At 43.8% G+C, this 143,657-nt stretch overlaps 5 protein-coding genes and 1 long non-coding RNA gene across 8 annotated transcripts; 4 read left to right on the forward strand and 2 right to left on the reverse strand.

Annotated features, from left to right (window-relative positions):
- Positions 1 to 3,596: 3,596 nt before the first annotated feature.
- Positions 3,597 to 5,688, forward strand: COMTD1 (catechol-O-methyltransferase domain containing 1). Its single transcript, XM_045568930.1, has 7 exons — positions 3,597 to 3,822; positions 3,990 to 4,117; positions 4,348 to 4,453; positions 4,536 to 4,654; positions 4,730 to 4,784; positions 5,066 to 5,199; positions 5,434 to 5,688. The coding sequence occupies exons 1-7, from the start codon at positions 3,729 to 3,731 to the stop codon at positions 5,584 to 5,586; spliced, it is 789 nt and encodes a 262-aa protein (XP_045424886.1). The 5' UTR covers positions 3,597 to 3,728; the 3' UTR covers positions 5,587 to 5,688.
- Positions 5,689 to 7,901: 2,213 nt separating this feature from the next.
- On the reverse strand, positions 7,902 to 24,819 carry VDAC2 (voltage dependent anion channel 2). 2 transcript variants are annotated; one of them, XM_045568929.1, is made up of 10 exons: positions 24,646 to 24,819; positions 24,166 to 24,220; positions 23,082 to 23,150; positions 22,212 to 22,261; positions 18,613 to 18,765; positions 18,465 to 18,517; positions 17,793 to 18,020; positions 16,504 to 16,654; positions 9,889 to 9,946; positions 7,902 to 8,283 (listed from the first exon to the last, which is right to left on the reverse strand). In XM_045568929.1, exons 2-10 carry the CDS (start codon positions 24,194 to 24,196, stop codon positions 8,192 to 8,194), a joined length of 885 nt encoding a protein of 294 aa, XP_045424885.1. In that variant the 5' UTR covers positions 24,197 to 24,220; positions 24,646 to 24,819; the 3' UTR covers positions 7,902 to 8,191. The 2 variants fall into 2 exon arrangements, with proteins under 2 accessions (XP_045424885.1, XP_045424884.1); XM_045568928.1 differs by having other exon boundaries at positions 24,425 to 24,819.
- Positions 8,180 to 12,125, forward strand: LOC123650273. Its single transcript, XR_006739315.1, has 2 exons — positions 8,180 to 8,447; positions 9,626 to 12,125. It is a non-coding gene; the product is annotated as an uncharacterized LOC123650273 (long non-coding RNA).
- A 28,317-nt stretch (positions 24,820 to 53,136) lies between the features above and the next one.
- On the reverse strand, positions 53,137 to 103,215 carry SAMD8 (sterile alpha motif domain containing 8). Of its 2 annotated transcripts, none has more exons than XM_045568933.1 (6): positions 103,106 to 103,215; positions 73,533 to 74,125; positions 60,995 to 61,090; positions 58,833 to 58,950; positions 53,662 to 53,812; positions 53,137 to 53,489 (listed from the first exon to the last, which is right to left on the reverse strand). In XM_045568933.1, exons 2-6 carry the CDS (start codon positions 74,108 to 74,110, stop codon positions 53,185 to 53,187), a joined length of 1,248 nt encoding a protein of 415 aa, XP_045424889.1. In that variant the 5' UTR covers positions 74,111 to 74,125; positions 103,106 to 103,215; the 3' UTR covers positions 53,137 to 53,184. The 2 variants fall into 2 exon arrangements, with proteins under 2 accessions (XP_045424889.1, XP_045424888.1); XM_045568932.1 differs by having other exon boundaries at positions 103,073 to 103,215.
- Positions 103,216 to 105,204: 1,989 nt separating this feature from the next.
- DUSP13 (dual specificity phosphatase 13) lies at positions 105,205 to 107,794 on the forward strand. Its single transcript, XM_045568935.1, has 3 exons — positions 105,205 to 105,353; positions 106,129 to 106,346; positions 107,595 to 107,794. The coding sequence occupies exons 1-3, from the start codon at positions 105,205 to 105,207 to the stop codon at positions 107,792 to 107,794; spliced, it is 567 nt and encodes a 188-aa protein (XP_045424891.1).
- A 381-nt stretch (positions 107,795 to 108,175) lies between these two features.
- Positions 108,176 to 116,073, forward strand: LOC123650275 (dual specificity protein phosphatase 13). Its single transcript, XM_045568934.1, has 5 exons — positions 108,176 to 108,373; positions 109,380 to 109,474; positions 113,016 to 113,189; positions 114,733 to 114,953; positions 115,616 to 116,073. Exons 1-5 carry the CDS (start codon positions 108,191 to 108,193, stop codon positions 115,816 to 115,818), a joined length of 876 nt encoding a protein of 291 aa, XP_045424890.1. The 5' UTR covers positions 108,176 to 108,190; the 3' UTR covers positions 115,819 to 116,073.
- Positions 116,074 to 143,657: the final 27,584 nt, after the last annotated feature.

A 143,657-nucleotide genomic window follows, 5' to 3' on the forward strand; every position in this document is an offset into this window, starting at 1 on the left:
GCTCTAGTCCTGAGGGACTCCACTTTATGCCCTAATTTCTCTGATCCAGGCTCAGATTCAGAGGACACTTGTGTCCCATGAGCCAGAGCAGACACAGAGTTCAAAGATGTGGTCGGTTTGGCTGACACAGTGTTTAAAAAAATCTTACCCTAAATGTTTAAGATTGTGAGGTCTCACGCTAAAAGCCAGACTGCTAACTTCTCTTGGAGAGTCAGAAGCTCTGGCCACACAGAGCCCATCTTCCCACGTGGCAGCCGAGGCTGGAGCCGAGGCGGAGGCCACAGTCTGTGGAGTGAGCTCTGGAGTGCCACAGTCCCCACCGCCCCCTACTGCCTCCCCTCACTTACCTCGCCTGCTTGGCCCCTAAAGACATCTGGGTTCCAATCCCTTACCCCAAATTCATTCCATGACCTTACCCTTCTGCCCCTGCCCTGCCCAGTCCTGGGGGCCCTGGGGGCCGGGGCCATCTGTATCAGTTCACTAGGCCTGAACTGGCCCCCTCACTTCCTGGCATGGGTCTAAGGGCAGGTACCAATACCCACTTTCCCTGCCCTGGTGAGCCTGCAGGTTGCTTGGTGCCTAATGGGCAGCAGCATTTGGCCAAAAGGGCAACTGAGAAAGGTGGAAATGATCCCCGACCCCACCCTTCCCATGCCTAGCCCCTTCACTCCCCAGGGGCCCCTGCCCACATCCACATGGCCCTCTGGAGAGGCCTAGCTCCCCCCCATCCACTGCCGAAGAGAAGAATCAAAACCCACTTTGTCTTCGGCCTCTGGGCTTCTAGGAAAAGGCCTTGTAACAGATTCCGAGGCGACACTTTGCTCCCTTCATCGTACGCTGAAATGCTGGTGCGGCAATGGAAGAGACAAGAAATGAGTTGCAAAAGGGGGAGGGAGGTGGAAAAATTAAATTTTGCATGATCAGCAAGGTTTCAAACAATTGCTCGCCAACTGAAGTGGGTGCCACGTCTATAAGTCATTCTGTTTTATAGACCATTAGGATCTCCAGAGAGAACCTGCATGGAGACCACTGCTTTTTGTTGAAATTAAAATGTCAGAGAAAAAGAAATAGAACAAAACAGGGAATCTGCAATTAATTACCAGGCCATAAAAATTCAATAATCAGGAGGCAGAGCGGCCGCGGGCCCAGAGGTATCAGAGCCAGCGTAACAAGAATGGAATACATTAATCTTTTCAAATTAGTTTTTTAATCTGACGGGGATATATGGTGACATGCCTCCCCTCCCTGCCTGCTCCCCCACCTCCACAGCTCCAGCCTAAAGCCAGGCTGGGGGAGGGCGGCTCTGGTGGGAGCTGGGGGCCTGCTGCAACCCACACCCCCAGATCGGAGAGAGGGCAGTCTGCAGCCCCAGCTGAGCCCAGGGCCCCCATGCCAGCTCGCCTGGCAGAGACACCCCAGCAGAAGTGCCAGGAAGGCCTGTTCCCACTGGGTCCCAGGGTGCAAGAGGAGCTGTAGGTGCGTCTCCTCTTTTGGCTGGTGCGGTCAGAGGGTTTCAGAAAGCAAGAGCAGGGTCTGGGAGTAAGCTTGGAGACGTGGGGAGTCTCTTGGAGCTTTCCTTCCGCCTTTGGAAAATGGGAAGAAAATCACAGCCTCACGGCGACTGGATGCATTGTGCCGGGTACCCAGCAGGAGGGCAACAAAGGGCCCCCTGCTGTTACTATTTTTACTGCTAGCGCTGGGCACCACCTGGACACTGTTCAAAGAGCATTTAGTTAGTGCCTGCTGTGTGCACACAGCAGTCTCAGTCCTTACCCTGGGGAATGGAACTCACAGCCAGGTCCCAGAAACACTTACATGGCCAAGCAGGATGCACAGGGTCAGAGAGTAAAGGGCAAGGAGCTTGCCCTCGCAGCAGGACCGCTGGCCTGGGCACAGGAGGAGCAGGGAGGGGCGTCCCGCGACAGCCGAGAGCCCACCCGGCGCCCAGGCCCGGCGGGGACAGCAGGCTCCGCCCCCGCACTGCCCCCCTCTGATTGGAGGCGGTGCCCCCGGCTCCCAGCCTCGCCCCAGACCGCCCTCCTCGAGGCCAGGGCTCCCGCAGCTCCCACCAGCCCCAAGTCCAAGTTTCCGGCCTTCAGCCTCAGCCGGGCCGCTGCCTCGCTGGCCCCAACGAGCCTGCGCCTTGCGGAGCCCCTACTGGGACGCCCTCGGGTGGAGCTCGGTGCCTGGCCGGTGCTGTTACTAGATGGCCGCTCAGGTGCCACCTGAGCCACCCCAGGGACGCCCGCAGAGCCCCAGCCTGGTGACCTTCTGCCCTTGGGCTCCTTTTAAATGTAACATTTCCAGCCCTCTAAGTGTCTGGCCCCGGGCAAGTCCTTCATCTGGATTTTCTCGTCTACGCCCCTAGGAGGTTGGGACTATCCCTAACCCCATTTCACAGGCGGGGAAATCCTGGGGCGGGGGTCGCCGGCCAGGTCTGCGCGTCCTGCATCACCGCCACTAGCTTCACGAAGAATACAAACCAGAGGCCGCGTGCGGTGGCTCACGCCTGTAATCCTAGCACTCTGGGAGGCCGAGGTAGGAGGATCACTCAAGGTCAGGAGTTCGAGACCAGCCTGAGCAAGAGCGAGACCCCGTCTCTACTAAAAATAGAAACAAATAATATGGACAGCTAAAAATATACATAGAAAACTTAGCCGGGCATGGTGGCACATGCCTGTAGTCCCAGCTACTCGGGAGGCTGAGGCAGGAGGATCACTTGAGCCCAGGAGTTTGAGGTTGCTGTGAACTAGGCTGACGCCACGGCACTCTAGCCCAGGCAACAGAGTGAGACTCTGTCTCAAAAAAAAAAAAAAAAAGAATACAAACCAGAACAGCGTCTTTCTCCCCCGAGTTTGGCACAGGTGTCCGGTCAGTGCTCTCGCAGGACATCGCTGCCAGGGGGCCTCACTTGCCCTCCCTGCTCTTTCCCTCCGCGGTGTCTTCACTCCAACCCATGGTCATAACGCAACTGCCCCTGATTGTGCTAGTCTGCCAGGCTGTGGGCACTGCTGCCTTTTATGGTAGGATTGTGGTCTCTATTTGACAGAAGGGACACTGAGGCTGAGAGACTGACAGGCCCAAGATCAGACCCCCATGTCTGCCTGGCACCCAAGGACAGGATTCTAACCGCCAAGAGTATGGTCTCCGCTCCCCATTACATTAACCATGTCTGCCCCAGGGTCCCTGCACCCCATCTCCGGGTTGTGGGCCCCAAACCAGGTCCTTCATTCCTTCAACCTGGTACCTTCGGGCACCTCCCCCAGGAGGCCTCCCTGACTCTCTCAGTCCCTCTCAGGGTCCTTTTATTTATGTCACTTGTACTTGTTACTATCTGGTAACTTACCCGGACGCCCTCCACACACACTTACATCCACATATGCCCCAGGGGGGCTCAGCAGAACTGGTGGTGAGGAGAAAGAAGCATAGCCAGGAGGGGCATTAGACTTGTGCCTGGGACCGCAGGCGCAGGCGGAGAACCCACATCTGGGTGCGGGGCCTGCTCCCGGCCGGGCCGTAGTTCTGCGCGCAGCCACCGGATGGCTCCCCGCGCGCTCCGGCAGGGCTTGCAGTAAGGGGCTGTGGCCGCCAGATGGTGCCCGAGGCCGCGGCTCCGCGGGCAGTGCCCCGACACCGTGGAGCGGGGCGGGCCTGCGGGCCAGAAGCCGGCCCGCGTAGCTCCAGCGCACGTGACCTGCCACCCACTCCTGCCGTCTCCTGCCCGCGCCATGGCCCAGCCCGTGCCCCGGCTCTCTGTGCCCGCCGCGCTGGCCCTGGGCTCAGCCGCGCTGGGCGCTGCCTTCGCCACTGGCCTCTTCCTGGGTGAGCTGGGCCGGGCTGCGGCACCCCGCGGAGCCCCCAAGGCCGGGCGAGTGGGCGCGGACGGAGGGTGCGGGGGAGAGCCCGCGAATCCGCGTGGCCGGCCGCGGCTCTGGGTGGCACTGGCGCCCCGGAGCCGCGGGCCCTGACCCAGCACCCTCTCCCTGCAGGGAGACGGTGGCCCCCATGGCGATTCCGGCGAGAGCAGCGCCTGCTGCCCCCCGAGGACAGCCCCCTGTGGCAGTATCTGCTGAGCCGCTCCATGCGGGAGCACCCGGCGCTGCGGAGCCTACGGCTGGTCAGCGGGGCTGGGGGCGGGAACGCGCGTCCCCCTCGGGCCCGGTGGGTCCCACGTGGCTGTGCCCTTCGGCTGGGCGGTGGCCCTCTCTGGGCTTCCTGCTTCCTGGGGCGGGGCGCGGTGGGTGTTCAATTTAATTTGTGTTCCCTGAGGGCCTGTCCCCTGGGGGCTTCAGAGCCTTGGACGGGGGGAGACTGGCTGGGCTGGTGCCACCCTCTCCCTACACACAGCTGACCCTGGAGCAGCCGCAGGGCGAGTCCATGATGACCTGTGAGCAGGCCCAGCTTCTGGCCAACCTGGCGCGGCTCGTCAAGGCCAAGAAGGCGCTAGACCTGGGTAGGGCGCGCCGGCACCCCTGGGGCGGAGTCTCGGGGCTGTCGCCTCCCTCGGCTGAGCCTGCCCGTATCACCGTCCCCAGGCACCTTCACGGGCTACTCCGCCCTGGCGTTGGCCCTCGCGCTGCACCCAGACGGGCGCGTGGTGACCTGCGAGGTGGATGCGAGGCTCCCGGAGCTGGGGCGGCCCCTGTGGAGGCAGGTGAGCGTCCCACGCCACCTGGGCCCCGTCCGCTCCCGTCTAGGGGCGCGCCGGCTGACCCCGCTCCTTCCGCAGGCCGAGGTGGAGCACAAGATCGACCTTCGGCTGAAACCTGCCCTGGAGACCCTGGGTGAGCACCGCAGCAGGAAGGGCCTTGGCGCCACTTCCCAAACGGGGCCACTGGGCGCGAGCTAGTGACCAGTCTGCTGGGCGGGCATAGGGCACTGACAGCGCCCCCCTGCTGCCGCCCGGCCTCACGGTCTGCGGCCACGTGCAGGGTGGCAGGCCCGGTGCCCCTGCGTGGCCTGCCCCAGCCGGCTGCCATCGTCACAGCGCCCGTGCCGGCCTAGGCAGGGGCTTCCGGCCGCCGACTGCGGACTCAGCCGCATCTGCCCCTCCCTCCCCCGCAAGATGAGCTCCTGGCGGCCGGCGAGGCCGGCACCTTCGACGTGGCCGTGGTGGACGCGGACAAGGAGAACTGCACCGCCTATTATGAGCGGTGCCTGCAGCTGCTGCGATCGGGAGGTGTCCTCGCCGTTGTCAGCGTAAGGGGGAGAAACTAGCCCCCTCTCGGGGCGGGGTCCCAGTCTTACCCCTTGGCTCCGCCCTATGCCTCAAAGCCCCACCCAGCCATCCATAGGCTCCTCCCCTGGCAGGACTCGAGCCTGGAGTCCCAGGCTTTCCTGCGCTTGGGTCCTCGGTCTCCAGCTCTCGCCCCGCCCCCTGCCCAGGCACCTCCCTCCGAGGCCCCGCCCCGCCTGATGGCCGCCCCTCCGCAGGTTCTGTGGCACGGAGAGGTGCTGCAGCCTCCGAAGGGGGACGCGGTGGCCGAGTGCGTGCGAAACCTAAACGAACGCATCCGGCGGGACGTCAGGGTCCACATCAGCCTCCTGCCCCTGGGTGATGGTCTCACCTTGGCCTTCAAAATCTAGGGCTGGCCCCTAGGGAGTGGGCTTGAGGGAGGGAACCTGGGAACCCCAGGCGTAGATCCTGCGTTTGAAATCCGACAATAAAGTGAGGCTGGGACACTCGAACTCCTGAGCCTCGGTACATGGCGCTGAATGGGGGATGGAGAGGGAAGACCAGCGCGGCCTTCTCAGTGAAAGAGGGCCTTGAGGTCACGGCTGTTCATCCCTCCCTGGAGCAGTCCTGAGAACGACCAGGCGCCAGTGTTGTGGCCCAACCACAGGAACCACCAGCTGGCAGGAAGCAGGTTATAAAGTTTTAATTGACTGGGCCACGTGCAGCAGGCAGAGACCCCAGCTCCACTCCACAGATGAGGCCGGGTGCAGGATAAAGAATCCTTTGGTCTCCCTCAGGGCAGGTGAAGTTCTGTTCACTGCAGCCGGTGGAGAGACCAGGCCTTGCAGGGGACCAAGTTGTCAGTACTCCTGCAGGTTACACCAGTTCTACTGGCAGTTTGCCCAGGCTTTCCCAGCTCCACCTCTGTACTGCAGCCCTAGTCAATGGACATGACTAAGAATGGTCTAAGAACCAGGCCCTAGACCTGAGGACCTAGACGTTGACTTCAATATATATCCTGCCCTCCCCCCTGAAGTCTAGAGGGAAGGTGAGGGGCATCACTGGTCAGGAAGGTGTGAGGCAGACAGGCCTATGGGTGGCAGACCACCTGTATGGCAACGTTTAGCATGTTCCCTAGAAGAGGACAAAGAGAACTTTACACTTTCCAGCACCACCTATGAGGGGAGGTGGAGAGGAAGTCAGGTTTTACGGAACACCTTCCAACCAGGTGTTTGGCTTCTCATTTAAATCTCCCCTATGTCACAGGAAGATCTCTTCTGACTCTGGGGTGAAGGTCAGGTTCTTGCCACTAACACTGCCTCAGGCAGAAATGGTATTAGCACTGGAATAGAAGTAGCCCTGGGTGGTGGATGTGCACCAGAATTCCTGGAACAAGGCCACAGGAACCACATGAACCCCCACAGCTGGTGACTTTCATAATCCCGTAACTGGGATACACCTTGCATTCTGGACCATCCCCAGGGCCCTAGCTGTAAACCTACCTTGTCTCTTGACTCATAAAAAGCATATTAGGATACACATGCGCAGATAAGTCCAATTTACTCTAAGCAGATCCTTAACCAAGAGGCAAGCTGGCCCCCCGAGAACAGGTTTCCTCCCTGCAGGGCACCACCAGCAGTGGTTTGAAGTTTGAGTTATCTGCTGGCCTACGCATTTCTTATACACCCTGAGTACAAGACTTCTAGCTTACATGGACACCTTTTCATCTGTTTTTCTTCTTACCTAGCAATAGCTCCCCACTCAGAGAAGTTGGTTCAAATTCCAATGTCTGTCTAAGTCACCTGTCTGGGGAGGGCCTTTCAAGCTTCAAACTGTTCTGGCCTAGTATTGTAGATTTGTTGAAAAAAACCTCTCCTTTCTTTAACCTTTGATCATATCCTTCAAACCATCTCCTCCCAAAAGAAAACTTGGTCTTTCCTGCTCTTCCAATCAGAATCACCTATTAGTGCCTACCACTTATGCCCAAATAAAGGCCTCGAACACGTGGCCTGAAGGGGTTGCCTCTGCTCTCACCCTAGGCTCAGGTTTTCAGTGTCTGCCTGGAAGGAAATGACCAATGACGTCTTGCTAGGACCCATACAGTCCCCCGCAGTCCTGCAGGCTGCTGACACCATCTACTCCTTACTCCCACTTCTCTACACCTCATCTCACTCCACTGAGCAAGTGAGGGCCTAGCTCATTTCCAGTAGCAACAGCTCACTAGGGTATGATGCTGATGTGTATAATCTTTCAGCACCATGCCTGCATTTTCCTTTGTCACTTACTCTCCAACCCTTCCTGGGGTTAGCAATGATACAACGTAATTCTGTACAAATTTACAAACTGAAGAGTATAAAAGCATGTATCCTCTTATTTTATTATAGTCTTAATTTAAAAGCTCATGGAGTTCTAAGAACATAGAGGACTCTGTGGCACAGATTTAGGTAAAGAGCAAAATGCTCACTGGAAAAATGAAGTGCTAGCTAGATACAGGGGAGATTTGACCCTGGCAAAAATTTTTAACTTTGGAAATACTTGGAGCCATTAATTATGTATACTTGTTTTATTCATAATTTGTAATGTCCTGTGATACCAAAAGTAATTCTAATGATGGCTGAATTTAACAATAATGTTTTAACCTCATCTTAAAACATCCACTGATCCATCTCATTCAATGGCAGTACTCGATGTTTAAAGGAACATAAAAAAAACATGCACACAACTGCACAGTTTTCATAAAGGTCTATTTCATTATTGGTGGGTAGCGCATTTAACAGTTAAATACATTTAAATAATGTATAGGTGACTGCTCAACCGCAGCATTGGTAACTAGATAACCAATTCAACTAGAAACCAGCTAACAAGTAACTGCCTAAATATTTAAAATACAGCTCTTGTTTAGATCATCCTGTTTTGATCACCTTCTTTGGGGGAAAAAAAGCCTGCTGGTCACAACAGAAATATATTAAGGCCAAATCTTCTGATTCCATTCCCAAAGGTTTCTCTTCAACTGGATTAAGCCTCCAACTCCAGGGCAAGCCCAAGTTTGTGGCCTCCAGCATTAATGCTCTTCCCATCTACCAGAGCAGACAGTGTAAGCTTCACACCTGTAAACAAAAGCAAACCACCATGACGTGCCTGAAACACCAGAGTCTTCTTTAATAACCACCCAGAGACTGCCTGTCAGTTGACCTGTTAGTGCCAACCACCAGACAGTGCTCGGAAGGATCTGAGGTATCAGAAAAACTGGACTGGAAAAGCACCATCCTAGGTAAGGCACCAAGTCACAGAGCATGGAAACGCTAATAAATGATAAGTTCAAAGTGTTCCAGAAAATACAATAATGTTCAATAGACTATCCAGACTAAAAGGAAAAAAACTACAATAAAGAGACATTTGGGAACAAGTGGCAAAATCTGAATATAGACTACATATTAGGTATTATTACATTAATGTTAGTTTTCTTAGATGTAACAATGGTATTGTGGTTATAAAGAAAAATGTCTTACTCTTAGGACCTGTATGCTAGACCTGATGTGTCTATATGGCCGCAAAACATACATTTTTTAAAAGCATATGTGAAAAAAAGGTTCACAGAGAGATAAATGTAGTAAATATGATAATTGGTGAATATGGGGAAAAGACATATCGGGGCTCACTGACCATGCTTTCAACTTTTCTTTAGGTTTCAAAATAGTCAAAAGTTTGGAGGAAAATCCCTATTTGGAGGGGGAAAAAGTTCCCTCTACTTTTTAGAACCTTGCTGGTCAAATGGTCCAAGAACCATCGACGTAGGCACCACCTGGGAACTCCTTATAAACACAGAACCCCTCTCGTGCCAGACCTATTAGATCAGAATCTGCCTTTTGGGCCGGGCATGGTGGCTCACACCTGTAATCCTAGCACTCTGAGAGGCCGAGGCGGGCAGATTGTTTGAGCTCAGGAGTTTGAAACCAGCCTGAGCAAGAGCGAGACCTCCGTCTCTACTAAAAAATAGAAACAAATTAGCTGGACAACTAAAAATATATAGAAAAAATTAACGGGGCATGGTGGCTCACACCTGTAATCCTAGCACTCTGGGAGGCTGAGGCAGAAGGATTGCTTGAGCCTAGGAGTTTGAGGTTGCTGTGAGCTAAGCTAGGCTGACGCCATGGCACTCTAGCCAGGGCGACAGAGTGGGACCCTGCCTCAAAAAAAAGAATCTGCCTTTTAACAAGACTCCCAAAGTGAGTGGTGCACACACTGAAGTTCAAGAGGAACTGCTCAAAAAAACACAGCAAGGTTCCAAATATTATATAATGTAAACAAGGCTACACACAGAACCAGAGCAACGAGTGAACTCTGATTAATGAAATAAAAATTACTACAAGATATTTCAGATAGAAGTGGGTAAACTGAATAGGGAATGGGTATTAAATACTAATAAGGAATCACTGCTAACTTTCTTAGGTGTGATGACAGTATTGTGGTTACGGAGAACACAGGTTCTTATTCTGAGCAGAAGCATCTGGGGGATGTGCCATGACAGCTGCAAGTTCCAAATGGCCCAATAAAAAACAAAAACAAAAAAGGAATAAAAAATTGTGGCAAAGGTAAGTATGTATTTATTGTACTCTTCTGTATGTTGAAAGGTTTGCAAAATAAGAAGCCGAGAAATGAAAACTAATTTTAAAATACTATCAAAACAATCCTGCTTGATCAAGAATACTTACCAGGCCTCAGAGTTTGAGTGTAGCCCACTCCAACTAAACTAGAGTTGTTGACTTTTGCCTAAAATAAAATTCAAAAACAATTGTTAAAAAAATATATCAGAGAGACAAAGCCCCTTCATGTTTCCCCATGATGTAATTATGACACAGTCAGCTTTTTTATTCACATGAGCTAATACAATTTAATATCATATATTAAGCCAAACAAAAGCCAGGTGCACTTAATTCTTTTCCATTCAACTCAAAATCAGACTGTCAGGACACGATACTCCTGATATCCATTAGAATGTGTCCAAAGACCTCAAACTTCCCATATAGCACAAGAGCCTAAGCACTCTCATAAAAATTGTCTTTGTTGAGTCTAGTCTAGCACAACAAGGCCAAAACGTGGCTGTCCACCAGGCTCACCAGAGGTGACACACACTAGTCTCCAAACATAAGGCGTTTAAATCTGTGACTTAGGTTATACACATTACTACTTTCAGGGCTCTTCCTAAAGAATCAAAACCATAATGTTAGAAAAATCTCCAAATGACAAGTACTTCCTCTGAATGAATCAGACCAAGTAACAATCCTTTACCTCACATTCTCATACTTCTCATTAATGCTGTTGGTTTCTCGTGTGTACCCACACTGTGCTTGAGAGGAGGTTCCAATGGGGCATCATTTACCAATATGGGCCCTCCCTTCATTGCATAATCCTAACATCTTAGGATTTAGTTATAGACCTTCAAGGGCTGGAAGGAACGCTGGAGAGCAAGACATGTTAAGGCGAAGCTCCTTCTAGCTCCTTTCTCTACCACCAGTAACGTCATTAAGCCACAGCAGAGGCCTATGACTATAAATGGGGACACCGGCTCCATCTCCAGGACCTAAGTTGCCTAGATGGGCAACTTTAATCCTCAACGTTAAAGTAACAAACAGCCTCTGTGAGCAAAACAGACTTGAAGTGATTAGATGTTTATACTCTTGTAATATTTAACATTAAGACAGTTGGATACAAGTTCCTATTATTTAACAATAGGAGTTGACCATGGAACCACTGTGATAGGAGTAGGAAAAGCAAACTCAGTTTCTCCCATTATATTCTCACAACAAGATGGCTTCCCTACACATCAAGCAAGCAATCGATTCTGCAACAGACACCAGCCTGGGTGTCCTCTAACTGAATTCAATCCCAACACTATCTACCCTGGAGATAGCATCAGATCCCACAGGTTGAGGGCTCAGTCCCACAAGACTGCCCCCTATTTATGATGCCAATTGCAAGCTCCAAGTTGTTTTACCTGTGCTTCTGACAGACTGGCTATAAACTGAGGTTCCCGTGAGCCCCTCCTTGGGTTCAATCAATATGCTAGAGCAGCTCACACCATTCAGGGAACACTCACTTATACTTGCTGGTTTATTATATAGGACCTTTTAATTTTTACCGATTTTTTTTTTTAAGAGGCTTGTTTTATGTAACAAAAGTCTATCTTTCACCTGTCACTCTGGAGCTGTTTCAGCAACCACGGACAAAAGGCCAAATATTTTAACACAAGATACTCTTACTGCTCTAGTCACTTAGGAAATTACAAGGATTATAGAAGTTCTGAGCCAGGAATTGTGGAGGAAACCCAAAATACATACATCGTAACATCATAGGCCACCCCCTGGGTTTCAAACAGAGATCCCTTACAGCAATGGGATCACATCTGTGAGAGCATTTACATTTGTTGTAGCATTTACAGAACAGATATATCAAGAGTACCAACACAATTATGCATATCATTTGGAGAAGCCAGTGGAGTAGGGATAGATTTTGTGCTATCAAGTGAGAAAGACAGTCTGTGGAATGTGAGGCAAGCAAAATCTATCAGGCCCACAGGTGTATTAGACTAAAGTCACACTCCCACCCCACCCATGCCCAAGGGCGTTTAAAGGCATTTCGTTCTTTCTTCCAAGTACATAGTTTCCAGACTAGCTGATAAAATACCTAAAATGTTGCTCAATATGACCCTCACCCATTATCTTCACATATCTGGAATTTGTGATAAAAAGAACAGTGTATAGCCAATCACTAATCAATGTTATTTCTGTAAACCAATGAAAATTCCTGACAAACTACTCCTTTCCTGCTTTTTGCCTTTAAAACCTGCTTGTAATAAAAAGGCAGATGGGAGCTCATATCCAAGGTTACTTGGACCCGTCTTCCCCAACAACTGTCCTCACTTTGACTCCAGTAAACTCTAAAATTACAATTTTGTGCTTTGGTTTCTTCCTTTAAGTCGACAGAAGCCATTACAAACATTTTCATATTCTTGTACTAGCTTTATTATTCTTTTCCCTCTTCATCTGTTATTTGTGTGCAGGACTAGTCAGCACCAAATCAGCTGATAGCTAGATCTAGTTCCTCCTCAGGACAGTCACTTTCCATAGGTATTACATCCTGAGAAGGCTTTAATTCAACTTCCCAATACCAGTATTATCATAGTTACATGAAGGAGTTGAATCTTACCATCACAACAGTATTACACTATATGGCAGTATTATCATGGTGCAAATCGGATGCATTATAGAACATATCAGTAAGAAAAAAGGGTTTTGTTGTTTTTTTTTTGCCTTCCCAACAGAATCTACCCTTGCCTATTTGTCAATCTTTATCTTCATTAATCAGCCTATTACCCCAGGCAATTTAAAATCAGGTTTCCTCAATGTAATCTCTGCCTTCTGAGTTTTTAAATTTCTTCAAACTGGGGTAAATACAACAAACTTATTTAGAACCCCCTCCACCCAACCCTTAATAGTGTTGTATGAAGGCCTTTGTTTTAACCCCATTAATTTTTATCTTATTCATCCCATTTTTTAATAACTATCTAAAGCCTTCCATCCTGCTAGGATGTGTCCCATGACTTTTTCTTTTCCTTTTAGTTTCACCCCTATCAATATTTTCTTTGTCTTATTTCTTTAAAAATTTCCACCTTCCGGCTGGGCGCGGTGGCTCACGCCTGTAATCCTAGCACTCTGGGAGGCTGAGGCAGGTGGATCGCTCGAGGTCAGGAGTTCGAGACCAGCCTGAGCAAGAGCGAGACCCCCGTCTCTACTAAAAATAGAAAGAAATTATCTGGCCAACTAAAAATATATAGGAAAAAAATTAGCCGGGCATGGTGGCACATGCCTGTAGTCCCAGCTACTCGGGAGACTGAGGCAGGAGGATCGCTTAAGCCCAGGAGTTTGAGGTTGCTGTGAGCTAGGCTGACGCCATGGCACTCACTTTAGCCTGGGCAACAGAGCGAGACTCTGTCTCAAAAAAAAAAAAATTTCCACGTTCCTAGGATCAGTCCTCTAATTATCCCCCCTGCCTTTTACCATCCTCTGGTTGTTTTTATTAGCAGCATCTGTAGGGACCGGGAGAAGCTGAGACAGCAAATTGGATAAGGCTTCTTGCACTTTTTTTCCTTTGGTTTTGTAGCATTAAGGTGATGTGGGGTTATCCACATTAAAGCGGCACCCTTAACCATGATCTGGGCAACAGGCATATTCAATGGGTGAATATCCTGGTCATCATAAAGCCAGTCCCACATGGCTTGCATATAAAGAGTATCAGCTGCTTCTCCTGGGGTGTTCCACTTGACATGTATTTATAGGGGTGTTGGGCAGTCTCCCCCCTTGGGATAAAGCACACTTTACAGTGGTTTTTATCCAGTCCACCACGCTGGCCCTTTCCTCGGTAATAACCTCCTATGTATCTGGATCACATATAGCCATCTGCAACTGACAGTGAGTTGTGGGTCCTGCATTAACCCAAACCCATTCTACTCCTTAGCGTTTTAAAACCAAAGATACTGTTTCCAAATTACTCTCAGAATTCCTTTTAATAAGGGCTCCTCAGGAAGCTGATGACACCATTCTACAAAATGAAACAATTCCTTCACACTATACTTTCTGGTTCAACAGTTACTTGCTTTTGCCATTCCCCCTCTATGACTCCCTTCTTGGTAACCACACATCTTAGTGGTACTTTATGTTGTCCCTGCATAATTTTTCCCTTAGTGGGGCAGCTTTGAGTCTGGTGACCAAAGCTCAGATGACTGAAATCTGAGCTTGAGCTAGCATCAAGGTCCCACCCAGCACTCTCTTGTACTTTCAGTTTAGATATTACAGATAATACCCAAGGGACTGTATATTTTGCTTCTTTCTTATTAGTCTGCATTTCCTTATGCATTCAGTGAACCAACTCCCCCAGAGCTGGATCCATTTCTAAATTCCATTGGTAACTTTTAACTTTAGTAACTGGGAGAAGTACAGTTGCTGCCCTCTACCACGGGTGACTGACCACGTGGCCACCAAAGGAATCAAAAGTTCCTCACCCCACCCCCACCCATTTATGCTTTTTCTTCCCAAACCACATGTCCATGAATCATTCTTGCAAATCTTGATTCTGACACCAATTTTGAGAGGATATAGGAAAAAAACAGTTTACCCTACTACACTCTCACAAAACAGAATGCTCTATGACCAAATGTGGGGGTGGCAGTTCCTCCACATACGAAGCAATCAATCAATTCTGCAACAGATACCAGCTGGGTGTCCTCTAATTCAATCATGACACTACCTGGAGATAGCAAGAGATGCCACAGGTTAAGGGCTCAGTCCCACAAAATTGTCCTTCTTCCCACTTCAGATGCCAACTGCAAGCCCCAAATTGTTTTACCTGTGCTTCTGACCCAGAGGCTATAAATGGGGGTTCCCACAACCCCCTTTGGGTTCAATTTATTTGCTAGAGTGGCTCACAGAACTCAGTGAAACACTTTACCTACATTTACCAGTTTTTAAAAAGGGTATTACAAAGGATACAGATGGAGACATGCATAAGGCAAGCATGTGGGAAGGGGCAAGGAGCTTCCATGGCCTCTCCTGGGCACCAACCTCCAGGAACCTCCATGTGTTTCAGCTATCCAGAGCTTGGTGAACCCTATCCTTGTGGGTTTTCATGAGGCTTCATTACTTGGGCATGACTGACTGAGCCATTGGCCACTGGTGGTCAACTTAACCTGCAGCCTCTTTCCCGTCTTCATTGGTTGGGGGGTGGAGTTGAAAGTCCCAACCCTCTAATAACCAAGATCTTTCCAGTGACCAGCCCCATCCTGAAGCTACATAGACGTGGCCAGCCATCACTCAACTCATTAGCATATAAAAGGACACTTAACACTTTGGAGATTCCAAGGACTTTAGGAGTTGTATGCCAAGAAATGGAAGGAAGACCAAATATATATTTCATGGTGTCACAAGAAGCATTAAGCAATGATTCTGGGTACTGCTGAACTGGGGTGACAGGCAATACTACTTAGGTGGGAAATGCTAGATATGTTTCCAGACTAATTCCCAGGAGTCGCTCAATGACACACAGGCACCAAACTGCCTTCCCATTTTAAACACGAACAGTAGCTGAGAGATGTTTCTTTCACTGGCATTGAATCTGTGGTGGTACCACAGACATATACAAGAGAACAGCAATACAACTACCAGAGATAGTGTGCAGTGTGAGTCCTGAGGATCTTTTGCTACAGTGAAGTTAGAAACAGGGAACAGAAAAATACATGCATCATTGCCTTGCCAATGAGAATAGCATTCTGGGTGCTTCTTGTTCTGATTACAACCATGCTAAAAAACAAGATTGGGGCTAAAACTTAAATGCCTAAATTATCAAAACATATTGTCCTCAGGAATGAAGAGCACTTTATGTAACAGAAATAACTCTCATCGATGGCTTACCTTTCTTTCATTCCCAGTACATACAGTACAGGCAGTCCCTGATCAGTAAGCAACTGGCACACAGGAACAGCTGCTGATCTGCCTGAAATTGAAGCCAGCCCCTCTGCACCCTCACACTGCACTCCCTTACTCAACCCACTATAGCTGAAGGAACAAACAGCAGAAAGAGCCTAAGGACATGAGTAGAGTGGCCAACCATCCCAGTTTGCACAGGATTGGGAAGGACAGGAAAAGTCCTCAGGGATGCGAAACTTTCAGGGGACAGTCCCGGGCAAAGTGGGATGAGCTGCTCACCCTAGATGGGACTGAAATCAAAAGACACGGGGTCTTATTTCCTAGAGAAGACAGAAAAAGAAATAAAGGAAAATAAAAAAGACATGGGGTCTAGGCCTGAGTCCACCTCCCACCTCCTGATCAGTGATAAGTCTTTTCCCTAGCCAAGCTTCAGTTTCTTTACCTGCAAAATGACCTGTGTACAATGACCCCTCAGATCAAATCTAAAGATATTTCATAAACAATAAGAAGACAAAGTAATAAAGTACTATTATTCCCCAACATGAATAAAAACTGCTCAGGCCCAAAACACTGATTATACCTGGGCTTAGACAGGCTTGGGGCTCACGGTTATTATTATCAATACTAATTCAGCAGCTTTTGAGGTTAAACAAACTCCTGTGGCCTGGCCTAGAAATCAAACCTCTAACACTGTCTTCATAGAAAAAGCAGCATTCTAAATTCTTATCCCAGTCTATCTGTAAACTGAGGATTGTGTGAATCACAGTTCTAATTTTCAACACAATTCAATATAACCAAAGATTAATTCCCACAACCAAACCCCCATTCTAAGCCATCAGAAGTACTCACAGAAATGGAAGCAGTGGGATCCAACTGATATTTAGCTGCAATGCCAAATCGAGTGCAGTTGGTACCTGATGTCCAAGCAAGGTTTACCGAAGTATCAAGATCTTCACATACTTTCTGATAAATTGATCCTCCAAATTCTGTCCCATCATTGCTATAAGATATTTCAAATTAGTAGATCTAGAATAGACAATGATTTGTAGCATTACATTTAAATAAAAGCCATTGCTCATGTGGGTCTTTAGTGTTCCACTGAAACTTGAAAGTTTTATAAAAGGTCTTTTCCCAAACTGCACCCAATACAGGGGACTGACAAACTAAACCATAGTAGTACATCCACCCAGTGAAACTACCACTCCGCCACTAACATGTTGTAAAATACATGCTATAGGAAAATTATCAAAATGTATTAAAAATAGGAGAAAAAGGGTTATCAAACAGCCTTTTGGGTATGTATTTTAGACACATACACACAAAGGTGAAACATCAAAACATTAACAAAGATTATATACCCAGCTGGTAGGACTACAGGAAATGTTTTCTTCTTTGTGCTTCTCTGTTATTTATCAATGCATTGTTTTTATAATGGAAAAAAATTTTTTTAAGTCCTTTCCATACATCTAACTTGGGTTAGGTAAAAACACTATACACTTTAGACAAGCCTATCAAATCAGCACCCCACACACCACAGGTAAGTCAAACGAATGCACTGGTAGCACTTGCCAATGTCTAATGTCTACTCTAAAAGTACAAAGCAGCCTGGCACAGTGGTTCACACCTGTAATCCTAGCACTTTAGGAGGCTGAGGCAGGAGGACCGCTTGAGGTCAGGAGTTCGAGATCAGCCTAAGCAAGAGTGAGACCCTGTCTCTACAAAAAATAGAAAAATTAGCCAGATGGGGTGGCACACGCCCGTAGTCCCAGCTACTCGGGAGGCTGAGGATCACTTGAGGCCAGGAGTTTGAGGTTGCAGCTAGCCTGGGTGACAGAGCAAGACCCTGTCTCAAAAGAAAAGAGTCTACAGCCGTACCACCCTGAACACTCCCAATCTCATCTGATCTCAGAAAATACAAAGCACATCAAGCCTCATGAAATAATCATTTATTCTCTCTGCACCAAAGGTCAGACTAACGTTTTTTACTATACGCTTTTGAGGATAATTTTTTTATGTTACAAAAAAATCCTTTAGGTGTTTTACCTAAAGGATTTACCCAGATTAATAAGAGATGACAGGAAACATCAAATACCATCCTGAGAGCCTACATCATAATAGCCTATGAAAGAAATACTTACACATTAGTGTGTAGCTGGAAATCACCAGTCCTGTAGCCCACAGCAAAGTTATTCCTTGTCAGCTTTGATTTGGCACTGTCAAAGGTCATCTGGTACCCAGCAAGCCAGCCCTCATAACCAAAGACTGCTGAACCGTGGATTGCAGGTCCAGCAAAATCAAAGTCAACATCACAACCAAGGTTTATACACTCCCTCTTGTAAGAGGACTTGATTTTACCACTTTTCTTTCTGGAAAAAGAACAAACTGACTTAAAACAGACGCCAGTGGGAAAGATTTGTACACATAACTTCTGCAGAAAGCACAAAACAGACTTCAATGAACTGCACTATGACCAGGAAGTAAAAACAGCAGCAACACAATCACACAGGTAAAAAACAGCACAATGAACTAAAGACAAGACCACATGGGATAATTGGACTACAACCATCATAGGAAGACTGCTTTGTAGCTCTAGCAATCAGTCTATTAGAAACATGTAAATTACCCAAGTTAGTGCCACAAGGAAGAGGCAAATATTTGAAGACAAGCCAATGACAGCAACCATAGTGTTCCAAAAGCAGAGATTTGCCACCACAAGACAGCTTTAAGGTATCAAATAATAAATGTGCATCTTTCCCACATATACAAAAGAATGCTTTTTGATGTAATACAGATAAAATGTCTATGCTTACCCTGTGTTGGGTGAGAAGGTAGTATCAAATGTCAGTTTCAAACCTTGACAAATCTATTTTGAAAGAAAAAGAACTTGTTTTCAGCTTTATTTCCTTTTTAAAATACAAAAATAAAAATTAATACTAAAGCACATTTTCAAAATGTTACCTGGTCTTCAATCGCAATTTCTGTTCCCAGAGTGTTATCAGTGTTCCATTTTTCTGTGAAAGTCAGACCATACTCACACCATTTATATTTGGTCTCCAAGGTCCCAGTAACTTTACCAGTGTCTGTGTTAGATGAACCAGATGTTGAGAATTCCTAACAAGACAATAAATAATGCCATGAACTTTCTTGTAAGCCTAAAAGAATCCACTGTCTAACTCACACAGACAAAAAAACCCCACTGAAACATTTGACAATTTCACTAATCCTCCTTTTTCTAGCTTTTTGGATACTCATAACCCTCTATACTGTGCCACTCTGTAAGCACATACAAGAGTGACAAATTAGCCTTTCAGCACTGACTGCTACACCTTGCTTACACAGCTGACACTTCCAACCAATCACAAGTTAACCTGTAGTTATTTCTCAAATGAACTGTATACCTTTTAGGGAAACTTCTGCTAAAATGATTTTATTTGGGATTCAAAAAAAATTGATGGGGAAAAATGGGTATTTTGGCACTGCATCCAATCTATTATACTTGATTGAATGAAATACTACATAGGTCAGTATGGTTCATAACAAATCTCATCACTAAAATCAGTTTATAACAACTGAGACTAAACTATTATGAAATGTTTCCTGAAAACTCATAAAGGGAAAGCACCCCACAGTGGCAATCCATGCCATGAACAAGACATTTTTTAAAAAATTTTTTGATAATCTCAGTATTCTGTTTTTCTGAACAAAAAGTCTTCACCAGGTTTCATGCCTTTTCAACCACTTTTCATATTCTCATTTTAAAAAAAAAAAGGGGGAGGCCGGGCGCGGTGGCTCACACCTGTAATCCTAGCACTCTGGGAGGCCGAGGAGGGTGGATCGCTCGAGGTCAGGAGTTCGAGACCAGCCTCAGCAAGAGCGAGACCCCGTCTCTATTAAAAATAGAAATAAATTACCTGGACAACTAAAAATATATATAGAAAAAATTAGCCAGGCATGGTGGCACATGCCTGTAGTCCCAGCTACTCAGGAGGCTGAGGCAGTAGGATCGCTTAAGCCCAGGAGTTTGAGGTTGCTGTGAGCTAGGCAGATGCCACGGCACTCACTGTAGCCCGGGCAACAAAGTGAGACTCTGTCTCCAAAAAAAAAAAGGGGGGGGGGGAGGATGTACAGGAGATTTATTCTATAGCTAGTTTATAACATACATAATGTAAACTACATTATATATAATAGATATCAGTAGAAAAAATAATCTAATACCAGAATCAATCAGAAGTGCATATTGTGTTTGTAGCAAATATAAATACTTTGCCAATCCCTAACTGCACACCAACTGAAAAGGAAGGAATTTGGAGAGCTTATCTGAAATTTAAAATCTGCTGCAGATAACCCAAAAATCTAATGATCTTACACAGCTCAGTATATAGGCAGGCAACTGAAATCTTCCAAGTTAAAATATTAAAATCCCCTCTGGCATTTTAATTTGTCTACCAATGATGGCTCTACCCTCTGACCACTGGAAAGCCAAGATGGCTGATCTGGAAAAATAAAGAGACTTCAACCAGAAATTGTGATACCTGCAGAGTGAGGAAATACCAAAAACTGTATCAACAGAGGGAAAGGCCAGTTATCCTTCACTTAGAAAATAGAGCATTTGTGTAACTATTGTTCTGCAATTAAACAGACACAAATCCTTAGGTCTTATATATTATACAATCTCCTAAAATTAGATGCTTTCGCTAACAAGAATTTCAAGTGAAAGCACAGCACTCAATACCCATACTAAAAAGCACTAGATTATGTTAGGAAAGAACACTGGATATAAAACTAGTAGCTCTGACTTCCAGTTTTGGGTGTCATTTACTAAATAAATAATGCCAAAGAAGACATTTAACATTTTTGGGTCCATTTCTGCCAACTGTAATTACAAAGCCTCTGGAGGATTAAACTGAACTGACGCTTTGAAAGTTTTGCACATTTTCATATACTCTACAGAAAAGGAAAGCATTATCAAATTGATATATATGGAGCATGTTCTTCTAGAAGATGGTTTGAATGGGGAAAGTATGTGAGTAGCTATTCTTAATCCCAAGTGACACTGATTAATGACTCTTGAGGCCCCACCCACTGCCATCCATCAGCACACAGATCAAGAGCCAGTCTATATACATGCCAAAAAATCCTCAAAAAACAAAGCCAACATCACCCTGTGGGACCAGAATTGGACCAGATGACTCCAATGGTGGAGCTCATACCCTTCACTCCATCACCAGACATTTTGGCTTCTACATTCTGGAGAGGCCTGAATTCTCTGCAGTTCAGGTAAGAAAATAGAGCCAGGTGTTAATAGAACTTATTTGGGGCCAGGTACATATTACAGGATCAGTACCATGATTGTTGAATTATACACATTTAATGTAAACAAAAACATACTGTATCTAATCAAGCTCCTAACATCCTTCATGATCTTAAACCTACTTCCATAAAACTTTCCCTAACTGTATACACAATAATTTCCTTTCCAACAGTCTAAAAAAAAAAAAAACCTGAAAAAAAAATCAATACTCAAATCGTTCGAAAAAATCTAGTAACTGATATAGTTCTCTGATTATTCCCAGTTTAAAGTTTATTTTGTCTCTCCAACTAAAGAGTGAGTTTTTTAAACCCATGGCTTGAGTCTTTTTTAGAAGGCCTTTTTTGTGTTTCAACAAATACAAAGCAAGTGCTTATAAATAAGGGCCCTCCACAGATTAACACTGGGAACACAAAAACAAAAAACAATCACCAAATCTTTGCTCTGTAACCTGTTAACTTGACCAAGTAAGTCATTCAGTCACAACTACTCAGGCTTCCGTTCAGACCAAAGAAACCAAATGACAGATACAATCAATATAAAACCCCAGAAACCCAACAAGTCTAGCATTAAGAAACTATAACAATTAATTTTAATAAATACCAGTTATATGCACAGCAAGAATTTACCAAAATAAGCCATAATACTGTGATATGCATACACTATGCCCACCCCCAAAACAATCTCAAAACAAAAATTTTTAAAGAAAAAATTACACAAAATTAAATTTTACTTTATCCCCTTTGTAGTTTGCTAGGATCAAGACACCCAAATGCCAGAATATTAACCTCTCTGAAAGTATTCAAATCAAGACTCCCTAAATTCACAAAATACAAGTAGAAATCTTCTCCATGGAGGACTGCTAGAATATAGACATTACATAAATGATTAGTGCAGTCCAATTAATAAGTTACTGATTATTTTTATGCCCAGAACTCTGACAGGCATTAAGAGAAAGGATTACAAAAATGTCTAACAGGTTCTCTGACTTCAAGCTTGTCATTTTACTAGTAAAGAGTCCCACTTGACCAGTGTCTTTCCTAAGTTCTCTGGGTATAGTTATACGGCAAAAGTCAACTGTGAAAATCAGAAATCATATCCAAAGCCTAAATAAATCAGGTAACATGCAAATCATTTAAAATTAACTATTCTTTAAGATCAAACAGGTATGTACATTTCAGTTATGATTATTTCATGAATCAAAAAATTATAAAGGTTCATTACAACTTATAAGATATGTAACACTCACCACACCACTGCATGACTTTGTTTTCACATCCAGTTTCACCAATCCAAAACCTTCAATAAGTAGAGAGCAAAAGATAACAAATGATTATTTTGCATAAAAGATGCAAGCAATTGTTGACTATACATAAAAAACAAGATTCCTCATATTCACAGGGGGGAATATGTGTTGATACACAATACTCCAATGAAAAATTTAAAAATTAGTTATATGTAAACTGACTTGTAAAGGACACAACATGTCTATGTTGCTTAGTGTTTTGCTATATAGCTCTCTCTCACTCTCACACACACACACACACACACACACACACACACACACACACAAATGCTTTCAAACTACTTTTAAGCCTAAACATCAGATTAGAAAATCATTCAGCTTAAATCTTGGGTTAACCAACAGTTTACCATAATACACAACATTTAAGACATTTATCCCAAAGGGTATCTCCAATAATCTAAAGGGGAGTGGGGGTGCGTAGAACAAAAACTTCAAGAAGAAAACTCAAATTAACTTGAAAAAACTCATAACTCTCTGAAGGGTATTAGGAGTCACCACCACAAAAACAAAACAGTAATACATCATAACCCTGTCACCCAAAGTCTAAGCTGTAACTGAAGGAAATGAAAGCCCCAAGCTGCTTTTTCAGAAAGGTTAAAATCCCTGAATTATAGTTTGAAAAAAGTGTGGGAAACTGGGGTGAAGGGGGCATAATTAACTGTAATGGAACTATTTAACACAAGTTTAATCTAAGTATCTAATAGAAGAATTAATGCAAAATATACTTGCAATTTGAAATCATTAATTTCTCTAAACAAGACAAAAACACATTTTCATTTTTTATCTAAAATTTTTTTTAAAAAAAGTTCTTACCAAATCCTTTGTTGAAAATATCTCTGGCAGCTTTGCCAAGGTCAGCATATGATGGAGGAATACACATTGCTAGTACAAAGAAACATTTCAGTGTTAATGTTCCTGTTCTCCCACTTGCTCTCCAAGAACTAGACTGTAATCCCCTGCTGATCTATAAATTCAAGCAGTCCAACTTGTTTTTGATGCCACCAGGAGCTATAATAAAATTATACTCTAATGATCCATGAAGGAGATAACCCCAACAAAGGCTTATTTCTAAAACAGATAAGCACAGTGATTTACAAACTTGGGAAATTCCTTCCAAAATAGAAAAACAGACTGTCTAATCCTAAATTTACAGAAGCTACAGTCTCACTTCCTAGAACCGGACAGGTACAAAGAATCAATCGGGAGTGTGTATATATGAGCTTAGTTAACTAAAACCAAAATCTGAATCTAGGCCCTCTGCGCTGATATCCCTTAGTATCCTCACTAAGGTCAAAACAAACATTTTGGAGGAGAAAGAGAAGGGAACGTTAACACTCTGGTAACTTAAATACTGAAACTTGGGAAAAACACTGCCATCTACGTTTCACTCAAGTGTCCACATGAACCAAATATCAAATCCCACTTTAAACATATTAATATGACTCTCAAGTCCTCGGCCAATGCAGTGCTGCTTAAGGGCAAGCAATCTGAGCTTGTTACACCAGCTCATTCATTCTGCAAAGCACGTCCACACCCTTAGGAGCACATGTAATGACCTTGTGTTTTCACAAGGGAGGTTACTACTTCCTCTAGAAAAGTGACTAATACAATCCTCCAAAAGCAGAATTCAACCATTAATAAGTTTTTGCTTTAGAATTCCTCAAAGACACGCACAAAAGCTGAAGGTGAGTGCAGCCACAGACCAACACCCCTGGGCCCAGTCCCCCTACCCGAACTCCAGCAGCCCAGCCCCTCCTCGGCAAAGGAGTTGGTCAGGCAGCGGAGTGATCACCGAAAGGGGCCGAACGGACAAGTCCTCGGAGAGCTGGAGGGCTAACAAATTGCAGGTTGCCCGGACACAGCCGCCCCATCCCGCAGAGATCCCCGCTCCACTTACGCCGCGGGCAGGTCTGTCCGTAGGTCGCCATGGCGAGGCCGCGCGAAGAGGTGATCTGCGGGAGGGACAAGAAGTGCAGTCAGCGGGGGTTAAAGCGGGCCAAAGGGCCGAAAGGAGGTCTCGGACAGAGAGGGGCGAGGGGCCGCGGGGCAGCGCGGCCATCTTAGGGAGCCAGGGCCGCCCCTGAGTCGGCTCAGGCCTCCTGCTTGACCGCCGCGGCCTAGGCCCCTGGGTCGGCGTGAGGCGGGCGCGGCGGTACCTGGTGGTCTCCTGAAGGGGCCGCCGCCGCCGCGCCGCTCGCCGCTGAGGCCGCTCGGCTCGCTCGTGGTCGGGCTGCAGCAGCCGCGGCTGGAGGGCGAAGTGAAGGAGACACCGTTCCGCCCGCCGCAACCCTGTCCTCCCCACGCCAGGACCCCGCCGCTGCCCCCCGGGCTGTCCGCCGCGCCTGTCCCCGCAGCGCCGCCCGCTGCCCACTCCAACCTGGTCTGGAACGGCCACGTGGACCCAGGGCCCCCCTGCCCCCGGGGTGGACTGCCTCCGTCCGTCGGCGGGCGCCGGGAAGGCAGAAGCCGCCGGGCCTGGGGTCAGGCAGCTACCAGGGCAGCCCCAGCGGCGAGGGGGCGGGGAACGGCGGCGGCGGCGCGGCGGGACCGCGCGGGAGGGGGTGGGGCGGGGACCCCGCGCGGGCGCGTCACGGGCGGGGCAGGGCGCGGCCGCGCTGAGCTGGGTCTCGTACGTGTCTCCCTAAGTCCCTATCGGCGTTGATCCTGGTCCCCACAGGAACAGCCCCACGTGTGGGGCGCCTGTCAGGGTCGGCTGGGCGTTACCCACGTCTACCCAGAGCTGGTGCAGCATGCGCTTCTGGAAGACCGTTTCTCTCTGCGAGTCCGGGGGCGCCTCCTCCAGCCCCTCGTGCCTGCCCTTCGTGCCCTCGCCCCCTTCCCACCGAAGTGTAATTCCCACGTTGGGCTGGACTCTGCACCCGAGAGGCTCTCGGAATTGCTGCTTCCTGAGCAAACTTGAGCCGATCGCAGGGTGCCCCTTCCCCCATTCGCGCCTCTTCCCCGGCCTCCTGCCCACTCAGGCATGGGAATGCTTTGCACATGCACGGAACCGTAGCTGTCTTAGCCTCCTCTGGATGGGAGGCCTGGAGAAAACGTGGGAGTCATGCTGAGCAGGCATGAGAATGCTGCACCCAAGTTCTCTGGAAGTGCCGAAAGTGGGAGGGAGCTGTTAAATGAAATGTATAGGAAACCATATTAGTTTGGACTGAGCGCCTCCTGCACTAGGCCCAACAGACCAAACTAAAATGCTATGACTCGTGCTGAAGTACCACCAAGCCAAAACTAAGATGTTTATCTGACCTGAGAAGAAATCAGGAGAAAGAGATGCTAGCCAAATCCTCAAACAAGTCAGTTTTAGCTGGCATGATAAGAAAGTCCCTTGTGGTTTAACCTTTACAAGGTTCACGGTTCACTTACAAGTGAACCGACCAGTCCACTTTTTGCTTTCCGTTTCTGCTTTCCTCAGGCCTTTTCTATCCATAAAACCAACCTCTTCCACTTTCCTCATCAGAACACTTATTCTATTTTGTAGAATGAGGTGTTGCCCAATTCTAGAATGGCAAATAAAAGCCAATTAAGATCTTTAAATTTGTGGTGATTTTGCCTTTTGACAGAACCAAGGGAAGAAGGTAAAATGAGCAGCCTAATGAAATAGAAATGGGGTGAATTAGGACCCTGGAATCAATCGCCTATCTCAGTAATTTATCCAGTTTTCTCATCTATAAAATGACAGATTTAAATGAGATGAGCTGATCTTTAATAGCCATCAGCCATCAGAAAGCCACCTGCTCAAACACTGTCAAGGTTCTACCCTCTTCCTAAACCAGGAAAAGGATGGCTAGATGGGCTTCTACAATTCAAAACCCAGAAATTAAAGCTGCAACCTGGTAATTTCTCTGCCATAAGCAAGCCCAGCCAGTAGTCTTGCCTGATGGTGATTGAGCTTACTCATGTTGTAAAAGGTCAGAAGAAGGGAAAAGTCTTTGCTTCTAAGAGATCAGGCACTAGAAACCCTGATTCACTCTTCATTCAAGCTCAGACAGGTCTGTCTGTAATCAGCCTGGCTTCCCTGGGCACTGGTCTGCTCTGGCAATGTTTGATGCTATTGTGAGGCTAATGGCATAGACTGACATCCCCATCCCAACTGCATCTCAACACACCACCTCCCAGAAAAACCCAGTCTGCTAAATTAGTCACCTCTATTACCTGCAGTGGGGCTACTCACATTGTGAATTATCTGTAGCAAGTTTTAGCCCCCAGAGAACTTTACTTTCTGTGACACTGAGGCTTCATCCTCTGCAAACCCAAGGAATGTACACAATACCTAATGACCAGGGGAAGAAGATCTGTGGCTAGACAAGGAATCATGGCAATTTTTTCCAAAGTGGAGTTCAGTAGATATATCTTAATGATTACACCCAAAGTCCTTTAGAACAAAGCCCAGCTAGTGGCAGCTGCCACTTGTTGAGAAATGATGTTGTGTCACCCACAGGGGAAGCAAAGTCCATTGAGACACCATCCCTGCTCTGGAAGCACTTACAGTCAAGTGTATGAAAAGGTGTCAAGAACTGTGATGGGTCCAAAATTTCGCCCTACTTGCAAGCTAGCAAGTTAGTCTGTCATAGCTTCAGAGGTTCATAGATCCTGGCAGAAGACATGAAACTCATGGGTCAACAACAGAGGACTCTATTACTTGTGGCACAGCAGACAGGATAAGCTTCATGTTTGTCTCAGTTCCCCCTGTCCTCTACGTCCCACAGGAGTAATGTAGAGCAGCTTAGGTGGATGCTGTGCACACTATGCGTTTGTGTCACAGCTGAGGAACCCAGAGCTCAGGAAAACTTCTGTCTTATAAGGAGCTGCTAACAAACCTGCCCAACTTTCCCCCAGAGGGAGAAATTTTTTATTTTTATTTTTTTTGAGACAGAGTCTCACTCTCTTGCCTAGGCTAGAGTGCCATGGTGTCAGCCTAGCTCACAGCAACCTCAAACTCCTGGGCTCAAGCGATCCTCCTGCCTCAGCCTCCCGGGTAGCTGGGACTACAGACACCAGCCACCGTGCCCGGCTAATTTCTTCTATTTTTAGTTGTTTGCCTAATTTCTTTCTATTTAATTTTTTAATTTAATTTTTTTTTTTAATTGTTTTTTTTTTTTTGAGACAGAGTCTCACTCTGTTGCCCGGGCTAGAGTGAGTGCCGTGGCGTCAGCCTAGCTCACAGCAACCTCAAACTCCTGGGCTTAAGTGATCCTACTGCCTCAGCCTCCCGAGTAGCTGGGACTACAGGCATGTGCCACCATGCCCGGCTAATTTTTTCTATATATATTTTTAGTTGTCCAATAATTTATTTCTATTTTTAGTAGAGACGAGGTCTCGCTCAGGCTGGCCTCGAACTCCTGACCTCGAGCGATCCACCCGCCTCGGCCTCCCAGAGTGCTAGGATTACAGGCGTGAGCCACCGCGCCCGGCCTCTTTCTATTTATAGTAGAGATGGGGTCTCGTTATTGCTCAGGCTGGTCTCAAACTCCTGAGCTCAAGCAATCCTCTTGCCTTGGCCTCCCAGAGTGCTAGGATTACAGGCGTGAGCCACCGCGCCTGGCCAGAGGGAGAAATTTTTATACTACTCAGAAAATAAAATGTGTTCTCTGCCCCAGAGATAGACTATCTGTCTTCCCAGGCTGTTTGCTATGTAAGCATCCTTGGAAAGATAGTCTGATACAAAAGCTGCCGCATCCTTGGAAAGATAGTCTGATACAAAAGCTGCCATACGATGTGTAGAAACACTGTGGAGAACTGTCCCCCAACAAAAGATGGGGAATGGGAGAGATGGGCTCAACAGTTGTAAATACAACTTTTTTTGAAGTGGGCTCTCACTGTGCTGCCCAGGCTGGTCTCGAACTCACGAACTTAAGCAATCTTCCTGCCTCAGTCTCCCAAATAGCTGGGATTACAGGCATGCACCATCACGTCCCACTCTTGCAGGTACAATTCTGAGGTGTAAGTACAGAGAACTGTGGGCACAGTCAGACTGAGGAGTCACTTGCACTAAAGTTTGAACACAGGACTTCTGAAAACTATAATAGAAAGCCAACAGATGGAGGATGGAAAGGCAAAATTCTAGAAAGATGCATGTGCAAAGCCAGAGGGGTGCTTGAAGTGGCAAGAATTGTTTGAAATCCACATGTAATTAAGTCAAGCTGGAACAACCTATAGAAAAACGTGAGAGAAATTAGACTAAAGACGTTGGCTGGAGCCAAATGCTGAAGGCCCTGAAAGCAGCAGGCGAGGAGGAGTCCAGGGTGGCTGGGAGCAGCATTTCCGACATGAGTAATGGGGAGGACAGCGGTTCCACTCACTGTGGGAAGGTTGTCGGGAAGAGGGGTGGTTGTGAGAGCAAAGAGGATGATTCCATTTCAGATGACAACGAGGAGCCAGGGCCCGCATCTGAATGGAGTTGTCCAATAGGCAGCTATGAAGCTGCAGAGAAAAGTCTGGGTAGCAGGCATTGGTGTGCAAATTTTAGTTTAATTATGACTCACCTCGGGTGTGACTGAGGTCAGTGAGAGATGGGACAGGAATAAAGACAGTGGAAGCCTGAGGACAAGGCCATGGGGAGCGTTGGTGTTTCAGGGCAAGCAGCAGGGGAGGAGCTGATGAAGAAAACTGACCAAGATGAGCCAGCTGGGAGGACGGAAGAGAACTCAGAAGGGAGTACTTTCATGGAAGCCAAAGGGGGAGAGCACTGGGTGGAGGAGGGGTGCTCAACGGCGTCACGTGCTGACGGGAGGTCAAGTGAGGTACAGACAGAGCATTGGTTATTATTACTGTGACAAACTGCCCCAAAACTTAATGGCTTAAAACAACAAGCCTTTTATTATCTGAGAGTTTCTGTGGGTCAAAAATTAGCCTAGCTGGGTGGTTCTGGCTCAGGGCCTGTCCTGAGGTTGCAGTTGAGACGTTGGCTAGGGCTACAGTCATCTGAAGGGTTAACTGTGCTACAGGAGCTGCCTTCAGGGTGGTGCCCTCAGGTGGCTCTTGGCAGGAGGCCTCAGTTCCTTGCCATGTGAGCTTCTCCATGGGGCCGCTTGAGTGTCCTTGTGACATTGCAGATGGCTTCCCTCAGAGCACAGAGCAGGTGATCCAAGAGAAAGAGACTGAAGCTGCAATGTCTTCTGTGAAATCACGCTGTCATTTCTGCCTTATTCTGATAGAAGTGAGTTAGTGAGACCAGACCCCACTCAAGGGGTGTATCCCTAGCAGTTCAATCTATCCTCAGGGTGGCAGAAGGACCCTGGGGGAAAAGTCCATGCTGGCCCCAGAAGCAGGCTCAGGAGTGTTCCAGATGGGAATTCCGAGGTCTTCTGTATGCAGAGCTTGGTCTAGATATGGAGAGGGTGGGTATGGGCTCTGGAGGGCATATTCCCTTGGCCCTGCAGACTTCTCACCTCATAGGAATGGGCACAACCTGAGACGGGTTCTTGTGGGGCCCTCTAACATATGAGACCCAGGAAGGGGAGCCCTCTTGCCTAGGTCTAAAGGCAACATGAGGCTAGGGGCTGGGAATCTGCCTGTGATTGAGACATGTGTTGAGATGAGAGGGAGAGAGAGCGAGTGAGTAAGAGAGACAGAAAGGACTGCAAGCTGAGGTATGGTTAGAATGTGGGATGCAGAGATGTGAGATTTAGCAGTGGCACATTTAGCGTGAGGAGTAACCATGGAATTGTGAAGTGGAAGCAAAGTTCTCTGCACTTGAGGTGGTTAGGACTGTGGGTGAAGCTAGGATGCTGAGCTATCCACCCCCTACACATACAACACACCATGGTGGGATGGGCACAGGTTGTTGACAGGGATACTGAAGTCACCAGGGTGTTGCTAGGTTAAGAGGTGAAGAGGACAGCTATGAGTCAGGTACCAAAGCCCTCAGGGAACATGGAGGAGTGACCAGGAAGCTGGTCATAAAGAATGACAAATAAAGGATGGGAGAGCTGATGGCGTGGATCTCAAAGGAAGTGATCTTGTGGGAGGGTGGAGGAGTGAAGAAAGTGGCCGCCCTTCCCGCCCTTCCCAGCCCCAGCCCCATCCGAGGGTGTGGGAGGGATGGGAACACGAGCAGTCTTCCTGGGATCCTGAATCCATGGGAAAAGGTAAGGAGGGTGAAAAACCATTCAGCTCTTTCACTCTTTCAAAGTACCCTAAGTCCTTAGCCCTAAACTGAGGACTTAGGGTAGTTTGTTTACAACAGAACAGGGTTTTTGAGGGCACAATGAGGTGGGGAGGGGAGGGCAGCCGTGGAGTTCAAACCAGGAAAAAGGAAGCACAGACAAGACTGGGATGAAAATTAGGGAGAGCACAGGTAAACAGAGGGACTTAGATTTGTGGGAGTTAGGGCCCATGGCTGGGGACTCTAGGATTAACTGGGCTCAAAAGTCAAGCCACTACCTGTGAAAATCCCTTAAATTGTGTGTAAAGGACAGCGTGTGTGCCTGGTTTGATACAACCTTGGGCTGCCATTCTTTGGCACACGAAAGCATGAAAACCACTGAGCTAGACCGTCTATCAAATCCCAGCAGTGACTGAGGGAAAGGAGCAGCATTCTGCAGCCTTCCAGATCACATGCAGGGTCGATTCCACTCTGATTTAGTATTTAATATAAGAGGTGATGATTAAAACAGAATTACAGCCTAACAATCAGGACATAAATTAAGTGCAAACTTCATGCAGCTCCTCCCAACTGATAGTCCAGTGTAATGATTCAGGGTTGATATACAGATTGATATAAAAGGACATTCCTATTCATTGTCCACTCAGTAACCTATGGCCTCGCTCAGAGTTCCAGTTAGATCAGTGGTAAAACATTGTTTTCTTCCTTAAAACAGTTCAGCACCTTCTACGGGAAAGCTTAGCCCAAAGTGTTGGGAAAATGCAGAGAGGCTCCTGCTCAAGAATCTTTAGTGCTGCCATTTACCCATAGGACAAGGTCCCTGTCTTCCCTCACGGTCACGTTTCCCACCTGCTGCCCGTGCCAATTCAGGTCATGGGCTATTCCCAATCATGGTGTCTGTTGGTGTCACTGCCGTTGCTTACGCTGCTCACTTCACCTAGGATGCCTCCTTGTCCCTGCGGGGAGTTAGCTACGCTCCCAGCAAAGAATCGGGTCACTCAGGCAGGGGTCATTGCAAAGGATGAAAAAATAACAGAAAATAGAAATAAAACAATACACAGAGGCAAAAATACAGTTTATGAAGAACAGATTTATGAAACTAGAAAAAAGCAGAGGTGCTTGGGGGACCTCAAAATAGTCCCGTGAATTTTAGGGCCAAGACTGAAATTTCACATCAGTATTTATAAGTACAGTGATCGGTTGCCAGGGTAACAGATTTACATAATAACAGGTAGTTCGTTTTAGGTTCAAAGTCTCCCAAAAGGCTTCTCTAGGTCCCTTAATTAACTCTAACTATGTGAACAAACTGTTAAAAAAATCTTTCTAGGACAAACTTCTAAGATAAAACTATCACTTTAGCCGAAAAGTTAAACAGAGACGTAGTGGCTCCATATTTGTTTATCTAGTTATTGTGAATTGAGACATGTAGTTGTCGGAAGTCAAGCAAGAGCTGTCCCTTGGGCTAATTGCCACAGGTATCTGTCACTCCGGCAGGCACTCTCTTTGATCAGCTCCCGTCCCGAGGCTCCATGCAAACCTGCTTTGTCGTTCAAAGCAGGCGAAAACCACAGGCTTGAGACTGCAGCGTCACCTTGGAAAGCAGCTGCTACTGGCCATTGAGCCGCCCTCTGAGGCGAGGCAGCTTTTGGTGTGCGAACTAACACGTTCACATTTTCCTTCAGGGCAAAGCCCTGCAAAACTCCTGAAATCATTTGTGTCTCTAATATGGTAATATTAATCTAGTGGCCTGACATGTCCCCACTGGTTGAGTTAAACCCTCTGAATCCTTTTAAAGCCCCGCTCAAATGTACTCCCACCACGATTTTTTTCTGCCTTACCGGCTACAAGTTCATTTCACTTCCTCTGAAATTCGGTGGCATTTGTTACCTTATGGCATTTATTACATATTTTCTTAATATTTTATTGTAAAAATGTTCAAAGATACAGAAAAGTTGCAAGAATCACATACTGAACACCCATACATATATCTACCACTTACATTGTACAATTACCATTTTGCTATATTTGCTTTATCCCGTATCTCTCCATCTATTCATTAATCAATCCATCTTAGTTTTTTTGATGCATTCCAAAGTCAGTTGCAGACAGTCAATACACCTCACCCCTAAATACTTTGGCATGCGTATCATTAATTTGAGTTCAATATTTGTCCATGTTTCTTTTTTCTTTTCTTTTCTTTTTTTTTTCTGAGACAGGGTCTTGCTCTGTCATCCAGGCTGGAGTACAGTGGCGTCATCACAGCTCATTGCAGCCTTCAACTCCTGGCTTCAAGCAATTCTCCCACCTCAGCCTCCCAAAGTGCTGGGATTACAGGCATGTTGGTAAAATTCACCAACAACGTATCACTTGTTTTTAAGCTGTTTAATAGTGAGAACTGTTTCTTACTCAACTCTGTCCCCACTCACCCACCAAATATCCAATAATGACACTAGTAATGAATGATAAATACAATCAATCATAGCTAATCCACAGCGGGCACTTCCTTTGTTCCAGACAGTTCTCCAAACACTTCACATGGTTTATTTAATTCTTATAACAACCCTGTGAGACAGGTTCTATAGGTGAGAAACACAAGCCTAGAGCCTAAGTATCTGGCCCAGGGTGAACAGCTAGTTCTTTAAGTGGTGGAGGCAGAATTGAAGCCCAGCTCTGGCTGAGTCTGGGGCACGTACTCTTCACCACCACCCAGATGGCCTCCCCATTGTCAAAGCCTCACCCACTGAGGGTGACTAATAATATTTACAGAATGCAAAGAGTCCACTGCTTGGGACCATCCCTGTCATGGCTTGCATCCACTGACGACAAGAGACTTCAAAAATTTTCCCTTTTAGATTTGTGGTGAGGGCGTGAGCCTCCACAATGAAGGTAAATGGTGAAGTGAGGAGCTGGCTTCTGCACAGACCTGTCACTGTGGCACCACTGAGAATGTCTCCAATGTCTCATGACTCATGTCCCACGACTGCCTGCATCTCCTGTGTGGCTGCCCTGTGTCTCTGGGGCTGGTGTGGGAGGCTGTGAGAGGAGGGTGAGGGAGAGTTTTGAGGCCTGGGAAAGTCACAAGGGCAATTTGGCCGGCAGCCGCCTGGACATTCAGTTCAGAGGGAAGCTGATGAGGAAGCTAGAGGGACAATGGGCCATTATTTCTGGCTGTAGGAGGCTGGTCAGTTTGATACTGAGTGAACCACCATCCCTCCCACCAATCTGAGTTCTCCTAGAGCTTTGGTTGGAAGTAAAGCAATTGGATTTCAAATGATTCACATCCTATGTCTGGAGATTGGGGGCAATGCTAGGGCTGGTAATGGCTGCAAGGACTGATCAGTGATTGACTTTGAGGGCCATCCTCCTGCTCCAATCCCCACTACATAGCACTGCCAGATGAACACAGCTCTTGAGTACATGACACCCCTCTTCAGAACCTTTCCATGAAGCAGTTGAGGCACCAGGTTAAGCACAGGCTACAGCCCTACAGTATGGCCTAAACCTAACTTTCTAAGCCAGCACAGCTTGTTGAATACTAATTACAAAGGGAATTAATAGAATTTACATGTACAGAAAGAGCTCTGTGATCAAATAGGTTGGAAAGCCATTGGATTAAACCAAGATTAACCCATTTCTTTTTTTTTCTTTTTTGAAACAGAGTCTCACTCTCTCCTCTGGTTAGAGTGCAGTGGTGTCATCACTGCAACCTCAAATTCCTGGGCTCAACCGATCCTCCTGCCTCAGCCTCCCACGTAGCTAGAACTATAGGCACACACTACCACACCTAGCTAATTTTTCTATTTTTAGTAGAGATGGGATCTCACTCCTGCTCAGGCTGGTCTGGAACCCCTGAGCTCAAGCAATCCTCCTGCCTTGGCCTCCCAGAGTGCTAGGATTACAGGTATGAGCCACCACATCTAGCCAACCTATTTCTTTAAGTAGAACTTCTCAGAGTACCACTACTGTGCATGATAAATGTCTGAGAGAATGCAATATGGCCCCAGTTTTTTCAAGAAGGATCTTGAGAGACTAGTGTTCCATAGAAAGTATGCTATCTTAAATAGCATTCCCAATGTAGCCACCTCTGAAATCTAACCAGTTCTCTGGGCCTATTGTGGCAACCACAGAAATGCACTGTTCAGATCCGCTATGAGGATCAGTGAGCTGACTGCCCCAGCTGCTGTGCTGTAGAACCACTGATGCCATGCAGGGTGCTCCCAGTTGATGACCGAGTATGGCAGGCATAATGCAGGTCCATCCCTGCAACACACGGACTCCTCTAACAGGCAGCTTTAGCTTGAGGACAATCCTTTGTCCTGGCTGAACTTTCTTAGAACTGTGTTGCCATCTGAGACCCTTCCTACCATGTATACCTTCCTTTCCCTCCTTCCTCCCTTCCTTCCTTCCTGTATCCCAACTGTTAAGTTTCTCCTGCTTTTTCTCCTTTGTCCTTTGCAGGCATATCCCTCTGTAAATCTCTTGCACATCTAATTCCATTTGGCATCTTCTACTCAGGGGACCTGCACTAGCACACCTACCTCAAATGTGTTCAGAAAATCTTTCCAGATCCAGCTCCTCTGGGAGCGCCTTGTCATTTTATGGCATCTGCTTTTTATGTTGTGCATGGAAAGGACTCCAAATGCAGTAGGGAAGCCCATGGATTCTGGAAGACAGGGACCCAGGTTCGAATCCCAACTCTCTTGCTTACTAGCAGTACAACCTTAAGGGAGTTCCTCAACAAGCTATAAAAGGAAGGATGATACCACTGTCTTGCAAGGCCTACAAGGATTAACTGAAATGTTAAAGCACTGAGCATAGAGAAGGTACTCAATGAGCAAAATGATGATGATTGCTTACGTCATTTGGGTTTTTTCTACTTCCCCCTATTAGACTGTAAACTCCTGCGGCTAGTCAGTGTGACATTCATCTTCTTTAACGCCCCTGAAGGGCCTGAAATACAGGCCTTATTCGTAGTGGGCCAAGAAATAGCTGTTAAATCGAGTGAGGAAAAAATGGCCATTTGCAGAAGGAAAAGGGCATCTCAGAAGAGGGGCAGAAGAGCCCATCAGGAGAAGCAGGCAGCCTCAGCCAACAGTACGGGAAATATAAATATACAAAATATATAACACACATACAAAATATAAAATCTATGTATATATGTACATATTGAATATATAAAAATATATAAAAGAACTGTAAGTCCAGAAATAACTGCCTCTCAGAGGGCTGGGAAGACCACAGGTGTGCTCGGGCCCCTTCGCAGAAGTGCTGCTCTTTAAGCCCCGTTAAGTACAACCTGGAAGGGCTATTTTATCACAGCAGTGAAAGCCTCATACCCAAACTCAAGGAAGCGACTGTAATTCTGAGAACTATGTACCCAGCTGTGGCCCAGCCTCTGGGGAGGCTCAGTTAAGGGTTTTTCCTGTCCCAGAAGCCCAACATTGCTCTCTGATGGGGAGGGAGGCTATTTTCACACTTACCTCAGCTCCTCCCAAAGTCTCATTAGTTCCTTGAAACCACAGCTCCAGGAAAGTTTATCAAAGAGTAGAAAAGTCACAGCTGGAAGAAATGCCTAAAGCCCAGTTTTGGCGGCACAGCCTAGCACTAATGTTCCCCTCCTCTCTTTCCTAATAGGCAAACGTGCATGTGCAGCCAGGTTTCCTCCTCCAGCTAACCCCCTTCTGTTCTAACAGGATGATCCTCCATGACCAGTCTCTGCTTTTCCTCGTTCCAGGCCCTTACACGACAAGAAAGTTCTATGTGTATGTACATGTATATAGATGTGGGCTTTTGAGGTGGTTGTTTTGGGTGGGGTTTGAAGGGGGAGAAGATGGAAAGGGTGCCTGTTGAGAGTCAGGGCTGCTGCCACAGCTCCTCTACAAGGAGAAAGCCACGAAGCTCAAGAGGTTCAAATGTAGCGGCCAAAATGTATAGGAACGCCTCCCTCACCTCCTCCAAAACAGCATTTCTCTGCGTTTCCAGCAATTTTATGAGACGAGCTACAAAGACACACAATTTGGATGAATCACTCTGCTCTCTGCAGTGCCAAGAACTTCAAGTATATTAATTCAGAATAACTAGGTCCAGCTGACAAGAGTTGGTTTGACTGAATCATAAAGTATATTGAAAGAGATTCAGTTTTATTACCTTTAGGAATCTAGTGGAACTATGCTAATAAATTGCTTGTGAGTATAGGTCTTAAGGGAAATTTGTTTTAATGAACGGATAAGAATATTTTCTAATTCAGTCTGTCCATTGTTTATATGGAAAGTGTTACCTGTCAGGTGTTTAAGGATACTTGCAATGCTTGCTCTTGTTTAACATCATGGTACTTTAGGTTAACAAACCCTATGTTTATAAATGGTATAAAATAAACTATTCGACTTGCCATTTCCTCAAAATTAGTTAAGTTGCTTAATCTGTCAATTAATGCCTCAATGGCTCTGTTAGCATGAAATAAAAAATCACTGTACCTATCACTCAAAAGGAACTCTCAGCTTTCACATGGGCTATCTTCCAGCCTGGGGGCGGGGGGTGGGGGGCATCCCTATTGTTTCAGATCTCCTGACCCACATTCCTTCCTCTTTCCCTCCCTTCTACAAATGTTTATTAAGCAACTAGCATATGTTTGACACTGTGCTGGGGACTAATTAATGATCAACAATCCACAGTCTAGAAAGGGGGGCCAAGATGAACAAGTATTACAAAGTGCTGCCAGTGCAAGGATAGCCGTATGTTACTAAGGAGGCAGTCTACCATGGGAGCATCGTGAAGGCCTCGGACTTAGATGGATTCTTCAAAATGGAGGATGTGTTTGTGAGGCAGACAAGAAGGGGAAAGGACACCAAGGAAAGATGCTCAGGCATGCTACTACGAGGCATGTTTGGCAAACTGCAAATAACATGGCAAGAATGGGCATTGCAATGGATGGGATATTAGGGGAGGAGGTTACTTAGCAAGACCATGCTGGAGAGGTCAGCTAAGGCCAGACTGGAACATACTAAAGGCAGTGCCTGCTCAAGTTCTACCTCCTTCATGAAATTATAAGCATAAAATGATAGATATCTATGCCCTCCTGTGGCTTAGCCCTTATGCCCAGCCATACCATCACCTATCTCCCCAGTCCAGATCAAAGGGGAGCATGGGTTGGCTGTCCTCAGCACTGGGCCCACATCACATCTGGAATATCATATTTACGGCCTCGGTGACAAACTCGGTTTGGTAAAAGAGTAAATCTGGTCTCTGTTACTCCACCTTGGCCACAGGCAGAAGTCTAAAATTGTGATTTCTTAATTAAAAAATTTTAAAATCATATATGTTGGCCGTGGCCCACTTAATTTCAAGCAAAGCCAAGTGAGAACACACCAGTGAGATTGCATTTAAAATCCTACAGCCTCAGAAGCAAGACCAGCCTTGTGAAAACAGATTTCAGGGAGAAGGAGAGAATTTGGTGGAGGGAGGTCCCCAGTGGCAGCTGGCCCCTGGGCTGGGGTGGGCTGACCTCTGGGTGGCCAAGTGCATTTGCTAAAATAAACTGGGAGTAGTTTTTTCATCTTATCCGAGATAAGGAAGAAGATACAAGGGCAAAGAAAAGGAAAGGAGCATTCCTCTTCCCTTCCTTATGCACAGGGGTGGTCATCTACACTAAAGCAAAGGTTCCTTATCACAGGAAGAACATTTTCCTTGACCTTTAGGTGCTTTTGTGTTCATCCCAAATGGAAAACAAAATTCTGAACTCAGAGAAATTCAAAGAAGATGCAACACAGAGAAACCCCTAAGATGCAGTTATCCTACCAACTTCTCCAGGAAGCAAGAAGCAACCGATGTGGGTCTTCTGCTGCTATTTGCTTAATTACAAAAAATTATTTTGCAAGCTGAAGACTGATGTTTAATCTGAAATAGGTGCTTAATTGGTGGCATTCGTGAATTCTTTACCTTTTGTTCCAAACAAGAAGACTAAATAAATAGCAAGTATCAATGAAAAAAATATATATCAGACTTCAAGACAGTGTGGAACAGGGTATCAGCTACGAAGACTGGAAAAATATACTCTGACCTCTTAATGCAGTAGAGCCAGGCTTTTCAAGGTACAGGAGGCTTTAGGAATAAAATGTTAGGTGTATCTGTTATCTTTTCCTACCTAACCAACCATACAAAAACTTAGTGGCAGAAAACAATTGATGACAGAAGACATCTAGGAAGCTGAGCATTGACTGGACAGTTCTTCTCCTGTCTCTACTTGGCTTACTCATGCAACGACATCAGGACTGGGCTCAGCTGGGCTTCTTTCTCCTTACAAGATGCTTTATCCCAAGCTCCTTCATGGCATGGCAGTTTCAGGCCAACACCCCAAGAGGATGAAAGTGAAAGCTGCAAGGTCTCTTGATGTGATGAGTCACATGATATCACTTCCACCAAGTTTTATTAGTCAAAGCAAGCCACAAGGATAGTCCTTACAACAGTTGAGGAAATGGACTCCCTCTCTTGATGGAAAGAGTGCTGAAGTCACATTGCAAAAGCGCATGCAATCTATCACAGAGGACTTGGTGCCCACTGCAAACACTCCTGTATGATGTGAGGTGAATGCAACAGGGCTGAAAAGCAAAAATGTCTTTCTTGGGCTCCTGACCAGGCAGAGCACAAGACACTGGAAAAACTGAGGGGCAGGGTGGCCAAATTTCTGCAGTCTCAACCAAAGCCTTCAGTGAGTACAGTTTAGCGGAGAACAATCTATCAGAAAAGACTTGACAGGGCAAAACTCAGTGCCAGCAAGAGAGCCTTCTATCAAAAGAGGCCACACTGCTCACCCATACATTCTGACTCTGCGATAAAGCTCTCTTTTCAGGGAGGTTTGGTTCAGGTATGGTAATTAACCAAGTGATAGTATTACTATAACCTTAAACTCCAATGATAGCTTTTCTTTTTTATATCTGGGATCTATTTAATATTAACTCACTGTCTTCTTTCAAGCACCATGTGAGGTGAGACCAGGGACTCTTGTTCCTGTTTTTAGAGACCAGGAAACTAGGGCCTGGAGGGACTATCCTCCAGTTCCCCAGAAGGTTGGCACAAGAGCCAGGTTTCTCATAATTCCCTCTCAGGTCTCTTGCCCATGCTAGGGCATTGTCCTCATCCTGCTGCCTACTGAGGCCTCCCTACCCATCTCTTTCCTGCAGAGGCGGTTAAGCCATTCCCTGGGAATGTGATGTCTTCAGTTCTTAATCCTAAATTCAGCATCTAAGGCTCTGAATAAATAACTGGGGACCAGGGTGCAGATCTGGGGGCAGAGGAATCACCCAGGCAAGGGCAGCTTATCAGAGATTTGGGAAGGTGACATTCAAAAAAACCCACTTACTCTGCAAGTTAAGTGTAACTGACCCTACTATTAAATGCCTTTGATAATAATAAGGCAAGTTACAGGGTGGACATCACTTTTCAAAGTGCTTTTACAGTATGAACTCAGTAGATGCTTACAATGTGGTAATAATAACACTTATGATGTGCCAGCTACTGCTTTACATATTTTGCAGGTATTAACTCATTAATCCTCATAATAACTCTATGAAGGTATGAAGTATGATTACACCTCAAAACTGAGAGAGAGGTTAAGTAACTTCCAAGGTAATACAGCTAATATATGGAGGAGGCAATATTTGAATCTAGGCACTTGGCTTCAGAGTCCATGTCTTTAAACTACTGCTCACCTGCCTTCCAAGTATTATCATCCGTTATATCAAAGGAGGAAATTGAGAGAGAGTGGTTTGGTGACTCACACACAGTCCCATTACATCATGACCAGGAGACAGAGCCCAGGTCTTCCCCGTGTAAGCCAAGCCCTATTACAGTGTCACAGTTGATGTTAGCAGCCGTTTCTATTTGAAATGGTTTTCCTAATAGGAAGGATTGCAAAGAGTGAGGGGTTGGGTTCAGAGTGGGAGGCCAACAGCATGCTGATATTTTCCTTGAGAATGGCTAGTTTAGAAGTCTAGAAGCAGAAGAAGGATGAAGCTGTGTAAATGGGAGCTGCTTAGTGCACTGACCCCACAAGCTAGTTCCCAGAAACATGGGCTTGGCAAAGCGAGGGCCAAGGGAGGTGGTGCTCCCAGTGCCTATCTGTGACACCCAGCAATGTGTAGGGAGAGAGGACACAGACATATTACATTGACCCTCCCCACTTGCCCCGCCAGATGCCATTTACCCCCATTTCACTACTGCCCAGAAAAGGGCAAATTAACTCTCCCCTGCTGCCTAGATTAGAAGCTAATCTGTTGCTTTCCTTTTAGAGCCCTCCAAGAGAATGCAGCTACCAATTCCCACTGGCCTATCAAATGGGCTGAGGGTTACCTCCACCTCTGGCAAGCCCTGTTCCAAACAAGGCTTAACCCAGAAGTCCCCTTGGATGTCACAACGCAGATACCTGACCACTCAGGAACTCTGACTCAGACAGGCAGGATCGTGCTCAAGGCTGGGCTCTTTCCATTCCTGGCTAGAGCCTAACCTCCCCACTATGAGAAGGTGGGGGTTCTACTCTAGCTCTGGTGGATGAGGACAAAGTATTTCATCAAGGCTAGATTGTTCTCATCTCAGAGCCAGCAGCCTTATCATCATTTCAAATGTTTTTCCCCTAATTGCCCTTAGTGGTCTTTGCTAGGATTCAGAATACTGTCAAATTATTTTGTGAACTGGTGCATTTCTGCTCCTGAATATCATGACAGAATGGGGTCAGCAGATCTAGTTCTGGCCACCAGAGAAACAAGAGTTCAAGATGGAATGGGGAAAGGATAAAACTGTGTCTATTCATAGATGATGTGATTGTGTATGACTATGTAAAAAATCCTAAAGATTCTGCAAAAGAACTCCCAGATTCAAACAATGAGTTTGGCAGTATCATAGGATGAAAAGTCAATGTAAGGTTTTTGGATGGTCGGCGCCAGAGAAAGACAGTCGAGCAGAGTGGAAAGGGGCAAGCAACGAGGCTTTATTTGAGCGCTCCCAGGTGAGGGTAACAGGTCCCGAGAGAGGGGCCCGGGTGAGGTTCACGGGTCCTGGGAGACAGGGGCCCAAGAAGTCGTGCCGCTCAGAAGTTTTGTGTGGGCTTTTATGTTTTAGAGCTGGGGGATGGGGGTTTCTTTGGCAGGAAGATTTTTGGTGTGAAGAGTGAGGAATTTCTTTGTTGCCATTTTAGGGCCAGTATTGAGAAATAGGAGGGGCTGGTGGTATGTGTGGACTCCAGGAACCCAGACCCTTATCAGGGTAACCACCCAGGTGTGGCTGTTCTTTAACTTAGCTGGGCCCTGCAGGCATTGTTTTCGGCAGCTCTCCTGGGCTGCTTCTTTTTTTCATTAGGGAGGGGAGGGGTGCCCGCCACCAGCCTTACAGTCAATATCCAAAAATCAATTGTATTTCTGCACACTAAAAATGTACAGTCGGAAACCAAAATGAAAAGATGGAATGGGGAAATAAGAAAACTAAACAGTACTCATTTGGGTGGAGTTTTACAATTTATAGAGTACAGTACTTTCACAACGCCCAAGGGAAACACCAGCATTCTCACTCCACCCCATTCTGAAATGCCCTTGGGGGATGCTGCCTCAACTTGCGGGTGTGTTGAAAGGCTCTTCAGGAAATTCTGATCACCTTCTGATAAAGAACCAATCTGACTGCGGGCCTCGGCATGACCTGGGAACCTGTTAGAAATAAAAATTTCTCCCACATTTTCAAACTCAGGAGGTAGGGTCTAGCAATGTGTTTTAACAAGCCAGGTGATTCTGATGTGCACACTATGTTCAAAGCAGTAACTTACATAGGTCATTCTGTGCCCAAGTGACACACACCGGCTGCTGGAGGTTTGTAGCACCCTCTGCTGGTGCCCACCTGCAAAGGTAGCATTTGAGCCGAGTCCCGGAATGAAGTGCGGAAGAGAGGATTTGGATATCCAGGGTAGAGGGAATAAGCAAGTGCACTGGCCTCTTGTACTCTTCCCCTTGCTTAGTTTTTTTTTTTTTTTTTTTTTTTTTCGTTTTTTTAAGACAGGTTCTCACTCTGTTGCCCGGGCTAGTGTGCAAAGGCCGACCTCTGAACCAAAAACAAGGTTCTCAAAACTCAAGTTTGTTGGACTGTGAAATTTTTTTATTTAGGTGAAGAAAAAGTTAAAAATCCTGTTTCCTATTCTATCCAGCAGCTGCCTTGTTCCACTGCACCATTTCTAAGCATTAACAATGTTGCATTTTCCTTCGGCTCCGCTGCAACTTCCATTTCCCTGTGCATCCTTCAATTCCTCCATGCTCTTGATAAAGGTCCCAGAAGAGCTTGATGGGATAACAGCCTCCAGGGCCAGGCAAGTTGCCCCACACAGGAGTGGGGTGGAGGAGGCCTTCTCTGCCTTCCTAAGCACAGTGTCACTCTGGCTAGAATGCAGATGTGGGATGGGGATTTGAGTCACTCCTCTACACAAAACCCAAATCCCCTAATGGCTTCCTGTGACACTTGAAGCAAAATCTAGTTTTTGCCAAGACCCTCAAGGCCTGTATGACTAGAGCCCAGTTCATTTCCAATCACTCTTCCCCTTGCTCACTTTTTTTTTTTGAGACACAGGTTCTGTTGCCCAAGCTAGTGTGTAGTGGCATCATCTAGCTCACTGCAACCTCAAACTCAAGCAATCCTCCTGACTCAGCCTTCCAAGTAGCTGGGACTATAGGTGCATGCCACCATGGTTGGTTAATTTTTTTATTTTTTGTAGTGACTGGGTCTCACTCTGTTGTTGCCTAGGGTAGTCTCGAACTCCTGGTCTCAAGTGATCCTCCCACCTCAGCCTCCCAAAGTGCGGGAATTACAGGCATGAGCCACTGTGCCCAGCCTCCCTTGCTCACTCTTAAACCAAACTGGCCTCTTCATTGTTTGTAGAACACTCCAAGGCTGCCCCAGAGGCCAGTGCACTTGCTATTCCCTCTACTCTGGATATCCAAATCCTCCCTCCCAAACTTCATGCAGGGCCTCTGCTCAAAAGCCACCTCTGTAGAAAGCCTTCTTTTAGTGCTATCTCAGGTAGCAAGCATTCCCTTCTCACTCTCTACCCTTTTACCTATTCTAGATTGGGTGCTTTCAGAAAGCTGGGGCAATTCGGTATCTTAATTTTTATGAAGGGGCAAAGCAATACTTACTCATGTCAGTCAGGAGAGAGGGATGTATCGTCATTTCCGTGGTTGCAGAGTGTCTTTATTGCTGTTCAGGCATGATTATGAGTGAAGATGATCCATTAGTCATGCACAGTCCTTATCTGATGTTGATATTTTAAAAAATTGTTTATGTTCAGTAGGAGAATGTCACTGTAACCAGGCCAGTTACTAGTTGACAGTTGTCAGGGATGCTTTTTTCTTTCTCATATATTTGTTTATTGTCTAGAAAGATTCCTGAAGGCAGGGACTTTGTTATGTTTACCACTGAAACATCAGCACTTAAACAGTGCCTGACATAGAACAGATACTAAATAAATGTTTAATAAATATTCTTTCAAAACATCTTCCATACCTCAGATCCTACACATCTACAATGGAGCCCTCCATCTGCAACAGGGTCCTTGGAATGTCTCCTAGGTGACGGTAGGGCCAGTAATAGCTGCTGGCAGGCAGACAGGTATGAACATTGCCCTTTATAGAACTTTAAAGGAGAGAGCAACTGAGTCCTCCTGACTCTCACCCTTGGACTAGACAGGACTTAGCCTCCTGCCAGTACTCAAGAAAGACAATTATTAGAAAAACTGCTACTTTCCAATGGCAAGAGATGGCCAAGTTAAAGACTATGCTACAAATTAAATGGGAGACACACTCCTCAACTTGCCACGTCATCTTCCTTTTCTCACTCAGCATCTTATATAGACTTTTAACAAAATATATGACATAATCTGCAGTTTAGTCCTCCAGAAAGATTTGCATACCAAGTTGTCACCATTCCACCATTCCCTTACTATATTACTATTTTTAAAATACTTACATAGCTAATTTTGTAGAAACGGAATTAGGACACCATTTTTTAAACCTATCAGATTGGCAGAAATAAAGTTCGATAATAAATTGCTTTGGCAATGGTGTAGATTAACAGGCAAATTCATGCTTTACTAGGCGAAGAGTAAATTGGTACAACCTCTTTTGAGGTTGACCTGACAATATCTAACAAAATTTAAAATACACAAAGCCTTTGACCCAACAACTTCACTTTCTGCAATTTATTCTACAGGTAAACTTGCACATATACAAAGTAACATACTATTGTGGCATTGTTTGAAAAGTAAAACAATCTAAATGTTCATCTTTCAGGGAATAAGTAAACATATTATGACATCCATACAACAGAATATCATGCTGCCATTAACAAGAATGAAACAAATCTCTTTTCTTTCTTTTTTTTGAGACAGAGTCTCACTCTGTTGCCCAGGCTAGAGTGCTGTGGCGTCAGCCTAGTTCACAGCAACCTCAAACTCCTGGTCTCAAGTAATCCTGTCTCAGCCTCCCAAGTACCTGGGACTACAGGCATGTGCCACCATGCCCGGCTAATTTTTTCTGTATATATTTTTAGTTGTCCATATAATTTCTTTTCTATTTTTAGTAGAGACTGGGTCTCACTCTTGCTCAGGCTGGTCTCAAACTCCTGAGCTCAAACGATCTGCCCACCTTGGCCTCCCAGAGTGCTAGGATTACAGGCGTGAGCCACTGTGCCCGGCCTCTTTTTTTTTTTTTTTTTTTTTTTTGAGACAGGGTCTTGCTCCATCTCCCAGGTTAGAGTGTAGTGGCATCATCATAGCTCACTACAGCCTCAAACTCCTGGGCTCAAGGGATCCTTTTGCCTCAGCCTCCCAAGTAGCTGGGACTATAGGTGTATGCAACCACACCTGGCTAATTTTTCTATTTTTTCGTAGAGACAAGGTCTCTCTTTTGCTCAGGCTGGTCTCCATCTCCTGGCTTCCAGCCTCAGCCTCCCAAAATGCTAGGATTACAGGCATGAGCCACCATACCCAGCCTCATTCTTTATGTACTTATATGGAGAGAATGCTAATATATCATGTGACAAAGAGGAAAGCAGCTCCAGACAGCGGGGACCTGGCCTGGACCAGCACCTAGAACGTGGTGATGCTGGAAGCTGGCCCGGCACTCTCAGCTAGGCCTTAGTGTTCTCCGGTTGAACATAAAAAAATTTCACAGAACATCAACATCAGACAAGGAGATCTGTGACTGTGATGAATCAAAACAAAAACAAGACTACTCAGTAATCATGTCTGAACACAGCTAAAAACATGAACATTATCAAAACCACAAACACGACCAACCATCCCTCTATCCTGGCTAATATGAGTGACCGCTATTTCATTTCTTTTGCCTTAAGATTTATTAAGATATACAATTACAGAAATGACCCCATACCCTGAAGGCATCTAATCCAGAGCAAACTCCCACTTCCTTAAAACCTTCCCCCAAAACCACCTAACCAAAGCCCATAACATATCCTTTCCAATACTCTCCCACTGAGATGCTCCACAGTTCCCCATGGTCTGCATTCTCCTCCACTGCAATGAACAATAAGCCCAACTTACTCAACTGAGGTGTGTCCTTGGTCTTTGGCTGGAAGGCATTGGCACACGTTAAGTGAAATAAGCAAGGTGCACAACCATGTGTATATACGCATATGCTACAATTTGTAAAAAATAATGTACAAATTTAAAATTTTAAATTTATGTATATGCATAGAATACCTTTGGGAAAACACACAAGAAACTAGTCAAATATAGTTGCCTCCTGGAAAGAGAACTAAAGCCTGAGGCACAGGGGTGGGAGGAAAACAGTTTTTAATATATGGTTTGTTATCATGTTTATACATTATTTATTTAAAATTAATAATTTTTTAAAAGATAATAAAGAATCACAGGTGCCACTGTGGAATCAAAAGTAAAGAAAATTTAGAATCTTGCCTAGACAGTTGTGCTTATCAAATTTCTACATGTGAGACTTCAACTATGTTGAAGTCCCTCAAACTGCATCACTACTGCCAAGGTGCTCTCTGGCTAGGCCTTCGAAATCAGTCTTCATGGAAGAATAGGTTCAAATTTTATGTACTTTGACCTCTTCTTCATGAAGGCTGCCGATTAGTCTATATCAAAAACCATTAGGTACAGATATTCTCCTCACAGTGTGATCCAAGGCTCTTAAGGCTGGAATATGAACAGGTCAGGGTGGTTTTGTATTTCTGGCTCTCATAGGGAGAACTGTGAGCTGAGAACATACAGCATTTAAATATCATGCTACTCTAGCAAAGGCCCTTAAAGCTATCATTTGAGCGTCTTTAAAGTTACAGCTGAAGGTGCTAACTGAGCTCCTCTGAGGCTCTCCTCTTACCCCAGCACCCTCCTCCTAATGTCTCTGCTGGAGCCAGCTCCCACTCCACTTGATACCTGGCAGCCCGGCAAGCCAACGGGTAGGTTAGGTGCACAGCCGTAAGAGAGACAATTTTGGATATAGGGTACATTATATCCTAGATTCATATTACATGAGCCAGTAGCAGTAGCAGCTCACTTGTTTGGTACCTTGATTTTCCCTGGCTGAGGGCAAAGGGTTCCTACAAGCTGTGCTCAGACCTGGTTACCTGACCTACCATCTTTAGTCTTCCTTTCATCTCCAGTTTGATCTTTTAAATCCTTTCTACCATCTTACTCTCTCTTCTTGACTTAACGCTTCTCCCTTTACCTATTCCTGTTTTACAGAACTGCTTATACTTACCCACAACATACCGGCTGGCATTAGGCATTCCCAAGGCTTCCATTTATTAATATAGTCAAACACATACTCTGTCAACAGCTCCTTAATACAAACACAAATAAATCTGATTTTTTTTGCATTGCAATTAGAGCCCACCAAGCCTTCGATCATGTACGTGACTTACACTTCAGGGAGGGGTCAGTAGAAGTTTCACATGCTTAGTGAGCTCTCGAATTCCTCCAGGGCTCAGTGTGCCCTTCCTCTCCCAAGCTACCACTAGGTGAAGAGAGTAAATTTGTTGCTTCAGTGGTTTCCAAACATGTCCTCCCTTACCCCAATCCTTTTCGAAGAGAACACCTACTAGGAAAGCCAAATATGTAAAACTCCAACTCTGGATGAAAATGGTACAACTGAACTGAACTGAAAGCTCCACCTCCTTTCGTCTACCCCAAAGATGTTCAGCCAGGCAGTTTTAAAACTACTGATCTTTTCTACCCATGAATGTTGTTAACTATCTTTTTATGTCATTTTCCAGCTAGATTTTAATTCTCTGGGGCATAGGCCCTATTTTATTCACCTAAATTCAACTAATATTTCAGCATTCTGTATTCGGTATTGAACCAGCAAGACTACAGTACTTTCATAATCTGGCCCTTTATACAATCTATGAGGTAGGCATTTTTTTTCCATTTAATATATAGGGCTAATTGGAGGCTTGAAGAAAAACCTAATTTAATCAGCAGCAGAGATGCAACTCATACCCAGGTCCTCAGTCTAAATCCATTGCATTTTCTGGTCCATCAAGCTCCCTCTAGGTCTGTTCTCTAGTATTCTTTTGCAGAGTTCCTAAGAAAGACCAGCGAGGCCAGCACTACAGAGGCTACACATTAGCAGTGATCAAGAAGACAAGTTCAGTCGTGGATTACACTGATACGGTCCTGCACCTGTGACAATGCTTAGCATTCCAACTACTCCACAGTTCAGGGCTACTGGGCTACCCCTAACAATTCTTTTCCTGTTCACCATAATCTATAATTAAATAAACCAAAAAACAATGAATGAGTAGTTATTTGCTTCCCTTTCCTCCCTCTTAACTTCCTAATCTGTAGTTATTCTAATACCCTTAGGAAGCTCACTTTTCTTTCCTAGTTTACAGAAAAGAAAGAGGAATGTGTAACTCACTTATCTAATGGACAATTATGAGTTAGTAAATGCAAGGAACTAGATACTACAAATTTAGAGTTGCAGAGCTCAATCATTTGCAAAATTAAAATTCACTGTATAAAAAATACACCAGCTGCCTTAACAATACAAAGATATTTAAATAAGAAACTGAAATCCAACTTTCAAATGTTTTATTTTTGGTGTTTTAAACATTTTAATACAACAAAGATATAAAATAATATATATTAGTTAAATCTGGATTTAATTTAGAATCGAGATATTTACTTATGTACAATACTGTGCTTCAAGGTATGGCTACCACAGGAACTTTCACATCTTCAAATAATACTAGTTTCTCTGTGGATAGGGACACATTTAGGTAGAATTCTCAAAACAAAACATGCCCACTTTAGTCCAAGCTAACTTTGGTTCCCCTATTAAATACCAGTTTCCACTTCCTTTGTTCCATATCAGAAATGTTAATACTTCATTGTCATAATAATTCATAGATACTCTGAATGAAAAATTAGTAAAATTAGACATTTTAAAGATGACATTACTAACTGATAATGTCGCCGGGCTGCGTTCAGTTCTCCAGATAACCCAGTAACTCAGATTGAAACAGACCTTAAATAACAATGAATTAACATAGTGTTCCTTCGGCCATATCAGGCACAAACCTTCCTTTATGTTGCAACTGAATAAAAAGTCCTTTGTTTGATTTATGGTAGAATGTATTCTAAAAACCAACTTACTGGTAGCTGAAATGTGGCTTAGGGATTTCATAGATATTTGTATCAAACTGATACAAAGTAATTGGTCACATTTTAGTTATTTGAAATTGGTGGCATTTAATCCAGGAGAGTTGAGAGGGGGACCAAAACGTACTTCCATACTAATTCTAGTCATTCAAAGCTCCTCAAACACAGAGAAAGAAACAAACAAAAAAAAAAACCAACTTAACCTCTTTCCATTCTAATTGGTGAACTGACACATTCTGACCTCTGATGTTACTAACAATTCTCCTCTACAGAGGTATAGGGGTAATTCAGGCTAACTTTTAACAAATACTGTCTATACTGCCAAGTGAAGTTGGCATTAAAACTGACATGCTTTGTTGGCTTTAAAACTGTCTAAATGAAACCAATACTGTTTAAGAAAGCAATTGGACTATTCTATTTTTTTTTTTCTTTTAACACTGTCATTCTTGCCTAAGGACTATTCTAGAAGAGAGCTTTCTTGTCTCAAATGCCTGAATACCTCAAAGAACTGACAAATGACTGTATTATAATTATTTTTAGTATGGGACAACCTAAGTCTACAAAAAGACTATCAAATAATTAAATTCTATTAAATCAGAGAGTTTAAAACAAGAATATGGTTAACATTCTTAAGCATTTTGGATCTAGAATCCTTTTTTTAAAAGCTTACTATGAAATTAATGGTGAAATCAGTTTGCTGAATACAGTCAAAGCAGTTTAGTGTTATGAATATGACTTTATGAATATATGAATAACAAAAACAGATGTTCCCCAAACAGACTATTTATTGTCAGCTATAGAAGGTTTGGCTCCTCTGTTCCCAATTTACAAACTGTAGGACTTTTGGGATTCTTACTAATATCACTCAGGCAGATACAGGGTAGGAAAGACCACTGGCAGGGTCAGAGTTACACTACCGGCAGGTCTTTCAGTCAATGGGTTTTTGTCTCTCAATCAATGGGTTTTTCTTGCAAATAGGCCACACTTATTTAACTGACTGGTTCTAAGGCTAAGCTCATTGCTTTCTGATTTGAAAGGATATAAAATAAGCCAGAATATGACAGTTGTATTTTTGCCTTAGCTATTCTGGTGACAGAGAACTATGAAGAGGATAGCCATGTTGAGAATTTTGCAGCACAGCCAAAAAAAGGTTTCCCCCCAATTATTTGGTAATAACAGCCAACCTGCATTCTTCAAAACCACTTACTCTCTACCAACTTCAATTACCCTTCAGTAACACTACCCTGCCTGGTCTTTAAAAAAAAAAAATGAAAGGGGAAAAAAAGGCAACACTGCTCCCAGGAACACAGAAAATGCATCAAGGACTTGCAACATAACCTCCAGTTTGCATCCCCAAACCAAAAATCTTTTGGTTCCTTCTATGCTAAAGTCTCAATCATGTAAGCCTCTCATAAGCCTGCAACTGTAGAACCAAATACAAGGTCAAAAAGTATGTAGACCTAAGGCATGTAGCTTCTCTACTTAGCCACATTCACAACCAAAATGTAAACATAAATACTATCTTCACGATGGTTTAAATTTTAACAAGAAAAAAAATACAAAGATAAAAATATGGAAATTTCTGGACAAAACAAAAAGCAACTAAAATATAGGTTTCATGTTTAAGAAAAACTGAAAATAATTTTGTCTCAAAGCTTTCCAAGAAAGAGACTTGGAGATGATTAATTTACGTAAACACTGCCTTGTAATAATTAAAATAATAAATTACAAATCTAGCTTACCTTTTTCTCAAAACAGATATGAGTAAATGCAAGGCTGTGATGTTACTTTACAATCCTCATTGTGGTCTTGCTGTTAGGCACTGTCAATGTCAATAGCTTTGCAAAGTCGTTGTATTTATTTTTCTATTATGTTCTAGAATAGAATCCATATGAAGGGAAGGAGACTGATGTTAATAACTATTTAATATTTTTTAAGAGATGGGGTCTTGCTATGTGTCCAGGCTATAGCACAGTGGCTATTCACAGGTGTGATAATAGCATACTACAGTATCTAGCTCCTAGCCTCAAGTGATCCTCTTACCTCAGGAAGCTGGCCCTATAGACATGTGCTACTGTGCCTGGTGTACTTTTTTTTTTTTTTTCCCAGACAGGGTCTTGGCTTGTCACCCAGGCTGGTCTTGAACACCTGGGATCAAGCGATCCTCCTACTTCAGCCTCCCAAGTAGCTGGGATTACAGGTACAAGCCACCATACCCAGCTTAATATTTTAAAATTAATGTTGCCATGTGCTTTTTTTGAACATTTTTCCAAAAGCCAACATCAGCCCCTCCCTAGCTAAATTCAGTCCTGTTCTGTCATTTGGAAAAAATGGTAGTAACACATCTTTTGACCTCAAGGGTCAAACCATTCTAACTGGCATAAGAAACATCTTTCACCTTTCATGATTATGATATTTCTTTAGAGAAGATGTTGGCATTTTTGTTCCTAGCATATGAAAGAATCAATAATTTAAGATATTATAAGATTCTGAAGTGTGAGATTTAAAAGCATAATAAAATTTGAATTGCCTTGTGCCACTTCTCAAGTGAGAAATAAAAAATAATGTTCACAGCAGACCCAAATTGGGGTCATTCAGCACTGGCTGAAACTTGTTTGCATAATTTCCTTTCCTACCCAATTAATTCAGGCCCCTCTATAGCTTATACAGGGGTGGGAATATGACTCAAAGTGCAAAAATGAAATATTTCACTCAGACAAGGAAGGAGCAAGCTTCTGCTATATGGCCTAATTTCAGACCTTGGTATGCCAGCACCTTTTCTAACTCCTTATTTTAAAATGGAATGTAAAAACTATACAATTAATATTCTAAGTAGCTAAGCTCATTAGTTGGGGTTCAAATTCCAATTCCATAGCCATCCTGTCATAACTACTACATAAAATCATTAAAAGTAAAGTGACAAATGTTATCACAGAGGTGAAATTAAGGTATTAAATTTCTAGTGTTATAAACAGCAACTAAGTTATATCACTTCCTGACTGCCAAATTAAGATTAGAAAGAATGTATGTACACAATTATATTTAAAAATAAAAAACAACAAAATTTTTTGGATCCAAGTACCCTTGAAACTGTTTACTTCAGATGGCCAAGAATGAGAAATTTCAAAAACCAAAAATTTACATTATGCTTGCAACTTGCTATAAAATTTCTTTTCAGAAGGAGAAAAAAATTCTTTGCATGCATACCTCCCCACTTAACGACATAAGAACTTTAATATCTGGTAAAACATTCCTATTTGGCTCATTACATAACATCATCGAAAAAGCATAAAACTGGGCTGTCATCTATCTAACAACTATAACACAAAATTGTTCCAGGTACCTATGCCACTAACATTAAACCAATTTATTTTTATGGATGCAGCCATGAATACTTACTGATGGTTATACTGAACCCTCAGAACAAAATAGGTACTGCATCTTTTGTTGCATCTTTGGTGAAAGATGCCAGCACTATATTTGCATTGAGGAGGCTGATGGTATGCTCAACACTCTGGCACCTCATGGATGGCCCCTTTCATTCTTCTCTTTTCCAGGCATCCTGATATGCTCAGTATATCACTTTTCATAAAGACGGTTCAGAAGGCAAAAACTATTTGTTAATAAAACAGATCACTTTCCAGAGTTGCATTTTTTAAACTGACACAGAGAGTAGTTCAAAGAACAAGTATTGCTCACATGGTAAGGTTTTTTTCTTTTGAAGATAATAAGGAGCTTCAAAAAATATTTCTTGACTAGAGTCCTACTGGAAATCAATAAAAATCCCTCAACCAGCAAACTGCTTGAGTTGATTTGCTTAAGTTTAATAAGCAAATACTTAACAGGTAAGAGTAACAGCCTGACTTCAATCACAACATTAAGTCTTTCTAAAAACAAGGGGCAGAAAACATCTACTTAAGCTTTCTGTTCAAACAGCTATGTAAGGACTCTAGAATATTCTTTCTTGCTTTTTGTAATCATAGCTTTGCTCAGAACAGGAAACTTTACTTTGTCAACATTTAAGCCAAAAAGCAAGGCATCCAGGAACAACCTAGGGGGAGAAAGTGAAGTTATTCATTTTCAACAACTACTGTATATTTAATCATGAACTTATTACAAAGATACAGTCTTCATCCAATTAGTCTTTTCATTATTGCTGGTTTTGAAAATGGCCAACAATATTCATTAGGTACTGTGCCATTAACATTGCATTCAAAAAAAGAAAACATGGGAAACCAAATCCTTGCTCTCCTACTCTGCTGATATGCTCTGGTATTGGCCAGTGTATGGTAGTACAAAAAGAGTCTTGTTGTGATATAAAAGGCAATAAACACATCAATGGAATAATGTTCATGGGCAGCCAAGATGAAGAAGATTCCAAAGAGGTTGAGAACCCAGGATAAAGTATGCAAGAAATTCCAGCTTCTTGGAGTATCTAGGAAAAGGACAGAAAGATCATTTTAAAACTACATTCCTTTCAATGCTTCTCCATCACGTTTCTTAGGTCAGGTTGTTTTGCCTAGTCTTTGTAGAATTTGACACCTTTCCCACAGTCTCTTCTGAAACTAGTTATCTAATGTGCACAAAAGCACCCAAGAGATACTTACATTCGGTGACAAAGAAATTCAGCATAGTTAGGACAACTGTGTGGCCACTGAACATGTAGTCTCCACAAGTGTGAACGCCGGTCAGGGTCATACCAAAGCCACTCCAAATGGCAAAGGCCCGGTGTAATTTCTCCCATACACTGCCATATATCTATAAGGAAAGCTATGAATTAGTGCTTCAAATGCTTAGGGAGGTGGGAGCTTCCCAACATCCATTTCCATTGAAATTCAAATGCTGAATGAGTTAGAAATAAGATCTAAGCCTAAGCAACCAAGCCCTCAGTCTAGATTGACCTCAAGAATGGGTGGGCAAAGTTTGCTAATTAAATGAAATCACTGTAATTCAAATTCCTCTACTACAAGTTCCTTTACAATAAAAAGGCCACTATAACACAAAAACATCTCCAACTTTTTTTTTTTTTTTTTTTGAGACAGAGTCTCACTCTGTTGCCCAGGCTAGAGTGCCGTGGCATCAGCCTAGCTCACAGCAACCTCAAACTCCTGGGCTCAAGCAATCCTCCTGCCTCAGCCTCCCGAGTAGCTGGGACTACAGGCATGCGCCACCATACCCGGCTAATTTTTTCTATATATATATATATATATATATATATATGTTTTTAGCTGTCTGTATAATTTCTTTTCTATTTTTAGTAGAGACGGGGTCTCGCTCTTGCTCAGGCTGGTCTCGAACTCCTGAGCTCAAACAATCTGCCCGCCTCGGCCTCCCAGAGTGCTAGGATTACAGGCATGAGCCACCACGCCTGGCCATCTCCAACTTTTTAATCCAATATCACAGTAGTGTTTGCTTGGCTGTTCTTGCCAATAAAAAATAGGCTATGACAAAGACCAATGGCTACCATTCAATATCCATTCTCCCCTTCTTCAATGGTAACAGAATTTCAACTATATTGAGGTAGCAATGAACTCAACCAAAACATTGCATTTCACAGCCTCCCTTGTAGCCAGATGTGGCCATGTGACTAAGTTCTGTACAATAAGATGTAAGTAGAAGTATAAACGATTTCTGGGAAGGCATTTATAAAGGAAAGAGACAACAGTATGGAGGAAGTCTTTTCTACCCTTCCACCTTTCCTTCTTCTAGCCTACAACTCAGACTTCATGATAGTTGAAGCTCTAGCAGCTATCTTGGATCACAAAGTGGCCTTCGGTATGCAAGCCAAGTGGTAAGACAGTGGAGCAGAAAAAGCAGAAAAACAGAAGAATCATGGGGGTTTTTTGATGACTCCATAGTTATCGTACCAGACCTGGAGTACCTACTTTTAGACATTTTTTTTAAGGAGGCGGAGTCTTGCTCTGTTGCCCAGGCTATAGTGCAATAGACCAATCACAGCCCACTGAAGCCTCGAACTCCTAGGTTGAAGAGATCCTTCCACCTCAGCCTCTCAAGTAGCTGAGATTATAAGCGCCACCCACCATATCCAGTGCAGACGTCTTTTATGAGAGAGAATAAACCACTGGGTGCTTATTAATAAACCACAGCCACTTTGAATTTCCAGTTATCAGCAACCAAACCTATCCTAACTCCTACACATAAGCTTAAAAAGGCAATCCATTTTGAGGAAGAGTTTGAGTGATAGTTGCTTTAAAAAAAAAAAAAGGGATAGTCACTTTAAAAAAGGCATTTAACACATAACAATAATAATGGCACAAAAAGTTAAATTTTATGTGCATTTACTATGTGCAAGACATGCTGCTAAGTGCTTTATGTGTTATTGCATTTAATTTCCACAACAATCCTATGAAGTGATTCAACTGTGCAGATGAGAAAACTGGCTTAGAGAGGTCAAACAGCTAGTAAGTACGATTTGAACCCAAGAAATCCAATTCCAAAGCCCTATGTCTTAAAGATTCTATTATGGCTAATGACCAAAAGACATAATACAATCTTACTAGATACCACAATCTCATTAGAAATCTCACCTTCTGATTATACACTGCCCAGCCTTCCCTTTCTGCCTCAGTTGAGGGAAAGAGAGGGAAAAGAATTTATTATTGGAGAAAAAGAAAGAGAAGGTACTAAACAAATGCACTGAACATGGTTTGGCTCTTACTTGATCTTTAATGAGCATAGGGTTAGAAATGTTACTTTTTTTCTTTTATTGAGATGATGTCTCACTTATATTGCCCAGGGTGGTCTTGAACTCCTGACCTCAAGCAATCTTCCTGCTTCAACCTCCAGAGTATCTGGGCCTACAGATGCATGGCACTGTGCCCAGCTGAGATATTACTCTTGAGAAAGTAAAAAATCATGTAGCAAAGAGACTGCTAGGAAAATGTCTCAACCAAGGATCGGAAACAAGTGATGCCAGTCAAAAGAAGGCAATTATTCCTCAATTACTCAAGTCTCCCTATCCATTCCCATCTTAAATGTACCATATATTCTTCCAGAAAAAAAATAAAAAGTGAAATACAACAGAGCAGAATAAATAGGATGCTTTGACAAGACAAGGTGTAGAAATTTGCTTTATGTGTTTCTAAATTTTAAAAACAGACATGTTCTTGGTTCTGTCCCCAAACCCCCTACTTCTGGGAATGCAATTAATTTATTACAATGAAAATGCCTTATGGAGTTCACTGTAAGGGATTTGATTGCTAGTTACTATCACCTTAACTTTCTATTTTTAATGATCACTGCAAATAATACGGGTCAATAAGTAGGTTAAAATTCAAAGCAATTAACAGTATTTAGGGCAGATTTGAATAGAAATATTCATATATAACCAAATGATAATGAAACATAGTCATTAGAGACAGAAAAGGGACTGTCCATACCATAGAGGGATGGTATCTAATTTATTTTTGTAGCATATGTTGCAGCCCTATGCATATATAGCCCTCTCTTCAGTGGCTGTCCCACAATTAAATCCCTCAGCTATAGGAAATTATCTTTTCAGTGTAAAAGGCTTATATTTCTCTTCTTTAAAATCTCCCCTACTCGATTAGCATACTATTTTGGGGAAACTGTTCATACCATGTACAGAAACAATTTCAAGACAGATTAAAGATACAAAATGTAAAGAATAAGACCGTAAATGGCCGGGCGCGGTGGCTCACGCCTGTAATCCTAGCCCTCTGGGAGGCCAAGGTGGGGGGGATCGCTTGAGGTCAGGAGTTCGAGACCAGCCTGAGCGAGATCCTGTCTCTACTAAAAATAGAAATAAAAATTATCTGGACAACTAAAAATATATATAGAAAAAATTAGCCGGGTATGGTGGCGCATGCCTGTAGTCCCAGCTACTTGGGAGGCTGAGGCAGTAGGATCGCTTAAAGCCCAGGAGTCTGAGGTTGCTGTGAGCTAGGCTGACGCCACGGCACTCACTCTAGCCCAGGCAACAAAGTGAGACTCTGTCTCAAAAAAAAAAAAGAATAAGACCATAAATGTATCACATACCATCTTTCATTAATCATAATGGGAGTGCTGGCAAGAGGGTGGGAGAACTGACATGTATACATGTTGGTTGTAGTGAAAAACTCATCTCTTCGAGTGGGCATTTTAGCAATATATATCACATTTTTAAATGTGCAAGTCCTTGAATTCCATAATTTTACTTCCAATAATTTATCTTAAGGAGATAATTAAATAAGTACAAAAGCACAAATGTATAAGCATGTTTACTATAGCATCGTTTATAAATAGAATTTGGAAACAACAAAAATGTACATTTGGAGACTAGTATCCACAACAGAATACTGTGCAGTTAAAAAAATGAATATAGCTATATGTATTTCTTCATAAAAAAGTAAACATACTATTAAATGAAAAATAAGCTAAAGAACGTCTGCAATATAATCCTATCTTTTGTAAAAAACATCTATATAATGTGTGAGTGTGTAAGCATGCTTAAAAATGGCCTGTAGTTGGGCATAGTGGCTCACGCCTGTAACCCCAGCACTATGGGAGGTCAAGGCAGGAGGATCCCTTGAGCCCAGGAGTTCAAGGCTACAGTGAGCTATGATCACGCCACTGCACTATAGTTTGGGCAAGAAACAAACAAACAAAAACATGGTCTATATGGCTATATATACAATTGTTAACAGTTATAGGGTGGGATAAAAAAGGGGAATTATGTGAGCTTTTACTTTTTACTATATAACTTGAATTTTTATAAGAAGCTTATATAATTTTAGAATTAGAAAAATTACTTTTTCTTTTTAGGAAAAAAAAAAACCCAAATAGCTTTTACCTTAAAAATAAAACATTTCCTTTACAGGAAATCCTAAGTTGTCATATTAACCCTTCCCCTTTCTTACTGGTCAGCCTAAGCATTCCTAATACCCAGAGAAAGTTTTGTCACCCTTCAGCTCAGGGGTACATTTTTAGCTCTTGATCTCCTTTGGCTCCTTAATCTTCTCTTGTTGGCATTTCAGCTATTTGTATTGCAGTATAAGAACTGAACTTGAATGTTGTTACAGACAACATTAAAACAACAACAAAGGTGTTAACGCATACATTTGAACATTTAGGAACACAGAACTAAAGTACAGAGGCTCAGAAAAATAGGATAATGCATTCTTTTGTCTAAATTTAATGAGTCACAACAGCCAATTTTGTAAGTATAAAGTGCAGGTAATTTTCAGGGTCTTTTTTTTTAAGTATTAATAATTCATAATCCTGTTTTTATCCCCATCTGCATAATTTCTCCTTTCTAAGTTTAACCAGAAGAGATGTCTTCAGTATACCAAAACAACAAGCTATAAAATATAAAACGAAAACAAAAATTAGCCATTATTTTGTGTATCACAGAAAAAGTAAAGTCTAGAACGCTGGGTACTATATTTTAAATGAGATATGTTATGGTCAAACTGCAACATCTTTTAAAAAGGAATGATGAGGACAGTGAAGGGACCAGAGCATGCCATATGAAGAACTTCAAAGATGCTAAGGATGATGGGAAAGGGAAATGTAAGGCAAAATGATAACTGAAAGATACTTTTTTCCTACAGCTCCATAGCATAGAACTATAAATGCACAGAAATAACAGGGAGGTAAATTTTGGCTTAAGATTTTTACCAAGTTATTTCTACGGGTTTATTACAAATATTGCAAATACCAAAAAGCACATTTTAATACCAAAAGCAAAACCTTAGCCCTGTTGCATATACCGTGCCATCAACCCATGAAGAACAAGGAGCAGAAGGTGGCAGGCTACCTTTCCAGTACACTGCAGGTGCTGTCCTGGCACGGAGAGGGAGGTCACAAACATAGTAAAGCAGCGAAGCAAGAATACAGTGCCCATCAGACTACAGAGCCTTCGCAGGAGTATTGACCTGTGAACACAGCGACCAAAAAGAGGGAAAGATCAGAGGAAAACAAACCAAAAACCCCTAGGCATCAAATGTTTACTTAAAGGAAGAGCAAGCAAAAAAAACACTAGACTTTTTGAAGAGGATGGAAATCTTAGAGACCATGTGAACCATCACTGTCCAATAGAACTCCCTGCAACGATGGAAATGTTCTATACACTGTCCAATAAGCTATCTACATGTGGCTCTTGAGCACGTGAAATGTGACTAGTATGACTGAGAAACTGAATTTTAAATTTTATTTTAGTTAATTTAAGTAGCCACATGTGGTTAGTGTCTACCACACTGAACAGTGCAGACCTGAGGTCAGATTCTAAGAGCACCATTTCACTGATAAGAACATATGGCTAAGAGAAAATAAAAGAGTTATACAAGGTAGAAGACTAGTAAGCCTGGAGTTAGTGTTACTACTCATAAATTGCTCATAAATTATTTATTTATAAAAGGTAAACACCTGTGACTGTAGGGTTTTTTTGCTCAATAATGCTGGAAATTGGTTAATGATAGTAGCTATCTAATATTCCTTGCAACTTCTCCTAACTTAAATTTAAGCTATAAAATACACAGTTTTTAATAAATATTAAGTTTTATATTAAATATATATCAAACAAAATTTTTGAATAACTGTCATTTGGGTAATCATGAACTGCACTGTGACATTACTTGTACTGTTATATTATTTCTTGAAATGTCTTAAACCAAAACGGACTAAGATTCTGTTTTGACAGGGTCTATGCTTTATACATTTTCTAAATGCTCCTCCCTCCCTCAAATAAAAAACACTGAACACAAGGCTAGGTTTGTTTCAAACTTTAGTGTGCACAACTGGAACAGAGCTTAGGAATTGCATTTTAACAAGCACCCAGGTGATTCTAAAGAAGTGGTACAAACACTTTGAGAAACACTTTCTTTGACTGAGTAAACATTAACAGTTGCATTTCACTGGCCACTGCTATGCTTTACTAAACCTACCAAGGTTTCCTATAAGGTAAAAGACTTTTTTGAAGAATAGATAAATTCAAATCCATGGGATTTTTTGCAAGGCAAAATTAACCAGAAAGCAATAGTAAGATACATGTTTTTAAACCATCTCTGGTTTTAAGCAACGCAGAATTAAAAATATTGCTGTGAAACAGGACAAAATGGGAGAAAATGAGGTGCAATATGGCCTAAAAGTGTGACAAGAATAGCAATCATCAACCTTTCTTTCCACCTTCAAAGCACTGAAATAACTGCTGCTTAGGACCTAACGCCCATCACTGTGGTTTACCTCAAGCACTTCCTAGTAAGGACAAAGGATCAAAAACTAAGAAAGTGCCCTATTCTTCTCCAGTGTTGCAAAAACAATGGACAGCAGATATCTACAAATTTTATCTTTAAATTTTTCCCTCACTATGCCCATTTTTTACTTAAATCAAGTAATTTCCCCCATCAAACTAGGAAAGGAACTCCCCCTTATGCTTTTTTTTTAATTAAAAAAATTCTTCCCTTTATATTTTTGGTGAAAGTGCTAAGAAGCACTTTCCCTATTTAGCAACGTCCTATACCACCTGAAGTGAACCACATGGACTAGGTGTGCATGTTGTACAAAATAATCTCTTTTTTAATGGCTTCCTCCAAGTAGAGAACAATTTCTTCCATCTAAACACTTGACCAAAGACTGTCCTTGGAGGAGTTTCTATCCTTCTATAGGAAGTGACATTTCCAGTTTGTTTCTGAAGAGAGATAAGGTTTGGACTGGCAATGGCTGGCCCGAGGCTGATCACCCACATCTCTGATCTTTCCCTACAAAATACATTCAGAGTATTACTAAACATGTTAGGTATTACCTTAGGCTGACTCTTCTGTTGATCAAACCCAAAACATTTTCCTTTGTTAATAACTATAATGTCACACTGACCAGAGAAAGAAATTAACAAGGAAACTGCAAAGAGAGAGACAAGGTTTGATGACCTTGACATAAGAGGGTTAAAAGTTTTTCAGTCTTTTAATGGAATAGATGAGGTACCTGTGCTTGTGAAGAAGAAGAACCAGGAGCCAAATATAGCAAAGAATCATGCCACATACTTCTGTCATGGCAAAGGCCCATGGGATTCTAGGAACGCTGGAACAGAAAAAAATTTGTTTTTGAACTGAAGAGAGAGAGGTGCATGGAAATGATACTACCCTTTTCAATAAGATGCTATTCTAATAATGACCTTAACATTGCTTTATATAACTTTTACCTTTTTCTGAAAATGATATTTGGACAACCTGGGGAAAAAATTTGTTTCACAAAGTACCCCATTTATCAGAACCTGTTTATCATCTGTGATTCCCAGACATGGTTCTCTGCAAAGAACTATTATAATAACCTTTTTCTCCCATCCTATAGCATAGCAGACCCTGGAAACAAGAATGTCTACAAAAGACAGTGAGGGAAAGGTCCACTTCTTGTATGATGTGCTAATGTCAGAATCCAGACAATCAGAATTTGAATGTGACTTATTTTTTAAAAAGATATATTTGGTTTCATTTTAGAAGCAGTAGAGTTTTTGGTTTTTTGTTTTACTTCTTTCTCTATGTCCTCCTTTGTTTTCTAACCCTGTTTTCTTCTATCTTTTCCATTTGTCCCTCTTTTCTCCTCACCAAATTCACAGCTCCTGTAATTATCCACTAATGAAGGACAGGTCACATTTCTTAGTTTAAAAAGAAAGAGAAGGCCAGGTGTGGTGGCTCACGCCTGTAATCCTAGCATGCTGGGAGGCTGAGGCAGGAGGATCACTCAAGGTCAGGAGTTCAAGACCAGCCTGAGCAAGAGTAAGACTTGCCCGTCTCTACTAAAAAAAAATAGAAAGAAATTAGTTGGACAACTAAAAATACACAGAAAAAATTAGCCAGGCATGGTGGCGCATGCCTGCGGTCCCAGCTACTTGGGAGGCTGAGGCAGAAGGATTGCTTGAGCCCAGGAGTTTGAGATTGCTGTGAGCCAGGCTGATGCCAGGGCACTCTAGCCCAGGCAACAGAGGGAGACTCTGTCTCAAAAAAAAGAAAGAAAGAAAGAGAAGAAGAGAGGAAGTAGGGGAAGGGGAGGAGAGGTTGGGAGGAAGGAAGAAAGGGAGATGGAAATGAAATAGTCCAAAGGATTATTAATGGTTTTATTTTTATTCTTTGCATATTTCCACTAAAAACTTTTATACAATGACGTACATTAATTTTATAACTAAGAAAATAAAGATTTTTTTAAAAACATGAAATCTGAAAGAAAAGAAAGATATTAACAGTCCACTCCAAACCTTATTCAGAGTAACTGAGGATAGTTTACTCATCTTCATTTAGGGACTTTACATCAGGAAAAAGACTCATTTTATGTACTTTAACCCATTGCTGCCTTATTATCTTATATTAGTGGGGAAAGTTATTTCACATAACAGATTTTCAGATACAGATTCTTTTAAATGACTTCTAAAAATTTAAAGTTTCAAAATGAACACTTTTTAAAAACAATAATATATACTTATATACTATATTTACATAGTCAAAAGACTTTTACATCACTTATGATGAAAAGAAGTTTTCTTTTTTTTTTTTTTTTTTTGAGACAGAGTCTCACTTTATTGCCCGGGCTAGAGTGAGTGCCGTGGCATCAGCCTTGCTCACAGCAACCTCACACTCCTGGGCTTAAGTGATCCTACTGCCTCAGCCTCCCGGGTAGCTGGGACTACAGGCATGCACCACCACGCCCGGCTAATTTTTTCTACATATATTTTAGTTGGCCAGATAATTTCTTTCTACTTTTTAGTAGAGACTGGGTCTCACTCTTGCTCAGGCTGGTCTCGAACTCCTGAGCTCAAACGATCCGCCCGCCTCGGCCTCCCAGAGTGCTAGGATTACAGGCGTGAGCCACCGCGCCCGGCCCGAAAAGAAGTTTTCTGACCCTATCCCCAAACTATACCTAATTCTTGCTTCCCAGGGGAATAATTTTTACTTTTTTTTTTTTCTTTTTAGGCTGGTCAACATTTTTACTTTTATAGACATTTCATCTGGCACTAAATCTTTTAGTCATACATTCCCCCAACACACATGTACACACAAGAGTCTCTCTCATGTTCTTATTATTTCATCATTTTGTTTAAAATAATTTTTGGCTTTTACTTAACGTAAGCTTATAAATATCATTCATAGCTGAGTCGGCAGAGAACTATGATTAAATTCCTTTCTTGTGCAACTTCTTATAATTCTCTAGAGCTGATAAATACCACTTTTTTTAGTTTGCTCTGTTTCTTGTGTGCTTATCACCAACCATCCCCAAACTATTCTATCGATTTCAATTTTTCCTTGGAAGAACTCTCTCCTAGAGCCCTTCTCCTTCTTTTTCCAATTTAGAATGGTTGCATTTTCTAATCCTCCTGCATGGCTATTTATTGTTATAAAATTAACCCTCATCTTGGAAATTTTTCTTTTCTATATTGGATTCTCTGTTTCCTGAATCTCATTGTCCTCTTCTTTCTCAGTTTACTCCTTAGTTTTGATGGTGCATATCCTTCAGTTGTTTTCTGAGAAAGAGAGTGGGAAGGGGAACTTGTTTTGGATGTTTGATTTGTTGAGGTTTAACTTAAATGCAGAAAAATTCACCCTTTTTAGCTGTATAGTTCAATGCGTTTTGACATCCAGTAATATAACACCACAATAAAGATACAGAACATTTTCATCCCTCTGGAAAGTATCCTTGTGTCCCTTTGTAGTCAATCCCTTCCTCACCTCCAGCCCGGGGGGCAATTACTCATCTGATTTCTGTCCCTTAAAGGTTTGCCTTTTCCAGAATGGCATATAAATGAAATTATACAGTACTTATCCAGATACCTTCTGTATCTGGCTACTTTCAGTCAGCACAATACATTTGAGATTCACCCACGTTATTGCATATACAATTCTTTATCCACAATTTCTTTATCCACTCACTGGCTGATGGATATTTGGGGTTATTTCCAGTTGTTGGTGATCATAGATAAAGACCATATATAGGTCTTTGCATGGACATGTTTCATTTCTCGGGGGTAAACATCTCGGAGTGGAACAGATGGGTCCTATTTTAAGTGTTTGTTTAACTTCTTAAGAAACTATCAAACTGTTTTCAAAGTACTTATACCATTTTGTAGCAACACATGAGAGTACCTGTTGTTCTGCATCCTCAAAAGGACTTGGTATTGTCGTTTCTTTTTTTGTTTTTGTTTTTGTTTTTTTCATTTTAGCAATTCTAACAGGTATAGGATAGGGGAAGTAAATTTTTTGAGACTTGGAAATTTAAAAACATCTCTGGTCTAGCCTTATATCTAATAGTTTGCCTGGATTGAGAATTCTACATTAGACATTATTTTCTCACAGAATATTAAAGGGATTATTCCATTATCTTCTAGTTCTACTATTGCTAGGAAGTTTGATGCTATTTGGATGTCCAATCTTTGTATGTTGTTTTGTCCCTTAAGAAGCTTTTAGGAACTTCTGTCTATACCCACTGTTCTGAAATTTCACTATCATAGGCCTTGGTATGAGTCATTTTTCATTTCTTGTACTGGGTGCTCAGTGGGCACTTTCAATCTAGAAAGTTATATCATTTGCTTCTGGGAAATTTCCCTTCATTTTTTTGTTTTTTTTTTTCTCTCTCTCTCTCTTTTTTTTTTTGAGACAGAGTCTGGCTCTGTTGCCCATGCTAGAATGCAGCCGCATAATCATAGCTCACTGCAACCTCAAAATCCTGAGCTCAAACGATCCTACTGCTTCAGCCTTCTGAGTAGCTAGGAATACAGGTGTGTGCTGCTGTCCTCAGCTAATTAAAAATTTACATATATATATATATATTTTTGGTAGAGATAGGGTCTCACTATTGCCTAGGCTGGTCTTGAACTCTTGGCCTCAAGCAATCCTCCTGGCTGGACTTCCAAAGTACTAGTATTACAGGTGTGAGCCACTGCACCCGGCCATTTTCTCTATGTGTTCTTTTTGGAACTCCCACTTGTTAATTGTTGGGCCAACTGAGTTAATATTATCTTTTCTCCTCTATTTTTCATCTCTTTGTTCTACATGCTGGGCAATTTTATCCAAACTATGTTCTAATTATGCTGCTGGATTTTAAATTTCTACTTCATTTCTTATTTTCCAAAAGCTTTTCTCTCTGAATTTTCCTTTTTTAGCCTCTTATTACTGTCTCATAGAATCCAACATCTCTTAACTCTATAAGAATATGAATGGGTTTCTTTAAGTGTTGTTCTCCCTATTTTGTGTTTTCCAATTTCCTTTTTTCTGTTTGCTTTGGTCCGTTTTTTTCAAATGTCTGGTTATTCTTGACTGGCCATTCATATTTGACAGTGAAGTACTAAGAAATATAATTATACATTCTGTGTGCATTGACTGAGCTTTGTCAAATTGTGGGTTTCACTGTAGAGTAATTAGGCAGAGGTCTGGTTGATTAAATAAGGATATCCGCCCCGCCCTGCCAACCAGTTATCTACGGTCCTTTTCTCTAGGTTTTCCAAGGAGAAGACTCCGTTACCCTTTTTGGAGGATCAGGGCCAGGTGGGAGTGGGGATGGGAAATACACCTGGCTACTTAAGAAAGAGAGCTAGAAGTCTCAGAGATTAGTACACAGACTTTTAGTTAATCCCCTTGAAAACATATGGCACTTTGTTCTCATTTGGGCATGGTGTCCACAGTGCACTCAGGTCCACAGTGCCTCACGTTCAGCTGCTCTGGAGAATATACCACCAGTCTTCTGTTGGAGTAGAGCACGTCTAAAATCTCCTTAAACAGATTTTTAACCAGTTCTTCCACATTTAGCTCTGATCTGTACCTGGCCTTGAGTGATGCTTGGTACCTCCTGTTGTGTGAGTTTTACTGGTGCTCTGAAGTACAAATAAACTCATCCCTTGGGCACTGCCACCCTCCACCCCCAGTTTCACAACAGGCACTCAGATTCTACTTTCCAAACTTACACTATTATCACTGTTTTTGTCTTCATGGATTTACAGAGTTTCTTCCCCTTTTTGTTGTCATTTTAGTGGAGTGTTGTGAGGAACCTGTCAAATGTGTAGTCAATCCCCCATATTATTTTGATGCAAAGATTTTTAAGACGCATTATACATGCATATGCCTTTTTTCTGGATAGAATTTAATTTCCTTTGGTAATTCAGAGTCATCACTATGAACACTGATTATTACACTGTACATGGTAATGACCTCAGGGACTACTGAGAAATGAAGGGTAGTTAAGATCCAGATTGATGTGGTTTTTCCATTATTTATGTTTGCTTTTTATGGTACTCCTTATGCCTCCCTTGCTATTATGGTTATCAGCTATCACTTATTGTCGTAGGTGGGCCTGCCTTTAGAAACATTCCTATTTCCTTCTATTAATCATTTTCTGTTTATAATGTGCTGAAGCTCTTGGAATAAGTTTCAGAAGCAGACCCTGACACAAAGATCAGCATGAAAACGGTTTATGAGGAAGTGTTCCCCTATGGGGGTAGTGGGGTATGAGATCAGAAAACAAGGAAGCAAAGCAAGGGTGAGACATCAAGCAAAGCCCTGTGTGGAACTCAGGAAAGGGTAACTTTGGCTCAGTCCCATGGGGAATTTGGGACAGTGTAGGTCCAATCCAAATGTTGTTCCAATGAGAGCAAAGAGAAATGAGTCATTGGTTAAGGACTACTGCTAGAGGGATGGAAATTTCTAAGCCTTTTTTTTTTTTTTTTTTTTTTTTTGAGACAAAGTCTCACTCTGTTGCCTGGGCTAGAGTGCCATGGCATCAGCCTAGCTCACAGCATCCTCAAACTCGTGGGTTCAAGCTATTTTCTTGCCTCAGCCTCCTGAGTAGTTGGGACTACAGGCATGTGCCACCACGCCAGGCTAATTTTTCCTATTTTTAGTAGAGACAGGGTCTCACTCTTGCTCAGGCTGGTCTCGAACTCCTGAGCTCAAGCAATCCTCCTGCCTCGGCCTCCCAGAGTGCTAGGATTATAGGGGGTGAGCCACTGCAACTGGCCTCTAAGCATTTTTTGGCTTTCTTTTCAAGCAAAGTGTGTTCCAACAGCCCAAGAGCAGCCCTGCAACAAAAGAGATACATCTGCTGGATGTTGGGAGTATCTGTGCACAAGAAAATGGAAAAGAGATCCAAGGGGGATATAGGAGGCAATGACGGCATCTGCTACCATTCACCTATGAATAAAGTTTAGATGCTTAAGAGCATGGAATTTTATAGTGAGTGTTACTGTAGATAAAAGAGTTAGGCAAAATTTGGTTTCAAATCCCCACTGCAAATTGAAGGTATATGTCTATATAAAACTTTGTACATAAATGTTCATAGCAGCATTATCAGTAATAGCCAAAAACTGGAAATAACACAAACACCCATCAACTGTTGCAATGGATAAATAGAATGGTATATCCATACAGTAGAATATTATTTGATAATAAAAAGGAATGTATTACTGATACATGCTACAATATGGACAAGTCTTGAAAAAATGCTATGTGAAGGAAGTCAGACACAAAGAAGGCCACATATTGTACAGTTCCATTTATATCAAATATCCAGAATAGACAAATTCACAGAAACAAAGTAGGCTGGTGGCTGCCAGGGTCTGGAGGGAGGAGAGAATGGAGTATGTGACTGTTAATGGTATGAGTTTCTTTCTGAAGTGATGAAAATGTTCAGGACACCATGCCCAGATGAGAACAATGTGATGCTTACACAACTCTGTAAATACACTAAAAACCACTGAACTGTACATTTTAAAATAAAACCCTCATTCTATCAGACCACCCCCGCCACCCACCTTTCTCCTGTTATGACTTGTCATAGACTCCATAGAACTTAGCATCCATTCTCTCACTTCTTGAAAATTTTAGCTTCTGGTTCACTGTCACTCTTTCTAATACTTCTGCTGTATTTGTGCTCTTAGTCATTCTACTTTTACTTCTCTTCCTGTGATACTGTCCCTTACCCTACCACACCAACCCAAACCCATGGTTGTAACCTGGACCTTGTCATTACCGAGGTTACTCCTTATAATCTTAATTTCAAGAATCTTACACTCACCAACACCTGTTGTCATTCCAGCTTATTTCTTCTTGTATCCCATTTTCAATAATTCTGAGACCTAAAATCCATTGATCCTATAACATTTTCACTGTCCTTCACCTACTTAATATCCTTATTTCCCTCCTTATCTGCCTGAATCCATGATCCCTCATTATAATTGCTTCCTTGCTTCTTTTTCCTTTATCATACTGCAAAACTCAACCCTGCTTAAATCCAATTCTCTGCCGATTCCATACCTGTATCTGTTGCTGGATAAGGCTGGTAAAAACACAATGCCAAGACTGCTTAAGCTCAGGAAGGCCCCTAGTGCTGTCACTATATTACACAAATCTATTCACTCTCCTGCCCTATTAGATGACTTTACTAGATGACTATTTTACACCTCTAATCCTTTCGGCTCAATCCTCCATCCTTCTCTCCATTCTCATTCTCTGTACACAGAGAAAATAAAAACAATCAGGAGAGCACGTCCTCTTGCTCCACTATGACATATAGCAATCTTCTACCCATTCCCATATTTTCTATGTTCCCTTCTCTCACGGATGAATAGTCCAAGTGCCTATGGTCAGCCTCTTCTAGCTACTAGACTCTATCCCTTTTCATCTACTTAAGGACATGGCTCCAAAAATTGTACCCTCTCTTTCCTCTGACATCATTGCCCTCCCCAATAATAGAGTCATCAATACAACAAACATGCTATAATACAGCCCATAAAAAAAAAAAAAAAAACCCCTCTTGACCCCATATCTTTCCACACACCTCCCAAGCTATAGCTCCATTTCTCTGCTACCCTTATAGGAAAACTTATCCCTACAGGAAAAATTTAATTGTCTCCAATTTCTCCATTCCCTTTCTCTTTCTCTCGTTTCTTTGCCCAATTCTTTTATTTTGAAAAATTCTGATTCTACCAAAAAATGCCGAAAGAATAAGCATTTTATATTCTTCACTTAAATCCATCAATTGTTTACAATAATTAACATTTTGCCACATTTGCTTTATTTCATTCTTTCTATATTATACCTAAGTACATATACACACTCTTTTAGGGGAGGCTAAAACTCCCCCAAAAGTAAGTTACAGACATTATGACACTTCTCCCTTAAATACTTCAACATGTGTCTCTGAGAACCAATACACTATTATACCCAGGAAATCATACACTGATTTAATATCATCTTTAATATGTGGTCCATATTAAAATTTTCTTAAACATCCCAAAATGTCATTTATAGCAGTTTTTTTCTTAATATAAGATCCAATTAAAATTCATGCATTGCTCTTGGTTATATCTCTTCAATTTCCTGTACAATTCCCCCTGGCTTTTGCCTACCATGACACTGACATTTTTGGAGAGTCTAGATCAGCTGTCTTGTAGAATGCTCCATGGTCTGGATTTGTTTGATTATTTTGCTCATGATTAGATTTAGGTTAAATTTTTTTTTTTTTGACAAGACTATTACACAGGTGATGCTGTGAAAATCAACTCCAATGCATATAATGTCAGTTTGTCCCACTGTGATTCTATATTTGATCATTTGGCTAAGATGATGCATGCTAAATCTTGCCTTTGTAAAGGCACCTTATTTCTTCTGTAATTAAATAATATGTGAGATGATACTTTCAGATTATGTGAATATGCTGCTCCCCAATGACCTTTCACCTAATAGATTTTAGCATGACTTGCCTGAATCAATTTTACATCATAAGTTAAAAAATAGTCATGCCATCCACATTTGTTTGCTGGCATTGTTCTTGAAGAGCTTCCCCTCACTCCACTGTTTTTTGTTTATTACTATGGGTTCATAGACTATTTTTCTTACTCAATATATTATAATCTATTACCATCATTATTCTTTTTGTTGTTCCAATTGTGCTAATTTGATCAGTGGGAGCCCCTTTAAGCCATCTCCTATGTTCTTTTGACATGTTTCCATGGGTTTCGTACACTTCCTTGATTTACAGCACAAGACGTCTTTCAGACTCGTTTTATACTTCCCTTGCCCCAAACTTAAAACCAGCCATTTCTCTAAGAAGCCCTGGTCTGGTTCCTCTTAGTGGGGAATGGTATTTAGAAACCATGATCTGTATGCTCATGGTGCTCATTGCTACCAAGTTTTTCCTACAAATCACCTCATATCAGTTCATAGAAATTGTCCTCATTCTTTTTTGTGACTAAATAATATTCCATTGCGTAGATGTACCATCTTATATTCAACTACTTTCCCATGGATAAGCATTTAGATTATATCTAATATTTATAATTATTGTAAGTAATGTCACAACAAATAACCTTGTGCTCAGGTTGTTTCATATTTCTGGAGACATATTTTCACATAAATTTTAATACATCTCACATTCTCTCTTGAGCCCATGACAACACATTTTGCCCTTATTAACTCTTGTCACAGTCTCTGATGATCCTCCTCATCTTACTTGACCTCTAAGCAGCATCTGACATAGCTAATTGTTCCTGCCTTCTTAAAATACTTTTTTCTTTTTTGCTTGGCTTCCAGGATACTACTCTCTCTCTCTCTCTCTCTCTCTCCCCTGACCTTCTCAGTCTTCTTTATTGGTTTCTCATTCTCTGACCTCTGTTTCTGGGCTCAGTCTTCAATCTTCTTCTTTTCCCTTCTGGATTTACTCACTAGGATACCTTATCCAGCATCACGGCTTTCCTTGTGCTAATAACTCCCAAACCTTAGCCTAGATCTCTCTCTCTGAACTCCACTCATATTTCCATCTCTTACTCAACATCTGATGTAAAAGATATCTGAAACCTGACATGTCCAAAATCAAACCCTGAATTTTTAATTTTCTCTCCAAGTCAGCTCCTTTCACAGTCTTCCCATCTCTTTAAATGGCAACTCCATCTTTCCATATGCTCAGGTTAAAAATCTTGGAATAATCTTTGGCTTCTCTTTTTCTCTTATACCTCACATCCAAATTCATCAGCAAATCCTGTTAGCTCGACTTTCAAAATATATATAAACTTTGACTCTTGGCCGGGTGCAGTGGCTCACGCCTGTAATCCTAGCACTCTGGGAGGCTGAGGTGGGAGGATCGCTTGAGCTCAGGAGTTCAAGACCAGCCTGGGCAAGAATGAGACCCCGTCTCTACTAAAAATAGAAAGAAATTATCTGGCCAACTAAAATATATATAGAAAAAATTAGCCGGGCCTGGTGGCGCATGCCTGTAGTCCCAGCTACCCGGGAGGCTGAGGCAGTAGGATCGCTTAAGCCCAGGAGTTTGAGGTTGCTGTGAGCTAGGCTGACGCCACGGCACTCACTCTAGCCCGGGCAACAAAGTGAGACTGTCTCAAAAAAAAAAAAAAAAAAAAAAAAATTTGACTCTTTCACACTATCTCTACCACTACTGCCCTCATCCAATCTACCATCTTCTTTGTGTAGATGAATTCAATAACTTCTTTTTTTTGTTTGTTTTTGAGACAGAGTCTCACTTTGTTGCCTGGGCTAAAATGAGTGCTGTGGCGTCAGCCTAGCTCACAGCAACCTCAAACTCCTGGGCTTAAGCGATCCTCCTGCCTCAGCCTCCCAAGTATCTGGGACTACAGGCATGCGCCCCAAGGCCTGGCTAATTTTTTTCTCTATATATTTTTAGTTGTCCAGATAATTTCTTTCTATTTTTAGTAGAGACGGGGTCTCGCTCAGGCTAGTCTCAAACTCCTGACCTCGAGCGATCCACCTGCCTCGGCCTCCCAGAGGGCTAGGATTACAGGCGTGAGCCACCGCGCCCGGCCGAATTCAATAACTTCTTAACTGATCCCTGGTTCTCTACCCTAATCCCCAGGTTATTCTCAATACAGCTAGAATGACATTTTAAAATAGAAATCAGATTCCCCTACTCTTCTCAATACTTTCCTACGGTTTCCCTTTTCACTTAGAATGAAAGCTAAAGCCCTTACTAAAGTCCTCAAGTCCTTATACAGTCTGGCTTCCTGTCTCCTCTCAGACCTCATTTCCAACTGCTCTCCCCGTCTGTCTCTCACTTGTTCCTTAAACATTCCAGACACATTGCCAGTTTAGGATTTTTGCACCTAGCTATTTCATCTGCCTAAAGTACTCTTTCCCCAGATTTACACATGCTTTCTTCCTTACTTCCTTAGGGTCTTCTGTTTACAGTTAGGAAAACCGTATAGAACAGGAGAGGAGATATGGGGATCTAACAGCTTCTTGAACAGCTTTCAATCAATTCTCCTTATTTTAGCATCACCCCTTCACCTCCAGTATCCAGGGATTTGAGAAATCTCCCATATAATAAACAGCGTTCATTCATTCCCTTTTCACATAGGAGTCCATCCTGTGGGCTTAAAACTTAAAAAAACAAAACCAAAAAACTCTCTACTATAGCTTTAGTCAGGCTTTGACAGGTAGTAAAATGTGATGTATATGTTATTCTGCCATCTTAATGTAGATGTTTTTAATTCATTTCATTTTAAAAAACATATGCTACAAGGTACTTTCAGAAGGGAAAAATATTTTATAAAAACAAGAAAGCTGGCTGGCCCGATGATAGTGGGTTATCAGAACTTATTAACATTAGTGTTACTGAAGTTGGTATTCAACCCCCCACTGCTAAATTTGACTAGCAAAAAAAAAAAAAAAAAGAAAGCAATACAAATTTTAAAAAGATAAGTTCACAAATATAAAAATAGTTGAATATTTTTTATTATTCTATTCTTATTTTTCATATATTATACATTTTTTAATATATTCAGTATTTAATAAAAACAGGATACTACCATTGAATCCATTTGTACTATTTGTGGTAATTCTAATTCATTTGGTCTTATAAAAGACTACCATATTTTTGAAAAAGCAGAACCCTATTAATTATTTAAAAAAAAAAAACAACCAAGTTCCATTTACTACAGATATCATTCCAGGACATCCTTTTTTTCTTTTTTCTTTTTTTTGCGACAGAGTCTTACTCTGTCACCCTGGCTAGAGTACGGTGGTGTCATCATAGCTCACTGCAACCCTCAAACTCCTGGACTCAAGCAATCCTCCTGCCTCTGCCTCCTGAGGAGCTGGGACTACAGGCATGTGCCACCAAGCCCAGCTAATTTTTCTATTTTTAGTAGAGACGGGGTCTCACTTTTGCTCAGGCTAGTTTTGGACGCCTGAGCCCATCTCAGCCTCCCAGAGTGCTAGAATTACAGGCGTGAGCCATTGTGCCTGGCCAGGACATCCTTTTAAAATCTTAAGTGCCCAATGAGCTGTACCTACAGAAAAATAAATTAAACAGTGGTCTTTCTCACTTACCCAGGTTTAGGTCTAATTGAAAAAGATGATTTCAAACCATATCTTTTTATACCACCAGATAAAGCAAATAGAAAGTATACCTCAACTACAACCACAAAAATGACAAACAACATAATTATCATAAATATATTATCATTGCTGTTATTATAGCAACCTTCTACAAACTCAGCAATTAAAAGCAAACTTACCTGTCTAAAAATATATCTGGGAGTGGTGGATAGGTCTGCATGTCAGGCACTCGCTCGTGGACTATAACCATAATGAAAGATGTAAACCCAAATACTATAAAAACATATATACAACTCAGTATGGTCTTCCAGTACTCTGGGTCCAATCTTCGAACAGAATGTTTGTTTTTACCATTCATGTACTGGTACTGATCGGAGTTCAAGTCTGTGATGGGTCCATCACAGTCATGTGAAAGCTCCCCATTACAAAGCCAGTCTGCACTCTGAAGAGAATTGATGAAAGGGGTCATGGAACTCATGGGACTGTCACTGTTGTAGCCCATCTCTTCTAAAACATCAATATGTATTTTTTGCAATTTTCGGACTGAGAGCATTAACCTTTTAATGTCCCCTAAGACTTTGATTTCCAGAGGAGGAGACCGGAGATCATATTCAGTCAGTGTTAGCAATGTGATTCCATCAAGTCGGTGCTTATTGCATAAAATGTCCACATATTCAAAAAAGCCTTCATCCTTCAGCCACACAGCTACGTGCTTGGTGGTCCAGCGGCGAATGCAGAGTTGATTAGGACCTGCCATTTCTCCCTCCACTGCCTGTCAAGAGAAAACAGGAAATCAAAACAAAAACTTTAATGTATCCAAGTTCTTCAAAGACTAAATACACATAAACATACTAGAAATAGTAATTACCTAGACTGTCCTATTGGCTTCTAGAGTGAAAGAAAAAAATATTCAATAATGAGTGGTTTTCAATAGATTAACATTTTAATAATCTTATGCATATAACCCCAACAGGAGAAGAGAAGCTAATGACCAAACATTTTTACAGATATTTTACAAATGGCTTTTCCACAGCATATTAGCCACAACTTAGTTAAAAAGCCTACTGTTGAGAAACAGTTCAGAAAAATCCCATTCTAATACTTTTCATAAAATTAAGATATATAGCCGAGTGCAGTGGCTCATGCCTATAATCCTAGCACTTTGGGAAGGCAAAGCAGGAAGATTACTTGAGGCCAGGGGTTTGAGACCAGCCTGAGCAACATAGTGAGACCCCCATCTCTACGAAAAACAGAAAAATTAGCCAGGCGTGGTGGTGTGCACCTGTAATCCCAGCTACTCAGGAGGCTGAGGCAGGAAGGTCGCTTGAGGCCAGGAGTTTGAGGTTGTAGCAGGCTATGATGATGCCACTACACTTTAGCCTGAGCAACAGACAGAGACTCTGTCTCAAAAAAAATTTAAGACATATAGAAAGATTTGTTATATGCAAAAAAAAAAAAATCTCCATGTTCATGGAAAAAGTACCTGCCTACCCAGGGGAAAAAACATAAAAGCAAATAGATAACTGTAAGTTGGGAAACCTTTTAGATTAAGCATATTTCTAACTACTATACACATAATTTGTATAACCAATATAAAGCCTTTAAACTAGATATAAATTTGAATTAATAATAACTCAGTTCTTTCTAGCATTCCATTCTTTTTTTTTTTTTTGAGACAGAGTCTCATTCTGTTGCCCGGGCTAGAGTGAGTGCCATGGCGTCAGCCTAGCTCACAGCAATCTCAAACTCCTGGGCTCAAGCGATCCTTCTGCCTCAGCCTCCCGAGTAGCTGGGACTACAGGCATGCACCACCATGCCCGGCTAATTTTTTCTATATATATTTTTAGTTGTCCAGATAATTTCTTTCTATTTTTAGTAGAGACAGGGTCTCACTCTTGCTCAGTCTGGTCCTGAACTCCTGACTGCGAGCGATCCTCCCACCTCAGCCTCCCAGAGTGCTAGGATTACAGGCGTGAGCCACCGCGCCTGGCCTAGCATTCCATTCTTAAACTATGACTGAGATTTTTGTGATAAAATTTTTAAAAGAAAACTATCACTTCAATGTACTCCTAAATTTGATTACCCTAACTTTATATTGCAGTTATAAAAGCCAATAATGTGCTATGTTTTAAAAAGAACTAATAATTTCTACTACTTTGATCCCACACAGCTCTGTTTATGGTCTTTTTCTATTGTAAAACTTCTGGTTACTTGAGCCTCTATAAGGTTTATAAAGTATATCAGATAAAAGGGAGACAAAGGTCTACGTGGGAAAAAACACTATTTCTCAAAACTACTTTCTCAACCATTGAAGCCTGTGGGTTTTCTGACATTTTCCAGATCTCTAAAGATTATATTTCCTTCTGAGATGATTTTTAAAAATACGGTAGGCAAACCATAAAGCATAAAAAAAGAATAAAGAATGATACAATGAACATGTATATACCTACTACCCTGCTTGAAAAAAATCAGTTACAATACAAATGGTCTGTTTTCTAATGTTGCTATTAGTTATACAAATATGTTCCTTTTGTGAAAATTCATCAAGCTGTATACTTGTGATCTACACTTTCCTCTATACACGTTAAACTTTACTTTGAAAGTTTACTCTAAAAAACAGAACAAAACATCAATATAAATAAATAATCTTCTATCCTAAAGGACAAACAAAAGTTCTTCAGGATGATAGCATCCTCTTCCTCTCCTCCCAGATGCTAAACACTCCTGATCTGCATGTTTATCATTGCCTTATAACATGCATTTTTGGCTATGAAAAACCTTCTACACTTCCTTATGTTGAATACTGCTCTGTATTCTTCCCCTATCCACACAAACTCTTTCCATGAAGACTTACAATCACTCGGCAAAGGCAGACACTTAAACTACATGAGCACCACTTGTATCATCAAAACTATTCAGACAACAAGAAACATGCTTGATAAAATTCACCCAGATGAATGCCATGAAAATGCCAGTTAGTCCTTAAGTATTTATTTCTTAATTACTAAAAAGCAATCCTAGTTTTTAGAAGGCTTAAATCATATTTTGTTTCCAAATAGAGCTTTTAATATTATCAACCCATGTAGTTTTTCAGTCTTTTAAAATTAACATCACATCCATCTACAAGGAGTCCGTATTTTTAAAAAAGTTGTCTAATTCTTACATACTGTAGAGTTACAAAAACTCTTATTCAACTCTTTTTAGCTATAGTACGTCATCACCACCCCAAAGGTCAAAGAATTACGATTTCCTCACTTTAACACATGAAATTTACACAATATATATTGTTTTATATCATTTATTATATACCATATATAAAATTCCATTAAAAACACGATTTTGCTATGTTTTAATTCACACACATAACTGGATGGTTTCACCCTACCTACTACATACATATCTTCTTTTCCCCAAGGTATGCTCTGATTAAATTACTTCATTCTTGGATATCCAATAAGCACATGCTACAAACTCTCTAGCAGTCATGAAGTAGCAGATCTGAGAAAGAAGCTCCTGTCATACAAAATATGGCCAGATTTCTTCAGTCACTTTATTTCTATTCTGCTACCTTTCCCTTTTCTCTAACAGCTTACCACCAATGGATTCCACGTCACTCCCATCCTTGTAGCATTATTCTTTAGCACAGTTTCATCGAATACTCTGCTCAAAATTATTCTCTTCTTTCACGGTTTTCTTTTTTCCTGTCTTAGCTCACCAGTTCTTTACAACCTCAACCAGGCTAACAGGCTTTGATGCTGACGTTTTAGCTGCTAGAAAATATGAGTTATCATAAACGGAAGCCTCCTGGAAGTCTCTGAGCCTACTGTGGGAATGCCCTAAAAGCATGAAACACTCCACTGTTCTGCTTCATCAGGTCAGTGCATGTCCTTTAATAGTATGCTACTACATAATAGAGGCCCATACTAAATCACTACTTAGCTAACACTGGGAAAGCCTACATTAAAGAGGTATATTAAAAGATGATAGAAAGCTTTATGGCCCATTTAATATTTATGTTGTGCCATAGGAATTACAGGGACCAGGAGACTTTGAATGAAGATTATGACAGATACAGATTCACACACATTGATAAAATAAGGAAATTAGGTTAGTCAATGTTTAAGAACACTAAGAATTCAGCTTTAACCAATAATTGATATAAATATCAGTTAAAGGGACATCTTCCAGCCAAGATGTAGTAACAAGGACCAGATTTATCCTCTGACCTCAACCAACCAAAAAAAGACAAAATACGTGAAAAAAAAAATCCCTGAGAGACAGGAAAGAAATAAAGTGAGCCCTACTGCCCCAGCTTACTGCCTTGAGAGCTTCCCAAGCCACAGGAGATGAAGTATGGGAAACCCAGGTGAGGCATGGCAGACTCAATGAGTTGAGGAGATGGAGCTGAGAGTCTGAGGTGATCAAAGTGGCTAGTGTTTGTGGGACAAAATACTGGAGGGGAGAGAGCTACTCAGACTCCAAGGAACTCCAGAGATCTACATAAGGTCTCTCTTGAGTAATTAGCTGAATGCTGATCAGCATATGTACGTGAGGAAACTAACCAAGACTGAGGCAAGACCATCCAAAAGGATTCCTAGCACTAACACAAGGCCAAGAAAAATGCCTATCTGGAAAAAAAGCCAGACTAAAAAAAAGTCTCATGATTCATAGGGCTTTGTGAAGAGTGCACAGAAAGATCTTGCCAGAGTAGTTTTGCCGGCAGTTTTCAACTAGGGGCAATTCTCCTCTCCTCTCTGGGACATCCGGCAATGTCTAGAGACATTTTTGGTTGTCACAACTGGAGGGTGCGGAGGCGCTGCTACTACTGGCATCTAGAGTATAAGCCAGGGATGCTGTTAAATATTCTATTAATGCACAGGACTATCCCCTTGCCCAGTGAAGAATTATTTGGCCCAAAATGTCATGGTACTGCTATTGAGAAACCCTATCCTGGACTAAACATGTCTTTGGTCCAGCCTAACAAGTCTTTTTTTCTTTTCTTTTTTTTTTTTTTTTTGAGATAGAGTCTCGCACTGTCGCCCCAGTTAGAGTGTAGTGGTGTCATCGTAGCTCACTGCAACCTCAAACTCCTGGGCTCAAGCAATCCTTCTGCCTCAGCCTCCCGAGTAGCTAGAACTATAGGCATGTGCCATCGCATGCAACTAATTTTTCTATTTTTTTGTAGAGACGGGGTCTTGCTCTTGCTCAGGCTAGTTTTAAACTCCTGAGCTCAAGCGATCCTCCCGACTTGCCTAGGATTACAGGTATGAGTCATCACATTTGGCCTCTCAGCCTAACAAATCTTAAAAGGAAGACTCAAAAAGATCAAATTGTTTTCAAGTAACTTAACTGCATCCCACAATAAATCTGAAGAATATTAACAGAAGTATTTATAACCCAAAAAAGAATTTACAATGTCTGGCATCCAGTAAAACATTATCAAGCATGCAAAACAGCAGGAAACTTACCACTTATAACGAGGAGAAAAATCAATCAATCAAGATCACCTCAGAACTGACAAAGATAATAGAATTGGGAGATAAAGAAATTAACACAGTTATGATAATTGTGTATTACACATGTTCACAAAATTAAATAGAGAAATAGACACATAAAAAGCCCTAACTCAAACTTCTAGAGATAAAACGACATTATGATGAAAAATATGCTGGATGGGATTAACAGCTGATCAGACATTGCAAAAGATAAGAGCAATAAATGTGAAACATAACAATAGAAACTACTCAAAATGAGACACAGAAAGAAAAGAAAATCTTAGAGAGAGTATTATTCAGTATTAAAAAGGAAGGAAATTCTGACACATGCTACAACATGGATGAACCTTAAAGACTTTATGCTAAGTGAAATAAGCCAATTACAAAAGGACAAATATTGTATGATTCCACTAACAGGAGTACTGAGGAGTAGTGAATTTCATAGAGATAGAAAGTAGAATGGTGGTTGTCAGGGGCTGGGGACAGAGAGAATGGAAAGTCATTGTTTCAATGGGTAGAATTTCAGTTTGGATTCAGCTAATGGCTGCATAACAATGTGAATGTACTTAATGCTAATGAATTGTACACTTTAAAAATGGCTAAAATGATAAATTTTATGTATTTTACCACAATAAAAATGGAACATCAGTGAGAGGTGGGACAACTTCCAACAGCCTAACATATATGTAATTAGAGTCTCCAAAGGAGAAGAAAGGAGAGAGAAAAATATCTGAAGTAACAATGGCAAAAAATTTTCCAAATTTGGTGAAAACTATAAACGCAAGTATCTAAGAAGCTCCCAACATAAGAAACAAGAAGAAAAATACACCAAGGCATATCATAATCAAATTGCTCAAAAAGTGACAATGAGAAAATCTTAAAAACAAAAAGAGAAAATAGATACATTATGTACACAGTAACAAAGGTAAGAATGATAGCAGATTTCTCACTGGGAACAAGGCAAGCTAGAATACAATGAAACAACACCTTTAAAGTACTGAAAGAAAAGAAAATGTCATCATATACTTCTATGCCCAGCGAAGTATCTTTCAAAAGCAAAGTTGAAATAAATACTTTTTAAGACACACAAAAGCTGAACAATTTCATCACCAGCAGACATGCACTACAAGAAATGTTAAAGGAAGTCCTTCAGGCAGAATGAAAATATGAATCTTTGGTGATGAAGAACACCAAAAATGGTAACCACATGGGTAAATATATAATTTTTTCCTTATTATTTAAATTTCTTGGCTGGGCATGGTGGCTCACACCTGTACTCCTAAGCACTCTGGGAGGCTGAGGAAGGCGGATCATTTGAGCTTAGGAGTTTGAGATCAGCCTGAACAAGAGCGAGACCTCATCTCTCCTGAAAAAATAGAAAGAAATTAGCCGGGTAACTAAAAATACATAGAGAAAAATTAGCTGGGCATGGTGGCGCATGCCTGTAGTCCCAGCTACATGGGAGGCTGAGCAGTAGGATTGCATGAGCCCAGGAGTTTGAGGTTGCTGAGCTAGGCTGACACCACAGCACTCTAGCCCAGGCAACAGAGTGAGACTCTGTCTCAAAAAAAAATAATAATAATAAGTTTCTTTAAAAGATAATTGCTGTTTAAAGAAAAATAATAACAATGGAATACTGGATGTATAGCATATGCAAAAGTAAAATATATGTCAAGAGTAGCACAAAGGTTAGGAGAAATACAAATATAATAATGACTGCTAAAATAATACAACCAAGAAGCTAGATTAAGTGAAAATGAAATCCAAAGCTGGAGGAAATAATAAAGATGAGAGCATAAATCAATGATAAAGATAACAGATAAACAATAAAGCCAAAAAAAAAAAAAAAACCAAAAAAACAATAAAGCCAAATCAATGAAACCAAAAGCTGGATCTTTAAAAAGATAACATTGGTAAATTTCTGTCCAAAATGATCAGGGGGAAAAAGAGAAAAGATATAAATTAGCAGCATTAGGAATGAGAGTTGTGACATCACTACAGATTCTACAGATATTATTTAAAGGATAATAAGAGAATATTGTAAACTTTATGCAAATAAGTTGAATGAAATGGACAAATTCCTTGAAAGAGACAAATTAATTACACTGAAGAACTAATAGCCTCAATAACTCTATATCTATTAAAGAAATTAAATACATAGCTAAAAATATTCTTACAAAGAAAATTTCAGGCCCAGAGGCCTTCACTTGTAGGTTCTAAAAGCATTTAATGAAGAAATAATACCAATTCTCTACATACTGTTCCAGAAAAATGAGGGAATATTTCTGAATTCATTCTATGAGGCCAGTATTATCCTGATACCAAAACCAGAAGAAGAAATTGCTAGAAAATAAAACTACAGAAAAGTTCTAAACAAATTTTATCAAATCATATCTAACAATATATCAAGAGGATAATACATCTTAACCAAGTGGTATTTATCTCAAGATTGCAAAGTTGGCTTAACACTTGAAAAACAAAATAATTCACCATATTAACAAGCTAAAACCGAGAAACTACATGATCATCTCAAAAGATGCAGAATAGCATTTGACAAAATCCAACATTCATTTCTGACAAAAGCTCTCAGTAAACTAGGAACTTCATCCACTTGATAATAGGCATCTTTGAAAAACCTACAGCTAACATAATACCCAATGGTGAAAGACTGAATGCTTTCGTCCTAATATCAGGCAAGACTGTCGTCCTCACCACTTCTATGAAACATTAGAAGTTCTGGCAGCGCAATGAGACAAAAAGAACTAAAAGGCACACAGATTGAAAAGGAAGAAATAAAACTGTATTTGCAGATAACTTGATCATTTATATAGAAATTTCAATAGAATCTACCAAAAAAAAGTTACTAGAATAAGTCAGTTTAACCACATTGCTAGATGTAAGATCAACACACAAAAATCAGTTGTATTTATATACACTAGCAACAAACAATCAAAAATTGAGATTTACAAAACAATACCATTTACTACAGCATCAAAAAAATATATGAAATACCCAAGGATAAATCTGACATAACATGGGAAAGACTTATATACTGAAAACTATAAAACACTGTTGAGAGAAATTAAAGACCTGAACAGTGAGAGATGGGTAGGTCAGAAAACTCAACACTGTTGTCAATTCTCCCCAAACTGATCTATAGATTCAACACAATTCCAATCAAAATCCCAAAAGGCTTTTTTGTAGATATTGATAAACTGATTTCATAACTTCATATGGAAATGCAAAGGACCCAGAATAACCAAAATAACTTTGAAAAAGAACAAATTTAGATGGCTGATTTCAAGACTTACTATATGGCTACCTGTATTTGTTCTCTACTGCTTTAAGTACCATAAACTTAGTGGCCACTCACATTCCTTGTTACGTGGCCCACTCTTAACCTGAAAACCAGCAGCTTCTCCAGTGTTTGGAATCTCTTTCTCCAGGAAAAGCCCAATTCCTTCTAAAAGCTGCCTAATTAAATCAGGTCTACCGAGGATAATCTCCCTTTCTTAATCAACTGTGACACATAACACAACATAATCACAGCAGTGATATCCCATGACTGTGAGGAATTTCAGGTCCCTCCCTTATACAAGGGCATAGGTCATTAGGGGTCTTTTAGACTTCTGCCTGTTATTGGCATAAAGAAAAACAAATCAATGAAACAGAACAGAGTCCAGAAATAGGCTCATACATATATAAATATCTGATTTTCTACAAATGTTGAAAAGGCAATTCAGTGGAAAAAGCATAATCTTTTCGTCAAATGATGCTGGAACAAGTGTATGTCCGTATGCAAAAAACATCAATTCACACCTCCAACCACATATAAAATTTCACTCAAAATGGATCACAGACCTCATTTAAAACCTAAGACTAGAAAACTTCTAGAAGAAAACATAGCAGAAAATCTTTCTGACCTTAGTTAGGCAAAGATCTCTTAGCTGTGACACCAAATACAAAATCTGTATAAGAACAAATTGATGGCCGGGCGCGGTGGCTCACGCCTGTAATCCTAGCACTCTGGGAGGCTGAGGTGGGTGGATCGTTGGAGCTCAGGAGTTTGAGACCAGCCTGAGCAAGAGCAAGACCCTGTCTCTACTGAAAATAGAAAGAAATTATATGGACAACTAAAAATATGTACAGAAAAAATTGGCCAGGCATGGTGGCGCATGCCTGTAGTCCCAGGTACTCGGGAGGCTGAGGCAGGAGGATTGCTTGAGCCCAGGACTTTGAGGTTGCAGTGGGCTACGCTGATGCCACGGCACTCTAGCCCAGGCAACAGAACGAGAGTCTGTCTCAAAAAAATAAAAAGAACAAATCTATGAACTTTCTCTCTCTAGGTCAGGGACTGAAGAAGGATTTTTATGGTTTTAGTCTGCAAATTTCTGCACTATTTGAGTCCTTCTATTAAAGTATTTCTATAACTGAAGAACATAAAAAAATTTAAAACAACCCCCTAGAGAATTACTGCTTGTAATTTGCTGTATTTCTCTCATGTACAAAACGTTCTATAAAGAGAAATCATACCATATATAATTCTGTATCATTTTACTTAATATTATTACATGAATCCTGCCTACTGTTATTAAATATCCTTTGAAAATACAGTTTTGAGATATTCCATTTTATGACTATACAATAATTCGTCCATCTCCCTATGTTGGCAACTGTTCACTATTTTATTACTAATATAAATAGCACTGCAATGCCTTAGGTTAGATTTCTAGAAGTAGAATAATTATATCAAAGAATCTGATTTAAAACACTAGCTCTCAGTTACATCATTAATGCTTAACCCACATTAAAGAGCATTACATGCAAAGCCTGGTACTTATCCAAAATGTTAATTGGTACGTATAAAGGAAACATTCCAACTTGAGATAAAATTTAAAACAAGTATGGCTGGGCGCGGTGGCTGACGCCTGTAGTCCTAGCACTTTGGGAAGCTAAGGTGGGAGGATTGCTTGACCTCAAGAGTTTGAGACCAGCCTGAGCAAGAGTGAGACCACATCTCTACTGAAAATAGAAAAGAATTAGCCGAGCATCATGGTATGAGCTGGTAATCCCAGCTACTTGGGAGGCTGAGGCAGGAAGATCACTTGAACCCAGGAGTTTGAGGTTGCAGTGAGCTATGATGACACCACTGTGTTCTACCCGGGGTGACGGAGGGAGATTCTGTCTCAATAAATAAATAAATAAATAAATGCCCCACCCTTTAAAAAAATAAAAATAAAAGAAGTATATTCTGAAATCATGAACAATTAAGAAATTACTTAAATATTAAAGGTCAAACAGTATTATCAAGGTGCTGAGAGAACAGTCCCTTCCCGCAGAATCTGATTACCAATAGAGATTATTTAAACTTAGTTCCAAGTCACAGATAACATACACAAATGCAGCTGACTGCTCTGTACAACGTGGAACAAAATATATCTTATCTTTCGGGTAGACTCTGGTTAGAAATTTTTGAAAACTGTAAAAAAAATAATGCAGCTTTCAGCAAGTCAACTCTTTACTAGAAAATTTGTTTCTTTTCTTTCTAAACAAATTTAGGTCATACTAATTAGAGATTTCAGTAGCCTAAGAACAAAATAACTCAGTATATTTTCTATGATATTTTTATCTCCATGCTTGATGAAATAAAAAAAGCTTATCATAAACATAATAACTTTAAATCTGGTATTTCTTAACATAAGCATAGCAATTCTTAATTGATGAGTCTTTAATGCATCCCATTAGAGTGACCCAAACCTCTTCACAATAATATAAATATCTAAATTGTGTCCTACCATAAAAAAACTGCAAATACTGTATGTTAGGTTTAACCAACTAAGCACAATCACCCCATAACTGCAAAAAGAGATTTGACTTTGCCCCTATTATACCTCTGTGACTGATCAGTTGCAGGACAATCTGGCCACTACTGGAAATGGTGACTTGCTTAAAAGGAGCATTACCATCTATGAATCACCACTGACTCAGTGTCTGTAGCAGATATGATCAAATGGCACTCAGCATCCTTTCCAACCTCCCTCTAGTTGTCTTTTCCCACTACAGAGCCTGACGAGCTAAAAAATTATTCCCCAGGGTCCCTTGCAACCAGGGCTCCAAATGTGAATCAGGTTCAGCCAACTAGATGCTCATGACATGAGATGTGGAGAGCAGAAGGTGAAATAGGGGCCATTTTATTGACGTTTTGTCTATCCACAAGGACTGTGGAAATGTTGCTTTGTGTGTATGCATAATTCTCCAATCACTAACTGTGTGAGGGTGAGGAAGCAGGTGCAGGTGTGGGGCAAGCAGTACTGGTTTCCTAATATCTGCATAGCAGATATGATATGTTCTTTTCTGTGTGTGTGGTAAACTATACATAATGTAAAATTTACCATTTTAAACAGTTTAAATATAGTTATGTGGGTGGCATTAAGTACCTTCACATTGTTGTGCAACCCATATCACTACCCATCTCCAGAACTTTTTCATTACTCTCAGCAAAAACTCTCTACCCATTAAGCAATAACTCCCTCTCACCCTTACTTACCCCCAGGCCCTGCTATGAATTTCCCTATTCTAGATATTTCATACAAGTAGAATCATGTAATATTTGTCCTTTTCTGTCCAGCTTATTTTACTTAGTATAATATCTTCAAGACTTATTCATGTTGTAGCATATGTCAGAATTTCCTTCCTTTTTAAAGCTGAACAATAGCTCATTGTATGTATAAACCACATTATTTACCCACTCATCTGTCCATGGAGACTTGGGTTGCTTCCACCTTTTGGCTATTATGAATAATGAATGCTGCTCTGAACATGGGTATACAAATATCTGTTCAAGTCCCTGCTTTCATTTCTTTTGGGTGTATACCTAGAATTGGAATTGCTAGCTCATACAGTAATTCTGTTTAATTTTTTGAGGAGTCACCATATCGTTTTCCACATGGCTGTACCATTTTATTAATACATTCCCACCTGCAATATGCACAAAGTATTCTAATTTCTCCACTTTCTTGCCAACACTTGTTATTTTGTGTCTGTTTTTTTTTAAACAATAGCCATTATAATGAGTATAAAGTGGTATTTCACTGTGGTTTTGATACGATTTCGATAATGATTAGTGATGCTGAACTTTTCATATTCTTATTAGACATTATTTATACCTTCCTTGGAGAAATGCCTACTCAAGTTCTTTGCCCATTTTTATTTTTATTTATTTATTTATTTATTTTGAGACAGAGTCTGGCTCTGTTGCCCAGCTAGAGTGAGTGCCATGGCGTCAGCCTAGCTCACAGCAACCTCAAACTCCTGGGCTCAAGCAATCCTCCTGCCTCAGCCTCCCGAGTAGCTGGGACTACAGGCATGCGCCACCATGCCCGGCTAATTTTTTCTCTATATATTTTTAGTTGGCCAGATAATTTCTTTCTATTTTTAGTAGAGACGGGGGTCTCACTCGTGCTCAGGCTGGTCTCAAACTCCTGACCTCGAGCGATCCACCCGCCTCAGCCTCCCAGAGTGCTAGGATTACAGGCGTGAGCCACCGCGCCCGGCCTTTTTGCCCATTTTTAAATTGAGTTGTTTGGGTTTTTTGGTATTGAAATGGTATGTTCTTAAACTCAGTAGTTTATGCTGGCCTCCGTATAACAACTTCCTGATTGCGGCAAAGGTAACACCCCTCTGACAAGCCAATTCAAATATTGTGCTAGAAGTCATTCCTAGCAGGCCAGATCAGAGCAGTTTCTCTCTCTTGTAACTGAACCCTGACTCATTATAACAGTGTAGGCCCTTCGGTCTTTTGAGTTGTCATCTTTCAAAGCAAGTGAAGTACCCAAAATTAAAGCCTTCAAGTTCTCATAAGGTCCACATTCTAGTTCAATTTTAGGTAAAAGCAGAGTAAGTTAATATTTTTTCCTTCACTTTCCTGGGAAACTAAGCAGGATATGGTTTTCAGCTCGCTTCTCACTAAATATATGTACTCTTGCATTCTTTGGAATGAATGACATGTTTTATTTCAATAAGCACTCAACCAAGCACTTAGTGTCATTGGAAAAAAGACTGCAATAGTAAAATGTTCCATTAATAATTTAAACAAAACAAAGGCTCTGATCTGGCCACTTCATCTAGTAAATAGTAGTATCAACAACAAGAAAGTAGACAAATATCGCACTACAAATAAAAGAAAAACAAGAGGAGGAAAGACAAAATAAGAATGTCTCTAGCAGAAAAAAAAGGTAGCACCTAGTACAGCAAGAGAGCTTAGTGGGTTTTTGCTTATTAGGTTATTTTTGTTTTATTTTTAGGGAAGATGGTAGGGGTGACCAAGAAGATTTTACTAAGGCCTATATGATTGGCACATGGTAGATTCTCAGACATTTATTAAATAAATGTACAAAAAAGGAAGCAGCAATCAAAATAATCTAGTAACTCACTCAATTTCCCAATTATTTTGTTTATTTATTCTTTTTAGAGATGGGGCCTTGCTGTCACCAAGGCTGGAGTGCAGTGGCATGATCAACAACTCACTGCAGCCTCTGAGCTCCTTGACTTCAAGTGATCTTCCTGCTTCAGCCTCCCAACCAGCTGTCAATTACCCATTTTTTCAAGGTTTTATTTTATTTATAGTTGACATATAATAACTATACATGTTTATGAAGTACAGTGTAATGTTTCAACACATGTATACATTGCATAATGATATACACATTGTATAATGTATACATACGCAGACATATAAACATGGGAGTGCAGATATCTCTTCAACATACTGATTTCATTTCCTTTGGATATATACCCAGTATTGGGATTGCTGGATCATATGGCAGTCCTATTTTTAATTTTTTGACAAATCTCTGTACTGTTTTTTAGAATGGCCATACTAATTTACATTCCCACCAAGAGTCAAACAGGATCATTATACTGATGTTGAAATCAAACTCCAAGAATTTTGACAACTAATTCAGTGCTTTCTACCATTTCATGCTGCTTTTCCTTGCTGCTTTTCCTTGGAGCTAAAGGACAGGTTGAAAATAAAGCTACTAAATCCTATCAGAGATTTAAAGATTTATCATAGATTTTTTTCTTTTAGTATTCTTACCGTATTTTGAAAACACTACTGAACTATTTAAGATGAAGACATTATGATATTTACCATAAATACTTTAGTATGCATCTTCTAATACGATGACTTCCTATAGAAGGACAATGCTCATTACCACATCTAAGAAAATTAACCACAATGTCACCCCTAATTATCCCCCAAATGTCTTTTATATCTGTTTCCCCCTCAAAATCAGCATTCAATTTAGGTTCATGCATTTCACTTGGTCACTACATCTCCTTAGTCTCTTTTAGTCTAGAACAGTGTCCCTGCTCTTTTTTTGGGGGGGGCAGGGGGGGTTGAGTTCAGGGCAGTTCTTTGGAAGAATAACCTACATTCCAGATTTGCCTAGTTGTTTATTTCTTCTACTCTTAACCACTATACTATGATGTCAGTGGTTAAGATCACAGCTAAACTTAACATAAATCTCCAATAATAAGGATTCATGTAACTATTCAGATGGCTTTGGGGATGTTTCTTAAAACATTAATGGCTTTATTTTAACCTTTACCTACTATACACCTAACGCTTTATAAACAAACCATTTTCTATTATCTCTAAGACTATATAACTTCCTTTTTCTATACAGATGACAAATTCAAATCTGAAGATGTCAAGTGAAACTAGCTAATCATTTTAACTTTAAAGGAGTCCAAAAGAGCATATAAAGAATATCTTTAGAATTAGAAGAAAAGCATACTGGAAACAAGATCCTAGTGGTTTTTGGGTGATTCATAATACTGAAAGAAGTATGGAGGAAAGTACGGCTTCTGTATTATGAAAATGTCGACTTTTGTTAGAAGACCCTTTTACAGAAGAAGTAATACATTTTCCTCAATGTCTGTCTGAAATCTGTGCTATTTAGGTACCAAAACCAGGTATATGCATGTATTAATAAAGCAATACAAACAGTTGGATAAAAAAGCAAATCTTTCCATCTCAAGCTTGCAACTATTCATTTCCCTTAACTTTGTCACTACCACCAGGTCACCAGCCCAGGATCACCGTGTACTACTCCTAATCAATAACTTTTTCCACTTTCCATGGTAACCACAAATCCATCTTTGTAATAATTCCTTGTTTTTCTTTATAGCTTTACCACCTAAGCATGTATCTATAAACTATATAGTTTAGTTTTCCACCGATTTATATTTTATATTAATGGAATCATATCACATGTATTCCTTTAATCTTATATAAAGTATACTGCAGAATGCATGTTATAAAAAAGTAAACCAGATTAATTTTAGAGGGCTATTAAATTGATAAAACAGATTTAAGATTCAGAGTAATATAGGAAGTGTTAAATAGTCATTTTAATTTGTTTGTGAAGACAAGTAAAGGGTATTCACCTAGGAAGAGTTAATTGCACAAAATGGGAAAGTATATTCAACCAGAACAAATAAACTTTATTATCATATCCTTCAAAGGAAGTACAGTAGACAAAAGTACATATTGTTCCTTAGCATGAACTAGTTAATCCTTTCTGAGCTAAAAAGTCCCAAGAGGTCTTGTTTGTTTAACTTTTATATGTTGAGTACCATCATGTAACTGGGATAATAAGCTATCTAATCAATACCTTGTTAAAATACTAGGAAGCAGACAGGATGTAGAGGTGGAAGATATTTGATGTCTGCAGAGTGTTGCTCCCTAAAAAGAATGTATACCCTAACTCACAAACTCCTCAGGTTCTGTCTGAACTGTATTCAGTGCATTTTCAGGATGTAACAACACGTAACACTTGTGGCATTTATAGTGTGTGAGAAACTGTTCTAAGTGTTTTGCTCATATGCCCAAATAATCCTTACAAAATTATATAAAGGAGGCACTATTAATTTCCCCATTTTACAGATGTGACAACTGACACAGATGAGTTAAGTAAGTAGTACAGATTAGTTTTCAGCCCAGGCAATCTCAATTCAAAGTTCATGTTCTTACCCACTACGCTTCGCTGACTTACATGAGCTGAAGGATATTGTACTTCTGTAAGAACTGAGTTTCAGCCGGGCGAGGTGGCTCACACCTGTAATCCCAGCACCCTGGGAGCCTGAGGCAGGATCACTTGAGGTCAGGAGTTCAAGATCAGCTTGAGCAAGAGTGAGGCTTATATCAAAAATAGAAAAATTAGCCAGGTGTGGTGGTCGGCGCCTATAGTCCCAGCTACTCAGGAGACTGAGACAGGAGGATCACTTGAGCCCAGGAATTTGAGGTTGCAGTGAGCTATGATGACACCACTACACTCTACCCAAGGCGACAGACTGGGACTCTGTCTCAAAAAAAGAAAAAAGAACTGAGTGTCATAAATATTAAATATTTTTCAGTTATCAGCAGAGGAATTTATCAAAGGTGTATGGTTATATTAGGAAAACATTTGAAATCCAGATTCAAATTGAGAAAAAAAAAAGAAAAACATTTATATTAGTGAGACTGCCTAATAATGAAGCCTTTTGAATCACAAATTTTGTACTGTAGTCTCAAACATTTACTAAGTGTCTGCTATATACAGATGCCAGACATTAGGGCACTGGGGATACAGACAATCTTAAGAGGCACTCATATGTTACATCTGTTCATCTATCAAATATTTATTGTCCACATATTAATACTATATGAAAGGTATTACACTAGGCAATGTGGCATTTGCCTAAATGAATCTGAATCAGATCCTGCCCTCAATGATAATACAGTCTAGAAAGGGATATTAAAGAGTCATTTTAAAAGGAGGTAAAAAGAATTACACTTGCTAGTTCTTTATATAATGAGCTCACTAAATCCTCAAAAGATTAATACAGTAGATACTTACATAACTTGTTAAAAAATTAGAAAGTTAAGGGAGTTGGAAAAACAGAGGTATTTCCAGTTGATGAGATCAGAGTTGAGTTCTTGGAAGTGACATTTGAGCTGAGCCTTAAAGGAGGGGTGAAATACTGTGGGGACAGAGATAAAGAAATAAAAGTACAAAAGCAGAGAAAATTGCATGAGCAAAGGTAGGAAACAGTAGAGAACCATTAGTACGCAAAGGACACAGGGACTATTACCCTTTTGGACTCTAAAGTTTTCTGACAGGTACATTTTTTAAAAAATAGCATATGTGGACTTCTGCTTACAGGAAGATGGGATAGACATACTTTTTCCTATTACTCCATGGAAATTATACATAAAATAAACATAAGGGCCGGGCGCGGTAGCTCACATCTGTAATCCTAGCACTCTGGGAGACCAAGGCGGGTGGATCGCCCGAGGTCAGGAGTTCGAGACCAGCCTCAGCAAGAGCAAGACCCCATCTCTACTAAAAATAGAAAGAAATTATCTGGCCAACTAAAATATATACATAGAAAAAAATTAGCTGGGCATGGTGGCGCATGCCTGTAGTCCCAGGTACTCGGGAGGCTGAGGCAGGAGGATCGCTTGAGCCCAGGAGTTTGAGGTTGCTGTGAGCCCTGCTGACGCCACGGCACTCACTCTAGCCTGGGCAACAGAGTGAGACTCTGTCTCAAAAAAATAAAAAATAAAAATAAATAAATAAACATAAGAATACTGAAAAATTGAGAAGTAGGCAGACTAGCTAGGCACCTTGGGACCCAATGAACAACACAGTAGTGAGCTCTCTGGGTGTTTTTGTTTGTTATTTTGTTTGTTTGTTTTGCCACATATATTCCAGACTGGTTACTGGAGAAGAAGCAACCCAGAAATGCTGACAGATGCAAATAAAAAGAGCTCGAAGAAAAGCTTGTTTTCTCCAGCCAAAGGACCAGAAAAGAGGCAGCCTAGCAAGACATAAAACTTTTAGACAATAACTGCTCTATTCCAGCAAAATACCACAGAAAAAACTGGCCCCATTTCCACCCCTACCCCAACCATCAAAGGCCAAATGGAGAGCCTAGATTTTTAATCTTATCAGGCTATCACCCGGCCCTATCTCCCGCTATATCAGAGAAGGCAAAAAAGGAAGCTGGGCCTGTCATACTGCCTGGCAGTAACAAGTCTCTCTCTGCCCTAACATGGTATTAGGAAAGACCATGTGGCAACCTGGACTTCTTCCCAGCACTGATAAGGCACCCTTCCCTCTCCTTGCTGAGGTGCTGTCAGAGGAAACCTGAGGAGAGTCAGGACTAACACCACTGCTCAGTGGTAGTAACAAGGCCATCCACAAGCCCCATCACCTCTACTCTGTCCCCCCGACCCCAACCAGGGGAGCAAGAATGAGGTGCCTATCTCTTTCCCAGCCAGCTAGGTAGAAAACCTGAACCATTACCTGGTACCATGGAGGTAGCATCTGCAGAAAATTACAATAGGAGGGACCAATATCCCTCATGAATATATATGTAAAAATCCTTAACAAAATTTTAACAAATAGAACTCAGCAATATATAAAAAGAATTATACACCATGATCAAACAGGATTTATTCCAGGGATATAAGGCTGGTTCAATATTTGAAAATCAAACAATGCAACACTAACCAGCTAAAGAAGAAAAAAACACAAGAGCATAAATTGATGCAGAAAACGCATCCCACAAAATTTTTATCATGATCACCCATTCCTGGTAAAAATTGTCAGAAAACTAGGAATAGATGAGAAATTCCTAATTTGGTAAAGAACATCTATTAAAAAACCTTCAGCTAACATCCTATCTAATAGGGAAAGATTGCATGCTTTTTCCCTTAGGTCAGGAACAAGGTAAGGATGTCCACTCTCAATATTACTATTCAACCTAAGTTTTAGCCAGTGCGATAACGCAAGAAAAGGAAATCAAAAGTATACACAGTAGAAATGAAGAAATAAAAATATTCCAATTTGCTGATAATATGATAGTCTACCTAGAAAACCCCAAAGAATCTACAAAAAGACTCCTAGAACTAATAAGCAAGTTCAGTAATATTGTGGGACACAAAAATCAACATATAAAAATCAATTATCTTTCTATATACTAACAATGAACACATGGATAAAGAAACTAAAAATATAAAATCACTTATAGTCACTCAAAAAAAATGAAATATTTAGATAAATCTAACAAAACATGTACAGGATCTGTATGTTGAAAATTACAAAATTCTGTTGAAAGAAACCTCAAAAGACCTAAGTAAATGAAGAGATAGTCCACGTTTATGGCTTAGACTCAACATAATAAAGATGTCAATTCTTTTCAAAGTGATATACAGGTTTAACACAATTCCTATAAAAATACCAGCAAGACATTTTTGTAGATATAGACAAGATTATCCTAAAATTCATATAGAAAGGTAAAGGAACTAGAATAGCTTACATAATTCTGAATAAGAATAAAAGCGAGAGAAATCACTCTACCTAATTTCAAGACTTATTATATAACTATAGCAATCAAAACTATATGGTACTGGTAGAAGTGTAGATATATAGATCACCAGAACAGAACAGAGAACCCAAAAATAGCCCCACACAAGTATGGCCAATTGATTTTTGACAAAGGTATAAAAGCAATGCAATGGTAGATATTTGAAAAATAGTGCCAGAACAATTAGATATCCATGGACACAAATAAAAAAACAAACCCAAAAAACAAAAAACTTTGACCAAACCTCATACCTTATATAAAATTTAATTCAAAAGGGACCATAGATTTAAATGTGAAGTGTAAAACTACAAAACTTTTAGACAATGACGTAGGAGAAAACTTCCCAAACTTAGAGCAAAGACTTCCTAAACATGACAACCAAAAGCACAATTCAAAAAAAAAAAAAAAATCAATAAATTGGACTTCACAAAATTAAAAGCTTTTACTTTACAAAAGATCCTATGAAGAGAATGCAAAGATAAGTTACAGACTGGTAGAAAATAGGCCCGGTGTGGTAGCTCACATCTGTAATCCTAGCACTCTGGCAGGCCAAAGCCGGAGGATGGTTTGAGCTCAGGAGTTTGAGACCAGCCTGAGCAAGAGTGAGACCCCATCTCTAGTAAAAAAAAAAAAAAAAAAAAAAAAAGAAAGAAATTAGCTGGACAACTAAAAATATATACATAAAAAGTTAGCGGGGCACGGTGGCGCATGCCTGTAGTCCCAGCTACTCGGGAGGCTGAGGCAGGACAATCACTTGAGCCCAGGAGTTTGAGGTTGCTGTGAGCTAGGCTGACATCATGGCACTCTAGCCTGGGCAACGGAGTGAAACTCTGGCTCAAAAAAAAAAAAAAAAAAAAAACAGTTGTCATATTTATAAACTACATACCTATGAGAAAGGACTCATATCTATAAAGAACTCTCAAAATTAAACAGTAAAAAAAAAAATCCCAATTAGAAAATGGGCAAAAGACGTGAAGAGACATGGAATCAAAGAAGATACACAAATGGTTAATAAGCACATGAAAAGATGTTCAACATCACTAGCCACTAAGGAAATGCAAATAAAGACTATGATGAACATTACTATACACCTACTAGAACAGCAAAAATAAATTATGACAATATCAAGTGCTGTCAAGGATACAGAGAAACTGGATCTGTCATACATTGTGGGTGGGAATGTAAAATTGTACAGCCATGCTGGAAAACAGTTTGGCAGTTTCTTAAAAAACTAAACACTTAACATACAACCCAGCAACTGCAATCCTGAGAAATGAACTTGTATCTACACAAAAACCTCTACACAAATGTTCATAACAGCATTACTTTTAATAGTCAAAACGTAAAAAAACAAAATATCCTATAATATGTGAATTGTTAAACAAACTGTGGTATACAGATACCATGGGATACTACTTAGCAATAAAAATGAATAAACTATTGATACACACAATAACTGGCATGGGTCTCAAGGGCATTATGCTAAGTGAAAAAAAAAGCCAATCTCAAGAGGTCACACATTGTATGATCCATTTATGTAACACTCTCAAATTGACAAAATTATACAAATGGAAAACATAATAGTGATTGCTGGGGGTTAGAGATGGTGTGTGTCAAGAGTTGGGGGAAAGTATAAAGAGGTTGCCCAGGGAGATCTTTTTAGCAATAGAATAGTTCTGTATCCTGATTAGGACAATGGTTACATGAATCATGCATGATAAAATGACACAGACCTGTACATACACATTGAACCAATGTCAGTTTCCTAATTTCAATACTGTACTATAATTATGTAAGGTATAACTATTGCAGGAAACTGAGTGAAGGGTACAGAGACTCTGTACTATCTTTGCAACTTCCTGTGAATGAATCTATAATTATTTCAAAATAAAAAGTTTAAAAAGGAAACAAAGGTCCTAAAAAATAGCATATGGAGCATATATGTATATTTTTTAAATAAATAAATATCAAAGTATTAATATTTATACCTTGGATGGGCTCTTTTTTCACTCTCTACATTAAATATTTCTAAAATTTCTATATTTTATACAATGAGCATGTTAACACTTGGTAATCACAGAAAAAAGTTTTTTTAAGAAAATGAAAACAATATTATTTCTCACTGTTCGAAGCCAACCACACTTAAACAGATATAAATAGAAAATTAAGAAATCAATTAAATTCAATTAACCCATGTATGCATATGCACACTAAATAAAAGACAAGAAATAGTGAGGTAATCAACAAGACCAATACATCTAAAAAAAGATCTGATTACAGATCCAGCTCCATCACCCATTAACAGTGTGACTTTGGAAAACAGCCTAACCTTTATATTGTAGGGGATCACCAAATTACAAACAGAAAGTAATCTGAAACATTAAACACATCACATGTTTTGTAAATCAGGATGGGCAGAATTCTTATGTTAGAATTGGAAGTGACCTGAGAAATTGAGTACAATTCCTCAATTTACAGCCAAAGAAACTAAGGATAGAGAGTAAAATAAATTTCACACAGCTATTCGCCAACAGAATCTGACATAAAACCCACAAAGTGTAGTCTTTAAGAGTGTGCTGGTAGAGAAGGGGAAGGAGTGAAAAAAAGAGAAGAAAAAAAAGAGTGCTGGCTCTAGAATCAAACTGCCTAGGTTCAAACTCTAGGTTTACCACTCACAGCTATATGAACATCCAGAAGTTACATAACTTCCTTGGGCCTCACTGTCTTTATCTGTAGAAAGAGGAGAATACTAGTTCCTATTTTATAGGCTTGTTGTGAAGATTACATGGAATAATGCAGATAGTGTACTTACAATAATATTTGGCAAATAGAAATTGCTCAATAAATGTAAATTAGTATTGCCATTGTCATCAAGTTCTTTTTATTCTATACAATGTTGCCCTAGGCCTGAAATTAAATTAGGATAGTCATCTATCAACAATAGCTATGAGGCAATGGAAACTCTTTTTTTTTTGGAGACAGGTCTCACTCTGTTGCCCAGGCTAGAGTGCCATGGCATCAGCCTGGCTCACAGCAATCTCAAACTCCTGGGCTTAAGCAATCCTACTGCCTCAGCCTCCCGAGTAGCTGGGACTACAGGCATGTGCCACCATGCCCAGCTAATTTTTTCTAGATGTTTTTAGTTGTCCAGCTAATTTCTTTCTACTTTTAGTAGAGACGGGGTCTCGCTCTTGCTCAGGCTGGTCTTGAACTCCTGACCTCGAGCGATCCTCCTGCCTCGGCCTCCCAGAGTGCTAGGATTATAGGCATGAGCCACCACACTCGGCCAGAAACTCTTAACACTTGAAAACTTTGGATTAATACAAAATACATATGAATACTTGAAAACAATGGCTCAATCTTATAAAGATTCTGCTCAAGATAGAATTATTTTTCAGCAAAACAACAATGCAATTAAGTAACATAAACTGAAACAGAATAACAGTAACAATGCAATAGTATTTCCAGTTACCCAATGCAGAATTCTGCACACCAACATGTGCTTCTACTATAAAGACTTATGTAATATAAAGTTTATTACATAAAAGTATTTCAACAGGAGCATACCACTCACCAACATTTTTAAAAGTATGTCAGTGATGCAACTGATTACTGCTAATACCTAAAAGCACTCCTGTACAGTTTGGGAAGAAATTGGGAAACTTCCTCAATAGGACAGGCTCTAATAATTGGGAAGACACAAACTATTCCACTGGGCTTAATTATACCAAAACGTAAGAGACCAAAATGGCTTATAATTTATCATTAGACAATCTTCAAAATACAGAAGATATATATCAACGAAATGAAACTTTACTCTCTCTTTAATTTTACAGAACCAATGTCCATGTTCAGACAGTGATTATGGTGACTTAAATATGCTGAATTTTTCTTGTAGTTTCACTTGATTGTGTGCATACAAAATACTCCAAAATACTGGAGAACAGCCATCTGAAGCAATTGTCCTCTACCTTGAAATTCTGCGGTTGTCTTTAAAAGCCATACATTCAAATGCTCCTAAAGGAATTCACAATTGATGAACTTGATTCATAAATACAAAGTTGATATTTTTGGAAGTTATTACTGATTTGATATACAGTAAAATTTTTTTAAAGTTATGGTTTCCAAGTGATGTATAAAATCTTAAAATCATATCCCAAAGCATAAAATGAGGAAGAGATTTAAAAAATTATATGAAATTAGTGTTAATACATTTTCTTTCTTTCTTTTTTTTTTTTTGAGACAGAGTCTCACTCCGTTGCCCGGGCTAGAGTGAGTGCCATGGCATCAGCCTAGCTCACAGCAACCTCAAACTCCCGGGCTTAAGCGATCCTACTGCCTCAGCCTCCCAAGTAGCTGGGACTACAGGCATGCGCCACCATGCCCGGCTAATTTTTTCTATATAGATTTTTAGCTGTCCAAATCATTTCTTTCTATTTTTGGTAGAGACGGGGTCTCACTCTTGCTCAGGCTGGTCTCGAACTCCTGAGCTCGAGCAATCCACCCGTCTCGGCCTCCCAGAGTGCTAGGATTACAGGCGTGAGCTACCGCGCCCGGCCGAATACATTTTCTTTAGGCCAATTATACATTATAGTTGCACTCAAGCTAAAATAAGGCTAAATCCAATTTTACCTAATAAAGTTTATCTATTACACACATAATAGATACAAATTACACCAGTTAGTAGATCCATAAACCAGAACATAAAAATAATTCTTATGAAAGCAAAAAGCAAAACTACAATGGAAAAGGACAAGGTTTACTTCAGGCATTTATGGCCAAACTTTTTGATAAATAACACTGCAGTTTATGCTATTTGGGACTACCCAGCTTTTTTCATCCTATTTTAAAATTTTTAATCCTAAATGAAAACATTTTCAGTGAGCAAACAAGAAAATATTCTTTTCTCTTTATATTTTTCAAAAGATAGTTTATTTTTTCTTAGTAAGCACAGGGCACTGTTTCCAAAAGAGCTATGAAATCTGTTACAATCACAAAAGTTTCAAAGACCCTGAACCATTTCCTACCAATTCCTACCATTTTGAAACTCTTTAGCTGTGATTTTCTACTGTTATGTCCCACTTCTAAGCAGCAGAATTTAGGACAGCACATTTAAAAAAATTAAATTGCTGCCTCAGTTACATCATCATTCTCTTGGCTGCAGTTCAGTTCTGGGACATTTTTTGCTGCCCTGACCATACGTCACTCAAAAAAAGTTGTCATGTATACCAAAGAACACAAACTTTTTGTGGTTCCAACTTGCCATTAAACTAAGACCTCCACTATCAGGGTGCACCTAATTCTGTACCACATCCAGAACTGTCTCAGCTCAATGAATAAGAACCTGACAGATATCACTGTCCATTTTATATCCTCAGTAATAGCAAACGTTTTTATACGACGATCAAAATTTAGTGGTAATTTGATGAAGGGTTCCTGACCTGGCTGCATGCCAGAGCACACCAGTAAAGAAGCCAAATACCTAAAATTCTAATTCTTATTCTAATAAAGCTAGCACTTTAACATATTGATTGGTAAAAATCTTTATTTTTAAATTGCTATATCCCAAAATCCAATCGATATAATGGAAAATGAAAAACTGGCTCAAACTTCAAACTCCATTACACACTGTGAAAATGTATCAGATTGGGGCCCAAATTTTAATGTATGGTTTTGGCACTCTCTGGCTTTCATGCCAATATTATATTGATGGAACCTACATCAAGTTAATTTAGTTTCAAAGTTCTTAACTAAAACCAATTTGCAGGTATTTCCAATAATTCAGTGACATAGTTTACCTATAGGAAGACCCTAAATTAGAAAAATCCACGGCAGAAATTCACCTCCTACTAGAATTTATCTGTCAATAATTTAAAGAGAAAAGCATCATGGATACTTATGTTACCACCTCTCTTGTCCTCTGACACAACTCATAAGCTTAACTAAACCACAATAAAAACTTGAGACAAATACAAATATAGTTCACTGCTGCCATAACAACACTGTCTTGAGTGCATATGATAAATACTGTTTTATGGTGAAACACTGTTTGTGGTAAAACTATTATAACCAAGTTTTTTTAATTACCAGACACATTATATTACATTCTCTATTGAAGTGATTATTTTACTGGGAAGATCCAGTGTATAGTGAAGTAACAGCATTTCAATATGGAAGTATAAAGTCACTAAACTCAGCTAGGTTAGGCTTAATATTTGATGATGATGGTGTTGTGCGTAAGGGAGGAGGAGTACAAGAATATTCATATCACAGATCTATTACAAATCCATATCTAAGCATTCAGATGGAAACTACCAGAGAGCAACAGTGGCAGCTTATAAACACTGATTTGTTCTCCAATTATGCCTGATCCATGCTCTCCTATTTTTAGTTAACTTCTTGATTTCTCAAGGCCAAGAGAACCACAAGACCTAAAGTAAGAATCACTGTCACAATGATACCTATAGTCAAATAGCTTTTTCTGTTCTTGCTCTACTATTATCCATCCATGTGTTATATCATACCCTTAGAGAAAGAAAAACAAGAAAAAGAATCAGATCTCACAAGTTCCGAAAACCACATGCAAGCAAAAATTAAAGATACAGCATTTTGTAAATAATGAACACCTTATTTGTAAACAAATATAAATACATGAAAGAAAATGAAAACAATCTAGGTTCCCCTCACCTCTGCAAAAAAGTAAAACATTTAATTTGGGAATGAAATGGTATAGTTCTCTTCTATAACCTAAATCCATTAAAAGAATTACAATGAGCTCATACTGTATTTTTCCATCAAATATCACAATCTTTCAAGAGCTTCATAGGTAATTTAGCAGAATACAGAATTGCATTCATATCTAAATCAGTTTGATGTCCAAAAAGAATCAAAGCTACAGAAGCTTTAAGTTTAAAAAATCAATTAACCTTCACTAACAATATACCACCATATGAAAAATGAAGAGGGTACAATCTGAAGATAGGAAAGATTTCCACCTATATGCTAATGGCCATGCTAGGTACACCCACTACCAACACCATATATTACATCAGACCTGAAAGTAAACATCTCAAATGAATAGCTAGTTAATATCGCATTCTTATATGACAAAATAAAAATAATAATATTCATTAGAACATCTGTGATTTAACAGTTTCTCAAAAAAAGTGCTCAAATTTCAATTCTCAAGAAAGCCATAAAAATATCTCAATCAACTATGGCAAACTTTTGAAGAAGTATTGAGGATCTAGCAATTAGCAATATAAAAATGTTTACAAGCAGTAGTACAATGTGAATAAGTTGCAGAATGGGGAGTGTGCTATTTAAATCAAAACTGATTTGTCTGCATGTTCTGCCACTGCAGCCATGATGGCTTCTTCTGTCTTAGAGAAAATGCTCTACCACAAAACTAATTTTCTTTACAACTAAGTGGCTATGAGAACTGACAAAAGGAAACAAAAATAAAATAACCATTAGGCATGCTAATATATTAATTGTACAATACCATCTAAAAGTTTCTCTCTTAATTTTGCAATAACATTAAGATGTAATCTTAATAGAGAGTTTTCTTTTTTCAGTTCAGCAAATTTTTACATGACAAGGCTTTTATTCAGATATATGTAAAAAGACAGGTCTCTAGAGGATCTCACTCTGGTGAGGATAAACAGAAACATAAACAGGAATACTATGTAAACTTCTTCAACTAAAGATCATTTTTTATTAAGTTAAAGAAAAGGAAATTAATTTTTTGACAACCTCAGCTAAAAGCAAAGCTAAAAATTCACCTCTCCTTTGAAGGAATTATTATTTCACTGAGCATTTGAAGGTATGTCATATCATCTATACCCATAAACTAATTTAAAAGCTTGTTGCCAATCAGTAAATTATCATCTCATGAAGATTAAACAGTAGATACCTCTTTAGAGTAGAAAATACTTGATTAAAAGTTTGGGCCCGGCGCGGTGGCTCACGCCTGTAATCCTAGCACTCTGGGAGGCGGAGGCGGGTGGATCGCTCAAGGTCAGGAGTTCAAGACCAGCCTGAGCACTAGTGAGACCCCCGTCTCTACTAAAAAATAGAAATTATCTGGCCAACTAAAAATATATATAGAAAAAAATTAGCCGGGCATGGTGGCGCATGCCTGTAGTCCCAGCTACTCGGGAGGCTGAGGCAGTAGGATCGCTTGAGCCCAGGAGTTGGAGGTTGCTGTGAGCTAGGCTGACGCCACTACACTCTAGTTCGGGCAACGGAGTGAGACCCTGTCTCAAAAAAAAAAAAAGTTTGGAAATGGCCCAAAACACGTCACAAGCCTATAATCAGATAAAAAGTAAAATGAGATGTGGCTAAAGTCAACAAGGTCTTCTTGGAGGCTTGTTATAATTTAATAATCACAAAATTATTTCTACTTAAGTAAATATACATATTGCAATCATTATTTTTCTGACACAATTATGTTTTGGTACTACATCTTCTATAAAAAGCATCTGTGTACCCACTTGTTCCAGTTCCACTGGCTGTCAACTACAAGCCCCCTCTATCCTTACTTTTCTAGACCACTCTACTAAAAATATTACGTGTACAATATCTGCAAAATAGTATTTGAATATTGGTTCTGCAAATCCGTCAGTACGCCTCAAATTTTTAAGAGATAATTCCAATCTTGGAGTTATCAGTGAGAGGAAGATCTGGTAGGTGTCTGCACTGTCGTTATTTTACTTCTAGTGTTATGTGTCGCCCTTAACCCAGACATTTGCATAGACCAAATTTTTACCCTGTGGCAAATACATTTAACTCAAGCTGTGAAAGTAGAACCAGTTCATAATGAGTATCTGTAAAATCCTAGTGTCCAAATTCTTGTTTCAAGTTAATCTTTTAAATGTAAAGGTAATGCATTAAATCCTTTTTAGGATCTAAACTTGCCTAGTATTTACACATTTAAGAAAGAAATACAAAAAAGGTACACCATTAATGTTGGAAGAAACCCTAATGATATCTTTATTTTCAAAATCACTCCTTTCACTACATTTTTCAAACATCACTTCCTCTCCACCACTTCCCCCAGTCCTTTAGGCAAATCAGTGATTAACACCGCCCCTTCCACCCCAGATTCTGAAAAGGATCCCCTGTGCACAAACGAAAAAGTCCCACAATCCAAATGCATTGTCCTGGTGATTTCTGACGCTTTGAGAGGCACCTGTAAAGATGCCAAAGCCTTAAATTAGATCCCGAAGGGCTCCTTTTCTTTCTTGACCACATTTCTCTTTTTCAATGCCTTCCTCAACACTTGAGGCCGGGCGACTTCCCATCCAACAGCCCTCCCTCTTCCAGGCAAACCTAAATCCTGCCCTCCATTACCACCAGCCCCACCCCGGTTCCCTCTCCCTCGCCTGGGGTAACACCGGCCCCCGTTCTGCTCCTCGGACCCTAACCCCACTGCCACAGCCCGGACCATCTCTTCCTCCGGGGCCACTACCCTCCCGCAGGACCCCGTCGACCTTCTTCCGACCCTGCGCTGCTTTCAAAAGCCTCCAAGCTCCTGCCTCTTCCAGGCTTCCGCTCCCTCGCGCCCCTCGGCCTCTCCGCACCCTCGGCCTCGGGCCATCGGCACCCCCTCAGGCCTCGGCTCCACAACCCCCATTTCCTTCGGATTCCATTCTGGAGCTGCCTCTCCATCTCCCCCAACCGCCTCTCCGTGGCCCTCCGGGTCCCTGCGCCTCGGCAGCCCCAGCTCCATCCCAGACTCCCCACTCACCCTTGGCTGCAGGCGCCCCCCACACTCCCCTCTCCTCGGCCTCAGCCCCCCTCACCTCCGCGGTCGGAGTCGGGCTCCCGGGACCCACCTCCGAGTCGGCGTCAGAGCCGCCGTCGGAGTCCGGGGTCCTCCCGGCCTCGCCGGAGCTGAGCGCCTCGAGCGGCGGGGGGCGGAGCCCGGGGCGGGGAGCCGGGGGCAGCGCGGGGGCGGTGGCGGCTGCGCGCAGGCATCGCCCCGTCCCCCATCACCGCCGCGCCGGCAGCCGCTCCGGGCCGAGCCGGAACTGCCTCGGGAGGCGGGGCCCTACCGGCGGGAGGAGGAGCTCCACCGGAGGAGGGGCGGGGCCAAAACCGGAATTGACGCGCGGGTCCAGATGGGCCCGAGAAGAAAACCGAGCAGGGAAACTGCAGCAGGAGAGCCCGAGAGCGCATGCGTCGGGCCGGAGACTAAGGTGGGAGAAGGGAACCGACAGAGGGGGGATGGGGCCAGGCCTATAGGATTAGTAAATAGGGTTAGGCCTAGGAGAGGGTTATCCTAATTGCTCCGGAGGGGGACAGCTCTGACAGCTCTTCTCCAAAAGCCAACCCCATGATCGTTATCATTTACTGCCCCATTACTTTCTGACAGTGTCTATGCCAAATGCCACATAAATATCTCATCTAATCCTTGTGCAGACTCTACAAGGTAGATCATACAACACAGACCAAGAAACATATTGCAAGACATATCACTTTAATATGCGCCCAAGCTGGTATTCCAACCCAAAGCTGTGTAACATCAGAACCTATGTTCTTCTCACTGCACTATGCTGCCCCACCCTGGAGGAGGGCCCCCTCCAACCCAGGCCTAGCATTGGCATAGACCAAGTCCAAAGGCAGCTGCAACCTGGGCTCTAGCCTCTCCTTGGCCTTGCTTTCCCATACAGCGCAGGGCCAACTTCAGTGGTTCCGAATGGGGTGGGAGCAGGTTCTGGGGTGATCATGAGTGCAGACTGTTTCTGTAGGATGCCCTGGTATGACCTTTCCCCTCAAGCTGGACTCAAAGCCAGGGGCAGCTGGGAACCTTCCCACCGCAGCTCATACCCTTCCCAGCCCCATCAGGACCTCTGCGAAGTCACTTGAGAGAAGGGAAGACATTTCATCTCTTTTGCTGATAACCAGCTCTGGCAGAAGGACAGGTTGACCTTTCTCAGTTTCTATTCTGGAGCCAAAAGCCCTTGTAGGCAGAGAAATCTCCCTCCCATCCTCAAAATGTTTTGGATGACACTTAGGCCCTTTGGCTCTCAAAGTCTAGGGCAACGCTCACCTCCCTTCTCCCTGTTTGACATACAAGGCCTCCTTCAGCCTTCTCTTTTGAGAAGTGAGCCATCTTCATTTTAGGACCATTGTTCAAAGCTTCCCCCATGAACCTTGTGGTCACCCTTTAAGTGAGGTCCTGCATGTCTCCTCTCCACATTTCTCGGACTCTACAACTCAGAAAACTGCCCCTGACCTCCATGACCCAGAGACTCATCCATAGACATCTGGCTCCTACCCAGTTTGTGGCCCACCCAGACCTATAAAATTTTTTCTATAATTCATCCTCGGAGCCAGCCACCTCTTCCCCACCCTGAATCTCTATTTTAACTTAGTCCTCAGAACCAAATAGCCTTATGCAGGGCTCTAAACCTATTAATTCAACAAATTGGCCAAGCACTGTGGCTCATACCTGTAATCCTAGCCCCTGGGGAGGCTAAGGCAGGAGGATTGCTTGAGGCCAGGAGTTTGAGATTACAGTGAGCTATGATTTCACCCCTGCACTCCAGCCTAGGCAGCAGAGCGAGACCCTGTCTCGAAAAAGAAAAAAATTCAATAAATGTTTCTAAGCACCTATTATGTGCTAAACACAGCACATCTTTGTTTCATTTAATTCTCACAACAATTCCCTGAGGTAGATGTGATTATCTTTACTCTACCAATGAAAAAACTGAGGTTGAGAGAGGCAGAGTGACTGATTCCAAGTTCTCAGGGAGTTTGGGGGTGGGGGTGGCTTGGGAAGGAAAACATCCTATCCTCTCTGGAGGCCCCTGTGACTTGCTGAGTCACTTGCTCCTGTCCCACCTGTCCCTGTCAATCTCTGGGAAGAAGAAATGACACTGAGAAACAGAGAGGAGTGACCGCAGAGGCAGAGGGGTGGGCGGGCTGGCCCATGGCTGAGGCCTCGCTCCCAGAGCTTGGGGGAGATGCCGAAGCCACGCCTTGCCCCAGCATCCCGGAGCTGGAGGAGCTCCTGAGGGAGGGGAAGGTCTCCTCCAGCCGTGTGGATGAAGTCTGGCCCAACCTCTTCATAGGAGATGCGTGAGTGGGGGCAGAGGGGTGTGGGGGTGGGGGCAAGGAGTTCTTGAGCCCCTTACCAGACACGGGAGTGGATGGGAACAAGGAGACATAGTTCTGCTCTGAGCACCCCAGGCCAGGGACTTTCTCCAGGACCCCCGGGTGCCGGTCAGTGCAGTGACCAGGCGTGGCCACCAGGGGGGGCAGGGATTTTTGCCTGCCTGAGAGACAGGAGCTTCCCAGAGATTCCTGGAGTCTTCTGGCACATCCAGGACAACTGGAGAGCATACGGGACAAAGGCCTGGGGAATGGTATTTGTGGCAGGAGGTAGGGTAGACAGCCCATTTCTGGTCCCAGCCTCCCTCCTGTGGACACGAAGTGGGTGGAGAAACCTGACTGAAGGTGAATCAGGGAAGGCGTCACCTTTAAACATTTGCAGATTAGAAGCAGGTATGAGGTGGTGGCCAGGACAGTCCGGACGTGCGTGGGAGGACATAGGGCAAGGAGGGAGAGGCAGCCTAAAAGGATTGCTTCCCAGGGTTGAAGCAATCCCTTCCTTCCTGTCCTGGCCAAGGCAGGGGCAGATCACCTGAGGAAGCAAAGGTAAACCCCCTGCAACACCAACTCCCCCACGAGAAAGCTTTGGGGTTGGGGGCTGGGGGCTGCAGACCCCAGCTGGAACTTGCTGGATTCTGGCTCCCTTTGGACCCCAATGGCTCACTGCCTCTGAAGCAGGCAAAGCCTCCTTCCTGGACCTCGTGCCTCAGCCAGCATCTAGCCCACTTCCTGCTCTCCCCAGGGCCACGGCAAATAACCGCTTTGAGCTTTGGAAGCTGGGCATCACCCACGTGCTGAACGCTGCCCACGGGGGCCTCTACTGTCAGGGCGGCCCTGACTTCTATGGCAGCAGTGTGAGCTACCTGGGAGTGCCAGCCCACGACCTCCCCGATTTCGACATCAGTGCCTACTTCTCCTCCGCAGCCGACTTCATCCACTGTGCCCTCAGCACACCTGGGGGTAGGACTTGGGGTCTGAGCTTGTATCCCACTCTGCTCATTCGTGGGGAGGATGCCCCATTTCCCCTCCCATCCCTGGCTTTTAAAAATCCTCTGCTCAATGCTCCAGCATTTTATCTCACCCCAAACTGAGGCCTGGAATGCAAGGTCATGCCAGGAGGTTGCAGCAACCCTGGTGCTAGAAACCAGGTCTTCCAGATAGCAAAATAGTTCTTTATCTGCAATGCTCAGCCTTGGGAAACCAGCATTTGGTACCTAGATGTCTGGCCCAAAGTACTTTCAACTGGAAAAAAAAAATCTTCAGATACTCAGGGTATAGCAAAGGAGCCCCTGCTTTTTGTTCATCCCGGGAGAAAGCTGTGCCCCTTGCTGTGTGACCCTGGGCAAGCCAATGTCCCTCTCTAGGCTTCAGTTTCCTCATCTATGCAATGGGAATGACAAGACTACAGCTCACATGACTTTTCAATATCTAAAGCTCTTTGATGTTCTTTTGTTCTTCATCCATTCATTCACCAGCTATTTACTGAGTATCTGCTATGTGCCAAGCACTGACTTAAAGAAGGCAGGACCCCTGCCCTCTTGGAACTGGTGGAAAGACAGTTGAGTTGTGAAGTATCACGAGGGTTGCTCATAGGAGAGGGCGGATGTGTGAAGAGCTGTGGGAGCACAAGGCAGGAGTGCTCAACCCAGAGGATTGGGGTGGGGGAGGACTTCCCTTTGCAGCAGTGTTCACTGGGTCATATGCAAAAATGATGAGCCGCTCTGTGATTCAAGCAATACCTTGAGTGGTCAGGAAAGCCCATGCAGGAAGCTGTGTCTCAGCTGAAACTTGATAAGTTGCAGAAGTTAGTCAGCTCGAGCCCCGGGGGAAATTTGTTGCAGGTAGTTGGACTAGCATGTGGTAAGGCTGGAGGTCAGAGATTATGACAGCTTCGAGGAACTGCAAGTTACCCCGTGTTCCTAGAGCTGAGGGTTGGGGAGGGACAGTCTGAGGTGAGGCTACAGGGTCAGCAAGGGCCAGCTCTTGAAGGCTCTTGTGAGCCATGTTAAGGAATGTGAGCTCCATCCCAAGGGTCAGGTATTGGTCTACTCATTTTTACAAATCAGGAAACTGAGGCCCATAAAGGCTGAATGACTTGCCCAGGGTCACAGAGTGAGACCAAGGCAGGGCTGGGAACTTGGGTCCCCACCCCAGCCCCTGGGTGGGCTGGCTGGTGGGAAAGGTTCTTCACAAGGATGTCTTCCTCAGCCAAGGTCCTGGTGCACTGTGTGGTGGGCGTGAGCCGCTCCGCCACGCTGGTGCTGGCCTACCTCATGCTGCGCCATCAGCTGTCCCTGCGGCAGGCGGTGATCACCGTGAGGCAGCACCGATGGGTCTTCCCCAACCGAGGCTTCCTTCACCAGCTCTGCCAGCTGGACCAGCAACTGCGGGGTGCAGGCCGGAGCTGAGGGGCCAGGTGAGGGCTGGGCAGGACATGAGGCATAAGGGGGCAAAGCTGGGGTGATTCATCTAACAAATTGTACAAGTGGAGTCTCTAGGAGTTGTGCAGTGCACAGCCTGGGAGGCCATACACGGCAGGTCTGGGGCTGCAGACTCTGAAAGATGAGCGGGGAGCAGTCACTTCTGTCCATAAGCCATGGATGCAAAACCTACCTCCTCATCTCTCTCAGCACCTGTACCCACTTTACCTTACACACAGGGCTCAAGGCAGAAGCAGGTTTAGTTTAGGTGACAGCTCTTGTCCCTGCCCCAATGAGGCCCAGCCAGTCCCAGTCTGGGCCTTAGTTTACCTGCCTGTAACACAGAGCTCATCTCTCTCCCAGAGCCCATCTTTACCCCCTGCCATGGGGCTCTGTCACTCTGCCACCCTGCTGCTGTCCCTGCTGGTGCTGCTGGAGGCTCTGGCCCAGGCAGATGCCCAGAAGATGACAAGAGCCCAGCGTGGGGTCCACCCAAGAGCCCGCCACTCCGTCTGCTTCCTTCTGTTGTCTGCACCCCCTGTCAGCCACTGTCTTCGGTCCCCACAGGTGGGAGTAGGCTCCCCTCTCAGCCAAGCCCTGAGGCTCCTTGACTAGGAGCCCCAATTCTGGAGGTTGGGGGGAAGAAAGGAAGGGGACTCTAAGTGTTCATGACAGCCCCTGGCCACAGCTGCCTCCCCTGACTCTCCCCAGGGCTCAGGGAGCAGCAGCAGGGACTGAGCCTTAGCTCCCTGGAGCGCAGACTTCAGAGCCCCGGCGTGGGTGTGGCTGTGGGTGTGTGTGTTCATCATCTGGGAGTGTGAGTGGGGAGTAGTATCAGGTAGGGGTGTATGAGGAGGGTCTCTGGATAACAGAGAAGGTTCTTAATAGGCCAACTTCCAAGGTCCCTAACTGAGCACAGCCTTGGGAGGGACATTAAAGACCATCTTACTGGCCTCACGGGACAGTGGGGCCTGGACCAGAGATAGCCCCTGGACATCCCTGCCTCTGGGGGAAGGGAGGAGCCTGGCAGAGGGCAGAAGTGTCGCCTGGACACGCAGCTTCTGATAGAGACCTGCACTGCACCGCACTCACACCTTCGTCTGTATGTGGGCCTGGACTGTGTCCCTCAGCCTGAGTCTCCCAGATCTTAACCTTAGGCCAGTTCTGCCATCCTCAGTCCCCAACTACGGGCCCCTGGACCTCGGTTTGGATGTTGTCAACGCGGCCAGTGTGTGTGTGATTTGGGCTAGTATCTTCCTCTGCAGAAGATCCTTCCAGCTTAAACTCCCTGCCCTTGTTCCACATTACCCTTGAAGCCCAAGGGACCTTTTAAAATGATTTATTTGATTTCCCTTCTCCCTGCCCCACTACCAACATACACGTACACACACACCGCAGGCACACCCGGGCCAGCCTGCCTCTACTTCCAGCAGGGCTGGGCCTGCGGCCTGGGCCTGGAGGGGCAGGAACTGACCATACCATGGGACCAGAGGACAAGCTGGGAGTGGCAGGGGGAGGCCGGAAGAGGGGAGCAGTCAGCATGCTTTATAATTAAACTCAAATCAAAAAATAGAAACAGCATCAAGTGTACGGAGACAGGCGGCTGGAAGCCGGCAGCACAGATTGCCTGTCAGGAAAGATCACAGCCTGGGCCGGACACCTCCACAGGTGGGTGAATGCCCCTCATTCAGGGGGGATCCCTGAGCATGCTGGGTAATGAGGGCCAGGGCACCTGTGCCTGTGAGTGTTGGGCAGGGGTAGGTATTAGTTTGGGTGGGGGACTAACTGAGTCAGAGATAGAGGCATAGACAAAGCATAGTCGAGTCAGAAAGACCTGGGCTTGAATCCTGGCTCCCATACCTATTGGCTGTGTGACCTGGGGCATATTGCTTAACCTCTCTGAGCCCGTTTCCTCATCTGTAAAATGAGAATGATAATATTACCTGCTTTATAAGGGTACTGTGAGGATTCAGTGAGAAAATGTAGGCACCTGGCTCTGTCTCGTACATAGTACATCCTTAAAAGTGGTGAATAAAACAATTATTGCTAGACCCAGAAAGAGGCATCAAGAAACAGAGAAATAGAGACCAAACCTCACCGCCCCCTAGGGAAGGTTGCCCTCTACCGAGGATGTGGCTGAAGCCTGAAAGGGTGAGAGTAATTATAGCAAAGATAATAATAGTAAGATGCACCATTGATCGCACGTCTCCCGTGAGGCAGATCCCGTGGGAGGCGCTTTACACTTAGTACTTCATGGAATTCTCACAGCAGCCCCACCGAGGAAACTGGCTCCGAGACGACCACGCAGATGCAAGTCCCAGCCCTGAGAATTCTGCCCGGGTCTGCCCTCCCCAGGCCTGCATGCTGAGCACAGGGGCCGCGGCAGCTCCCCGCGGGCAGCCCCAGCTCCTCCCGTGTCCTGCCCTGGGAGCTCCAGCCCCACCTGGCCTGTGGCCACACTCCCGCCTGGCCCCCCTGAGGAGGAGGAGGAGGCAGAGAGGGTGGGCAGGAGGGGAGACCAGGGGAACATCTCCTGGAGCTGCCCCTACCCAAGGAAGCGTGTGCCCTGGCGGGAGGCTGTGGGCATGCAGGGCGGTGTTCTGGAAGGAGCACGAGCTTCCCGGGGTGGGTGGGAGACAGCGGCAAACAGGGGGAGCGACGTAGAGAGGAGAGGTACAGACGAAGACAGAAAACCAGCGCGTGGACGTGTGAGCACAGCAGCAGGAAAACCGCTGCCTTGCTCGGCTGAGCGGGAGAAGCAGGGAGGAGGCAGGGGGAGCCCAGGGCGCAGAACGAGGGCTAGAGTGAGTGGCAGAGGGGCTGGGGCACGCCCTGTCACTGCTGGACGCGGGGCCTGTGCTTCACCCGGCTGTGGCAGAAGAGATGCAGAGGGAAGTGCCGGGCTGTCCACAGCCCAGGTCTGGGGGCAGCTCAAAGCAGGGGAACTGCTGTAGCCCCTGACTCCCCTTCCTTGGGTGTACCTGGGGCTTGAAGGACCAGTCCCTGGGTGGGTGGCTGGGCCTGACTCTGGCTGACAAGGTGGGCTGGGCCCCAGTGGGAAAGAGCAGACAGGTGGCAGGCATACTGTGACCATCAGGAGTGAGCCTTAGGTGGGACCTGACCAGGAGTAGCCCTAAGTCCAGGCAAAAGCCCCTTTTTCCAGCCTTGGGCCCAGGGTCCCCTCGGTGGCCCAATCCTTGGCCCTTCTGGAACCGACAGGGGCAGCCAGGCCGCCTGCTCCCAGGTTGCGAGGCACCCACTGGCCACCTGAGGGCGGCCTTACCCCACGCCAAGCGCGACAGGCCTGAGCCCAGCGCCAGCAGCCTGCCCAGAGCCCATCTGGTCCCGCCTGGGGCTGCTGCAGCCCCATCTGGTGGCTCCAGACCAGGGCGGCTGTTGGACTCCCCTGGGGCCTGGGGGCATCCCCCTCCCCGCCACCCTACTCCCTCTGCTCTGTAGTCACTGCACATCCAGACGCTCCTCGCTCCTTCCCGGGTCAGCCCCCCACAGAGAATCCTGAAAGTCAGGCAATGCCAGGATCTTTAGCATGGGCAGGAGACAGTGTGGTCCAGACAGGAGCGAAGACTTGCTCGAGGCCAAGGAATGAGTCATGGCAGAGTCCCAAGGGAGCCCGGCTCTCCCCTTCCCTCTTCCCACCACTTCAGGTAGCCTCCCATCTTTGGAGGGGAAGTTATGGGGCCAAAAGCCTCTGATCTCGAAGAGATGCCAGGCAGAGCAGAGGCCTGGGAGGGTGGCAGGACCCCCACTTCAGTCCACAGGCCTGGGTCTGTCTCAGGCCCCACCCCCACGGACTCCAAGAGGGCCTGGAATTCTAGCCGCTTCACAGCATCTGCGTTCTGGGCGGAACTTGCCCCAAGCCCCGTTCTGCTCACCGAGCTGAGTCCTGCCCTTGTACCCACTGCCCCATTCCTGGCCCCAGACCATGCCCTAGGTAGGTGGCAGGCCACTCTGCCTGCCCTGAGAGGTCACAGTGGGGGATGAGGGGGACATCTGTGCCTTCACTTCCACCCTGCCCACAGGCCACCAGCTGGGTGAGCTTGGCCAAGCCGGGGGCCTCCTGGGCACCCATTTCCCTTTCTGGTCCTGGCACCACCCACCAAAGGGAAAAGATGTTCTTCCCGGTATGCACCTTCCCTAGCTACTGGTTGAAGGGATCAGGGACACTTGGCCAAGGTAGGCCCTCCTTCCCAACACGGCACCAGCCCCACGTTCTGGTGCCGCTGACAGCCCAGCTCTGCAGGATCTCGAACTCCCTCGGCCAGCTGACGCCTGACACAACCCACCCCTTCCAGGGGAGGACTGACGGACAGCACTGCTGGCCTGAGTTGTGGGGGTAAGAGGAACACCCGGGCCTGTAGGCAGAGGCGAAGCTCAGCAGCGCCAGGCGCCCCTGAGGACATAGACGGGTTAGTGACCCCGCTCTGGAGTCCCCAAAGGCGGTAACTGAAAGGCCGGGGGATGGAGCTGAAGGAGCTCAGAAGTAGACTGAAACCCCAGCCTGGCTACTCATCAGCCATAGGGTTTTGGCATCCATCACTTAAAAAAAATTCAGCTTCCTGTTGTGTGACATAGGGACATACCACAAGCAAGGCGTGTGAGAGGCACTGGCACGTTCAGTGTGGAAATGCTAACAAATGTCAGTCACTTCACAGCCCCTGCCTCTCACCCTGGAGATGATGCAGATCTCCAACCCCCTGAAAGTGTGTGTGGTGGGGGCGGCCGAGGGCCAGCCTGGAAGTAGCAGGGGAGGGGCTGGAGATGAGCTGCCTAGGTTGGGGGGACCTTCCTGGGTGTCCTCCGAGAGCCACAGCCATCTGGGGTTTCCATCCCTAGAAAGTTCCAACTGACCAGTGACTTAAGGGATGAAATCTGCACTGACTAGGTACCACAATAGGGGCCTCCAAGCACCCCTTGGCCAAAACTTCCTACACCTGCAACCTCAGGAGAGGGCAGGAGAGAGGTACACCCAGCTCCACAGTGGGGACAAGGGATTGATTCCCTTGTTCCCCGGGGAAGGGTTCTAGGCTTCAGCCCCAGCTGAGCTGGTTAATAACCTCATCTGAAATAGCTGAGGCCCTTCCTGCGGCATCCCAGTGGCACCTGGGCACTGCACCATGGGCCTCCCCATCAGCTAGATCCACCCTCGGGGAGCCTGCCTCCAGCGACTGCCGTGTCCACTCTGTTCCAGGATGGATTCGCTGCAGAATCAGGACCTCCGGAGGCCCAAGATCCATGGGGCTGTCCGGATACCCCCCTACCAGCCACCCACGCTGGCTTCTCTGCAGCGCTTGCTGTGGGTCCGTCGGGCCCCCATGCTGCACCACATCAACGAGGTCTGGCCCAACCTCTTCCTGGGAGATGCGTGAGTAAGACCCACTTTGGGGGTGGGGGGGCAGGAGGCTGTAAGGTCCACACGGGAGTGGGGGCGGAGTGGGGGCGTGCGCCTCTCCCAGAGCCCTGCAAGGGTAGAGGTGGGACCCACCCACCGCCTCCCACCATCTCTTTCCCTATTTTCCTTTGCTTTTTTTGTTATTATTACTTCTAACCGTGGAAATACAACACACATAAGAAATGTGCACAGAACATATACGAACAGCTTCATTACCCAGGTGAAGAAATAGGACGTTACTTTTGCCCCAGAAGCCCCTACTGAATCCTTCTCGTTATAACTTTTCCCTTTTCTCTGTGGTTTACCACTAACTTGAATTGTTGAATTATTTTCTTGTTTTTCTTAAAGTTTTACCACCTATACAGTATAATTGGCTTCACCTGTTGTTTAAAATTACATGAATAGAATCATCTGCTCAAAATTTTGAGTTATCCATGTTATTATGTCTATCTGCAGGTCATTCACTTTTCACTGCTGTATAATATTCATTTATGATTACATCACAATTTATTCATTCTATTGAATGCGGACATTTGAATCATTTTCAGTTTTTGGCTATAATGAGCAGTGATCCTTAGGAATATTTTAGTACATATATCCTGTGAAAACATCCGTGAGTTTCTCTAGTTGTGTGTGTGTGTGTGTGTGTGTGTGTGTGTGTGTGTGTGTGTGTGTGTGTAGAGAAAGAGAGAGAGAGAGAGAATGAATTGAGTCATTTTTCCTAAAAGTTTTCTTTTTTTTTAGTTTTCTTAGATTTTAGAAAATAGAGACATATATATATTTTAGAAATTTTCCTTAATATTTAGAAACTGTAGATCAAAATCTTGTTAACAACATGACAAATATGTTATTCTCCCCCCAGCATAGATAAGCAGTAATAAAATCCTTGTAGACTTTTTAAAAACACATACAGACATGCTTTGCCACAATTTTTTTTACAAAAATGATATCACTTTCTAATACCATTTTATAATCTGCTTTTCTATAGAAAGCTTTTTGAATAGAATCATACTACATTTAAAACTTTTTTTGTATCGTGTATTTTTCACAGATTCTCAATATAGCATGAATATCTTCCCATGTTTACTTGCATCTACAACATTTTAGTGGTTGCATAGTATTTCATCATTTAGATATACCATATTTAATCTCCTATTATAGGATATTTAGTGGGGTTTTCTCTCCAATGTTTTGCTATCTACATATCATTAGATTCAGTTTACATATATCTCTGGGCATGTTTTGGAATCTTCCTTTAATTAAGTTCCTAGAAGGAGAATTGCTGGGGCAAAGTATATATACATTTTTAAGACTTTTGATGCACGTGGCCAAATTGCCTTCCAGAAAAGTTGGCCTGAGTGAAAAGGAGTCTTAAACTTCAACTGGAGGAGCCCTTCACTGGTTCTAGTCTCCACCCTGGGCAGCTTGTAGGTTGGGGAGACAAGTTCCAACTCAGCCAGGGCTGACCCAGGGAGATCTACCCCACCCTCCTAACTGCCCTGTGCCCCCTCCCCAGGTACGCAGCCCGGGACAAGTGCAAGCTGACCCAGCTGGGCATCACCCACGTTGTGAACGTCGCTGCAGGCAAGTTTCAGGTGGACACAGGTGTCAAGTTTTACCGAGGAATGCCCTTGGAGTACTACGGCATCGAGGCCGATGACAACCCCTTCTTCGACCTCAGCGTCTACTTTCTGCCTGTCGCTCGATACATCCGAACGGCTCTCAGTGTTCCCCAAGGTGAGCTTGTGGGGAAGCTCTGGAGCTGTGCGTGTTTCCAGCAGCACTGGTGGGAGTCCAGAGCCACAGCTGTTGCAGCAGTCCTCCCACCCCATGGGGCAAATAGCTACTGCCATTTAGTGAGTGTCCTCTTCAGGGACAGCCTGGGAACTAGCAAGCACAGACGTAACTAAGATCCAGTGTGGTCATCAGCGTGACCACATCCCTCAGTGGAAGGCCAGGTGTCAGGCAGAGGGTACAGGGCCAAGAAGAGGCTCGTGGGTAGGCTCCTCTAGGATGAAGCCTTGGCATAGGGCTTCAGGAGCAGGGGAGCAGGCAGAACTGGGGAAAAAAGAGGTAGGTGGGTACCCCCTGTGATCTGAAGCAAACCCAGGGGACCCCAGGAGTAAACCCCCTTCCCCCAGCCCAGAGTTGCAAAGGATGCCAGAGGAAGCACCCTGGACCAGAAGGGAATCCCAGCTCTAAGCTAAGCTCTGCCACTGACTTGCTGTGGGACTTTGAGCCAGTCTCTTTCTTTCTCTGGGCCTCAGTTGCCCCATTTGACAGTGAGGACAGTGTCAGTATTCCAGGATGCTGTGAAGGATGGCCAGGGGCGTCTCTTCTTCCCAAAGGGGTGGGAGGTTCAAGGGCAAGTAGCTGATGCTAGTTGGGTCTCCCCACAGGCCGCGTGCTGGTCCACTGCGCCATGGGGGTAAGCCGCTCCGCCACGCTTGTCCTGGCCTTCCTCATGATCTACGAGCACATGACACTGGTAGAGGCCATCAAGACAGTGCAAGCCCACCGCGATATCTGTCCCAACTCGGGCTTCCTCCGACAACTCCAGGTTCTGGACAACCGACTGGGGCGGGAGACGGGGCGGCTCTGACCTGGCAGGCAGCCAGGAGCCCTGACCCTCCATCCAGCGTGGCCCAACCGACCAGCCTGGCTCTGGGGACGGCAGCCTCTGCTGTTCTCAGTGACCCCTGAGATGTAAACAGCAAGTGGGGGCTTAGCTGAGGCAGAGGCAGGGATGGCTGGGTGGTGACCTCTAGCAGGTGGATTTCCCTGACCCAATCCAGAGATTCTTTATGTAAAAGAAAGTTCAGTCTGTCTCTATAATAAATGTTCATCATAATAAAGACAGGCAATCTTCTGGTGGTTTGTGAAGCAATGGCTTACCCTCAGGGTGGCTGCAGGCTCCAGGTGGTTTGCCAACTCTGATCCAACATGCTGGCAGCCTAGAGAAGGGGCTGGAATCCATGCCAGGATTCCTTAATGAGGAAGGAGGTGTGTGGGGATCAACTAGCAATACCTGTTGCATGTGCAAGAGAGAGAAGCCAGGGTACAAGTGCTGAGGATTAGCTGACCTCTTCCTCATCTTGTCCTCCTCATGCCCTCAACCAAGAGTAAGGTTATCTGATAAAGACCCAAGTTCGATGCGTCACCATCCTCTCCATGGGTCACCATCCTCTCCATGCCCATCCTACCCAATGCCAACTATCAAAACTCTTGTACACTGATAGCATCTCTTGGAACCAGCCAGCCTCTCCATTTACACTTTACTTCCAAAAGGACTGCTCACAATTACCATCTCCTTCCTGGGGAGGCTGAGGCAGGAGGATCGCTTGAGCCCCGGAGTTTGAGACCAGCCTGGGCAACATATTGAGACCCTGTCTCAAAAAAGAAAAAAATTACAGACACCTGAAAAATCGAGACATTAAACAAGAGGAGGATACAGATTAGGGAGGAGACACTGCAGAAATCCTAGGCGAAAGATGGTAATATGATGGGAAAAAATATTTGGCTCTGAGTTTCTTAGTTCTTGTGCTCTAACAAAGTAAAACACTATAGAAAGCCCCCTGCCATGTTCTTCACCTGTCAATGGCACTCAAGGTATTTGTGAGGATTAAATGGGCTGTTTTCCTGCTCCCTTGATGGCTGCTGCTATTTAGCCCTTGACACCTTAGGCTGACCCTTCAATGTTCGGGTTTCTCAGGGTCCTCCCTTCTGCCTCACCTCCCCTTCAGTGTCCTGCTCTCTCCTGGGGGACCCTCTTGCGCCTGCAGCCTCAGTTAGCATCTCTAGTCTGATGACTCCCCGATGGACACGGCTGGCCCAATGCTTTCCTGAGCTCAAAACGTCTGCCTCCCACTGGCCACCTCCATTTGAATATCGCACCCAGACTCCAAACTCAGCTGAGGTTTTCATCACCAGCCCCCAACCAGACCCACTCCTCTCCCTAGTTCCCTGTTTCGATGATGAGTTCTGATAGCCATTGTTCCCAAGTCAGTGACAGGTGTCATGTTGGACTCCTCCTAAATACTGCCCAGATCTGCTCACTTGGCTTCATCAATCTCACCTGAATTCTCCCAACAGCCAAGCTAAGGGTCTTTCTGCCTCCAGCCTTGTCCTCCCTCCAGGGCGGGCTTCTTACTGAAATGAAATCTGATCACGTCACCCTTTGGCTTAAACCCCTCCAAGTACAAACACCTTGACAAAGTATAAAGGTACTTGAGGTCTTCTCATATCTCCAGCCACACAGGAATTCTGTTCCCAAACATACTGAGCAAGTAAAGGACAGAAAGTCCACTTGTAATTCCCAGGACGCGCTTCCCTGTCTTCCTCTGGTACCGCACATGCGTCCATGGTACCGCACCACCTGAATGCTCCACCCTCACCTCTTTTCACTGGGTTAACTCTAGCTTCTCCTCGGGGTCTCAGTTTAGATGTCACTTCTGGGAAGCCCCCCCAGACCCCTCAAGCCTGAGAGAGTATCTTATCCTACCCGGGCTCTTTGTGCCTCCTCCTCACTCCCCACCGAGGCTCTCTGTGGCCAGCTCTGCCCTCTCCTGGGGGTGTAAGGAGTCTGTGCCCTTCTCTGCCATCTGGTCTATTTCCAGAGGGCAAGTGCTCCTTGAAAAAGGTGCTCCCTTGGAGCAAACCAACTTTTCGGGCAGAAGCATGGCTGGGCAACCAGCTCAAGGAAGGAAACAGTGTCCCTTTCTCCCAAGTGGACATAGCCCCAAGTAAGGGTCCCCAGCTGGGTGAGCCAAGCACTGTCTGGGCTGTAGGCCCTGTTCACCCCTTCTGCAATTCATAAACTGCACAGATGTATGCCAACTTGCTTGGCAGGTATTAATATTCCCATTTTACAGATGAACACACAGAGGCTCAGAAAAGATGAGACGGGGCTAGAATTCTACCTCGTGTATTCAGGATCTCTGGGCTCTGGCTCAAGGGTAGGTACTGCCCTGTTGGCTCCTCTGATCACCTCCCTACAGCACCTGGTCCCTCTCCCAGCTGGCTGTTGGCTGCCTCAGGTGCCCTCTGGGCCTTTTCCAGAGGGTATACGTATGTCCTTGCTGGAGGATGGCAGAAGGGCAGGTGCTGCTGTACCCAGCTTAGTCACGGGGCCCAGCCCCAACCAGCAGGGGTCCTGTCCACCCTAGGGATAGAAAGCTGTTCTCAGTTCATCCTCAGGTTGCTGGGGCCTGTAATTCTCTAGAGCAGATAAAGCCAGTCCCAGCTCAGTAGCCCAATCTGCTCACTCTCAATTCCCTTGAATCCCTCCTCTGCCTGACAATTCAGTCCTTGTTGCTATTTCTTGCTCACATAGCATCAGCAGGACCCAAGATGGTATCTCCAGAAGCCAGTCTCCAGATCATCATCCTAGCCTGGGTGTGGGCAGCCTGCCCCTGCTGGCGTGGTGGGTGCCCTGAGACTCCAACAGAGCTGCACCCTGGGCCTGGGGTTTAGGTTTCAGCAGGTCACCTTCTTGGGGCTCTGTGGATTGGGTGCAGAATCTGGGGCTGCAGGGAGAGAAGGGAGGTAGCCACGAGGCGGCAGGCAGTGGGAAAGCCAAATATTCTCCAGGCACTAGAGAAAACAGAGGCTGAGCTCCAGGCTGGCACACTCACCCCGCCCCCCTGGGATGCCTGCCTGCCACACTCGCCCAGGGAAGCCTGTGACAGTGCGTCCACTCTCCCTCTTCTCCAGAGCAGCCTGTGAAAGAAGGAGTGGTGTATTGTTAAGAGCATCACTTTGGAGCCAGACTTTGTGGGTTCAAATCCTACCTCTCCCCTTACCAGGTGTGTGGTCTCACTTCATCTCTCTACACCTCAGCTTCCCCATCTAGAACATGGGATTAGTAACAGCCATGACACGGGATTGTGGTAAGGATTGAGTGGACATATAGAAAGTGCTGTGGCCAGGTGCGGTGGCTCATGCCTGTAATCCTAGCACTCTGGGAGGCCGAGGTGGGAGGATCACTCAAGGTGAGGAGTTCGAGACCAGCCTGAGCAAGAGCGAGACCCCCATCTCTACTAAAAATAGAAAGAAATTATCTGGTCAACTAAAAATATGTACAGAAAAAATTAGCTGGGCACGGTGGCACATGCCTGTAGTCCCAGCTACTCGGGAGGCTGAGGCATTAGGATCACTTGAGCCCAGGAGTTTGAGGTTGCAGTGAGCTAGGCTGACGCCATGGCACTCACTCTAGCCCGGGCAACAGAGCAAGACTCTGTCTCAAAAAAAAAAAAAAAGAAAGAAAGAAAGTGCTGTGCACAATATGTGATAAGTTCTCAAAAATGATAGCTGTGATCCATTGTCATCATAGCACAAAGTACAGGGGCCCAGCATCATCTGCTGCTCAGAAACCCCAGTCTTGGACCAAAAGTGGGCGGCATTCTCAGTGTATTGAATGAATGGATAAATGATTAAAAGTCAGCTGGCCTAAATGCAATGTGGTATCCTCAATTGGATCCTGGAACAGAAAAAAGACATAAGTGGAAAAACTGGTGAAATCCAAATAAAATTTGGGGTTTAGTTAATAGTGTTATGGCAATGTTAATTTCTTTGATAAATATAGCAAGGTTATGTAAGAAGCTAACAGTCGGCGAAAGCTGGGTGAAGGGTATACAAGAAATGCCTCTGTTATCTTTATAAGTCTGCTGTAAACCTAAAATTATTTCAAAATAAAACAATTAGCTGACAATTACTGACCGCTTTGCATATGCCGTGCACTATGCTAAGTGCTTTAGATATATCATTTCTTTTTTTTTTCCAGTTTCACCCACAGTTTTATTTCTTTAGAAAAAACTCAAATCAAATATAGCAAAATGTTAAGATTTGGCCATATCAAGTTGTAGGAATATAGATATTTGTGAGATCTTTTTTTGTTTTTTAAAAGTATATCATAACTTTAAAAAATAAAAATAAATAAATTGGCTAACTTCTAAATTAGAAACATCCTACTCTATATTTAGGTTTTAAAAATATCAAGTCAAATTGATTTTAGGAAGGATTCTGAATTAAACTATACCATTATTACTGGCTTCAGGCCTACAATACTGCAAATTTACCTGTTATCCTTTTAAAACCTGCAAGAGGCTTTATTATGGATAATTGTGCTTATGAGAAAAGGTAATGATGACCCCGTTGGTAGTATTTAGATAAAATAACTGTGGTTGAAGAGAAGCTAAGCTGGTGAGACAAAGTCCCCATCATTTCTTTTGCTCCTTGCAGCCCTGTGAGCTAGGTCCTTTTATCACCATTTTGTAGACAAGAACACAGGCGCAGAGAGGTTGGGCCAGAACAGCAGGTGACATTAACTAAGAGCTTATTATCTACCAGTGTCGAGTGTCAGGCTCAGCTAACGGCTCTGACAAAAATCCCAAAATCTCAGTGGCCTAATCTCAACAAAGCTTTAATTTCCGTTAGCAACACAGGTTGGTGAAGGGCCAGGGGAGTGAGCAGGGAGGATGTCAAGGCCAGATATATGACGTCCCCTCAGGTCCCATGGGCCAGAACTCAGTCAATGGTCACACCTAATTGCAGGGGAGGCTGGGAGATGGTCTAGGTCAGTGCCAAAAGGAAGAGGAAACTGCAGACATTGGTGGTCATAAGCAGGCTTCCCACAGCAGGCACTGAAAATATGTATACACACATATAATTTATATGTATTTATGTATACATTTTATAATATTTACTTATAAATATTTATTTATAAATTATATATATGACTTAACTCTCATAATCCCTAAGAGGTAGATATTATTATTATTCCCATTTTACAGATGAGAACACTGAGGCTCAAAGAGCTTAAGTATACTTTCTCAGGGTCATTTAGCTGGCAGTGGTAGAATCATACTACCAACTCGGTAGTGAACTTGTGTTCTTAAAGGCACTTCCTAAGCCTTACATTCTGGTTAGCCTGCATTCTTGGTGACTTGCTTGCCAAGAGAATGTGGCAGAAGTGGCATTTGGGGCCTTCTGAGGCTGGATCATAAGACACCTCACAACTTCTGGCTTGGTGACTTGGAATACACTCCCTGCGAACTCTGAGCCACTGTGCGAGCAGTCTGACTACCCCAAGACTGCCTTGTTCGAGTGGTTGTATGTGGGTAAACTGGTCAACAGTCCCAGCTGAGCCCAGACACTAGACATTTGAGTGACTCCTTTTTGGACCCTCCAGATCAGCACATCTGCCAGTTAAATACCACAGGGTGACCTCTGTCAGTGCCACGGGGAACAGAGAATTGTTCACCTGAATCTGTCTTAATTACTGACCCACAAATAAGCTATAAGAAAATGCGCATGGCTGGATGCAGTGGCTCACGCCTGTAATTCTAGCACTCTGGGAGGCTGAGGTGTGAGGATTGCTTGAGGTTAGGAGTTCGAGACCAGACTGAGCAAGAGAGAGACCCTGTCTCTACAAAAAATAGAAAAATTAGGCCGGGCGCGGTGGCTCACGCCTGTAATCCTAGCACTCTGGGAGGCCGAGGTGGGTGGATGGCTCGAGGTCAGGAGTTCGAGACCAGCCTGAGCAATAGTGAGACCCCCATCTCTACCAAAAATAGAAAGAAATGATTTGGACAGCTAAAAATCTACATAGAAAAAATTAGCCGGGCATGGTGGCACATGCCTGTAGTCCCAGCTACTCGGGAGGCTGAGGCAGGAGGATCGCTTAAGCCCAGGAATTTGAGGTTGCTGTGAGCTAGGCTGACGCCACGGCACTCACTCTAGCCCGGGCAACAAAGCGAGACTCTGTCTTAAAAAAAAAAAGAAAGAAAGAAAGAAAGAAAAATTAGCCGGGCATGGTGGCGCATGCCTGTAGTCCCAGCTACTAGCAAGGCTGAGGCAGGAGGCTCACTTGAGCCCAGGAGTTTGAGGTTGCAATGACTAGGCTGATGCCATGGCGCTCTAACCCAGGAAACAGAACAAGACTCTGTCTCAAAAAAAAAAAAAAAAACTCCTGTTTTGAGTCACTCCATTTTGGAGTAGTTAGTTACGTATCAGCAGGGACAGAGCCAGTTCCGACCAGGAGGCCTGGCTTCTAGCCACTAAATTAGCCTCTGGAGGAAAGCGTGCATGATGAAATGACAAAGCTGCGGAGCGTGGAGATGAGGCCCCACGTCTACGGAGGAATGCAGACGGCAACAGCGCCCCCTGGAGATCAGGAGGGGTGGTTAGGGTCCCAGGGAGAATCTTGGTGGCAAAAACCTTGAGGTGGGCAGGGTGGAGATGCTTCCAGAAAGGGAACCTCCCCCGCCTCCTCTCTCACACCGCCAGCTCTGTCCTGAGCTCCAGGCACCCGACCTTCCTCCCCGGCCACCGGACTCCTGCCAAGAGGCCCCCTGGGGGTTTGCTGGCCTCTAGCTCAGAGCCCCGCCTGGACAGCTGCCTCCTCTGCTTCCTCCCCCTCTGCCGCACTGTGGACTCCACAGCCACCGGGGCCTCGGGGAAACTTGGTTTGGGGGAAACTCAAGGGGACATAGCCCAGCCCACCCTCCGCCCACCTAGATACTGCTCTTTAGCAAGCGAGAAGAACAAGCTTCCCTTCTCCTTTGTCTCGGATCACTCTGCTGTCTCAGTTTGTTCCCCAGGTGTGTGCACTCACCTCAGCTGTGCTTCCTGAGCCAGGGGACGTCGGGTCAGCGGGGTCTCTCTCCCCGGGGAGCTGCTAGGAGCTCCCTTCCTCTGAGATTTCCTGCACCCCAGCTGCTACTTCAGAGCCTCCCACCGGCCCACCCGTGTGCCCTCCCTCCCCCAGACCCCATCTCCTTTCACAGCCTGCACGAGTGCTCTGGCCTTGCCCCCTGCACCGAGTCTGTGACGGGGCTCCTGGGACCACAGCTGGGACCAGTCAGACTAGCCTTCCGCGGCTCCAGCCCAGTGATTCTGACTGCCAGGCCCAGCCTGACTTTGGCGGTGACCGGGCGGGAGGGTTGCTGGCTAGGCAGAAATGAGAACATACAAGTAGGAAGGATTGAGGACAGGTTAACTTTCCCAGGATCAGATGCCCACTTCCGGAGTGCTGGGAAGGCACTGCTTCACTTCCGTAGTGAGCTTACAGGCAGGACTGCTAAGGGGGAACTTGGAGGTGGAGCGAAGGGGCTCTTCTGGTTCCTTTTAGGCCATGCCACTTAAATTTGAATAAGCACCTGTACAGTCCGTGCAGTATGCCTGTCGTGCCAGCGCCCCCTTCTGAGGGATTCCTGGTGTCACAAACTCTTCACTGTTTGTGCTAGCTGTAGATGGCAGCATCAGAATGGATACTGTTAAGAAAAAGCTATCCAATGACACTTGATAAGCACAGGAAGGAAGACTTTATTCAGGGATTTTGCAGTCAGAGAGACTGGGCTCGACTCCAAATACAGCATGGAAAAGTGGGAATTTATAGCCAGGTAACAGGGTGGTGGGGGTCAGTGGATAGAAAATTATTAAGGGGAAACCTCCAGGGTGAGGGGTGTTCTGGTTAAATGGATCTAATCGGATTCTCGCTGAAACATGCCAGGGTGACCACCTGGGGGATGATGGAGGATAAGGAACCTGATCAGATATCAAGGGGGGGTTCATGCTAAACTGACCCAGCAGGGCTCTTGCTAGAACTAGATCTTGCAGGGAAGTGCACAGCTGGGCCTAGGAGGAGGTTCAGGAGCTTGACCAGAGTTTGGTGAAGCAAAGCATCTTTGTCAGCAGCTGGGTGTGGACTTCTACTTGCTTCCCAATATCCATTCTCTGCTTTTACTTCGGTGAAGTTGTTAGCTGGGTGCAACAGGCCCAGCTAAAGTAGAACAGTTCCCAACCTCCTTGCAGGTAAGCGTGGCCAAGTGACTACGTTCTGGCCAGTGAGATGTTAAGTGGAATTCTTGTGTGGAGCTTCTGAGAAGTCACTTCAAAAGGGAAGGGGTGTGTCCTTTGACCTCCTGCCTATGTGGTACCACCTGGAGTGTGGGCAGGATTGTGGAGCTCCATGCTTCCTTGCGTGAGAGAGAAGGAAATGTCTATCTTGTTTAGGCCACTGTTTGTCAAGTTTCCCTTACTTACCTGGTCTATCTCCGGACATGCAGGTAGCCAGAGGCCTGGGAGGCATCTGATGTAACGGCTGCCACGGATGGGTGCTCTTTCCCGAACAGTGAGTGCTGGCTGAACCAATGAGGTCCTCTCTCCTGGAAAATTTGAATGGGAGACAGAGTCAGAGGTAGTGGGATGGCTAGGGAGGGACCTAAAGGGAAGTCACCAGGCAGCAGAAGTCACCAAGTTAAGGACCAGAGGAGATCGGCTGGTAGCAACAGGAATATCTGGAGCAAAGCCAAAGAGCCGCGTCCCCATAAAGCCAGAGTCCTGAAACGCAGAGCGGCCTGCGCCTGAGGAGAACCCTGTTAACCTGGTCACCGGAGTCAGCAGTATATCCTGGGGGACATTCCCGTTCTCCAGGACGATCCTTGTTTTCAAGTGTGTTATTATCACAATGAATCTCTGCACTCACGTGAGTGGGAGTCTATCTTGCGGCATCTGAAAGAAGCTCATCCATGCATTTCTTGGACTTTGATCAGACGACAGGCACCACCCGACAGGAGTGAGCTCCGTAGGGAGGATATTCACTCAGTAGATTCGGGCCTGACCCAGAAATGGCCACCACACACAGGCACGTGGCCTGACCTAGCTCACTCTTGGTCCAGCTTCGTCCCTCCTGAGAAGCCACAATGTGTCTCTAGCCGAGGAGATCATAACACACCCCACCACCTCCGAGCCGAGCTGCTGCCTGGGGCAGGAATGGGGTGGCAGGAGGAACAGGGGCCTTGGATGCACATGGACTCAGGTTTTCACTCAGATGCCACCCCTTTCCCGGCTGTGTGAGCCTGAGGGATATTTCACTCAAGTTCAAGTGTCAAAATGGGAAAGAGTAACAGCAGTGCACGGGTCTGTTGTGAGGATGGAAATTAAGAAGCAGCCCAGTGCCTGGCGCATAGTAGGTACTCAATAATAGCTTGCATAGCTTTCCTTCCTGCTGGGACAAGCAGGGGCTGGCTAGGAAGGGACATCTATATCTCCATCTTTCCTGAGTTGGGGGTGGGAAGGCTGGTCACACAGACTCCGAGATGAAACCTGCAGCTTCAGAACAGCAACAGGGCACAACAGGGATTACAATCAGTCTGTTTCTAAAACACCATCATCTGGATTTACTTTCACATTCTTTTAAATATATGTATATGATTTATAAACTTTTGCAGAGCAGTTTTACATAGATAACAGGCTCTGCATTCTATTATAGGGTTTCTTAAATATGGTTGTCAACTTACATTAGGATTTTAGACTGTCATGACAAATGTAGCCCTCCTACGTAAAAACCCGTTCTCCAACTACTAGAATATTTGCTTAATGAAAAGACTCTTACAGGCTCTCCAGACACCCAACTGATCTTTATTCTGGTCCTTAATTTAGAGAAAAGGAGAGCAAATGTCTTACACAAAAACCTCCTCACTTTTTCCACAAAAACTCTGGTGTGGTCTGGCCAAAGTATGTGAGCATTTGTACATGCACGTGTGCACACACACGCACACACACACTCACACTCACACTCACACATGCCTGAAGCAGGCTTATGAGAAAAATCTGGAGTGTCTTGGAATTTTTTTCTTCAATTACAGCCCAATAAAAATGTCCTCATAAAAGTCCTAGGTAAGCAATTGCTTTGCCAACAGGATGGGGCTACCCACATCCCAGGGAAGCCTGCCTGGTGTGATTGGGGGAGGAAAGGCAGGAAGCCAAAGCTGATTCCTTCATCATCCACCCCTCCCCCGTTCACACACAACAGACACAATGGGCTCCTCTAAGGAACTGGGAACAGCCCATGCTAGGGAGGAAGGAGGGGCTGCCTCCTTTCTGAAACTCATCTAAGTCTGTCCAGCCAAGAAGCCAGAAGGGGGTAAGCCCTGTATCAAACATAATATTTTGAAAATACTAAATGGCTGTGTTTTTCATTCCTCTCCTCCACAATCAAGTTCCCTAGAAGTAGGGCTGCCAGATAAAATATCAGACACTCAGTTATTAAGGTCATTAAATATGAAATGTCCGATTTCAAATCAGAAGTGTGGTTTATTATATTTCAAACAAGAAGCAGTACAATTAATCAAAGTATGCACCTAAACTATTGACACAGTTTTGCCATCTTAATGGTAGCTTGTTTATGCCAGCAGCAAAGAAGCCTGGAGAGCGAGTGGTGATGATATTCCAAAAGGCGTTTTCCAAAGCTTGTTGAGAATTGAATGTTTTTCCTTGCAAGAAGTGGCCTAAAGCCTGGAAGAAGTGGTCATCAGTTGGTACAAGGTCTGGTGAACATGGTGGATGACAGAGAGTTACCAAGTCCGGCTTCTGTAGTTTGAGCAGCGTTGTTTGTGCAACATGTGGTTGAGTGTTGTCTTACAAAAGGATTGGCCTCTCTCTATTGACCAATCTCGGCTGCTTAATTACAAGCATCCTCATCATTTCGTCCAGTTGGTTGCAGTAGACATGCACTGCAATTGAGTGACCAGGTTTCATGACTCTGTAGTGGATAATGCCAGTGATGGACCACCAGACACCATTAGGTTTTGGGGATGAATACTCAGTTTTGGACTGTGTCTCGGCACTTCATCTTTATCCACCCATTGTGCCGAAAGCTTGCGATTGTCAAAAAGAATCCATTTTTCATTCACATGTAACCATATGGTATGGAAATGATTTGCCTTTATGTCATGACAGCAAAGAAAGGCAAGCTTCGAGACGATTTCTCTTCTGACACTCATTTAATTCATGCAGAATCCATCTATCCAGCTTCTTTACCTTGCCCATTTGTTTCAAATGGTCCAATATTGTTGGAATAGTAATGTCAAACCTTGCTACTAATTCACACGTAGGTTGAGATGGACTCGCTTCCACTACAGCTTTAAGCTAATCATTATCCATTTTGGTCTCTGGTCACCCATGTGGCTCATTTTCAAGATGAAAATCACCAGAATGGAACTTCTCAAACCATCAACGTACTGTGTGTTCATTAGCCACATTCTTCCCAAACACTTTGTTGATATTTTGAGCTGTCTGCAGTGCATTGGTTCCATGACAGAACTCATATTAAAAAATAACACGAATTTTTTACTTATCCATGGTTTCACAAAAATTGCTCTAAAAAAAAAAACATGAAGGATAATCACAAGCCAAAATGTGTGTTTGAAAGACTGAGGATGTACCTTCACAATAAAAATAAAACAAGAAGCCTCAAAGTGAAATGTCAGAGATATCAACTGTCAAACTTAGTACTTAAGGAAATCGGACATTTCCTACTTAATAACCTAATACATTTGAGTCTCAGAAAAGCAACAAATAACTTTTTAACATAAATATGTCCCAGGCCGGGCACGGTGGCTCACGCCTATAATCCTTGCACTCTGGAAGGCCGAGGCGGGTGGATTGCTGGAGCTCAGGAGTTCGAGACCAACTCCTGAGCAAGAGCAAGACCCCGTCTCTACTAAAAATAGAAAGAAATTATCTGGCCAACTAAAATATATATAGAAAAAATTAGCCAGGCATGGTGGCGCATGCCTGTAGTCCCAGCTACCTGGGAGGCTGAGGCAGGAGGATCGCTTAAGCCCAGGAGTTTGAGGTTGCTGTGAGCTAGGCTGACGCCACGGCATTCACTCTAGCCCGGGCAACAAAGCGAGACTCTGTCTCAAAAATAAATAAATAAATAAATATATCCCAAATATTGCATGGGACATATTTATACTAAAAATTTATTTGTGAATCTTTCAACCCTACCTGAAGTCATTTTGGCATATGGTCCCAGAGAAACGGGAAAGGGAGGCCAATGCCAGTAGGAGGAGGCCAAGAGGGTGTTCTGCTAAGGAAGGAAAAGAAAATGGATGGTTGAAGAAGAAGAGATTGGAGGAGGGGCAGCTGGCAGAGAGGCCTGTGGGTGGTGACCTCCCTTCTCTAAGACAATATCCCAGATACAGGTGGGGTGTCACGTAGACCAAGGCCAAAACTGAAAGAGGGGGTGCTTTGCTATTTACCCATTTAGTCTTCTGGAAGGAGACCATTTCACACCAACATAGATAAGCAGCAGCTGGGCTCAAGGGGCCTACGGTATCAAGGCCCCCTCCCACCTTGCCTCTTGCAGTAAACCCTGATGTACATCCATGATCCATCTTGGACAAGAGAAGGGAATTCTTAGAGCTTGAGCTTTTACCTGAGAAGAGACTGTGGAATTATTAGTTGGCAATCAATTCCCAGAAGGGTGGGGTGGGGTGGGGCATCTGGGGAGGGTTGGAAGAGCTAAAGAGAAATAAAGATGCCCCACTTTTCTTTGCACATCCCAGGGCAAAGAATAGCAGCAACATGAGGGCAGTGGCATAGTATGTCTTATTGATTCTTTTCCCTCAGTTTCTAGAACACTTCTTAGCTTGTAGGTGGTTGGTCATTATTTGCTGTACAAAGATGGGCAGAGCAGTGAACTTTTTTACCAGTTCCAAGCCCGACTGACTGCAGCAATGAGGGTCTCTTGGGGTCCTAGGATATGCCCACTGACATTCCTCCCTTCTGAGACTGGCCTCAGGGACAGTCCAAGACCATGTCCACAGACACCAAAGTAGTGAGTTGCTTTCCTAATCCAAGCCACTAGTGTCTTGTGATGGTCAGAAAGCCTTTATTAAAACAATGATAGTTATGTGCTAGGGCTTATGTTAAGCACTTCGTATTATATCATTTATTCCTGAACATACAAACTCGCCAAAGTCAAATTCATCAGATAATCCTTTATAATCCACCATCAAAACAGATCCAGAGTCTGACCCACTTCTCACAACCTTTGCTGCCACCACCCTTGACCAAGGCAACCAGCATGTCTTGCCTGAACATCCAGAATAGCCTCCTCACTGCTCTCGTAGCCTCTACTTTTGTTTGCTATATTCCATTGTCCACACGCCAGTCAGAGCATTCTTTTTCAAATACAAATCAGATTGCGTAACCATCCTCCCTAGAATAAAATCCAAACTCTTTATTACCTTGGTCTACAAGGCCCTATGGGATCTTGACCCTCATCTGCTAACACTCTCTCCCTCCCTCACTCTTTTCTAGCCTCACTGGCCTTTGAATGCCTTAGGGCACACGCTAGTGGCTGTAACAGAGAGTCCACAATACAGTGGCTTAAACAGACAGCTGCTTATTTCTTTCTCAGATCACTATGCAGAGGCAAGTGGGCAGTCTAGATAGGCAAGGTGACTTGGCTCCATGAGGTCATACAGGGACCCAGGTTCCTTCCACTTTTTTGCTCTGCTGTCCCTGACAGTGTTCATCTGCTGCGTTGCAGCCGGGCCACAGCTACATCTGTATCCCACGGCTTTCCACTGTTGCTACTTCCTGCTGGTTCCCTAACCCTGCTCACTCTCTGTAGGTAGTCCCTTCATTCACATCTTACCGTTTAAACTGTCCCTGGTAAATTCTGTTCCTTGCTGGTTCCTGACCAATACAGGATCCACTGCACAATGCAGCAAAGCCAACCCCCTCCTAAAATTGAGCTCAGTCCAGCCTATATATTATCATTTTCCCCCTCTCAGACAAAGACCCTGAACTTTAACTGAGACTGGCTAAAGTTACCTGTCATGACCAAACTGTCATACGTTGGCTAATGCTTATCCTTCAACTAAAATGTCCATGGCAGTTTGGAATAATGCCACTCTCTGTGCAAGAAGTATTTGTTGAGTACCTGTTGGGCTCACGGATGGCCATAATCACATGACATTCCCAGCCAGTGCCAAATTGACCTCTTCCGAGCAGTCTTTACTGAGTCTCCCAGCTCCTCTGCACAATCCTCACCCTTTTTGCACCCCAGCACAGCCCCCACTCACTGAGCCGCCAGCTGTGCCCAGAGGTCCATTTCCCCACTGGACAGTGTGTCACCCAAGGCAGTACCTGATTTCTGCCTCCTTTCCTGCTGCCTGCTTTCAGAACAAGGCCTGGACACAGAGTAAGCCCTCACCTCGGTCAAGGTCTGCTGAATCCACAGGGAGATTTACGCCACCAATAGTTTGTTGATCTAATACTCTTTAGGGATTTCTTATTCTGCCCAATGGGAACTCAGACGATCAACCAGAGTTGAGGGAAAGTGAGACAAAGAAGAGCAATGACTAGCCTGTATTGGTTGTTTAGTATAAGCCAAGAGCTCTCCATCCGTTATTGTGAGGATTAAATACCCTGTAGGTGGATCCTGTTACTATTCCTGTTATTATTTCTAACATACAGATGGGGAGACAAGCTTGGAGAAGAGAAGAGACTGTATCAGCTCAGAGGTAAGTGTCAGAGGCAGGATTTGAACCCAAGTCCTTACGTTTTAAAAGCACATGTTCTTCATTCCTCTGCTGTCCTGCCTCCCCCATGCAAGCAAGCGCCTTATCAAGCCTCATCAATGTCACTTTGATGCACTAACAGGCCGTGAAGAGGAAACAGCCGTCTATCTGTAAAATAAACAAGTCCTGGCGTGCAGACACAGGTGCTAATAGAGACACAATTGACCGATTTGCTGAGATCACTGACAGGCTTGAACAGGGCTCAAAAGGTATTTATCCCTTGGGAAAGGGGGGAGTTTGGGGAGGATCCTTGCCCATACCCCATGCCTGGCATCCCACGGCTCCAGAGACCCCCAGCAGAAGGCTGGCAGCAGGAATCCCAGTGTTTTGACAGCCAGGGAGATAAACAGAGGTACTGACATCAGAGAAACATCCTCAGCCCCTTAGGCCCTCTCTCCAAACACAATGTCCTCGCATAGCTCAGCCATCAGAGTCAAGAGTGACAGCTCCAGAAGAGACACAGCCAGGCCAGCTGCCAGCCACTGAAACCTGGTGAGCCACTGAGACCTCTAGAGGCACCAACACCTAAGCTTTAGGAGCTGGGGACAACCCAGGCTGGAGAGGAGGGAAGGTTTGTAACCACCCTGGGAAACCTGTCCTCCTGGTGGTAGGTCAGGTCCATTATCGCCACACTGACTCATCCCATTCTCTGTGATCTAGACCTGGGCTGTGCAGTATCGGGGCCATCAGCCCCGTGGGGACATTCTGCACTTGAAACATGGTTGGCCTGGGGCCGGCTGCGGTGGCTCACACCTGTAATCCCAGCACTTTGGGCGGCCAAGGTGGGAAGATTGCTTGAAGCCAGAAGTTCCAGACCAACCTGGGCAACACAGTGAGACCCCATCTTTCTGACAAAATTTTTTTAAAAGCTTAACTGAGAGATTACAGTGAGCTATGATCACACCACTGCACTCCACCCTAGGCAACAGAAGAAGACCCTATCTCTGTTTTTTTAAAAAAAGAAGAAATATGGTTGGTCTAAATTGATATATGCTGTAAAAATAAGATACTCACAGATTTCAGAAATGTTAGTATGGGAAAAAGAATAATGTCAAATATCTCATTAATAGCTTTTCATATTGATTACATGTTGAGATGATAATATTTGGAGTTTATTCCACTATATAAAATATATTACTTAAATTAATTTCACCTGTTTATTTTTACTCTTTTTTTTTTTTTTTCTTCTGAGAGATGGGGTCTCGCTATGTTGCTGGGGCCAGACTTGAACTCCTGGACTCCAGTGATCTTCCTGCCTCAACCTCCCCAGTAGCTGGGACTATAGGCACGAACAGGTATAAGCCACTGTGCCCAGCTCTTTTTACTCTTTTGAATGTGGCTCCAAAAAATTTAAAATTGCATACATGGTTTGCATTATATTTTTATTGGAGAGTGCTGCTCTAAAGGATCAAAAACAAAATGATTCATTGAATTCAAAGTGAAAAAAATATGAATGTATTCTTTATCAAAATCCAAATTAAATGAAAACTATTTCCATGTAGAGGCATTCAGCTCTAGAAAGTGGGGAGAGAGACCATGCACAGTGAAAAAGGAAAGCTGTGACAGTCACACGTACAGGGAGGAGATGCACGAACATGGCAGGGACAGGGACAGAAGTCTCTGGAGGGAGAAATTCCCCAGGCATGGAGCCCAACAGAGAATTTTCAAAGAGTAGGGAGGTTGGACGCTGAATGTGGAGTTGTCTCCTGCTCTGTGTCCCTTCCGTCCCACACAGTGCTGTGGTGCAGTGGGGCTTTGGGAGTAGGTGTCGAGCTTAGAACGAGGCTGCAGTTGTGAGAGGCCAGAGGGTGCCAGTGAGTGGGGAGAGGCCACAGTGGAACTGAGTCAAGAGAAATGACAGCCACCCTACCTGTACCTCTCCTAGGGGGAAAACAATCCTCTGAGATGTTGGAGAAGGCTCTGGGCTTCCTGCAGAGCATGGGCCTCCGTTTCTTTTCCTTTGCTTTGCTTTCTTAATACAAAGGAGAGAGCTCTCTAGAAGAACTGAGGGCTTACAGCCACTGGAGTCTGGGCTCTGGTGGGCAGGGCGGCTCTCCCCTGGGCTCCACTTCCACGCATATTCAAGTGTCTATAGGGCACTAGAAACCTCTGGATCTTTTGGACCCAGGAAAGTTTGGGTCCAGGATGGTGAACTTCATGTATTAGTTTCCTATTGTGGCCGTAACAAATTATCGCACATGCAGTGGCTTAAAGCAACACAAATCCATTATCTTACAGTTCTGTAGGTCAGAAGTCTGACACGTCTCACTGAGCACTATGGACTGAACTGTGTCCATCCTCGCCCCCACCCCAAATCCCTATGTCGAAGCCCTAACCTCCAAGATGACTATATTTGGAGATAGGGCTTTTAGGAGATAATTAAGGTTAAATGAGGTCAAAAGGGTGGGGTCCTAATCTGCTAGGATTTGTGGCTTTATAGCAAGAGGAAGAGACACGAGAGAGCTGGCTCACTCTCTCTCCTCACACGCTGAGGACAGACCCTGGGAGGACACAGCGAGAAGGTGGCTGTCTGCAGGCCAGGAAGAGAGCCCTCACCAGAACTGAACCCTCGGTCTTGGACTTTCCAGCCTTCAGAACTGTGAGAAAGAAATTTCTGTTGTGGAAACCACCCAGTCTATAATATTTTGTTACAGCCCCTTGAGCTAACTTATAATACACTGGGCTAAAATCAAAGTGCCAGCAAGGCTGCTTCCTCTGGGTAGTTCTAGGGAGGAATCCATTTCCTTGCCTTGTCCAGCTTCTGGAAGCTGTTCTTTGGCTTGTGGTCCCTTCTTCTACCTTCAAAACCAGTAATGGGGAGTTGTGTCCTTCTCACATCACATTACTCCAACCTTTTCTGGCTCCCTTTTCCACTTCTAAGAACCTTTGTGATTACTTTGGGCCCATCTGGATAATCTCCCTATTTTAAGGTCAGATAATTTGCAACCTTAACTTTGTCTGCAATCTTACTTACACTTTACCATGTAACATAATATAATATAGTCACAGGTCCCAGGGATTAGGATATGGTCATCTTTGGTGGTGGGGCATTATTTTGCCTCCCACATCTTGCCACTGGGCCTAAGCGGGATCCAATCCAGAGAAGTTGGGACAAAGAGCAGTGTCTCCCAATCTCTAAAAATGCAGAAAGAAGATGGTGAAAAAGGGATTCTGGAGAAAAGGAGTTTGCTAATGAAAATAACATGAATGGGGAAGAGGTGGTGGTCCCTATGTCAAACACTGCCGTGATGCGACATGATGCTACATGAAAGTAACAGTTGATCTACAGGATCACATGACCTGCACTAGTGGAGCTCGCTGTTGCACAGAATCCTGGGGGAATCTCCTTAGCTGGGAATGGTTGGCCACATCTGAGTCCAGCTGATGGTCACCTGGCTCGTCCCCATCCCAACAGGATGGTGTGTTTGCTTCATCTACACAAGGCAGCTCTTGGGATACCTACCCATGGCCTGGGTTCTTCCTCTGGAGTTGTGCAGAGAATGCTGCTGTTTCTCGCAGCCCTTTGGCAACTAGAAGACAGAGCAGGTCTCCCCTGCCACCACCACCACGATTTTCTAATAAAAAATATAAAATATTTTCTATTTCTGCCAGGGCTTCCTGCAGTTCCCTGTAATACGTTAAGTGGTTTTCTACCTTTCTCCATCCCTGTCATCCGCTTTGGGGCATACTTTAATGTGTGAAAGATTGGAAGAGGGGGCCACCAGTCTTCTGGTCAAACGTATTTAGAGTCTACTCTAGGCGACTCATTCTTCTCTTGGCTTTATTCACTCGAACATCCTTCTAGATGGTGTGAAATAGTCTCTTTCTCTCATCTATCCATCCATCATTTAGGTACTAGTTCAGATGTCCTTAGATATTTGATTTTTGCCCCTGCTGAACCTACATCTTCAGTGGCCCCTCTTGCCACCTCTGCCCTTGACTTGGGCTGAGGCTGGGGCTGTCCCCTCAGGCTCCCAGCTAGGAAGAAATCTTTCTCTAGTCTTTGTCAATTCCAGCATCTCTGGCTCCCTTAGTTCTTGGGGTAATTGCAGAAGGGCTTTTTGACCCTGCTGCTTTGACTCCAGCGTTTGACAAAAGGGACATTTGGACTCTGACATTTGACCTCATTCTACACTCTGGTTCTGTGCTTTTGCCTTGTGAATATCCTTTGCACCAAGAAATCAATAAAAGCTAAGTCACTTAGCAGTTTTACAATGAATTGTACTAGTAGAAATCATCACTATAAATAAAACTGGCAGTAGCTAACCCTGTAACTTGTGAGGAAGATCTTTAGTTTGCTGCATAAAGTTGCAGAGGACAATATAATGACCCCAACACAAGAAGACTGTGTTAAGTGAAGGATGTGGGGAGACTGGTACCTACCTCCCCACTCCCCGCAATCATTCACACACTAAAGTAAGCCCCAAAGGGGGTGACAAGATGGGTAAGAATGGAAAACCCTGTCATTCATTATTAAAAAAACTGTAGTGGCCAGGCGTGGTTGCTCAGCACTTTGGGAGGCCAAGATGGGAGGATCGCTTGAGATCAAGAGTTTGAGACCAGCCTAAGCAAGAGCAAGACTCTGTCTCTACTTAAAATATATATATATATATATATATATATATATATGTGGAAAAATTAGCTGGGCGTGGTGGCACGAGCCTGTAGTCCCAGGGACATAGGAGGCTGAGGCAGGAGGATTGCTTGAGGCTGCAGTGAGCTATGATGACATCACTGCACTCTAGCCTGGGTGACAGCAAGATCCTGTCTCAAAAAGCAAAACAAAACAAAACTGTAGCAAGCCCTAAGAAGATTTTACTAGAAAATCAGAGGAGACTGGGTAGGACTGTGGCCCTCAGCATTCAAAAGGGGGCCTCGGTGGGGGACCCCAGAGCACAGAAGGCTGGAGCCAATGAGGTGAGGCTGAGAGAAGGCAGAGCCAAGGAGAGAGACCTGGGAGTGACTGTTGAATTGGGGACATTTCTGGTGTACTAAATCCCATCTAGCATTTTTTAGCCAGGTGCCAGGCACTGTGCCAAGTGCTTCCCACCCTTTATCTCTGTCACTGCTCTTAGCAACACAAGAGGATGATTGTTTTACGATCATTATCCCCACTGAAGCCGAGAAGGGCTGGGTGCTTGCTATGGGTCTCATAGGAAGTGGCACAATGCAAACTGTCCCCAAGCTTAGAGTCCTTCTCAGAGTCTCATTGATCACCCTGTGCGATGTGGCATCTACTCTATCAACCTCCCAGAGATGGCTCCACAGACTCTCAGAAGAGACTAGAATAGAGGGCTCCCCTCCCTGCTGGGCGCCCCAGCCCTCCCGTGGGCTCTGTGCCAGTGGGCAAACCTCCCCTGTTCTAGCTGTTCCGGGACACCTGGCCTCGTCCATCCCAAGAAAACAAAGCCGGAAAGTTCCCGTCTGTCCCTGCCCTGGTGGCCACGTGTCCTGCCTCCATGGCTGGGCCAGGGACAAGCACGTGGGCTCCAGGTACAGGACTTCCTATGTCAAGGGTTTCAGGTCACACTGGTGAATCATTTTGCAAGCAGATGCCTCGGGTCTCCTCTCAGACTGGACAGCACGCAAGGTCAGCGTCAGCAGATCTGACCCTAAAAATAGGCTCTCTGATGCCACTCAGGGTGGCTGGGTGTGCAGCCGCCACATACCCCACGGACCAGCACCTCCTGACCCGGCCAGACCCCGGCGCACCCAGGTAAGGCCCTTGGGTGGGCAGGCTGGCCCCTCGTGAGTTCAGCCAAGTGTACTTTGGGAGCCTGGGTGTGGGGCTTAGAAGCCCCCTTTTTACCCCGTTTCTGGAGGTGTGGAGAACAGCCGACATCCATTTAGTGTGAAAGGCTTCTTGCTGCCCTGTCTTTTTCTAGAGACACCATGGCATTTTCTCCACTTCCCTCCCTCTAAATCTGAGCTTCCAGTTCAATGACCATTTCTACAGGGTAATAGGGTAGATTACAGTTCATCGGGCCCTTGTGAAGCATTGGATGTGCTGTATCATATTTCACATTCCAACAAGGTTCTACATTTGTCCATTTAGCCAGAAGAGATGAAAAATCTTGGGGGCAGGACAGAGAGAGGCACCAGAGTGGCTCAGATCATACTGGAGGGCAGCACGAATCACAATTATGTACTTAAAACCCCAGGAGTGAGAATTCTCCATGTCCCAGGCAACGTGAAGCATCATTTGGACAGAGTGATTAGTTTCCAAGCATTTCCCAGTCCTGGTGGGAGGATGGGATTGGGGATGGCAGTGCCCTGGCGGAGATGGGGAGGCCGGGTCACAAGGGCCAGAGCCGCTCCACCAGGACAGCGCCGCGTGGAGGCAGGAAGCGGGAAGCCATCCTGCATCTCGGGCCAGGGCTCTCCCATTAGACCCTGGTGTCCTTGTGCTGTGGCCCCAGTGGTCCTTCATGGGCCTGGAAACCAAGAGCTGTTGGGCCGGGGGGACTCTGGCTGTTCATGAAAGCTGAGAACACCCCAAGGGAAACGCTCCTGAGCGAGAGGGGAGGGGGCACAAGGAGCACTTCTGACCGGAGAGGTGTGTCGCACTTGAGGCCATTGGCACCTATGGGGGTGTCTGAGGACAGCTGGGGAGGTCGCTGGCCCTGCAGGCTCTGTGGGGGCGAAGGCAGATCTGTGCTGAGGGTGAGAGGAGAGGCAGCGTCCTCTGCCGTCTGATAAGCTGGAGCCACCACTGGTGACACCTGAGTGGGGTGGGAATCTGGGTCCTGTCTGAGGGTGGCATTCCTATGACTGTTGTCAGTCCCCCACCAGATGAGGGCAGGGGCGGGCACTGAGGCCAGGGGCTGAGCTGCTTGCATTTTCGGGCAACCCTACTGAGGCCCAGCTGAGCCCAGCCGGGGAGGGGCGGCTGCCCTGTGCCGGCCACAGAGGCAGGGTTGGCCTTCCCTGGACCCTGCTGCCTTGGGAATTGGTAGTGTTTCCTGGTGCTGTGTGCCCAGCACTGCTGTGAGAGCTTGCCTTATAAGTATTGACGCATTTACTCCTCACAACTGCAACGGCTCTGTGAGGACATCATCAATTCAGCCCCATTTTCAGATGAAGAAACTGAGACACAAAGAACTAAGTGAGGTGTGGTGGCACGCACCTGCAGTCCCAGCTACTAGGGAGGCTGAGGTAGGAGGATGGTTTGAGCCCAGGAGTTGGAGGCTGCAGTGAGCTGTGATCATATCACGGCGCTCCAGCCTGGGCAACCCAGTGAGACCCCATCTCTAAAAAAAAAAAAAATGAAAAAATGAAAAAAAAAAAAAAAAAAGAACTAAGTGGTTTGCCCAAGATACCACAGCCTGGACAGCAGGAGAGGCTGGACCGCAGTGTGCCTCAGGGTCTGCCAGCATAGCCACTCTGCCCTGGTGCCCCTCAGCGGGGTAGGGGCCCCTCCCAGGTGCCCGGGAACAGCTGAGCGAGGTGCTGGGGCCGGGGGTCATAGCTCTGCTTGTCCTCTTCAGCCTGACTCCAGAGCAGGTGGTATTTGGATTTCTGCCTTCAGTGACCCCTGGTGGTTCTGGGCCCACCACTTCCACGGTAAGGAGGGAGTCAAGTCTCACAGCGGCCGGGCAGAGCCACCAGACACCAATTAGCTGGAGACGGTCCTTTCTCCTGGTCCTAAAAGCCTTGCTTGACTTCACACAGGAGAAAATGGGCTCCTTTGTGTTCAGGCTCCTTTAGGTCCCGTCTCCTCCGCCACAGCTACTCTACAGAGACCCTCTGCCCCGGCCCACCTGCTCCACTCACTCTTTCCCATTCTTGGAGCAGCTGGGAATTCTCCGTGCCTTCCCCGCTGCCTCATCCCTGCTCCCTGAAACGCTCCGTGAGCCCACGCTGAGGTGCCCAGGGCTCAGCGGATGTCATTTAATCCAGCAGCCGGTGGGGTGGATGTTATCCCATCTGACAGAGGAGGGAGCTGAAGTCCAGGTCCGTGAGACTCCAAGGCCAGTCGGGGCTCTCACTGCGACTTCGCGCCACTCGGTGCTGCACTCTGGGGAGGAGGCCACACAAGACTGAAAGGCCGGGCTGCCCTCCGGAGCTCGTCCCTTGTGACCAAGCATCTAGCGCAGTGTCCGGCCACACGGGTTGGGCTGCTGGCAGGGCTGCTGCGGCCGGGTCCCAGTGGCTCCACGTACCAGCTTGGTGTCGAGTTTCTTAACCGGCCCTCATTTGTTCATCTGCAAAATGGAGGCAGTTATTCTCGATCTAGGAGGTCTGAGAGTAGATGACCACTGGGCACACAGTAAAAGTAACCAAGCGTATGATTGTTTTTCCGGGTCCAGCCAGGGCTTCGGGTTCTCAAAGGACTTTTGTGGCAGCTTTAAGAGGTGACAGCCCCCCAGCCCCTTTTCCCAAGGCCCAGAGCACACCCTGTGCAGCATCAGGGAGACAGGCCTGCTGGGAACAGTGGCCCAGACTGGGACATGGAGAGGTGGCAGGCCCACGATGGGGGCTGCACCCCACGCAGGCTGAGACCCCCTTTGGCCTTCCCCAAACAAAGAAGGTAACGCACAGTGGGAAATAGTTCTCGAAAGAATCCCCGAGCTGGGAAACTGCCTGCAGGGTTTCCACACGTCTTCAGAGAAGGCAAAGGCCCAGGGGCTTAGGAGTCAGGAACCCCAGCTGGCCTGGCCTGGCCGGAGGGCACGGTCCTCCCCTGCCCCTCTCCGCCGGCCAGCCGGGGAAGCCCATCCCGGCTGGCTCCCCGTCTGAGAGGGAGGCCGAGTGTGGGCCTCCAGCCTCCTCAGGGTTTCCGGGAGGCCCGCCTCTGCCAAACCAAGACTGGGGAAATCAATTAGAAGTTCATAAATTACCACCCCGAAGCGCTTTGAAACCATTTGAAGAGTTAATCAAACAAGTTCATGACATCAACACCATCGTAGAAGGAATATTAAATTACTTTTTAAATGAAGGCTTTTCTGTTTTTTTAATAAAAGGATTTTATATTAATTCACATAATTGCCTCCTGTTAACATACTTGCCAGAATCCAAAAGGGAAAAAAAAAAAAATCTGTTAAACTTGGAATATGTCTGATACATTAGGAATTAAATTAGAGGCGACAAAAAATTCCTGGGTTTTTTTCGTCCAAGTTTTAATTTTTTAAAAATCCACAACTTTTATTTCTTAATTGGAATGATTTCTGTAGGTTTAAAATGCATAAAGACAAGCACTGACTTGTAGTAAATTAAAAATATGTGTGTATTTATATATAGACACTGCTGCCAAAGTCCACCCCTTCCCACATACCTCAGCAGTAGGTATTACTCTCCTAACAGAGCAATTTACACAACCACAATAATGTTTTTACTCTACCCCTTCTTTCAAAGCACATTCCAGGCCCATCTTGGGTGGTGTCATGGAATAAATGTGGTGCGTGTGCATTTAAACACAGGGTAACTTTCCCCTGATTCCCTTGCGTTAGGAGCATAAATATGCAATGTGTGTATGTGGATGCACAGATACAGAATGCCTTCGAAGGAAGAGGGAATTTTTAAAAGATTAGACTATGAACTGTTCTACTAGATTAAAAACCTCAAGGAGGCAGAACCCTCTCTGGCCGAGCCCTACCCTACCCAGGACACCACAGTTCAGCTCTGCAGGCAGGGCCAGGCCTAACTTCTGAGGTAGAGTCAGAGAGGAAATAATGCCACTCACTTCCTATCCCTACCTGCGACCCCACAGAGCGCCCCTGAGCACCCCTGATATCAGCCAACTTAGACTAAACTAAGACCAGGCTAAGCAAAGTCAAGGACGCTGGCTCTGACACTGTGGAGGTGAGGGGTTGCCGGAGGAAGGCGTGCTGCCATCTTCATCTGAAGTCAGAGGGGGAAGAAGTTTCCTTCAGAAATAAATTTTTTTTAGTTTTTGATTTTTAGTTTTTTAGAGACAGAGTCTCGCTCTGTCGTCTAGGCTGTAGTGCAGTGGCATCATCATAGCTCACTGCAGCCTCGAACTCCTGGACTCAAGCGATCCTCCTGCCTCAGCCCCCCGAGTAGCTGGGACTACAAGCACAAGCCACCACGCCCGGCTAATCTTTCTATTAATATTTTTTTGTAGAGAATGGGGGTCACACTATGTTGCTCAGGCTGGTCTTGAACTCCTGGCCTCAAGCCATCCTCCCGCTTCAGCCTCCCAGAGTGCTGGGATTACAGGCTCGGGCCACCACCCCCAGCCTTCAGAGGTGAATTTACCCCAAAGCTTCAGAACCCCACAATTGCGCTGACCTCTTCCAAGGCTCTGTGTCTATTTGGTTTTCTTTTTCTTAAAGAAATCGTAACTCTGGGAGGCCAAGGCAGGAGGATCGCTTGAGCCCAGGAGTTTGAGGTTGCAGTGAGCTATGATGACGCCACTGGTTTCCCAGTGCATCAGAAGCATGGGGGACTGGAATGACCTTCCGACACAACCTAGGCCTGGCTGCTGGGAGACCTCAGGGAGGACACACCTGCCTTCAGGGGACTCCCCCTTAATAGGAGGGCACTCAGTGCCCTGGGAAGGATGTGAGGAACACGGGCAGACCTTGTCCTGAGAGTGCCTTGGCCCACAGGCATAGGGTGAGCACCTGCTACATACAGAACATAGGACTTGCGTGGGGTTTGGGCTTTTTTCCTTCATGTACTCGAGTCTATCACAGAAAAATTTTAAAAGATAGTTACTTCTAAAAAAAGAAGACAAAACTCACATATAATTTCATCACCCTAAAATGAGTATATAGCCAGTGTTAATATTTTGGTGAAATGTATGTTTGTGAATGGACGGGATCATTCCGTATATGCTACTTCATAAACTTCTGGTTTCTTCTCTCCACTGGTGAAAGCTCCTCTTCCTTTGGTTTCTGGAAATCACCACAAACATGGCTGTTATGTGCAACAGTTTCGCCGAAGGTTTAGGGTCACGCAAGGGCTGACATGGCTGTCGGGTGCCGCGACACTGAGCGCCGGGAATCCCTGTCTCCATAGTCCTGTGGCTGTTTCTGCCCTGGAAGCTCCTCACTCGGTGGTCTCTGGCCCCAAGCCCTCCTCTCCCCCATCCCACCACAGGGCCCCCTCACACCCCTCCTGGAATGTTCTAGGAAACTCAAAACTCTCTTGCTTTATTGCACAGAACAATTTAGTACTCTTTGTTTCACTCCACCACTCTCAGGGCCTTGCTGCAGAACCTATCTTTTTCCCATCAAAAGAATCCTCAAAGGGTGTTTTTTGTTCAGCAAGAGGCCTCTACTGTGGGTCTTCAAAATGTCGGACTTTCCTGCCGCGCTCTCGTTACCAGGCATGGCTCCCTGGCCACGCTCCGCAGGCTGAAGGGCTCCGCTTGGAGATTTAATTTTTCCCACTGAAATGAATTATGCATCTCTCCATGCCGAGTCCCCCATCTGCCACCTTAGAAAGCGAAAGAGTTCAGCTTGGGGTTTTTTGTTTGTTTGTTTGTTTTAGAAGAAAGCATCTTTACTACTCTAGTTATAGCTCCATTTTATCAAATAAGACGCTGAAGCTCAGGGGGGATGAGACGTGTAGATCTGAGGTCCCCAGTGATTGTCGGGGCAAGTGACAGTGCCAGGTCCCAGGAGCAAGCTAGATAGAGTGGAAATTGCAAATTTGAAGACACAAGCAGCTTCCTGCCCAGACTGTTCTGGCCAGCACAGTTAAAAAATATAGACAAGGTTATTTATTATAAAATATGATTATTTATTAAAAGAATCCCAAAATAGAAAACAGAAAAAAGATCTCCTTGAGTCCTGCCACTCACCCATAGTATTGACAGTTTGATGTATTTTTTTCTACTTTAAAACACAAAAAAAAAAAACTATATGAAGTTTTTTGTTTAAATTTTTTTGGGGGGGCCGAGCACGGTGGCTCACGCCTGTAATCCCAGCACTCTGGGAGGCCGAGGCAGGAGGATTGCTCGAGGTCAGGAGTTCGAGACCAGCATGAGCAAGAGCAAGACCCCATCTCTACTAAAAATAGAAAGAAATTACCTAGACAACTAAAAATATATAGAAAAAATTAGCCAGGCATGGTGGTGCATGCCTATAGTCCCAGCTATTCAGGAGGCTGAGGCAGGAGGATCACTTGAGCCCAGAAGTTTGAGATTGCTGTGAGCTAGGCTGACGCCACAGCACTCCAGCCTGGGCAACACAGCAAGACTCTGTCTCAAAAACAAAAAATTTTTTTTGCATAAACTCATGGAGTCAAAATTACAGTTTTGAATTCAGATCAAAATCATTCCTCCTTGGGGACAGGAAACCTTTAACCAAATGCAAGCTGTACCATCAAGAATTCTGAAACAGAGTCTGAGTTAACGAGGGATCCTGTGTTGACAGCTCTTCAAAGGCAAGGCCACTGCTTCATGGAAGTGGCACTCAGGCCTGAGGGTCAAGTACTGCTTGGCCTCTTGTATCCTCTGTTATCATAGTATCTTTGTTTTTTCTTTTTTTAATTTAAATTTTTGTTTTTAATTGACAAATAATCATTGTATATGTTTATAGAGTACAATGTGATGTTTTGATATATGTATACCACAATATCTTTAAATGTTGAAAAAGTAGTAGTATCTTAGTTTGGTTTCCTTCAAAAGCAGGCCCTGAGACCAGGATTTGAGTGCAGGATTTGGTCTATTTTTCAGTTGCTCCAGGGAGCGCGGTTGTGGGGTGCAGGGTGCCTGGGAGGGAGGGAGCTGGTGACGGATGTGAGAGTGGGCAGGGTACCACTCTGGGAAGCTGGGGCCCCAGCACACTGGGGAGACTGTATAGGACATAGTTTAAAATTGGCCTACTCAGGGTTGAAGAAGCTGGGGTGTTTATCTCCCAACCCCTGACCCTCTTGGGGATAACTTCTGGGGGTGTTAACTCTCCACACTTCAGGCTGGACCAGCACTAAGACCGGAAAACGCCCTCAAGCAGGGAAACCCAAGTGCTGGGGCTAGGAAGCCTTTGTGCAGAAAGGAACTGTCCACTTATGTGGCATGTGGCAGTGACTTGACCTGAGGAATGAGACAGGCAAAGATAGCATTTAGTACTGCCGCCTACCTTTACAATTCAGT

The sequence above is a fragment of the Lemur catta genome, chromosome 14, assembly GCF_020740605.2.
Source record: "Lemur catta isolate mLemCat1 chromosome 14, mLemCat1.pri, whole genome shotgun sequence".
Taxonomy (NCBI): domain Eukaryota; kingdom Metazoa; phylum Chordata; class Mammalia; order Primates; family Lemuridae; genus Lemur; species Lemur catta.

Bases quoted from the DNA above. Each gene is read 5' to 3' on its own strand.
- DUSP13 (XM_045568935.1), top strand. From the start codon at position 105,205: ATGGCTGAGGCCTCGCTCCCAGAGCTTGGGGGAGATGCCGAAGCCACG. The intron at 105,354-106,128 runs GTGAGTGGGGGC...TGCTCTCCCCAG, and splicing joins AACCTCTTCATAGGAGATGC to GGCCACGGCAAATAACCGCT. The intron at 106,347-107,594 runs GTAGGACTTGGG...TGTCTTCCTCAG, and splicing joins TGCCCTCAGCACACCTGGGG to CCAAGGTCCTGGTGCACTGT.
- VDAC2 (XM_045568929.1), bottom strand. From the start codon at position 24,196: ATGGCGACCTACGGACAGACCTGCCCGCGGC. The intron at 22,262-23,081 runs GTAAGAACTTTT...TACTTATTGAAG, and splicing joins TATTTTCAACAAAGGATTTG to GTTTTGGATTGGTGAAACTG. The intron at 9,947-16,503 runs GTGAGTACTTCT...ATTTTATTTTAG, and splicing joins ATCCCACTGCTTCCATTTCT to GCAAAAGTCAACAACTCTAG.
- COMTD1 (XM_045568930.1), top strand. From the start codon at position 3,729: ATGGCCCAGCCCGTGCCCCGGCTCTCTGTGCCCGCCGCGCTGGCCCTG. The intron at 4,785-5,065 runs GTGAGCACCGCA...CTCCCCCGCAAG, and splicing joins ACCTGCCCTGGAGACCCTGG to ATGAGCTCCTGGCGGCCGGC. The intron at 5,200-5,433 runs GTAAGGGGGAGA...GCCCCTCCGCAG, and splicing joins GTGTCCTCGCCGTTGTCAGC to GTTCTGTGGCACGGAGAGGT.
- SAMD8 (XM_045568933.1), bottom strand. From the start codon at position 74,110: ATGGCAGGTCCTAATCAACTCTGCATTCGCCGCTGGACCACCAAGCAC. The intron at 58,951-60,994 runs GTACCTCATCTA...CTGTGTTCACAG, and splicing joins CTTCTTCTTCACAAGCACAG to GTCAATACTCCTGCGAAGGC. The intron at 53,490-53,661 runs GTAAGTATCTCT...TCCTTTTCCTAG, and splicing joins GAATTTCTTTGTCACCGAAT to ATACTCCAAGAAGCTGGAAT.
- LOC123650275 (XM_045568934.1), top strand. From the start codon at position 108,191: ATGGGGCTCTGTCACTCTGCCACCCTGCTGCTGTCCCTGCTGGTGCTG. The intron at 108,374-109,379 runs GTGGGAGTAGGC...ATCAAAAAATAG, and splicing joins ACTGTCTTCGGTCCCCACAG to AAACAGCATCAAGTGTACGG. The intron at 109,475-113,015 runs GTGGGTGAATGC...ACTCTGTTCCAG, and splicing joins TGGGCCGGACACCTCCACAG to GATGGATTCGCTGCAGAATC.